This window comes from Diadema antillarum, unplaced genomic scaffold, assembly GCF_040938485.1.
Source record: "Diadema antillarum isolate AM-2024a unplaced genomic scaffold, OU_Dant_1.0 seq00000813_RagTag, whole genome shotgun sequence".
Taxonomy (NCBI): Eukaryota; Metazoa; Echinodermata; class Echinoidea; order Diadematoida; family Diadematidae; genus Diadema; species Diadema antillarum.
The window spans coordinates 4,367-148,545 of record NW_027271692.1 but is presented as its reverse complement, the minus strand read 5'-3'; the positions used below and the strand labels follow the sequence as shown (position 1 = coordinate 148,545).

The following is a 144,179-nucleotide window of genomic DNA, read 5'->3' as shown; positions in this document are numbered from 1 at the left end:
TGTAACGGTACCACCAATGCATTTTTTTTTTAAATTGATTTTCTGGGTCGGCCAGATTTGAAGGAAACTTAATCCTCGTTGGCTGCTTTCCTTCAGCTTTATGAATTCCAAAGTTATGTTTTTTTTTTTCTCTGTGTCTGTCATGATTGTTCATCAATGTCTTTCTCTGTTGTTTTTATGCTGAATAAATAAATTCAATTCAATTCAATTCAATTCAATTATAATTTGCTATGATCGATTAAGCCTGCAGCACAACTTAATAAAGATAAGATAAAAAGTGTTAGAATTGGGAGGTAGTAAAGATAGTGTTTATGATTTTTCTTTTGGACAAAAAGTGAGGGAGTTAAAGATTTTAGGGGTATATTTCACTTTGGATCCAGAGGTGAAAGAAAAATTGACTTATAAAGAAATACTTAATAAAATAAAGAAATTAATATAGTGGAAGCAACGAAATTTGACATTAGTTGGTAAATTCAGTTATACTAAATTGATATATGTGGGGTCTCCTACCCCTTTGCCAGAATGGGAATATAATGAATTGGAATCGATTGTTTGGGAATTTATTTGGCAAGGGAAACCAAAAATTGAAAGTAAACTGTGTATGTGTTGGTATTAGATCATGAACACGGGGGAGTAAAACTGATACATTTTCCATCATTGATAAACGCTCAGAGAGTAATGTGGGTTAACTATTTGATAGTAAATAAGAATTGAAATGGAAACAATATTTTCAGTTTGATACTAAACATATAAGAGGTAAATTTATATTTTGCTGTAACTATTTTATTTATCTTTTGAATTTGTCTGTACAGGAATCTGTTGAAAACATGGGTGAAAACAAGGGAATTTTAGGGTAATTGTAATCATATAAGGAAGGAAATATTCTTTTTAATAATAAAATGATTCGTATCGAAGGAAAATGCAGTTTTGATGAAAATTTGTTCTTGAAAAAAAAAGAGTTTTAGATTGGAACATATAATGGAGAGGAATGGAAAATTATTTTCTGTGGAATATTTTTATAATAAAGGATTGAATTATTCAAATATTTTGAGTATTCAGAAGATATATGACGCGCTTCCAATTAGTTGGAAAAGGAATGTAGAGAACACAGAGGTAGAGAAGGATATAAGTGTTGACGCAATGATATTTAAAAGAAATGGGAAGAAAATTCCTTTGGAAAAGATTACCTCCAAAGATATCTATGTTGAATTAGTGAAGAAAATAATCGACGATTCTTTGGTGATAGAAAAAAATGAGAAATTTATAATTATTTTTGCAGAGCTACCAAGTCCCACGCATTCTGCGTGGGACTCAAGCATTTAGGGGCCATCTCACGATCTCACGCATGGCATCCATTTTTCTCACGCATCGGGCCAAGTCTGCAACTTGGGCCTATAATAATGAGCATAGCTCAAAAGATAGAAGTAATAGTTGCAAATTGTCACGTGAGTGACTTTTTTTTTCTCTGCTACTCTGACACAAAAAGAATGGAAATTCAAACTATTTGTATACAGTTATGTTCGAGTTTAATCTTTCAAACCTTTGTAGCTTTCTCGTACATAACAATACATTGAGCATAAAAGATAGTATGAAACAAATTATAAATACATAACTTCGGTTATCTTGGATGGCCTGAACCGGTGATCTCCTCAGCTTGGCTCAGTCGTCATCGATGCCCGATACCCTCGTTGTCGACTTCGGTACAGTCGCTTGGCTTGTCTCTTGGAAGCACCCCTTGACTTGACCACTCAGCTAGACGCTACCCTATCGGCGGTCCTCTCAGCTCCTCGGCCTTCACTAGTCCCTGCAACCACGCAGACTCCTGCCTTGACCCGCGATGCCCGAGCTCAAGCGACGGCGAGCGGGCAAATGGAGATTGAGCTCCGTACCAAAGTTCGCATAGTAATTTTCAAAGTTCAGTTTATATCAGCAGCTGGAGCTCGCATCTCACCGACGTGGAAAACCCCCAGAAGAACGACTGCTGCCTAAAAGCGGAGATCTATGTTGGATGTCTGATTAAGGTGTTCCTCCCCGATCCCCTACATTCATCATTTTTTTTTTAGCTCCCCTAGCCATAGAGGTTAACACTAAAGTCCCTTACACTCCCATACACTTGCTTTTTCTTGCCTTTTCTACACTATAGAAATCATCCAATCAGCATGCTTAAATATAGCCCTATTGAAACTCTACACAATACGTCTAGCCATCGTCTAGACTGCTGTTACATAACATCTTTACTCATGAACTTGTGGACAATAAACTGCAACCAGCACCCTCGTGCCACTGACCTAGCTGAGTCTTGAATGAGTTAGATAGCATTCCTCACCACCACATGGATAGGAGCTATTAGATAACACGTCTATTCACTCAATTTCTATAGTCTGAGTTGATACACAATACTGCAAACCAGGCATGCTGTTGCCATGCTATTTCTTTTACTTTCTCTTTGTCTCATTTCATGCGAATGCCGTGTCTGAATTTAACTGATCTAGACATGCTGTTGCTATGCCAGTTTATTCTTTAACTTTCACTTTGTCTCATTTGTGACCGTGCACCTCAAACGAACATAAAGTCGCACACACTGATTTTGCGTGAGGACTGAAAATAAGTGAAATGGGTCAACCTAGCCGAACTTGACTTTTTCATATTTTCTGAAAGAGCGGGTCTTCTTTTACATTATCCTAAAATTTGGTATCATAAAACTGGCAGGAAAGTGTGTTTTTTTAGCAGTTTATCTCGAACATTTTTGGTAGAATAGTGTGATAAGGTGTGTCTTTAGAATCCCTTTTTCATTTCTGAAAAACCTTGTCCACACTCTTCACTTTCTACTCTCATAACTTTTGAAAGGATAGTGCTACTGCTTTGAAAGTTGGCATTAATTTTGGGCAGAATGTGTTAATAAGGTATATTTAATTTCAGTTTAATGTAATAATCCCTTCATTGTTGTTACTCTGGTGGTTTACTTCCTATTTTTTGTCCCATTCATCGCACAGCCAGCACGGTTTGGTAAAGATTAAGCGCTTGAATAGACACTGTACTTCAGAGCCTCTTTTCTCAGTTCACACTTTTCCTGAGTTTGCGCTTTCTTTCCAATATTTAGATAGGTAAGGAGAGTCCATTTGATTTGAGTTGTATATCATTTTAAAGCTTAAAGTCTGCTCTTTCCGAATATGGTCTTAACTGAAAATACATGTCTGGCGACTTTTTGTTTGTTTTGAGATGCTGGGTCTCATTTAATGTGAATTTCCAGACCGTCAGTTTCTTGCAGTTTGACCTAGCGGCTTTCTAGGACAGCTCTAAATCTTTACAAATTCAAACAAATTCGATTTTACTTCGCTGGCAAAATCAAAGATAAATATTGTTCTCTCCTGACACAAATGAATGTATACTTCCCTTTTGCCTTTCAAAATAAGTAAAAAATAGTCACTTAAATATGCACCTGATTCCACCATTAAAAGCTAAATATTGAAAAAGCTTCCTACCGTGGGAGGCCACAGGGGAAAAAAACCCTCTCACACCCTCGCTCACGTGCACATTCGCCTGCCGAGATGCCGAGTCATGAAAATATCACTCATAATTTTTTTTTTGAACTTGGCATCCTTGCTTTTGTGATTTTTCTAATAAAGATATAAAATGTATTTTTAGCAGGATAAGAAGTAGCACTTTGAGTTCTGTTTTGTGGAATTTCAATTTAGATTATTGCATGGAGTAGTGTACGCAAATCATCATTTATTTCAGTTTAAGTTCGTAAATGAAAATTTATGTTCCTTTTGTCATAAAGAGGAAGACACGTATAAACATATATCTTATACATGTGAATTTGCTAGGAATGTTTGGGGAAAATGTAGTCCTTTTTTATTATGTTGATTTGCGACAGTTGAGTTGGAAGAGATTTTTTTTCGGTATAGAGCTACCAGATAAAGGAAAAGCTCAGTTAGTTAACCATGTTATAATTTTGGTGTAGAAATTGCTTTTTTTAGGAAGGAAAAATAAGACACCCCAACGGAATATTTCATTAAAAGGTCTATAGAGCAGGGTAAGTTAGAAGAAGAAAAGTTAGCAGTTATACGTAATTCGTTGTCAATACATTTGCAAAAGTGGGAAAACTGGAAGAAGAATTGAGAATTTGTTTTGCTCTTATTTAATAGAGTAGGGTCTGCTGCACATCCACCAGGAAATGGCTTTCCACGCACTCGTATTGAAATATGAGTTATGATGTATGTCAGGACCCACAGGTTCCAGTTACCTTTGAGGTTTTTTTTGTGAGGGGGTTTTGGAAGGGGAATGGGGTAGGGTAGTAAGAGGGAGAATGGACAGGGGTATAGGGTGGTGTGTGTGTGTGTGTGTGTGTGTTTGTTTTTTTAACAATAAATTTCAATCAATGTATATTGATATAAAGTTGGATTGAATGAATGTTGAAAAGAAATTATTTTTGGGTTAATGATTGAGTTAGTGAAATTTGTAATGTAATGAAGTAATACAATTAAAAGGAGAATGATTGATTAGTAGTGTAAAAATAGAAAAGAAGAGATGTGTATATGGATTGTGTATATGGATTGTGAAAAAAAAAATGTATGAGAGTGTATCAAAATGTATTAAATTGATGTTACGTTTCGGTATAAATTTTGTATCCATTGATGAAAATGACTATGAAATTGGTCCAGAGAATTTTGTATAAATGTGTTTGTAGGCCTATATTATGTTTCCCATTGATGAAGAATAAAATATTCTTTAAAAAAGCATAGAAAGATGCGCACTATCGGAACGTTTGACAATCGTTTTAATGTGGTAGTGCATTATTACGGGTTTTAACATTTAATGTTGAACATGTGGTTACTTGTTTGTTGTGAACGAGTTTGGATTATTTTAATACCAACTCCGGTTTAATAGACCGATGATATAAGCCAATTTTAAGTAACCATGTACAAGTGATACTCCTAAAATGACAAATGTGTACGAATATTAGACACACTCAAACGCTGAATTGCATAAAAGATTAATACGGGGAAACTCTCCTCATCGCCCAGGGCCGTGCGGGATTGCTCTCTCTCTCTCCATCCTTCTCTAGGAGGGCAAGTAACTGTCCGCTATAGTGAGCAGCCTGAGCGTGACAAACTTCATATGTGTTGTTCATGTCTACTTCTATGTGCATTAAATTGTACATGTGTTTATGAACTAATGATCGCTCTGTTTCGTCTTGTGTGCCGTTGTAAACAACGGGTAGCAGAGTACAGTGGTGGCACATGTTCCCGAGGACCGTTCCTGAGAAGACAACTAGCAAGTCATTAGATTTCGGGAGAAGTTGGTAATGTGACTTGTCACATAGGCCCCGTGCCCAATCCAAGTTCAGGCCAGTCGTCACTGTTGGATTTCGGGAGAAGGTGGTAATTTGACTTGTCACATATGCCCTATGCCCCGTCCCTAATCCAATTTCAAGTCGTCACCGTTGGATTTCGGGAGGAGTGATAATGTGACTTGTCACATATGCCCCGTGCCCAATCCAAGTTCCAGTCGTCGCAAGAGGAGGTTGGTAACGGTGCGATCTAGCACTTCACCTCATGCCCACCAACGATAATTGTGCCACCACATGTTTGTGAAAGGTGTGCCACGTTAGCGTGACTGAGTTGGTAACAAAAGTTGGTAGCAAAAATTGGTAACAAAATTAGGTGTACCAATCTAACACCATCTACAAGTGACGCTTGGGAGAGACATTTAATCTAAGTCATGCTGAACTTGGTATGTGTGCAGCTTGTGTTGGTGAGGTGCATCTGATACAACATACACGTATTACATGGCAGCGCACACACTAGTAGTTTTAATAGTGAAAGGGATTGTTGTAAACTGCAACAAAACGAACCCCGCCTACTCGGCCATCCTGACAGGGCTCGCGGAGGCATTTGTACAGACAAGCAGCTCTCACAATCACGACACGGCGAGTTCGTCACACACAGTGTCAGGAGTGGGATCCCTATTTAGCGATTATTGTATAGATAATTGTAAGTAACTGTGCTATCACTATGGCACGCAAAACACCATTGTGGGAGTTGTTTCATGTCTATTTTGCTGGAGCAAGATAAGCGAAATCAACGATTTTATTGCTCAGATGTCCGAGTCGGTACGCAAACAAGCTGGAGTAGCACCAAATTCGATTTCTAGCTCATGCTGGACGGCAGTGGAAGCTCTTCAATATTTCACTGCCAGCTTGAAAAGAGCTGCTGTCAAAATACTCGCACAGCAGACGGGACGTCAGTTGATGTACCAAGAACTTGTGTATCGCCTAAAGTACCGCTTTAGACCTGTTTCGCATTCAGAAGTATTCCTGGCAGAACTGCGTACAAGGCGACGCAGGCCCAAGGGAAGTTTGCAGGAGCTTGGTCAGAGTATTCGTGAGCTTATATCCATGGCATATCCCGAATTCGAGGAAGCGGGCCAAGACAAATTGGCTCGTGGTAATTTTCTCGACGCAACAGTTGACCGGGATATTCGAATCAGCCTTTTCCGGGCTCAGCTTCGTACGCTCGACATAACAGCCTTCCTGAGGATGGAGAACGACCGTCGGCAGTATAACCTGGTCTTGTTGTCACAGGACGCACAACAAGACGCAGTGACTGTGAAGGACGAAGCCACTGCTGACACATCCATGGGAGCGCCTGAGGACAGCACCACTGTCATGATCGAAGCAGTGAGGAAGAGGAAGAGGGAGAAGGAGCAGCCAGCACCAGTGCCAAGAAACGACTTGACATTATTAAAAGACTGAGACACTCCCCCAAAATATGCAGGAGGACAGCCACCCTTCTGACAACAAGAATGACACATCGCCAAGGAGGATACGGATCCTCTAAACACCGGGTGCACACCAGCCAGAGAGGTACCCGAACCAGAGCCATCTCAACCGCCACTACCTAGGTCCGGAGTTTCACTTCTTTCGTCTGCTTTCCAGAAAGGACTGTACGTTAAGTTGAACGTGAATGGGCAGGAGGTGATGTTTCTGGTAGACAGTGGTGCATCGCAGTCATATGTCTCAGAAGGAATGTACTTCCAAACGAGACCCGAGAGAAAGCCACCACGTGAACCAGTGACAAACATCGTTCGTCAAGCAGACGGATTTCAGCTAAAGACCAAAGAACGTGCTACTATGTAACTTCAGCTTGGCTCTTACTTGTGCCATATTGACTTGGTAGTAGAGGTGACATAAAAGCAGATTTAATCCTTTGTCTCGATCTCTTGATTGATCTGCAAACTACGCTGGACTTCCAGAACATGCAGCTGCATACTCCATGGGTATCTCTCCCATGTATAAACAATGAGAGACGGAAATGTGCAGCAACGACAGCACCGACGTTGGTAAAAGAGACAGATGTTGTCAACCTCACCTGCACTGCTGAGGACAACATAGAGACCAGGCCTCTCTACGAAGGAATATCTCAGAATCGTGTGCCTTCACATCTGGAGGAGTTCTGTCAAGGCAGTCTGACAAAGATTTCTCAGGAAAATCGCTCATCGGCATGCAAGCTTCTGAGAGACTACGCAGAGGTGTTCTCTACAGGCACAGCAGATCTAGGGAGGAAAGCTACACTTCAAAAGCGTGTCAAAGTCAGCGCAGCAGCACCAGTGCGAGTGTGTGACGACTCTTCCTCCTCCACGCTATTCTCGGTCACCGTGAAGACCGCCTAATTATCTACCCTGGTCTCCTTTGAGGCACGTCCGTTCTCATCTTAGGATTCATTTTGGCACACCATGCAGCACTGACATGTGACATCCCTCGTGTCGACCTGTCTGCTGCAAGGGAGCAGCATGGGCAGGAAATTAAATGAATAGATTGTTGAAAAGATGTGCTTATATACGATGAATAAGTGGTCTATGGCTGCGTTTATCAACTTTCCCCTGTTTAAACGACTTTCGAAAGCCCTTTCGATAGCCCTTTCGATAGCCCTTTCCATAGCCCTTTCGAAAGCCCTGTCCACTCCCTGTACTATTAATTTGCCGCTTGTTTTCGTCGGCTGCGTTTATCAACTTTTCCCAATTTTAACGGCTTTCGATAGCCCTTTCAAGCCCTTCCCATAGCCCTTTCGAGAGCCCTTTCCAAAGCCCTGACTACCTATACTATTTATGTGCCGCTTGTTTTCTAAGAAGGGACAGCGAAAAGCAATTACCATCATATAGACATATCTTCCTTTGAGGGTGACGAGTCATGATACAATGCCACATGAATCAATTGTCTTCCTATCTGCGAGGCAGCTCCAGTTTAGCACATACTTCAAATATTTCTGAGTGGCGGCATGAGACATGGGATCAAAGGGGATGAGACTGTTGTTACTCTATTTCCCAAACATTGTTGGTGAGAGAAACACCTCATTGTTCCAAGCATATGCGTGCATTACACACAGCTGTATGTATACACGTACTCGTGTGCACTTTACGTGGGGCTGCGTTCACATAGAAGTATTCGCTATTCGCTATTCGCTATTCGGGCACCGAGTACACCATCACCCGCACCGTTAACTCACCATCCCATGCAATGAGGATTTCTTCCTCCTACATCCCAGCAAATCTTATTAACAATTTCTAAACTGCATCAGAATGTCAGTCTACATGCTTATTTTTGCTAAAGGACAAATCCAGACCAAAATTGTCATTATTTCGTAAACGAGAGACGGTATACGCTGTTAGAAAATCGAACAAGCTCGATTCCCACTTTGCTATACTATTCGCAGCTATTCGGTACTTTCGAATAGTGCCCTCTTATGTGAACCGGTGTGAGGAAATCCTATCGTTCGATTCAAGCTATTCGCGTGCCCTCGAAAACGAGCCCCGAATACCCGAATACTAGTAGTATACTTCTATGTGACGCAGCCTTACGCGCGTCTTTTCAGAAACCGGTTGGTTGCCGGTTGCGTAACCGCAGTAGGGCGACCTAAAGGGCTTTCAAAACAGCTTTGCGTTTATCAACTTCGAAAGGCTTTTACAAACAGGTTTCTGATAACCTGATTAGGAAACCTGTTTGGATCGTCACAAATTTGGGGCTTTCGAAAAGGCTTTCCTAAAGGGCTTTCAAAACAGTTTTGCGTTTATCAACTCGTAAAAATTCCTTGAAAGCTGTTTGGATAACCTGTTTCTGCCGAGAAAAGGAGTTGATAAACACAGCCTTAGACGGTTGGACATCTTCGAACTCAAGACTGTAGTTGTATCATGACGCTGTTACGGACTGTACTAGTTTTGTGACGAAACAAACGTACAATAATTTTCGTAGTAGTAAATTTTGTTGTCATTTTGTAACTTTCTTCATGTGTTCGGATCTAGGGATGAAGCCTGCGTGGGGAGGGTAGCCATGTATTAATAAATTCGGTGGAACCGATTCGGTTAACACTGTCGATTACAGTTTGTTATAATCGAGTGTGCCTGTAAGCATTCAAAGGGGCGCACTATCGCAACGTTGGACAAACGTTTTAATGTGGTAGTGCATTATTACGAGTTAAAACATTTAATATTAAATATGTGGTTACTTGTTTGTCGTGGTCAAGTTTTGATTATTTTAATACCAACTCTGGTTTAGACTAATGATACATGCCGATTTTTAGTAACCATGTACAAGTGATACTCCAAAAATGGCAAATGTTGTACAATATAAGTAACCACGCCAACATTGTAAATTATTTGAGAGATTGCATTGAGTGAAATGAAATGTGATATATAATATTATAAAATGGGTTCAAGAATGTAGCCAATTGGAAGCGCTGAAATGAGTCACGTGTGCGTGCATTAATTTTTACTATCATGCACGGCCTTGCAAAAAAGCGTAAAGTCACTGACGTCACAATGTTTACACTAGCAGTGCTCACTTAATCAGTTGTTACAAGTGCGTCGCGCGCTACCATACGCGCTGTCAATCCTGTAAACAACTTCTCGTTCGGGCTGCCAGCCGGCCTTTCTTGTGCACAACAATCATGTGGCGTACGTATACGCTTATACGTATACAGTACTTACATGTGCGGGATTTCCGAGTGCGACGTGCGTAAATGTTTGGGACGAGTCACATCCTCGGACGTCTTGACCCACAAAGGTACTTGAAAAACGCTGACAAATGCTGTTAGTTTTCGAATTTTCGACCCATTTTATAAAACAAATGATGCACAGGATTATTTCGTGGCGTTAGTGGAGGCGTAGCTCACTCTCGGGTATTTACAATGTAGTGCAACATGCACTCGGCTTCGCCTCGTGCATGTTTCACAATTGTAAATACCCTCGAGTGCACTATACGCCTACACTAACACACTCTATCCTGTGCATCATTTGTATACAAACAATCACATTGTTTGATTATTTCCAATCAAGGAATGGATGTCCCAGAATAGTCTGAACTGAATGACAGTAAATCAGAATTCATTCTTCTCGGTTCCAATTCTAACTTGAAGAAGGCGTCTCCTTTGCTTACCATCCGAATTGGAGACTTGGATATCCACCCTAACAAAAAATGCCGAAACCTGGGTGTTGTCATTGATTCAGATATGACTTTCAATGACCACATGTCCACTGTTTGCAGAGGAGTGAGATTTCAGTTGCGAAATTTATTGCACATTCGTAAGTATCTCTCTCCTAAGAAAACTGAATGCTTGATTCACTCTCTTATATCTTCTCGTCTTGACTTTGCCAATGGGATCATGATAAACCTACCAGATTACCAAATACATCGCCTTCAGCTGCTCCAGAACTCTGCTGCTAGACTGGTAACTCTAACGAGGAAAACTTCACACATCTCTCACGTCCTCCATAAATTACACTGGCTTCCGGTTGACAAGCGAATTGTCTACAAGATTTAGATCCTGGTTTTCCGTTCTTTACATGGCACAGCACCCAGTTACCTTCAGGAACTATTTCATAAGTACAAACCAACTAGATTTCTTCGTTCATCCAGTGCTCACACCCTTCGAGTTCCCCGTACTCATCACTCGTGGGGCAAAAGAACTTTCACCCACTCTGGCTCTTCTCTCTGGAACTCACTGCCTTTCAATTTCAATTCAATTTCATGCTTTATTTCATTTTTCGAAAAGAACATAAACATTTCACTTTCTTTGGTAACAGAGAATAAGGTTGCATAGTTAAGACAAAGTAAATTGAGAAAAATAAAATCGAGGAACCTTGGAATAAGAAATACGTTGTAATGAAACTTGACTGAAGTGATAAAGACGACATAATACGTAAGAAATCGAAAAATGGAGGGACCCACTAAAAAGACAATGCTTGTAGAATGTGGGCCCCTCAAGTACAGAATGTCAATAGAAATTGAACTGATGCAAAAAGGGGAAGAAAGACTGGGAATAAAGTAAAAAAGAAAAAAGTCTGGAAGCCCTCTAGGAAGATCTAGGAAGCCCTCTAGGAGTATCAAACAGACATACATACTCAGGCGAGTAAACAGAAAACGAAACTGGGACGGCGAAACTAATAAAGGGGGACTCATAGACAAGACAGAACGAGACAAGACAGAACGAGACAAGACTAATATAACAGGAAGACAATACAACGGACAAAAAGACAGAGCAGATCCAGTGATCCTCGACAGAATTCATTGAAAAAAATGATGGGATGCGTGAAAAGGATACCATTATATAGAAAAGTATAGAGAAATAGATGCAGAAATAATATAAATGAAATCAAACCTACTCTGTAGGTGTCTCAGGACAAGAGAGACGAGAAAATACGGTATATCACTTGTAAGCCAAGTTCTTCGAAAAGGAATTGAAATAAGCCAACAGGCTAATTCAATTCTGTGGGATCATAAGATTGCAATAAAGAAAACTTTAATCTTCTTTTAAATGAATATATAGAGGGGGAATCTTTTATATCATTATTCAGGGAATTCCAGTAAGTTGGGCCAGTGTAAATAAGTGTGTTCTTAGCAAACATCGTTCGTAAAAGAGGTAAATGAAATTCATTGGAGCGTCGAGTGGGATACTCATGGAATGATTGATTTCTTTGAAACATAGAAGCAAAAATGGACGGGAGTGAGTCGTTGCTGTACATGTACATAAATTGCCCCAAATTATATAAAAACAAATCTTTAATTTTTAATAGCTTATTGGAGGAAAATAACAAATTTGAGTGGGAGGGTATGGAAGGATAACAGATGATACGGAGAGCTTTCTTTTGTAGGAGGAACACTCTATCCAGTAGATTCTGATGAGTGTTACCCCATACTAAAACGCCATAATTAAGATAAGGCAATATCAATGAAGAATATAACATAAGTAATGATTTTTGTGGAATATACGAATTCATTCTATTTATAACGCCTATATTACGCGAGATTGTGTTGGATATATAATCAATATGTAACTTCCAGGAAAGTTTGTCGTCAACAATAATTCCAAGAAATTTAAGATGTGAAACTCTTTCTAACTGAATATCATTCAAAACTATAGCTGTACTCAGAGTATCAACAGTATTACTGAAAATCATGTATTTCGTTTTTTGGGCATTCAAGGATAATTTGTTGGCTCTTACCCAATTACTCACTTTTTGTAATTCAGAATTAACTTTTTGAACAAGAAAATTAGCATCATTGTGGGCAAAAAATACATTGGTATCGTCAGCAAAATGGATGAAAGAAAGTACTTCAGATGCCTGACAAAAATCATTAATATAAGCAATAAATAACAGTGGCCCTAATAAACTTCCCTGCGGAACACCACAATTTACTTCTCTTATCACTGAACAATTATCTTTGATTATAACAAACTGTCTTCTATTTTCCAAATAACTCTTGAACCACTCCAAGGCCTTCCCACGTATTCCGTAATGTGATAACTTGTGGAGTAGAATATCGTGATCAACAGTGTCGAAGGCCTTGGAGAAGTCCAAGAAAATACTAATTAAATGAGAATGATTATCAATTGCGTGAGCCACTTTATCAATAAAATATAAAAGAGCATGAGTTGTATTATGCTTCTCTCGAAAACCGAATTGCGAATTAGTAAAAATATTATGCAACTTCAAAAAACCAATAGTTCTCTTATAAATGAGTTTCTCTAAAACTTTGGACAACGATGATAATAATGAAATTGGACGATAATTACTGACATCGGATTTATCACCCTTCTTAAATAATGGAATTACTTTGGCCAGTTTCATCTTGTCAGGAAACACACCGTTAGAAATTGACAAATTGAATATATGAACAAGTGGATCAACAACTGAAGATATAACACCTTTAAGAATGAATTTATCTATATCATCATACCCAGAACTCCTCTTGTTCTTAAGAGAAGATACAATATCAATAATCTCATGTCTATTAGTTGGAGTAAAATAAACAGAATTGGAATTGCGCTGGCCTAAATATTCAGTAAAATGATGCTCTGACGCAGAAATATTTTGGGCGTAACTTTCACCTATCTTTGAAAAGTAAGAATTGAAAGCATTTGCAATGTGAACAGGGTCACTGATGATTTCATCATTCAACTTAATGTTGTCGAAACCAGATTTTTTACTCGAGACATTCATAGCTTGCTTTAACACATTCCAAGTATTTTTCATATCAAACTTGTATCTTTGCAATTGCTTAAAATAGTATCTTTTCTTTTCAGAACGTAAAATCATAGTTAGAGTATTTTTATATAAAGTGTATTTACGTTTTGATCGCTCATTTTTTTCCAATTTGTATCTATAATACAATCGATTTTTCCTGTTAATCGACCGAAGAATTGATTTTGAAATCCACGGCAACCTAGGTGTCTTTTTATAATCTGGTTTATTTTTTTGTTTCGGAATTACATTATCCAAATGATAATTAAATGTTTCCATGAAATAATCAAAAGACAAATTAATATCATCACTTTCAAAAACTCTTGACCAATCAACAGTTTCGAGAACCGCATCAAGACTAGCTAGCTTTTCAGACGAGACTCTACGACTCAATAAAGGAGATGAAAAAAATTTAACATTATTAACTGAGGTTTTAAGCGCAAAATGAGTCATAATTGGATAATGGTCTGTCATATCTGAAAGAATTATATAAGAATTAATAAGGGGTAGGGTATTACAAAACATATTGTCGATCAGAGTAGCAGAGTGATCAGTGACACGCGTAGGTTTCGAAATAAGCGGAAGAAAAGAAGAGGACAAAAATGTTTGAAGAAACTCGTGTGCGGCAGTATCATTTTCCAACTTGAGTAAGTCAATATTGAAGTCGCCGAGGAAGAAACAATCCTTATTTTTAAAAACTGGGGATTTTATCAAATCTGAAAGGTAAGTTAAAAAATCCTTGATATTGGAGTTTGGAGGTCTGTACATAATGCCGACCACAATATTCCTAATTCCTGGGATGTAAATTTCTAAAAATAATGATTCAACAATATTATCCATTCTGGAAATATCATCATGAATAATACATTCAAAAGCATTCGATATGTACAGTGCAACACCTCCACCACTCTTATCGGGCCTGTTATTAGCAAATATATTGTAGCCGTCAATGTTGAAAAAATTTTCAGTGTTGGAATTTAACCAGGTTTCACTTAAACCAATAACAGAAAATGCCTGATTTGCATCAGTCTCTAAAAATAATTTTAACTCATCAAAATGCTTATTCAAACTCCTGATATTTAAATGCAACAAAGAAAATGTATCTTCAGAAAAACTTTCGTAAATATCTTTACATTGATTCACAGTAATATATTTACACCACATATTTTCAGTTAACTCTCCACCAAAATCATAAGGCAATTCATTTACAGATGAATTTAAGTTTTCAGCGACAGCATTGTCATAAAAAATTGCTCGTGAATTAGAAACTCCACGAACCGGATCTGAATCTAACCTTATGTGCCTAAATAACTCAAAAAAGTCATTATTTGAAAGAGAACTAAACGGTGCATTCGGGAAATTAGCCATTATAAATGTGGAACATATCTATGAAAGTTTGTATTACCGATCGAGCCTCAATGACAGGAACGAGTGCATACTGCGAGAAAATAAGAAACCAACAGAGTGAGGAAGGACACTGGAGAAGCCGAAGAACATGGATTCTGTCAAAATCATAATGAGCAGAGGATCGCTGCGAAGAAGTCGAACAGGGAAGAAAAGAGAGCAGTACAAAGTAGACGAGAAAGTTCAGTAACAACGAAGAGAAACATGAAACACACATAACATGTAAAAGAGGACAAATTGGTTGTCTCCGAGGGCTTCCGAGACGATAACAATGGAATATATACAACACAGAAATCCGAGCGGACATTAGGAATGACATGCTAATAGTTTTTGACTGGCTCCCGCAGTGTAAAGCTGGTGCGCTTTGAGCGCTCGAAAAGGTCCAGTTGTGATGTAGTGGATGGATAAAAGAGAAAAAAGAATCACTATGCTGAAAATAATAACAGGATAGAAAAAATACAACCTGTTTGACAGACAGACTAACGAGTACAACATCCTGATATTACAAATAAAATCAGTGTGACACACGAAACGCTTATCAAACAAGGGCATTTGCCCATATACATTAGATGCATTTAAATATGACATTGCGGGGGCCCATGGAGTTCCTATAATAAACCAGATCACTAACATGAACAGTATCACAAACCAAGGCCGTGTAAAAATAACCACTAAACGCATATGGAAAGCTGTGAGTGGTGCGATGTTTTAGCCAATCGGGTTGCAGGGACTCTCATTATGCATAATCAGTATACAAGGAACACATATGGAAAGATTTATAAGCATTACAGGGGTCGGTGACTGAGTGAACCAATTTCAAGTCACTGATGTCTTTCAACGTGGGCTCACTAGAATAAATCAATAGGTGACCGGACAAAAGCCAAACAAACAAAACACAGGCGTGATCGAGAAGGCTAAAAGTAGGGTAAAGCACTTAAGGTATTCAATAGTTTGTCAGACTGAAGAAAACATGAGTGCGCATAGTGATAACACATAATCAACAACTGATGTGTAACAAGAATAATCAGCTGTGGTGCTAAGAACGTAATAAACTATGATAGATTATGCATGACTCAGAGGAGAAGGAATCTGATGGAGCAGGGTTCACGACCACAGAAGACTGTACACTATCAAGCAGACAAAGAGTAATTTGAAATCATTTAAAGGATCAAATTGCCAATTCTAAAGAATTTGGTGGACTAAAAGTAGGCAGGAGCACCTGAGATATCCAACAGTTTGTTTGACTGAAGAGAACATGAATGCTCATGGTGATGACACAAATTATCGGAAACTGATGAGAATAGTCAGCTCTGGGTGTTAAGTGCGTAAATTGACTATAATAGAGGTTATGCATAACCATAAGGAGACGGAATCTGGAACAGGGTTAACGACCACAACAACTTGTGTACAAGTTGAAACTGAGAATGGAGACCTCTTTCCCTCTGTTCAAGAGGGAACTCAAGACCTTTTCATTTCAGTAACTGTGCTTTCTTTCAATTGGGATCTCTTCCTGAAAGAAGCAATGTGGGAGGAGGTTTTACCTTTCTGCGCCAGGAGTGCCACTGTGTGACAGACATGGCGCATTACAAGACTCCGTTATCATTATTATTATCATTATTATTATTATTATTATTAAGGAAAATATGAAAAAGGAAATGTGAATCATATAATATATAATAAGATATGATACTTGTAAAGTACTAAAGCTAAGAAAACCTAAGCATGCTTTGAAGAATAAAAAAGAAATTGGTATAGAAAAGAAGTGGTCAACTTAAACTTGTAATACATAGATCACTCAAAACATGATAGATATGTATGCATTGTCGCTTTTCAAATTGTAATTATTTTGAAGTACATAAAATACATTTCAAACAAATGTTCGTGTTGCAAAAACTATTCGATGTGCCGTGTGCACCCAACAGAAGAATGGTGAAAAACCCATCAAAATAAAAAAGAGAAGAAAAGAAACTTTAAAAAGTATATACATACATACATGCGTGCGGATTGCCCGCACTCTTAAAAAACAGAAAAGAAAAGTGTTTTGGGTGTCTTCATTAGTGAGCGTGTATTTCACAGGCAGGAAACTACTAGCAGTATGCTCTGATGAGTTATACCAAGTGGGGACTATAAGGCGTTGTTGCTGACGTCATACCCATCACTCTAACTACTGATACATTGAAAGTAATTTAAAAAAAGCGAAACAGTCAGGTACTACATATCCATGAGGTATATGCACAAAGCATCCATAAAAGAGTTCGATGTGAGACGGTGGGTTGGAATCATGGATTTCGTTTTCAACGTTTTCTTTCCCTCATAAGTGATCATCAGCGTGCAGTGATAACTGCCTCATACAATTAGATTCTTCGGTATACATTTAGATGCCTCCCCAATTTGCTGGATATAAATGCGAAAAAAAAAATCATTAGATCAGCTACCCAATCTTTGTTCGATGCGAGACGGTGGGTTGGAATCATGGATTTCGTTTTCAACGTTTTCTTTCCCTCATAAGTGATCATCAGCGTGCAGTGATAACTGCCTCATACAATTAGATTCTTCGGTATACATTTAGATGCCTCCCCAATTTGCTGGATATAAATGCGAAAAAAATCATTAGATCAGCTACCCAATCTTTGTTCACCGTTTCCTGGCTATGTGCATTGAGTTTGCCGACATTTCCTTGGTCACATTCAGACCAAAGTACATGGTGTATCACAGTGACGCATAAGATTTGTACTCGTTCGTTGTGGAGCTGGACTACACCTTAAAGAATGAAGGGCGGAGTCTTCATAGTGCTCATGTTGTTTGATCTCACTGGTAAGTCAACCTGTTGTGCTCTTTCTGTGGTAGACATGGTAGACGCGTATACTCATAAAGACAATCTTGCAAAGCAACGAAATGCGAAAAAAAAAGAAAATAAATTTTGTCCACATTTAAATGTGATGTTTGCATCTCCAGAACATGATATTCACCTTTCTTTTTTTTTTCTTTTTTTTTTTTTGGTATGGGCTTATACTACACCTTGCTGGATATCCCATATGTAGAACGATAATAAAGAAAATATGAGGAAAATTCAACATATCTTGCGTTTTCTCGCATAATAAAAGAATCCTTAACTTGCCTCTTTCAGAAGGTATGGGGAATACCATTACCCTTAATACATTATGTGTCAGTGACAAGTCGTGGAAATGTGCACTATTTTCACAAAGTAAAATTTGTAAAATTCTATTTTTTATTTTCCCCAAACTTTTACGTATGTGTTCTACTAATATTACTGCATTCACTCAATCCACACGTACATGAAGGAAGACTTGTTCTTTAACGTATAGGGGAGATCCAGGAGAGTTGAGCCACTTTTTCTATAAATGTCTTTTTTTGAAAATATATTTCCTAATTAATCCTTGCTTATAACAGGTATCTATTGTACAACTAGTACAACTAGTACAACAAGTACAACTATTGAGCTATCATGCACCTATGAAAATTTATTCTAGACCATTGCCTAATTCAAAAATTTTCTCTTAAAAATGTTAGCCCAGCACTCCCTCAGAGGAGAGTTGAGCCATGTATATAGGGGATATACTGAGCTGCGAATGTCTGCGAGCGTAGAATTTCAGGGTCGGTATGCACACATATTTTTTTTTTTCTTGTGGGGGTTTTAGGAATATTTTATGGATATTTTTTTTTTTCTTCAGCCAAACATAAAGTGAGGGAAAACTTTCAATATGGAAAGAGATTCGGAATATACACGAACGTATGATTCGATTGTTTCTCAGAAATAAGTGTCATGTTTCCTTGCGAAAATAAGTAACCTTTCCTTCTCCTCTTTTCATTGGTTTCTATGGCACCACATATATTTTACGACATGATATCGTTCCTCCGCAGGAGCTGTAAAAAAATGCCTGTATCATACAGTGCTCTTACTACAGCGTGTCCCAGAAAAAAAAACACGAAACCGGGTTTAACATGCAACTTTTTATCATCGAAATCATACATTTTCTTTACGAGCTATACATCAATGGAAAGATAAATTTTTCTTCTTTCATTTCATGTACAATTTAATGTTCATTGTTCATGCATGACTGAGTTAGGACAATGAAAAGTGGTGCTACCAAATTTTCCTTTGCACGCGCAAATGGTGACTTTAAGTGAATTTTTCAGACTTTTATCGTTACGTTTTCGAAAAACAAAGTTCTTAACCCAAATATTCATATTTTCTTCTTTCATATGAGACCTTACGCGTCAAATATGAATAATGCATGCTTGAGAAAAATCTGTAGGAACGCATGCTTCATTTCTGCCAATTCTACGGATAGTCGAAGAAAACAAGCATTCAGCTCTCCCGACATAGCATTAGACAATGGGCTCATCTGCACCATTGAATTCGCACAAAACAACCGCAGTGCTACAGTAAGGTTGGGGGGGGGGGGACATATTTACAGAGGTTGCTGTATCAGAGACGGACAGCTCTTTGTTGTCATTTATTTAGAATAAGCTATGAGATATAACCGATAGTTGAAGACTAATATCGTGAGTATTCTTAACCTGCACGCAGTCCGATGGCTACGGGAAATCGTACAACAATCATACACATTTTGATGATTTTATACCTCAAACTTATTTCACTGTATTCATTCCTCTCTATATTTCCCTCACGCGTGGTTAGTCCTTCATAAGTGACAGGGTTTTGAAGTTTTTGAAGGGGGAGGGGAAGCAGAAAGAGAGGGTTCTTCACTTTATTTATCACTGAACTTGCGCTTCAAACATTCAGGTAATTAGTGCAGTGCAGAAAGTTTTTTCTGTTTTGTTCTGTTTTGTGTGTGTGCGTGTTGGGGGGGGGGGGCTCGGAAGGCTTTTTCAGTTCCTTTCCTCCCCCTTCACATTCCGCTGATGAACACCCTTGCTCTGTGGTTGGATCATGTGCTAATTTAAGACCCAATTCCGAACCGTCTGTAACATTCCTCTTTAATAGCCCCTCCCTTTGTGTAAATTCATTGAAGCATGAAGACCATTGTTATCTGCCAAGTCGGGCAGGCGTCAGGAAAGCTAGCTGACTCCTTGATTACTATCCATCTTTCTGAGTAAAATGGAAGCATATTTTCAAATCAAGTTTTCTCGAGCAGGCGTAATGTCTTACGCATGAGATGTCATTTGAAGGAAAAAATGGATGTTAAGGCCATGATTTCATTTTTTTTTTATACAAAGGATTGCCGATAAAGCCTAAAACACTCATCCAAAGTCGCCATTTGCTCGTGCAAATAAACATTTAGTAGCGTTACTTTCTATTGTTCTAACTCAGGCATGCATGAATTATGAACAATGAGTTGTGCATCAAATGAAAGAACAAAGTAAATCCTTCCATTGATGCATATCTCATAAAACAAATACATGATCATGATCGCCAAAAATTGCAATGAAACTCAGTTTCGTTTTTTCTGGGACACGCTGTATAGGAGAAATATCACAAGCGTTGAAAGCTTTCTATCGTTCTCATTTTTATGGAAAAGCACATGACCGAGTTTCAAGAGATGAGGCAATTTTGTTACGGTAAAGAACTTGGAGATGTCATGACAAAGGCACGAGTGTTGTGTCAAATTGACAATTAAATTCCTGCTGAAAAATTGCTATACTCACAAAATTCGCAGAGGAACCTTTTCAACAACATTGCAGTTGTCTTATAGAACGCTAATAACCTAAATAATCAGTGGCGGGTCCAGACGGTGGTGCACCCTCTTTACTTTTTGATAAAACAGAAGAAATAAAAAGGAAAAAGGGAGGGGGCGTGCGCCCCCCTTTAATTTTGTACAGGCGCCTCCTCTATACGGAATTCCTGGATCCGCCGCATATAATTTATTATTGTAGTGCCCCTGAACAACAATACTTTTTAATGTGGGTATGAGATCACTGGTGCATGAAGGATGAGCTTTAAAAAGAGAGAGGAAAAAAAGGAAAAATATGAAACAAAGAGAACACAAATCATTTTGCATTATCAATTTTGATTATTTTTAATGGTATATTACAAATGTTATTATTGCCAATATTTGTATACAAACCACATATCGGTTTCCAAGCATTCACTTCTTTAAGAGAAGAGATAACATATTTTAGAAAGGTTGAAGGGGATGGCTTGTACCTGATCAGTGGGAATGCTGGGGGATGATTGTTCCAATCCTTGTGGATTCATTTTAATAGTACATTATATTATCTATTATGGTGTGAAAATTATTTGGTTCAGAATGGTCTCATATTCAAGTAATGTGCAGTTCAGTGCTTCCAGGTTAGCTTGCCTGTACAGTGTCAGGGCGATCGTTAACGGGCTGTTAACGATTGTCCCGACATTGTACAAGCATGCAGGTGGTATAGTTTTTAGCTTTAATGGCCAAACGTCACTTCATTTATTGCATTGAAATGAAAGAAACTGACTCTTTGAATTCTATATTGGATAATGAACAGAATTAAGTTTTCAATGATTTACACTGGGCGATCCAAGGTCCATGTGAATTACATGGAATTCATTGACTCAGCGATTTTTTTTGTTGTTGTTCATTAGTCCTGCAAAATTTTCTTGTGTAAGCACTGAAAATTATTGCTTTCACCCACTCCTTGATAACAAAGGGTACAGCGCTCGTGAATTGATCAAGGAATTATTGAATAAAAATGCGTATCTCTTTTTGGTACCGCAGGATCCGCAAACCACAGTCAGAGGGGGGTAAAGATCACATCAGCTAATGTAGTGTGAAACGATCTTTGCTATCGATCTGTGGGTTTTCTATATAAAAAGGTATGCTAAAATTCCACGGTAATCCTCCTACATATTTGGTGTGCTTGACGTGCCGTCTGGCACTGAAAAAAAAAACCCCAACCAACAACAACAAAAACACCGTATAGCGTTGTATACGGGTGCACGTTACGAGACCACCGCTCACGAATCATACAGCCCGCGAGTCATACAGCTCGAGTTCAACACTAAGCAAACAAGGCCCACGATGCCGACACATTAAGCCCCGTGTTTTAATGTCGAACTCGTGGGCTGTTTTTACCTATAGCGTCGAACTCATGGGCTGTAATACTCGTGGGCTGCATTACTCGTGGGCTGTATGACTAGTGAACTTGTTTTTTTCTACGTCGAACTCGTGGGTATGCTTTATCATGGGATGACGCCTTGTCTTCCACTGTCCATGGCACAAGAAGGGTTAAAGAATTAGGATCCAGGGGTTTCGAGAAACGTCTTCCTTCAAATTGGTTTTCTCAGACGTGAGCTTTCTACAGAGGGAGAATTTCGTTTACCTTTTTAAAAATTTGTTCATTATTCATTTTTGTTAGAAGTATGCATATTCAGTGGGTTATGTGTCATTATGAATAATGTGGATGTGTTGACTTGCCAAGCCTTTTCTGTATCTTGATTTATTTTCATAATCATCATTCAATGAGTATAGTCTGAATATGAACAAGTTGTGCAGGTATCAAGCCAATAGTATTCAGGCGCAGTGATGTGCCAGAATAGAGATTAGCGGGATCTGATAATCTATATAGATTTAGATTTAGTTTCCATATATCTGTTCCAACAATCCATAGGGGTTTTTTTTTTTTTTCGTAAGACACTAGAAGGTAGGTCCTATTTGCCCTTTCTAATCTCTTCTCATATGACTTTCATCTTCATAAACGGATAAAGCCGCGCAGCAGTGCAAAGAGGTATTGACGATCTGCGGCAAAAGACAAATGGTAAATGGAAGCACGGTACAGCTTGTGGCGAAGAGCTCATCTTCAGAGCAAGCAGGGAAAACCTCCGCACTGTCATCGCCTATAAGGCAGTGGGTTCTCTGCGAGGAGAAAGGTATGTTGTGCGTGCAGGATTCTTTCTGATCATACCGCCATAATTATAATCAGCCCAAACAGAGCTTACTTGTAAGGAATGCACAAAGACTGCACAAACACGATCAGACTTTTTGATTACGATTAAAGAATACATGCCCCCATCCCTATTAAAGAAAAAAAAATTGGTGTGCGTGGTGAGACACGTGTTTTGTGTTTCTTCAGATGTGCCAAACCAAAAGCGCTTTCTCTGAGATGCTGTCGTATATTAATGCGTTTCGTTCCTAGTTATAATTTTTTCAACCGCTTTGATGCGGGAGATACGGAGATGATACAGCCGAATGGTAACTGACAGAAATAATTCAAGCCTCCCACTTCCATTTGGACATTCATGCGTGATGTTTGATTATCTATTAATCAAATTTTCACTGTTCGTGTGCTTTACAATTAAGCTATTTTTTCTCAGACTAACTTTGTAACTAATCCGGTATTCCTCTTTAAGTTGAATATCATTGCAAAAAAAGCCCCCCCCCCAAAAAAAAAAAAAAACAACAACAACAACAACAAACAAACAAACAAACAACAACAACAACAACAACAAAACATAAAACAAAACAAAAAACTAGAGATGAAATGACAAGATATACTTAATCAAAAAGAAATTAAATGAATTTGGATTGCTAAAAGAATGAATGGAAAAGACTCATTTTAAATAGCACTTGTATGTGTGTTTATAAAAATTCATACACTTAGTAGGTATGTATACTCCTATCACATGGGTGCCACTCTCATTCGTCAGAGCGCGAGCGAGTTATCCTCATGACAAAGTGAGTCCTGTATTTGATTGTTTTGCGAGGAAACCAAACTGCAGTTGCAGTCTGTAAATATTAATTTGCATTTTATATTTGATATTGCCACCATTACATTTTTCTTTCGGAATAATACTTTATTTTTTTTTCATTATTTTCTTTTTTACCTAAGACATATTAATTAGAAGGTTCCTATCGATATTCTTTATATCTCATAATTTCACTCTTATGTTTTGGGGGGACTTGTATCATATTTATAACACTGCAAAAAAAAAGAAAAAAAAGATCGGTGTTGGATTTAACACCACGGTTGTTAAATCTAGCACAAACCAGTGTCAATAGAGGACTATACTGCCAGGTGTAGGAAGCATTATATGATGGTGTTGAAAAATATTTACCTTGCATTTCGTGGTGTTAATCTGACACTATGCAGCTGGGGATAGTTTTGACACTGCGCTGGTGTTACTTCAACAACACCACATGGTGTTGATTTGATATCTTATGGTGTTAAGTTCGATGGTAAAACACCTGCCTAGTGTGAATGGGAGACTACACCAAGTGGCGTTACTGTGATGTAAATGTGTTTACATTTTTTTCTTTTTTTGTATTGGAAAGTTCTTGTTCGTCTTGTTAATCAACAAGAACAAGAACTAATCACTTATTTAAAAAACGAGAGAGTTTGTTTCAAAGAGTGGTTTTTTTTTTTTGAAGTGACATCCGGAAATGTTAATTTAACACCACAAATTAACATCAGAAATTTAACACTAGCTCAGTGTTGTATATTGCTGTTTTAACACCGGCTTTTTCCAATGTAGAACATTCAGTTGAATGGAACCTTCACCGTCTTTGTTGTCTTACATTTCGTGACGTGAAAATTATTTACTTGTCCTGTGGACGCATATAGGATGACATTGAAATAAGAATGAATTTCTCTCTGTCAGATTTGCCACTGGAGGAGCGCACCTTTGCAGTCATCACCAGAGCCAATTTCATTTCCGTAGCTGAAATGAAATTCGTTGAGATAATAAGATTTGGCCGTTTCAGTACACATAGATGGGAAGCGCCCTCACCGACACCTACTATCCTGTCATTTGATCCTGTTGAGACGGCTGTGTACTGGATTCACAACGAAACAAACTCGATCATCCGAACTTCTCTTCTAGACTCTGCAACTACCAGCATCACTGGAAGTAAGGAGAGAGTAAAAATTTGCACTGCAAAGCTTTCAATATTACATCAATGTTCATAAAATTCTATAGCGAGACATATTAATTTTCAGTTCCCCATCTCAGTTATTCGACAGGAAGAATAATTATGATGGACGTCATGCTAACATATTCTCCATGAAATTCTCAAATATTGATAGACTTTGTAAAGGTTACTCTTGATCTAGAAGACGATGGGTTAGATGAACGCTTACACAGTATTTCTGCTTTGTACTAAGTGTGATATTTGAAGCATGGACTATAGTCTAGTTTATGTATCAGCAGTCATAAATGTCGGAATGATGCAATTACTGAAATTACTTCAAGAATGTCGAGTTCAACACTACTTACGTAATTGCCCTTTGAAACGAAAATTACTCGTTCAAATCGATGAACAAAATGTTGTTACATAATAATGGCTATCACATGTGTTGTTATTGCAGCTTATATATTCACTTATCGTGGTGAATTGCACGTGGCATAGAGTTAACAGACGGGGGAGGACAGATTTCAAAGTTCCACAGGTGTTTCGACTAATCTTTTTCCTGGACAATCAGGGTTGATAAAGATGAAAATAATCATTTCAGCATCTAATTAATTCACCCGATTAGCCCGTTCGGAGTTAAAGCTCACGGCACATTGGTCCGAATGACCTTTCTTTTTCTCAGTCGGTTAGGGGCACTTCATTCAGAACGGCATTATCTCTGTAGTCCATTATTATATTAGTTTGTAAATTCAAGACCTTCCTGGAAGAGTGTCCCTGCCACTTGCATCAATTTCTATTTTTTCCCTTTTTTATGCCTCCGCCGGAGTGTCGCCAGAGGCAATATGTTTTCGGATTGTTCGTCCGTCCGTCCGTCCTTCCGTCCGTAATCAATTATGAGGACAGCGTAACAAAAATAACCAGTTCAGGTAGCCTGATGAAACTTGGTATGTGTAGATATCTTCCCCTGAGAAGATTGTGCCTGTTAAGACGCAACACAGTGGACAGGCTCGAGGTAGCCGCGGGGTAGCCTCGTGCGAAGTCTTAGAAAACGCAGGGTAGCCTCGGGGTAACCTCGGGTGAAGAATCTTTCCCAGTGTCTGTTAAGACGCAACACAGTGGATAGCCTAGGGGTAGCCTCGGGGTAGCCTTGGGCGAAACCTCATCCTTCGATCGACCAGGGTAGACGCTGGGTAGCCTCGAGCGAACCGCGGGTTAGAGCTACCCCGTGATAGTGTCTGTTAAGACGCTCGCGGGGTGAATCTTCCCCCGAGGCGTCACGTGACCAGCGCAAATCCACGAGCTCTCCCTATGTATTACTAGTAGCACGACCAGACGTATTGAGCTTATGTGGACTCACGTACTAGTATGTGTCAGGTTTGAGTTTCTTCAGTTTGTCTCCCTCTGCAAATGAAAATTTGTTAAGATCGCAACTGCTGATCTGTAAATTAACAAACATGTCGGAAAAAAAGGAATCAGTGGGACTCGAACCTGTCATCTACTGCTTTCCGGGCAGCGACACTACCACCAGGCTGTCCCTGGTTGCCGGCGGCAGTGACACGATGAACATGGAACAAAAACCCAAGCTCCAAAATTCCGACATTGTTATGTTAAGTAGTCCAAGGCGGACAAGGCATAGGATAAAATTTAAGAAAGATATTATTCAGAGGGGTGAAGTCTCAGGTTTGAGTTTCTTCAGTTTGTCTCCCTCTACAAATGAAAATTTGTTAAGATCGCAACTGCTGATCTGTAAATTAACAAACATGTCGGAAAAAAAGGAATCAGTGGGACTCGAACCTGTCATCTACTGCTTTCCGGGCAGCGACACTACCACCAGGCTGTCCCTGGTTGCCGGCGGCAGTGACACGATGAACATGGAACAAAAACCCAAGCTCCAAAATTCCGACATTGTTATGTTAAGTAGTCCAAGGCGGACAAGGCATAGGATAAAATTTAAGAAAGATATTATTCAGAGGGGTGAAGTCTCAGGTTTGAGTTTCTTCAGTTTGTCTCCCTCTACAAATGAAAATTTGTTAAGATCGCAACTGCTGATCTGTAAATTAACAAACATGTCGGAAAAAAAGGAATCAGTGGGACTCGAACCTGTCATCTACTGCTTTCCGGGCAGCGACACTACCACCAGGCTGTCCCTGGTTGCCGGCGGCAGTGACACGATGAACATGGAACAAAAACCCAAGCTCCAAAATTCCGACATTGTTATGTTAAGTAGTCCAAGGCGGACAAGGCATAGGATAAAATTTAAGAAAGATATTATTCAGAGGGGTGAAGTCTCAGGTTTGAGTTTCTTCAGTTTGTCTCCCTCTACAAATGAAAATTTGTTGAGATCGCAACTGCTGATCTGTAAATTAACAAACGTGTCAGAAAAAAGGAACCAGTGGGACTCGAACCTGTCGTCTACTGCTTTCCGGGCAGCGACACTACCACCAGGCTGTCCCTGGTTGCCGGCAGTGACAGGATGAACATCGGGAACAAATACCCAAGCTCCGAAATTCCGACATCAGACATTGTTATGTTAAGTAGTCCAAGACGGACAAGGCATAGGATAAATGAAAGAAAGATATTATTCATATACTTAATTAACAATGTCGGAATTTCGGAGCTTGGGTATTTCTTTTATGTTCATCGTGTCACTGGTGATAGTGTCGCTGCCCGGAAAGCAGTAGATGACAGGTTCGATCACACATTGTACTATCAACCTATCGGAGAACCATGCATTATGGCGGAGGCATACCAGTTGCCATAACGACACTTCTAGTTTCTCCCTATCTAAATCCCTCCCTGGTCTGCTCTGGTAATCTGTACAGTCTTCTTGTTTCTTGTATTAAAGTTTGCTTTTTCTCGTTTTCTAAAGGTTTTCCGGGTAAAGGGCTCTCCCTTTCCCTCGACCTCTCCGATCACAAAGTTTACATGCTGAACTACAACGAAATCGGAAATGACTTGACAGTTTTGCGCACAGGTATGAGCAGGGGTCCAATACGTGTCATTCTAAGGCTTCGCCAATACGCTGAAAATCCAAGAATGCATCTTGATATCAAAAGCAGGTAACTCACTAAGTGTATAGTTGGCAAATCTGAACTATACATTCAATCAGGTTTTGCTTACAATGTCGTTGGTACATATCATAACTGTTACTGTCACGATATACATTATTATTCCAGCTATCAAATTAGTATATTATGTCTATCAAATTTTGCTTAATTATAGGCTATTTGTATATTGTTTGTTTGTTGTTGTTTTCATGAGTAATCCACGTCGAACAAAGTCCGCTTTTTAGTAGGTCACTCTTTTCCATCGCTTTATACATTCTTCATTCCTTTGCAAAGTGTACATTGTTTTCTCGTTATTATCTCTTCTATAGTTTGCATACTTCATGACTTATACTTCTTTCAAATTTGTTCAACAATATGAATTGACCAAGTGTATTACTTTCTGTTTTGTTTGATGGACGTAGTATTTGGACCGTATAGCTCGTGAGGCTTGATCACGTGCTAATGATGATGATAAGGGCGATGAAAAAGATGGGGGGGGGGAACGAGTTTTTTGCAACCCCCGCTTCCCGTGTGCCATGTGTAACAAATAATTAATCGATTATATAAAGACCATAAATGAACAATAAAGGCACTTTCATGTCTAAAAGTTGTCAATTTCATATCTGAATGCGAGTTTTCCCCCTAACGGGGCGAAAATTATAGTACACTAATAACATACATTATACACTGATATTACGTATGAGTAAATTTAGATGATAGTCTCGCATCCTCCAGTGTGCCCCTGAAGCGTATCTTCAGTAAACCTTTCGTTTCTCCTTTTCTTCTCTGCTTTCTAGCAATATAAGAATAATGTTCTTTGCTCGAACAATGCGATCACGTTTAAGGTTTTAATGACTACATCTCTGACGAATGACAAAGTGAAAGTGGCTCGCTCGCTCTGCCGGTACTTATAGGCCCAATAGTAAGATTAATAGTTCTCATAGCATACGATCATAGTCCTTCGCAGTGATTTTTTTTTTTCAATTCCCTAGAAATTTGATTTAAATGCTCTATAAACGGGACTTTTATACTCTGTTTGTCACAAAAAAAAGTCCTTACCTTCCCCTCCCACACCCTCGCCGAGGATCTCACACCGTCATACTAATGTGCCCCCGTCGAGATTTGCCCCCCCCCCCCCAAAAAAAAAGAACAACAACAACAAACAAACAAACAACTAGATTCGAGAATTTGTCAAAACTGACAAATTAGGTGATCCAATATATTATAAATGATTTCTGACATTTCTGACATTCTCATCGAAGCAAAGGAAATCAAACCTGTCATGCTTTATACAGATTTAAAACGGAAAGAGCATATGTTTTGACTTTTGAACCCACTTTGTACATCCAAGATGGCATTTGAGCAAAAAGTTGTTATTTATGAAATGATTCATGCGACACGGTCTATATACGTGTGCAAAATATGGCAAAGATAGGACAAGTAGTTACCAAGATACAGGACGAAACATTTATCACCTTTGACCCTAATTTTTTTTTTCTTTTTCCGTCTTTATTTTGCTTCTTCACAGATTAACAGATACAGAATTTTGACATTGCTGCATATATAAGTACCGTATAATGTTTTCTTTTTTGCAATGGTAAAAAACAAATTGTAATACAATGCAAGGGGAGGCTAAAAAACTCCCTCATTTATACCAAAAACAAAGAACCGAGTCCACTCAGCTTGTTGGGCTCAGCCACAACCCCAACATATTCTCAGTCATGTTTCAGGGATGATTTAATCATCCCTGCAAAACTTTCCATCCCCACTTGTCTACAGGCCGAACAAGCCAGTCCAAACAGAGTCTATAATCATATTGATCATGACAAGTGCAGAGGTTTGAAAATCTGAGTTAAAAGTGTAATTGACTGTAATTAGAATTTAGGAATGTAACTGAGCCCAATTGCTTAGACTGCAAGTAACAAACACCATTTGGTTCTATGAAATGTTAATTTTCCTTTTCTATAAGCTATAGCTCTTTCAACCTTTTCTAGATAAATTATCTCATTCTTAAACTGATCAAAACTTAAGGTCTTGTCTTGACATTTGTTACGGAAAATAAAATGTTTTGCATATAAAATAATGGTGTTTACCAGAGTCTTCTGGGTGTCAATACCAAAACAGATATCAATACAGGTTAGAGGTGAAGAAAGTATTGCAGTTCTTTCTAGCCACTTCGTAACGTTTTGCCAAAAGGTTCGTACATAGTCACAGTAAAAAAACAGATGGAGCAATGTTTGCTCTTCAGTGTTGCATAAATTACAATTTGGGGATGATTTTATACCAATTTTAAATAAAAATTTGTTTGTTGCAATTATACGGTGCAAAAACTTAAATTGAAAGGTTCTAATTTTTGTATCTAATGTGGCAAAGAATGAAATATTGAAACGCTTTCTCCATATAATCAAACTCTCAAGAGGTTGTTGCAAATCTGTTTCCCATTTTAACAAAACACGGGAATACTCGGTTGGACAGATCTTTTTTAACAACTGTGAGTAACAAAATTTAACAGGTGATTTATGGCATACAAATGCTTCCAACCTGTCATCAAAAACTTCAGGCTGCTCATCAACATTTACATGTTCTTGTTTCAAAACTCTTTTCCACTCAGCAGGTATAGCTGATAAAATTGCAAAATAATCTAAATAGTTTGAAATAGGAAGATTAAATTCAGCCTGCAATTCTTCAAAAGACTTAAAAAAACCATTTTCTCGTATCAAATCTCTAACGTAAAATATACTTGCATTGGACCACCTTTTGTAAAATACAGTTTTGCCTGCTACCTTAATAAATGAGTTATTCCAAATCGATTGCCAAAGTATATCTTTATATCTAGCAGGGTTGTAGTATCTGTAATGGGCCCAAGCCTTTAATACATCAATCCAAAAGAGATTTACAGATAAGTGGTTACAATCGTGTGCACTAAAGTTTCCTCTGAAAACACTCTTTCCTCCACATTTCTCCAGAAAGAATTTAGAGAACAATTTCCATTTTTTGGTTCCTGTTTGAGTTTCTTCCTCGAGAAATCTCTTTACCCAAGATACTTTTAATGCCTGACAAAAACTTTCTGCATGTGGCATTTTCAAGCCTCCATTTTTGTAATCATCATACATAATAATACGTTTAATACGGTCAGTTTTTTGGTTCCAAACAAAGTTGAACAGGAGTCTCTGTAACTCATCAAAAAAACGTTTTGGAGGATCTTGTATGTTACTGAATAAATACACAAACTTAGGCATCACCAGTGACTTAATTATAGTAATTTTTCCTAACAGTGTCAAGTTACGGTGTCTCCAAATGTTCAGTGTGCTTTCCGTTTCTTTCAACTTTATTTGGAAATTCTGGTTAAAACAGTCTACACTTCCTCTTAAAGGTATATATATTCCCAAGTAAAATAAATACTCTGTTACCCAGTTCATCTGGATATCTGAACACAAAGTGCCACTCCACGGACCAAGACAAGCGATGTTGCTTTTTTCAATATTAACTTTCATCCCAGATATTTTTTGAAAAGCAGACAGTAATTGAAATGTGTTTCTTAAGTTCACTTCATTAGCAGATAAATATACAATCGTATCATCAGCGTATTGACTAACTCTGAGTTCGACTCCATCAATTTTAATGCCTGTAATGTTCTTACTTTGCCTTAACATGATACCTAGGATTTCAACTCCAACTAAAAACAAATAGGGTGATAAAGGGCAACCTTGTCTGACACCTTTTTGCAAATTAAAATTGCTTGAAGAATATCCATTGTTAATTACACAACTGGATATGTCCGAGTACATCACTCTAATCCATGTAATGAAGTCGTCTTTAAAACCAAAGGTTTTTAAGCAAGCTATTAAAAAATTCCACTCAATATTGTCAAATGCTTTTTCAAAGTCTATTGACACAGCTAAACCTTTGAATGGTTTCATTTGACAATACTGAATCACATCTTTCAATAGTCGAATATTTTCTCCAATATAACGATTTTTTAAAAAGCCTGTCTGATCAAAATCTATTAAAAAAGGCAGGACTTTCTTAAGTCTATTTGCAAGAACTTTTGCTAGAATTTTATAGTCATTGTTCAGAAGTGTGATAGGTCTCCAGTTTTTCAAATGGAGCTTTGACCCTAATTTACCTACAAAAGACGGTGTCTTATGAATTAATTGTTATCTTATGAAATGATGTCCGTGACATGGACCAAGCATGTGCAAAATGTGCTAGTGAAAGGGCGTGTTTTTCTTGAGCTATTGCAAGTCAGAAAGAAAGGCATATCTCACGACATTAAAGCTGAGCGTCAATTTCAACCAGGTTTTTTTGACGGAATCCCAAATGCCATTAAAAAAAGTGGGCACATGAACAATAGCCCTAAGTCTCAGCTACAACATATTAAAATCTGGGAGAAATTCACTGAAGGATAAATTAGCTAGTGCTCGATAAAGACAGTCATGTCATTTTTCATTTCCAGAAAACAAAATGTACTCCCATAGAGATAATACCTAATTTGCACAGCCAAAATGGCGTCCGACTAAAGCGTTATTATTTTACAAAATGATCCATCTATCGGGGTCCATGTGTGTGCAAAATATGACGGTGATACCATACACTACTGAGATTACAGAATGAAGATTATTTGACCTTTGATCCCACTTGACACAGCCACGATGGCATCTCATCAAAAAGTTGTTATTTTGTGAAATGATTCATGCTACATAGTCATTACGTATATATGCAAAATGTTGGAAAGGTTCTTATAGGACATGAATTTACCAAGATACAGGATTAAACACTTTTGACCTTTGACCCTAATTTACCTACCCAAGATGGTGTCGGAGGAAGTAGCGGTTATTTTATGAAATTATGTTCGTTACATGAACTAAACATGCGCAAAATATGGGGTTGATAGAACTTTATTTTTTATCTATAACACAGAAAGTGGAAAAATAAAGAAAAATAAAGAAAAAAGCTAAGGTATTGTCTGAATTTTCAAGCAGAGAAAAATGAAAGGATCAGAAAAATGATGAAGTAAGGAAGGGAGAATAAGACTTACTAAAGAAAAAGAAAAAATCTGATGGTTTAAAAAAAAGCAAATTATTGGCCGGGGTGAGCCTCAAACATAGGACCTTTAGTTTAAAAGTCCGATCCACTATCCACTGACCCATTTCATCCCCCATAGGCTCTGTGCATTAAGCAAAATAACGCTACATCGAAGCCAAGTGTCAATTTCTTCCAAGTTTTTCGACGTAATCCCGACGGCGTATGAAAAAGCGGAGGGCATACTTATGATAGCCCAAAGTCTTAGTACAACACATTAAAATTTGGGAGAAATTCACCTAAGAGTAAATGAGCTAGTGCTCAATAGAGACAGTCATGTCAATTTTCATTTCCAGAAAAACTGCATTCCCGTAGAGATAACACGTAAACTGGTCAAATTTGACAAGGTTACTTTCTATCCATTATGTGAGGTGATGATGTCATTCAACCAAAATTTTGATATGACGATTCTGAAAGAGCATTTAATTAGCTACAACATACTAAAATCTGGGTGAAAATTGGCCAAGGATAAATCAGTGAACTTGAAATTTGATGACGTCATTTTGAAAATTTACCTTTTTTTATTTCATTAAGGAATTTGAAACGTTTCAATCATTTTGTCAGCATCGGGCACCCATGAAATGAGATGTACAACTCACCAGCTTTCTGAATATGTAAAGAAAATGGGGGGGGGGGGGGGGGTCACCGTCCATCCTGACGAGTTAAATGGGATTTAAAATTAGCGGGGTTTTTTGTATATTGCATTATGCACTTTCTATCACCATTGACGCTCGTGCGGAATTTCAACTTTGATTGGCCCGTATGACGTCATATTGCGTCGAATTGGCTTGAAACTTGCTAGAATTATTCCATGACTTTCCAGGTAAAAAACGGGGATTTCTGTAGCATACGAGCTGCGTGTGCGTATTTGCACGCGCGCGTACGCGTCTGTAGATTTTTCATAAAATGCTCTAAATGACCTGAAACGTGTGCAGAACAATTTTGAGGAATGAATGAATCGATAGACCTTAACTTGAACTATATGAGACGTAAATTTCATTGAGAAATACCATTCCATTAATGAGATATGAATGTGAACGTGATTTCCTATAGTGACGTCATAATGACGTCATGGATGACAGATCACAATGATACATTAGATCTGTCATTCCTAGGACATGATACGTACATGGTATAAGTTTAAAAGTGAAAGGAGAAGGGCTTTTTGAGTTAATCTCTGCACAAGATTTGAGGAGAAAGAAATAAAGAAGATTTCAACAAACATGAAAGAATCAGTACAGATACAGAAGGTGATCCGAGCAGATATCCGGATCACCTAAAAACCAGGAGTGTTCTATACACTCCAAATCATCGTCCTGCATACTTCCTCACCCAAAACTCTACCACCATTTTTTTTGACACTCACGGCCACTGTATACGGGTCCATGCTATAGGCCATTAGCAAACTAAACGGATAGTGAAAATTTGCATAGCCTAAACTTTTCATATCCTTTACAAAAATGGGCAGTGCCCACCCATGCATTAGATATTTTTTCGGACTTTTTGGCATCATTATACATCTTCAGCTCACCATCTGCATAAAATCTGCATTTTTTTTTGTATATATACATACATGCACACACACACACACACACACACACACACTCTCTCTCTCTCTCTCTCTCTTTCGCATTGTGTATATTCATACATAATATATGTATATAATATGTGACCCTGCACCTCAAAAACAAACAAAAAGTCGCCAGACATGAATTTTTAGTTAAGATCATATTCTGAAAGAGCAGACTTTAAGCTTTAAAATGATGTATAACTCAAATCAAATGGACTCTCCTAACCTATCTAAGCATTGGAAAGAAAGCACAAACTCAGGAAAAGTGTGAACTGAGAAAAGAGGCTCTGAAGTACAATGTCTATTCAAGCGCTTAATCTTTACCAAACCGTGCTGGCTGTGCGATGAATGGGACAAAAAACAGTAAGTAAACCACCAGAGTAACAACAATGAAGGGATTATCAGATTAAACTGAAATTAAACATGCCTCATTACACATTCTGTCCATAATTAATGCCAACTTTCAAAGCCGTAGCACTATCCTTTCAAAAGTTATTAGAGTTGAAAGTGAAGAGTGTGGACAAGGTTTTTCAGAAATGAAAAAGGGATTCTAAAGACACACCTAATCACACTATTCTACCAAAAATGTTCGAGATAAACTGCTAAAAAAACACACTTTCCTGCCCGTTTTATGATACCAAATTTTAAGATAATGTAAAAGAAGACCCGCTCTTTCAGAAAATATGAGAAAGTCAAGTTCGGCTAGGTTGACCCATTTCACTTATTTTCAGTCCTCACGCAAAATCAGTGTGTGCGACTTTATGTTCGTTTTGAGGTGCACGGTCACATATTATAATATATACCGATTTTATCATGATTATTACTTAAAAACATTGCACAATCAATGTGTATTTCTACGTCAGTGAAAGGCAAGTATTCGTCAGTCAGATGCAATACTATTAGTCCAAGAGCATTAGGTCAAAAAAGGGTTAAACCTGGTAACAAGCTGATTTTTTCAGGATAGGTCCAGAAAAATGTCTGGAATAACATACTAAAAGTCCTCATAAATCCTCTGTGAGCGTTGTCCGCAATCCAAGATGGCGTCCAAAATGTCCAGAAATCACTCAAGAAGTAAAAACAATTCTTGCTTATGTCTGTCCTACATAAATGTTGAAGATTAGTGTCTCCATGTGCGACAAAATAATGTGTAATTCATCACATGACAGTGAATTTCTTTGCTGCAGTATATTGCTCCACCTTAAAACAAAGTGTCTAAATTGTCTTATTCATTTCGTGTAGATTAGGTAAAATTATATCATAGATAGAAATCAAATTGTCTTATTCATTTCGTGTAGATTAGGTAAAATTATATCATAGATAGAAATTGGTATATGGAGGAGGAATACTCCTCTCCCACACGAGGGATCTTCTTTTTTTCACTCAGAAGTGAAACATATAGCGCGAACGTTTGGTAAGATACTGAATTGTTTCCATCAAAGAGTAGGAAATATTATATAAAGTAGTATTCAGGGAAATGGGCAATATATGGGAGGGTGTGAAAGAGGGATTCCCTACCCCTCCCCCCAACATGAGGGAGATTTTGCATTTTCAGACTTGATATTCAGACATCTGATGCACCCTATATATTGGTGAAAAATTAAATGTTTGTTTCCATAAAAAAGGAGCAAAAATTATGTAATCATGGAAGTGAGCGGTCATAGGGTTGCCCGCTCCCGTACGAGAGCAAAATTTCGTATTTTCAGACTTCAAATTTAGGGATCTGTTGCACCTATTTGGTGAAATATCCGATATTTGTTTTCTATTTAACGCTGGAAGAAATAATATACATTAAGGAAAGTGTCGGGGAGGGGGAAGTGTGTGGGCAGAATATTCCATCCCATACGATGGAGATTTTGGCATTTTCCAATTTGAAATTCAGAGATTTAGCGCACTCTTTTGGTGAAATATCTGAGATTTTTTTTTGTCCTAAAAGTAAGAAAATATATATTAATGGAAATATGTAGGGGAGGTGTATGGGGTGATGCACCCTCCCACAAAATGGATTTTTTTTCAGGTTACGGGTTTTATGGTGCACACTGTTAATGACATACTAGATTTTTGTTTCTATTAAAAAGTGTAAATAGAATAAAGAATAAAGACTAGTATTTCCAACGCAATGAGCTAGCAGAGGATGTGGGGGGGGGGGTCCCTTTCGACTGGAGGGAGTTTTGCTTTTCTTTACTGGCCTAGTGCACCATTGGTGTTATATTGATTGCCCATCCTAAAAGAGTAGATAATTCATAATCTCAGTATCCCCATCCCCTCCAACTTCATGGAACTTTTACACTTGAATTGAAATGAAAATAATTATATCATTTACACACGCCTGATGGAATATTTGGGAATTGTTAATCAAATGGGTATCTAATTTATATTGGGGAAGCGAGCTGTGGAAGGGCTTTGTAGGAAGGACAGGTTACCCTTACTTTTGCCTTTTGTAAGTGAAAGATCTAGTGCACACTTTTTGATGACATAATAACTCGGAAATTTGTTAATCTCAAAAGTGTACAAAGTCTATGGAAAGGGGCCGAGCGAGGGACGTTTTGCATTTTTATGATCGCAATTCAATGACAAAGTGCATATACATTGTACTTCAGGATGAATATTTGAAAAATAATGATTGTACAGGCCCCCCTTTCCAAAGGGGGGGGGGGGGGATCCAAGCGAACCAATACCAGTGTTGTGCACATTTAAGGGAAAGATTCCAGTGGACCTTCCGAGTTGTTGAATCTCGAACATTATGTTGAATATCTTCGTCTCTTGATTAACAAACGGCGGCCATTTTGGGCAACATTTGGTTTTCGCGAAGAACTCACGTGTTTTTATTTGTACTTACGTGCTTCATGATCACTGAATATTAAAGTATTTTGTTGGGTTCCTTACGTCTCAAAATATATATTTATACATTTAAGTGCTCGTCGTGGTTACCTAGTTGCAGGCTTATGAGAAAAACAGGAAATGGCAGCCATTTTGGACACCATTTCGGATTTCTGAAAGTGCTTAAAGTGCTTTATTTGTGTTTTAAAATCTCCGAATAAGTATTATATTTGGTTCCCTGTGACCCAAAACGTATATTTCGACGTTCCAAGTGTGTACAGTTGAAATCTACTTGCAAAATTATGATTTAAAAGAATCAGGAAATGGCAGCCATTTTGGACGCCATCTTGGATTCCGGTACTAGCGTGCTTCAACAACTCTTGATATGTATTTTATTGAGTTCTTCATCCTTCAAAACATATATCTAGACATTTAAATTTTGTATTTGGGTTACCTGGCTGAAAAGTTATAAGAATTTCAGAAAATGACGGCCATTTTGGACGCCATCTTGGATTACGGAACTTACGTGCATCAACATATCTTAATATGTATTTTATTGAGTTCTTCATGCTTAAAAACACATATTTAGACATTTAAATTTTGTATTTTGGTTCTCTGGCTGAAAAGTTATAAGAATTTCTGGATATGGCGGCCATTTTGGACGCCATCTTGGATTGCGGAAAACGCTCAAAGAGGATTTATGAGGACTTTTAGTATGTTATTCTAGACATTTTTCTGGACCTATCCTGAAAAAATCAGCTTGTTGCCAAAAATGTCCAGGTTAAAACTAATGCTCTTGGACTATATGTGTTTGGTTCAGTTCAGTTCGATTTCATTTCTGCATTTCTTCAAGGAAATTATATATGAATATAATGTGTATGTATTGTATGTTTTTGTTTGTTCCCTATTTCTCCCTATTTCTTCCTAACATACTTTTTTCTTCTTTCATGTACAGAATGATTTATGTGATCCTTAATAGGTTAGAGGTCATTAAAATGACATTTGACGGTCGCGCCAAGAATGTGATCACCTCAAAAATTCCCATACCGTCTGACGCACACATTCAGTTCAAACGTAAGGAGCTGTTCGACATTCGCGAGCTTTAGATTTTCGCGACGCGGACGTCGAGGGAAAAAATACTGTCCTGTGCATGCGCAAAATCGCTTATCAAAATCGATCTTGCATTGTCTGAGTTTGCGCCGTCGGTTCTGGGCCATTTTCCGTCCTTTAAAGCAGACCTCCGGATGATTTTCAGATTTTTAAACATTTGAACAACTATAAATCAGTTATGCTGAGGACAGAGTTTCAGAATTTGTGACAATTGGGATGAAGAATAAGAATGTTTTCAACATTTAGAACATATTGCAATGAACAAGGAAGATAACATAGCAGAGTCACCATAAGAATGCATGAGTTGGGGCTCAAGAAAGTAGAACAACAGAAGAAGGCATGCCTGCATTCTACACAACTTGTTGAGCAAGCGGTATTGTAATGGAATTACATTGTTACATTTCTGAAATATGTGAGCCTCCTATGTCATCATCCTTGTTCAATGTAATTTGTTTAAGGTTTTTCAAAGTATTGTTTTTCTGCTCAAGAACAACAACAAATTCCACAAATCTGTACATGGAGTTGTTGATTTATGTAGTACATGATGTGAAATTATGAAGGTCGTCTGGAATGTCTCTTTAAACTCACACCCCTGAGGGGGCTACTTGCAATGATCTTATGGTGGCGCCATTTCACTGTGTATAGGCTTAGTCCTCGAGAAATACTAGTAACTGCTTGCAACGTGACGCAGGGAGAGAGAACGGCCAGGAACGCAGCCGTCGCCTTTAACGTCCGCGTCGCAAATCTAAAGTTCTCTGTTGTAATCAGTGCAGCTATTTATGTGCATAGTTTTCTGTTCAAATATGCCCTAGAGAGAGAGAGAGAGAGAGAGAGAGAGAAAGAGAAAGGGAAAAAAATCAACAAACTTGCCGACACTTTGTTTATAGCAAAGGTAAATTAGTTTTACGCATGAACGAATATTGGTGTTCATTTAAACTTTGCATTCTACTTCAAAACGGAGACATTTGCATTTAATGTGACAGTCTACTGCGAACCTTAACCTCGCAGGCAACTACTCTGTATCACAACGGGGAAAATAAATCTGATTAGAATATTTAACGATCCTTTATTCCGTCAACCAAAACGGATGAAGCTCGTTATTCCGAAGGATTGTTTATCTTAAAATGAAATGAAATTCCTTATTCCCAAGGTTCGCTTATACGAAAATAATTTTTGAAAAAAGTTTGTATATTAAAATTCCTAAGGTTCCTAAATCCGAAAATGGAGGAATGTTCGTTTTTCCAAAGGTTTGTTTATCGGAAAATGGAATGAGGTTCGTTTTCCGGAAAGCTCTTGATCTAGACGAAGAACAAGAAATATGAGATACGCTATTTCGAAGGATCGCTTGTCCGAATACAAAAAAGAAAAAGGAATCTTATATCATATCGGATTAACAAATCTCCGGGAAAACGTTTTGGAATCCGATTTTGGATCAATAAACCCTGGGAATAACGAACCTATAAATCATTTTTGGATGAACGAACCCTTGGAATAACGAACTCCTACAAGTGTTAAATTTAGTTAAAATCATTTCATTCATTGTCATTCTCATTTTTCATCCAACAAAACGTAAAAAGAATAAATCAGGAATTATATATCACAAGCATCACATTGGAATGTGCGAAACGAAAATTTAGAAATAGAGATATACGTACATATCGTCAAATTTAATTACTAAGTGTGTTGTTTTTTTTTGTTGGGGGGGGGGGGGGGGAGAGAGAACTATCCAGAGGTCACCAAAAATCATTGCTTGTATATTGTGAACCACAATTTAAAAGTCACTATATGCACCCACTCAATACTGTTAGAACAAACTGTCGGAGCAGAGTGGCTAGACGAACGCGCGGCGCGGACCACTTACGTTACTGTACGTGCACCATTTTGAAATCAGTACAGTGTACAACATTTTGCTTTGATCTCCTGTAGATACGGACAGGGGTGTAGGTTTCTACCAGTGCTACGTTCAGGTGGATATCACGAAGATTCGTACTTTTCGTACCACCGGAAACTCTAAGAGATTTCGGGTGACTTCTTTACCAGGGCCGCGATGTGTCATTCGCAACATTGATGGGCCCTGGTTCTTCATGGTTACCAGGAGTATGGCTTTTCAGGTAAAACTAACTCTATATGCTCTAAGACCAGCCACCATATTGGTAGTTCCTCTGTTCGAAATTGACAACAAAAAACGCAAGGTCATACTTGATGGAATGGAGCAGTTTGATATTATGAATGCGTTTACGTATTGATCATTTACATGGAAATGTTAGAAGCATAACATAGCTATAAATTCAGTCATCGTAGTCGTTTATCTATCCATTTAAGATTTGTTGATGGACTTCGAAGTCCACCTGTGAATAAGGAATGAAGTATGAAGACACCCATCACATGTATTGTACATAATTGGAATTTTTCTGAAGGTTTCATCTGTATAAGCAGATACACATTACTTTTTCAAGACAAAACGTAGTTCGCAATACTTACCATCTCGGTAAAATTGTCTCAAAGCAATACATTGATTTATAAGCGTATCGATAACATCCCATTGTGTATTTAAGAAGTACACGTGGACAAATGCTTTGATAGTTGTACTTCGAGTAGTAACTGGAAAATATGTTAACCTAAGTTCTGAAAATGATGCATTTATTACAGCTCAAATGGCATTCTTGTTTCCTTTGCATACAACACGCACGCGTCAATTTGTTATTTTGGTTTCTTATATCATCCTAGTCCATCCGCTCCTCAGAAAACACTGATGGCGCAGAAAAAGTGTTTTGTGGTTTGTATAGTGGTATATGCTGCTAGCTATTTCATTGATAAACAATACTGAAAGCTACGCAAAAACGAATTATGATTCCTTTTTGCATCACCATGGATACCCATCGCTTTTTCATGTCTGTCAGCTTACATCACATTTAATGCTTTCATTACATTAGTGTAATTATATCTGGTGCACGGCACGAGCACGTCCGCCAGTCATCCATCCCTCGAGTCATACAGCACACGAGTCATACAGCCCACGAGTCATACAGCCCACGAGTCATACAGCCCACGAGTCATGCAGCCCACGAGTCGTACAGCCCGGCGAGCTAGACACTATTACTGTAAAGTGAACAAGGCCCGTGAGCTCGACATATTATTAAAGTGGGCCCACAAGCTATAAGTATGGTCCACCACCTCGGCCCTATGGCCAACAGGACAGACATTAGGTAAAGAAAAGAAGAAGAAGAAGAAGGAGGAGGAGGAGGAGGAGGAGGAGAAGGAGAAGGAGAGCCCACTTTATTATGTCAGGTGCTTAATGTACTCAGTATCGAGCTGATGGGCCGTTTTCGCCTTTTGACGAGCTGATGGGCTGTATGACTGGTGGGTGTCGAGTCCGTGGGGTGACTCTATCATATCGATGACTATTTTATTTGATTTCTTTATGCGTGCAAAATTGGCTATAAAGGACAGGATTTTTTATGTTGTCTGTGTGCGTGTGCGTTTTGAGTGTGGTATTGCACTCTAATGGTGTAAAATTTACGTATTCTAAAGAAAATAATAAGTGTACTTATACAAATGTGACGATTCACATCTATTGTATGAAAATTTAATGAGATGCCACACGAAACAGACGACGGTCGTTTATTATATGCAGATAATATCCTCATTAATGCAATACGGTAGCTTTCTTCATAGACTTCAGCTCAGATTACGATTTTTATCCATTCATCTTTTTTATACGATAAATTCTCAACTTAACTCTAACCGCAGTAAGCGGTCATGTATAATTTCTATATACACATGTACACTGCCTTACATGATATGTTTTCAGTATGAAAAGTCCTTGTGTAATCTTACATCATCTGCCATTCTTTAACATGTGAGAAATAAAGCGAAAATATTGTCTCTTCATGAGACCTTAATCAAGCATTCTTGGCAGAAATCCATGTGTTATCCAAGTTGTCTGTTTTGACAAGGCGAAAAAGGCCCATCAGCTAAAACAAAACAAAAACAAAATATATGCTTTTCAGCAATATTGATGATTCTCTGAATTCAGAAATAGTTCTGGATGATTGTAATTTAGAAAGTGTGTCATATTTTAAATTTCTTGGTATTTTTGTAGATAATAGACCTTCTTGGAAAATACATATTGATCATGCAAAATTAGTTGGAATATAGGTGTTATGAACAGACTGAAATTGTATATTCCTGAATAGACATTACTTGGGTTATACTCCTCTCTGATACTCCCTTACCTTAATTATGGAACTTTAGCCTGGGGCAATACTCATCAGACGCTGCTGAATAGAGTGTTAATACTGCGAAAGAAAGCCCTCCGTATCATTTCCAGTTCTCCCACACGTTCACATACAAATACATTGTTTCTCTGTAATAAGCTATTAAAAATCAACGAATTATTTTTATATAACTTAGGCCAATTGATGTATATGTATGATAACAGTTTATTCCCATTTATCTTTGGTTCTATGTTTAAAAAAGAAAATCAATCATTCAGGGGCGTCACCAGCTTTTTTTCAAGGGGGTTGCGTTTTGACACTAAATGTTTAAGAGATTTTTTGGACAGACATTTGGAATATAGGAAGCTCTCAATCCCTAGACTTTTACTTTTTTTTTGAGGGAAACCAAGCGGGGAAGGGGCACCGGCGTAACTAGGATTTCATCTTGGGGGGGGGGGGGGGGAGGAGGGTTAGTATGCGAGGGAGCGAGCAAGGGTGGGGGAGGGTTTGGAAGTGCCGGAGGGGGTTGTACCCCCTATAAATGGATTATGGAATGACGGTGTGAAACGACAAATTACTGGCAGCGATATCAGGAGAATAGCATAACGACTACATGCGAGCGAGGGGAGCGAGCGAGCTTGAATATTTTGACATTTTGCAGTCCAAAAACTGTCGTTTTATAGCCATATTTTATTGCTTTGTAAATTAAGGGGGGGGGCGCACCGGGCGCAACTGCTGGCAATTACTGGCAGCAACATCAGGTGAATGGCATAATAATTAAATGCGAGCGAGCGAAGAGAGCGAGCTTGAAAAAATTGACATTTTACAGTCCCAAAACTGCCATTTGGAGCCATACTTTTTCGCTTTGGAAATAAAGGACGGGTGGGGGCGCAACGGGCGCAACTGCCGGTAATTACTGGTAGTAACATCAGGAGAATTGCATAGCAATTAAATGTGAGCGAGCGAAGAGAGCGAGCTTGAAAATTTTGACATTTTACAGTCCAAAAACTGCCATTTGTAGCCATATTTATTTGCTTTGGAAATTAAGGGGAGCACACCGGGCGCAACTGCTGGCAATTACTGGCAGCAACATCAGGTGAATGGCATAGCAATTAAATGTAAGCGAGCGAAGAGAGCGAGCTTGAAAATTTTGACATTTTACAGTCTAAAAACTGCCATTTGGAGCCATATTTTTTCGCTTTGGAAATAAAGGAGGGGTGGGGGCGCAACGGGCGCAACTGCCGGTAATTACTAGCAGAAACATCAGGAGAATTGCATAACAATTAAATGCGAGCGAACGAGCGAGCGAGCTTGAAAATTTTGACATTTTACAGTCCCAAAACTGCCATTTGTAGCCATATCTTTTTGCTTTGGAAATTAAGGGGGGCACACCGGGCGCAACTGCTGGCAATTACTGGCAGCAACATCACGTGAATGGCATAACAATTAAATGCGAGCGAGCGAAGAGAGCGAGCTTGAAAATTGTGACATTTTACAGTCCCAAAACTGCCATTTGGAGCCATATTTTTCGCTTTGGAAATAAAGGAGGGGGGGGGGGGGCGCACCGGGCGCAACTGCCGGCAATTACTGGCAGCAACATCAGGAGAATTGCGTAACAATTAAATGCGATAGAGCGAGCGAGCGAGCTTGAAAATTTTGACATTTTACAGTAATAAACAAACAAACTGCCGTTTGTATAGCTATATTTCTACGCTTTAGAATCTAAGGAGGCGCAAATACTGGCAGCAATATCAGGAGAGCATAATGATTACATTCGAGCGAGCGGAACGAGCGAGCTTGAAAATTTTACATTTTACAGTCCAAAAACTGCCGTTCTTAGCCATATTTTTTCGCTTTGGAAATTAAGGGGGAGGGGCACCGGGCGGAACTCCTGGCAATTACTGGCAGCAACATCAGGTGTATTGCATAACAACTAATGCGAGCGAGCGAAGAGAGCGAGCTTGAAAATTTTATATTTTACAGTCCAAAAACTGCCGTTCTTAACCATATTTTTTCGCTTTGGAAATTAAGGGGGGCGCACCGGGCGCAACTGCAGGCAATTGCTGGCAGCAACATCAGAAGAATGGCATAAAGATAAAATGCGAGCGAACGGAGCGAGCGAGCTTGAAAATTTTGACATAATCTTTTACAGTCCCCAAACTGCCGTTTGTATAGCTATATTTTTTCGCTTTGGAAATGAAGGGGGGGGGGGCGCACCAGGCGCAACTGCAGGCAATTACTGGCAGCAACTTCGGAGAATGGCATTACGACTAAATGCGAGCGAGAGGAGCGAGCGAGCTTGAAAATTTTGACATTTTACTGTCCAAAAACTGCCGTTTGCAGCTATTTTATTATTTTTTTCGCTTTGGAAATTAAAGGGGGGTGGGACGCCCGGTGCGCCCCTCTCCCTGGATCCGCCACTGGTAGTCCAGGGTGTGGGTTTATGTTCATGACTGGGGGAGGTATGACCAGCGAGGTGGCGTCGAAGTGATCAAGCGGGGAAAGGATGTCCAAAATCTGCACTTTAGAGCATCCTCTAAACTAATTGTGCGTGTTTGTTTGTGGTGTGTGTGTTATATACATGGAAAAGTCAGGAATTAGCCCAGGTCAAGTCTTTTTATTGGCAATGCAAGACATTTTTATATAGACTAGTATGTAAAGCAACACTGCAAAATGCAATGATCTAGCTTTGATAAAACGAAGCGTAAGGTACAAAGGTGTACATTCTACATCACATTGCGCAACATTGTAGCGACTCTTCGTTCGGATGTACTGAGTACACTGCGCACATCCTGCTTATATGCAGAATGCCAACCAGGAATCACAATCTTTTGTCGGGTCCGGGCTTTTTGAACAATGTTTCACACTATATACCTATTTAATTATGGTTAAAAGAAATCATAGAAAAATATCTTATTTCTGGATCACCCTTTCATTCAAAAGCAGTTTACTAACACTTGAACTACTATTTCGGTAAATCTTTTTTTTTTTTTTTTTACCAGCGGATTGGGAGCGGGGCGTACCCCCCCCCCCCCCCCCCCTCCGTAGTTATGCTTTTGGGTGAAATAATTGGACAGATTTCTTGATTCTAACAAAAAAGCAAGAAAATCTTTTCATCGCGGGAATTATGATTATGTGGGGTGGGGCAAATGGTGCGCTTGCCTTCCAATATTTTTATGGGGGCAACATTTTTGTTTTCTTTCAAAAGCAAGAAAATCTTCTCATTTCGGGAATTATTAATTATGGGGGGGCAAAACTAAAATATGCTTGCCCCTCCATTTGTTTTTCTTTTTTTTAATGAGGCTAAGGCTCGCTCTTGGGCTGGCAATATGGATTGGTCAGAAGTAACGTACATAGACCCTACATACTTGTAAGTAGCACACGTACATGCAAACGTGTATAAGTGGTCCGTATCGTACGGATGTACAGTACATCGATAAATAGTAAACACTGTAGAATACTAATAGATATGTATAAAATCAGTGCTGCCAGAACCAGGGGTGCGAATTGTTTTTGCCGACGATTTTCTTTTGTGTGTGTGTGTGTGTGTGTGTGTGTGTGTATGAAAAAAAGATAGAAAAGAATAATTATTTAGCGTCCGGCGTTGAGGTCGCTCGCAGACTGTTTTTGTTTTTGTTTTTTTGTTTTTTTAGGATCTGAAGGGGGGTGCGTTCGCACCCAACGCACCCCCCCTGGTGACGCCCATGATCATTCCATAATTACCCCACCCGACGCTCTAACAAGTTTCACTTACCACTTCTTCGAACGATTCTAGCAATAAAGAATACACTTATTTACACTGGACCAAATTATAGGAATTCCCTGAATCACGATATAAAATCTGCACCTTCTATATAATCATTTAAGTGGAGATTGAAGTTTTTTTTTTCTTTTACAATCCTATAATGACGACCCCAGAATCAGATTAGTTAATAGGCTTATTTTGTTACCCGTCCGCAAAATCTGCATTGCCGTTCTTTTTATTATTGTTACTATTGCCTAAGCTATGGCTATGATTAAATTTTCTTTCACCTATACTTCGCAGTTGAAGGGTTTGTTGTATATTCTTTTTTCTTCTCCTTTTTCTTCTTCTCTTTCTTCCTCAAACCTCCGAGGATCGTTGTCTCTGTTGCATATTCCTGTCTATTTTGTTACCTCTTTGTCACGCTATAGTCTTGTTTCCTCTCGTGTCGTCAAGTCAGATTTTTTCCCTACACGTAGTCTTGTTGCTGTCCCAGTCTTGTTTCAAGCTCATTATTTTGTTTGTTGTTGTTTTGTGTGTAACTCTTTGTCCGTCTGTCTCTTAGTGGGCTGCTAAACTTTTTGTGCCAAACTTTTTGTGCTGCTTTGTTGCTGTATTCAATTAATTTTTGCATCGAGCTTTTAATATAAGAGGGGCCCACACTCTACAAACATTGTCTTTTCAGTGGGTTCCTCCTTTTTTTCACACTGTGCATATTGACAATAATTATTTCACTTTCGTTACCTCAGGAACTATTGAAATGTGTCGCTACTGTTAGTTTTTCCTATTATTGTTGTTTCTCTGTCCAAATTTACATGCATTGTTTCTGTCACTCAAGAAAGTGAGATTTATCTTTACCGTGGAAAAACGAATAAAAAATTTGAACTTCAACTTGAACTTGAACTTAATATGAATTTATGTGCGTATGTTTTCATGCATCTTTGTACTCATGAGAAAGGCGAGCTATTTGAAAGGATATGATTAGAGTGTATTACACAATACTTTGCAATTGTAAAGGCTTAAGTTGCGAAGAGTTAGGTACAAACAAAATACTCGTAATTTTCTGTATCTATGTATTACATATTCACATACATATATACTCCTATAGATATATAAATATGAATATAAATATATATATATAAATATAAATATATATAAATAATATATATATATATATATATATATATATCACGACTAAAAGTACTTATATAAAAACATGAGTCCATTCTTTGACTCCTGTGGTGTTTTCAATAATGACTGTTTTTACTCTTGATATCTATCTATTACACACCGACGCAGAACTTACATATATATATATATATATATATATATATACTCTGTGTGTGTGTGTGTGTGTGTGTGTATGTGTGTGTGTGAACACAACATATATTACCGTCGCCATGAAAAGTGAAAATGTGAGTAAAAGTATCTAACATTATTTTTTTTTTCAATCCCAAATCTATTTTTTTTTTCAACTGACATGAAACATTAGTTACCTCAACAACAGTAATGAAATCCCTCTTATCTGGCTTGGTCTTCTATACCTAAGTTCCGGATACAATCAATAAAGAAGGCCTGCGTCATACTCAAATTTGGAATGAAAATGATATGTGCATGGGGAAACCTCCAGGAAAGTTAATACAGGTGGGGTACGGTCCCCAGAAAAGAAGTCATATCAGACATACACAACGCGCACACACACACACACACACACACACACACACATGTAAATGCACACACGCTCCATACAAGCAAGTTAGGCCTACACTCAAGGGGGGACATTTCATAAAGTATTTTGGTAGGGTAGGTTTTTTTTCTGACAAATTTGCTCTCGGCCAATCAGATGCAAGGATTGCTGTAGCTGCTTATAACAGTTTGTCAGGAAAAAAAAAAGAAACATAAGTATCTGACAAAACACTTGATGAAATGCCTCTCTGGACAAGCGTGCGTGCACACACCAAGACATAACACAGAAAAATAACAGAAAAGGAATGAAGAGCACAGGCAAGGCAGTCAAAAAGATGACATTCAGTGGAAAATACATGTAGTGAGTAAACCTACTTGGACCGAGATGCAAAGGAAAAGTGAACACTAAAAGGGAAAAGAGAGACCTAATGGGCATGTTTAACATCCGTAGCGAACAATATAGATCGATGTTACAACAGTTGAATAATTTATAAATCTAAATACATGTATAGCTCGTGTTCTAGCTTATACGTTTAAAAGTATAAAATCCGAGAGATTGTTGTAAAACAGTACGTAAAGAAATCGAGAAATTTGGGTCTTTATCAGTATCATGTGCTTTTTTCGTTTCGTCTAGGTTTTGGTGTATGATACTGTCACTCTGCGTAGTCTGTTATATAATTGAATATTCATGTATTTCTCCCAAACCCTGTTAAATATAAAGCTATCAAAAGTGTTACTGAATAACAGATAATGCGTGTTGTATGCATATGTGTGTGTGTGTGTGTGTGTGCATTACGTGTGCGTGTGCGTGTTTTGAGAATATAAACATGTGATTATTCTGTTTTGTATAACAAAATCAGATATGGAGGTAGGGTGATAGGTTAAAACACGATGATTAATTCCATTTGATTGATTTGATAGTAAAAAAAAAAAATCAGCGAAATGCTGTATTCTCAAGCGAGCGGTGTGTGTGGTGAAACAGATATTGATTAATTTGATCAGGTCGATCAATGTAGCTTTTTTTCAAGATTTATGCAGAACTTTATATCACTTTTGTATACTGTATACATGGTATGATTATTGGGGAAAAGTTGTATTATATGTACAAAAAAAAAAAAAAAAATACGACTCACCAGCACGAGTTTTAGTGTGAAGAATACATTGATAAGTTTGATCGGGTTTATCAAGATAGATTTTTTACAAGATTTATACAGAGTTTTTATATTGATTTGCAAAAAAAAAGGATATGTATATATAAAAAGAAAAGAATATGATTCAGTAGCACAAAGGAGAAGAACAGATTTTTTTTTTCAAACTAATTTCATTGTGAAACTGAGCCTGATCTTGAATGAAATTCAAATCAAGAGTATCATAAAAAAATAAAGGTGTGTTTTGTGCTAGGAGGGTTCAAGTATAGTTTGTTAGCTTGAATCTAGTCCTTTGGGATCTTTGTGAAAGACAAGCAGTTGTTGGTGGGATATATATATATATATATATATATATATATATGAGTATATGAATATAAGAACGACCCAAGTCCAATTTTTGGAAAAATTCAGTTTGACTTGAAAAATTGTAGCTTATGCATGGACTCATCTTGTGTATAAATGATAAATCCTAATTACCCCTGGAAGTGCCTGAAATAAATGAGTTAAAGGTGCATGGTCCCCGTGTTTTAGTCAAATGCGTACGCGGGCGCACGGCGCAAGTCTCCTATAGAGACCTACGCTATCGACTTCTTTTGGCGCTTACGCTTTGGCCCACTTTCCCGAGTCCGAAGAAGTCCGATTCACTGTAGTCAGTGGTCCGATCACAGTTCGGCTCATGATTCGGCTGAGGGGGATGACAGCTTTAGCAAACTTCTTTTGTGATGTCATAATAACAAGCACATATGCACGCACCCTGGCATTACTACAGACTGCGCGATGCGCAGAGAAGACAACAAAGGCAACGTTACTTAGCAACACGTACGCACTTTACTCTTGATGACAGCTCTACTTCGGTAATCTTCGGCAGTATCATCAACAGCGCCATCTACACTACCGGGACTATGCCCCTTTAAATCTTATATGAATGTAAGAATGAAGGACTTGGGTCATTCTTACATTCATATTATAGCGCCCTCTCTCGTCCTTCTCTCATCTCTATAGCAGAATATCATGTATATGAATCAAAGAACGACCCAAGTCCATCACACAAAATGGCCTCTCCACAATTAATGTTAATGTTAATTGTCATAATAATATATGTTCTAATTTGTATATACAATGTTGCCTTCCCATCACAGTTAAATAGAATATTATTGGACAAACAAAAAAGATATGAAGTTTTTTTTTAATTTACTCGAAATGGTCTTCCATGGACTTGGGTCGTTCTTATATTCATATACTCATATATATATATATATATATATAAATAACAGCAAATAATAGTTTCTGCTCGGAGTCATAAGAAAGTATAGATTCACAACAGTAGGTCAATATAAACTCCGTTGAAGACGTAAATTTGACGAATTTTCGCCCATAGGGCTTTGTCAAGTCAATACATTTGACACTTTATTTTGAAGCAGATCAAAATAAAAGATGCGTCGTCACTGTGATGGTAGCGCGTCCATAACAAGATGCGCACAAACACAAAAAGCGCACAAGGGCGCACATAGACAAATAGCGCACAAGGTAGGACGTGTCAAATGTATTGACTTGACAAAGCCCTATGGGCGAAAATTCGTCAAATTTACGTCTTCAACGGAGTTTATATTGACCTACTGTTGTGAATATATATATATATATATATATATATTATATATATATATATATATATATATATATACATTATATATATATATATATATATATATATATATATATATATTATTTGATTGCAGGGGGAGGGAAGAATTATAATATATGTTTGATACTGGGAGAAAGAAGAGGGACATGAATATCATAAGCGAGGGTACAAGAGAAAGAGCTGTTACATCTTAAAATTGAATTCAATGACTTTTTGCATATTTTCTGTGGAACATTTGGACTTGGTGCACACTTTTTTAAAGCTTTTGGAAAATATTTAATAATAAAGATAAGAAAAATGAGAACCCAGGATTAATGTAATTCGTTAAGGGGAACCAATACTTTCAGATAGATATTTCTCTTATTGAAATGCTTGCCATGTTTGATTTACTCATTGCAAATTTGAGCTTAATCGGACAAGGAACAAGGAAGCTTCAGATCTTTGAATACTAGTATGTGTATGAACCGTATATATAAAGTGCGACAAATTAATCAATTAATTTATCTATTCAAGATTTCATGCGTGTTCACAAAATAGGAATGCATACAAATGTATGCAAGTACATCTCATACAGCCAAGACAGAATATATACAATAAGTATACATTGATATGAAGCAGTTACAGGATAGTATACAACTCAACTAAGAGAGCTACATTATTCAAGGTAACGAACACGCAAAGGAATTGCAACATATAAGCTTAAAGCTTGAAAATCGTTGCAACCCCCGTGCACACAATCTATATGCTTGCAAATAGTTTAAATGATACTTGATAGGAGTTGGGGGGGGGGGTATTGACAAAGAGAGCATGGGAATATGAGGGGGAAAGAAGAAATGCATGTGTGGTGCCCATTTGTCCTGTCGGACATTGACAAGAGAGAGAACAAGAAAATGTTTAAAGTGTCAAGTCATTATAAGCAAATTATGCTGATTAAATTGATTAAATTTCTCATAAATCCCATTCAAATGTCGATTTCAGGGGAAATATATGATCACAGCAAGTTTAATAGTTAATAGTATCCAGGAGTTCAGCGTGAAGCTGATAATAGAATATTATGTTTGATCGACCTTTTGAAAGTATTTATTTTTTTTTTGTAAATTACGAACATGCTGAGGTAGCGCATTCCAGACATCAGGACCGTTATGTCTGACAGATTTATAGGCTAGTGCAGTACCAGGGTTCACTAAATGTATATCTGATGCTTGTCTCGTGGGATACGAGTGAACTGCACTGTTAAGTTGAAACATTGTCGAAAAAGAGACAGGTAATAGGTATTGCTTAGAACGAAACATGAAGAGGGCAGTCTGTAGGTGGAACTTGTGGACAACACTCTTCATTAATTTTCTACACAATATTTCAGTATCTTACAATTTCCCCTCAATTCACATGTTACATAAACATGGTTCGACTTATGCACTTGCAAAATACGTTCCTTCATGCCATATTTGGATTTCAGAGAAAGGGTTAGACTCATTGTTGAGAAAAGTTTAAATGTCACAAACTGTCTGCTGCCCTCTACTGACTGTTGAATTTTGCAAAGCTGGCGTGATTTCCTTATTCCTTGCCCGGGTTGGCTCAAATTTGCAGTGACTGATTCGAATAAATTTGAATAAGAATAACTACACATGAAAGTATTGGTTCAATTTAAATCGTAGAATTGGCCACCTCTTGTTCCGTATGTGTGTCTTCACTGTGTGTACAGTTGACGGAAGTGAACCGAGCTGGGGATAGGGGGTACTTTTGAATCTTTAGAATTGTTTGTGTTTTCTTTGTTTTGGTGTACAACATTTCAAAAACTTCCCATTAAAAAAAAAAAAAATATTCAGCTACATTCTAAGTGGCTACGTGGTGGTATGTGCTACTGAGTGATGGGGGGGGGAGGGGAGATGTGCCCCGCTCACACCAGAAAACTTCTACTTTTTGATGTCATCTGAGCAAAAAGGTCATTCCGAAGGCACAAAAAATGTTCCCAAATTAATTTAAGAAATCTTTACAAATATCATTTTCTTTAAGAACCGTATCATTCATAAGTGATTAGCTAAATTCGCTCGACGAATAGGTTTAGATTGGTAACTGTCCTTTCAGGTTTGTTCATAGCAGATCCAGGGGTGGGTTCGGTTCGGTGTAAAAATGGCATTTTTACCTCTGCCATTTTTACCTCTGCCATTTTTACCTGGCACCGTGGGGTTCAAGGGGGGGGGGACCAATTGTGGATTCAATGTTTGCTTTTACAATATAATCATCTTCTTGAAAATGCGTGGATAAATTTCCATCAAACTTAGCAGGTATAATCTCAAGTGTGATTTATGGAATATAATAATGGACGCCATACCTGTCTTGGATGCCATCAAAGTCTTCCCACCCCCATCCCGCCCAGTTGGCCTGCTCGACGTGTATAACTTCGGAATCGATGTCGATGTAATTAGCTGTGCTTGCGTGAATTATATTTTCAAATATTATGGAAAATGGTTATAATAATACAGGCATATGAATTTGAATATGTTAAAGGGATTCTATTAAAAAAAAGACATTGATATTATGTTATATTCTTTTATTTCTGATTTTAATAGTTGCTCAGGTCAAGTATTTCCGACGAACTTTAAAACCATTTTTGATGAGTTCAATCACCTTTCAATAAACAATTACTAGATTTTATATTCTCCACATAACCCCCCCCCCCAAGAAAAAAATGTCTTTGTGTTGTTTCATCATGCTTAATATTTTGTGTTCATCCGTGGTGGTAATAATTCATGAATGTCAGGAATTAAGGACATATGGAAAGATTTCTTAGGGGGCGCCCTTACTGTGGCCAAATGAAGTTTTCTGCTTCACTGCCAAAAAAAAAAAAGAGTAACAAACTGACTTTTCTTTATATTTTCTTATTTCATTTTCTTATTTCTGTCATTCTTTGTTTGTTTCTCTTCCCCCTCTTGACATTGATTTTCTCTTTACAAGGTTTGTTTGTTTATCATCTCATGTTCACCGTGCTGAACGATAGAACGGGCTATATATTCCCTAAGGGCTGTCAAATAGACAATTAGACGATTTCTTTTTTCATTTTCGAAATACACTTTTTTAAGAATAGAAACGGCTCCGTTCAGACAAAGGTGACAAAAGGTCCGCAAGTCCGAATAAAATCCATTGCCTTGCTGTGAATACAAGTTAAAAACATTGTTGAAATTGGGAATTATTTTTTTTTCTTCCCAAACTAATCGACTTACAAAATCAAACAAGCATTTCATCATAGAATAAGAAAGTTATGTAAGGTTAAAGGTCTAAAATGTTACCAACGAACAAAGTAATTTCTTCCCTTAACAGTAACTTTCAATTAAAGAAAAAGGTGAGTCATATCAAATCATATCAACGTATAGCACAGCTACTGTAAATAAGATCGGAAAGAAAACTTTGAATAAAAGTAACTTGGAATTTCGACCAGGAATATGTTATCTACGATTTTCACAGGAATGAGCAAATACCGAAGAACAAAAATATAATTGATCAAGAATCAGCCTTATCGCAAGACACCTACCACACTTACAAGTACCCAGAAGAAGAAGAAGAAGAAGAAAGAGAAGGAGAAGAAGAAGAAGAAGAAGAAGAAGAAGAAGATTAAAAGGAAAGGTGATCATTTCTCATTGCTTATCGAATGAGTGGGAAGAGGAAATTACTCTTGCCTATAGGATATCTAGCCTCATATAAGGCCTCAAACCAAAGTTACGTATATAGGATTGATGGTACATTAGAATATAGAAATCGTTTGGGTATTCAAAAGGAGATTAATCAACAGAAAAAAAAATCTCACACAATGCGTGAGATAATGATCTAATCTTATAACTGTTGTCTGCTAGTCTGGGGCACAACAATACCCGAATCAGTCGACGTAGAAAATCCCTTCTCGGAAATCGAATCTCAAAGCAGACAAATGCTATTGTTGCGATAGATAATTATCCACAGGAAGTAAAGGGGAATCATCCATCCGTGACCATGGAAAGACGGCGTTTTCGAAGCAGCATACTACCAGATATTTACACAGCAATCCATTCAATTATTTTGGAAAGTATACGGTGTAGTAGATCTAAATGCGTGAAACGTATTGTACTAGTAATGAAGTGTTACGATTATTGTAGTTTTGCTCGCTTTACTTCACACATGGTGTAATATGATAAATCTATTTTCACAAGCAACTGCTTTATTCAACAACGATTTGGAATTGCAGCTGCCTGCGTCTAAATATCTTTGTTTTCAGGGTTTTTTAAAGTACTATTATTCAAGGGGCGTTGAAAGGGGGATATTCAAAAACGTTTAGAAATTTGTCATGTTCCTTATAGTTAGCAGCGCTTTTATAACCAGCTTCGCTTCTCAGTGAATCAACCCTTTCCATTGCTTTATCTATTCTTTGCTTTTAATCAAAGTGTGCATTGCTTTACCCGTTACATAATAATTGTCCGTACATAATTTATATTTTGTATTACATACATTTCATGACTTGTATCTTTTTTTTTCAAATTGCTCAACAAAATGAGTTGACAAATGTTATACTTTGTATTATGTATTACCTTTTGTTTGATGGAAATAAATTGAATTGAATAAAAAAAAAATGAATTTCAATTGCAACCGAAGTATAAAGGCGATGCATTTTAATGCTTGTATATACATAAATAGTAATAATACATACAATTTCTATAGCGCCATTCTCCACTCTGATTAAATGCTCAAGGCGCTTTACATCAAAGCAAAAAGACTGAAAATACAAGTACATACGCCGTAATAATTACTGGTGTCGATTGTAACAAATACAACAACAGCATCATAGTAACTCACGCATGCTCTTAATCCTGCTCGCACACCCCCCCCCCCCCCCCCCGTTTCGCCTAACAAGCATGGCGCTGCACACGCGATGTGAATTTGCTTTCGCTTATCATCGGTGATATTTGCCTTTCATCCATAGCTGTGGTACCAGTTTGTCTATCTTCGCGATATGATATCAACGCTCGTGTTTGCACAGCGCCGAGTGCTCAAACGGACGTTGACCGCGGCGCCTGCGAGTGCGTGTGTATGTTCACGTCGGCACACTCAACTTCAAAGCTCTGTATAGTATATAGTAGATGAATTGGTTGAAACAGTCTGAAGGTACCGTAAAACCTCTCCAGTCTCACGATCAACCCCCAAACAAAGTAACGACGACCACGATTAAGATTATGCCTGTGACTATGACGGTGACAGTGATAAATAACAATGACATTGACAATGCCAGTCCATTTTGTGATACCGTTGGGAGTATATTGTATACAATGACTTGATGTAATCTACAATAATGATAAAAATATTGTTTGATGCTATGTTTAGCACGAGCATGCAGTAGAAGTAGTAATAACAGCAATAGTGATAATGTTACCGCGTATCATTATCACTATTGTCGTTGTTGTTCTAATTATCTTTATTTTGATGTTTAATTATTACTCTTAAGATGATATTGATAACTCTCAACATTTTAATCTATTTTCATCATTTCAAATTCATATTTTATTGTCATTGTTATCATAATCGTCATAATGATAATAATAATAATAACCAATATTTATATAGCGCTTTTTCTAAACAGACACAAAGCGCTTCAACAATTGTAACAAAATACAAAGAAAAAAAATCAACAGTATTTACAAAACAAAACATAATCATCATCATCATCATCATCACCGTCGTCGTTGTTGTTATTATTGTTGTCATCGTCATTATCATCTCATGCTTACTCTATAATATGGTTTAATCAGTTGCCCCTAAAAGATTTGGGTAGGATAGATCGAACATTCTACATCCCGTGATCAATGTAATCATTCGAAGGAACAACAATATACCAATAACATATATTTTATCTAAAGTTAATCTAAATATGTGCTAAAACACTTGAAATTGATTTATAATATATTTGGTACTAACAATGGCAAAGTATTTCGTAGACAATACTTTTTTAAAAGGACAAAAAAAAAACACCAACCAACAAAACAACCAAGACTTTGTTTAGTGTGTGACAACACACAAACTTAGAATAACATAACGAGATGCGGACCACTGTTCATTAGGCCCGTCGGAGAATAAACAGACACGTATACACGCACAATGATTTTACACAACAAAGCATTTGTCATCATATGCATGGTGTAAAGATGTGTAAAGATGTGTAATGTGTCATTTTTAATTCTATTGAATTGCTAATCATTACGACCGCTGCATGTCTGTTCTGCTGCCGCTATACTATACTTCGACTTCTATACAACTGCTGCTACGATACTATACGACTATTTCTACGATTACAACTACAATCCGTACTACCAATTTTAACAACATAATCATAATCATGCTGCGTGCCAAGCACATATGATGGCAACTGAATCAAAAGTCTAAAGCACATATATATTTTTTTTCTATAAAGATTTATTATTCTTTTGGTGGAAAAAACGCGAGTTTTAAGGAATCTATAAAGATATAGTCACGAGGTATGCTGTCTTGGAAAATATTCCTTCTTTCCAAACTGCAACAAGAAAAATAGATCATAAAAATACATCGCAATTTGATGGAAAGAAAAACAAAAACAAACAAACACACAAACAAACAAACAAACAAAGGAACAAGCAAACAAACAAAGCTTAAAAGCCTACTGTGGTTCGTTGATGTTCTTCAGCTGGAACAGCGAAAGTTAAAAGACATATTAATGTTGGCCATAAAAGTTTAGGAAACTCTGTTATCATCATTAGTATATGTTCCACCTCTTTAATTGTACTTTTCGGTGCGTGCAATTGCGACTGTATTCCATGCCAATCTTTATCTTCTGAGTGCGTGTACAGAATTGTGGTAATATCAACTAAGCAGAAGATTTTTTTACTACTTCTTCAGAGTGGTAAATCAGGTCATGAAGAATAAACCAAGACACTCTTTACTCTCTCTCTCACACATACATACACAACGTCAAGTCTCAAGCAGGTTCTATATGTTGTCTCTATGTACAGTGATAATAATAATAATAAGGATAATAATAATAATAATAGTAAAAATGATAGTAATGATAATGATAATGATGTACATGATAATAATGAAAAAATAGTAGTAGTAGTGGTGGTAGTAGTAGCAGTATTTAGTAGTAGTATCAGTAGCAGAATGTTGAATATCTATTACTTTGCTTAGTGGTATTGTTAATTATTATTATTATTGTCATTATCATTATCATTAGTAGTAGTGGTAGTAGTAGTAGTAGTATGTAGTAGTAGTATTTAGTAGTAGTATCGTAGTAGCAGAATGTTGAATATTTATTACTTTGTTTACTTGTATTGCTAATTATTATCATTATTATCATTATTATCATTATTATTATTATTATTATTATTATCATTATCATCATTATCATTATTATCTTCATGAATATCATTATCAATATCGGCAGCATCATCATCACCATTGTTCATATAGCCAATAAAAAACTGTGTCAAATCTAGAGAAGCGATGACAAAAGCCTGAAGCAGAACTGCACGAATGTGATGTGAAGCTGATGAGCGAATGAAGGGTTATATTACCTCAGGAATTGGTGAAGAATATCAAAATTCTAATGTAAAAATTACCACACCTCATCCGATGTAGATACGCCGATACATGTGGATAGCCGACACCGTCTTTTCGTGATGAAAATAATGCTGCACCGCTCAAATTCCACAAGTGCAACTGCTCTGCTTGTGTTATTTTTTTTTGTTTGATTAAAGGGACGGTATAATATTGGCCGAGGTAAGGATTCAGCTTTTAACTTTTTGCGAGATACTTGGAAACAATTTTATGAAATGTTAAAGAGCATACAATTCTAAGAGGAATTCAAAGTTTATTTGACGAAAATGTTTTTGAACTGGCTGAGATATTAAAAAACAAAGTAAATCAAATCAATCCTGATAAAAGGTGGGTTCCACCTTTGTTTAAGATTGTGGGTGTTTTTTTTTTTGGATATCTTTGTCATTTCAAACCAATTTTCATCTGATAAACTTTGAATTCCTCTCATTAAGTTGTTCGCTCTTTCATTCATATAAGAGGTTTCTCTTTATCTTAAAAAATATCATTAAAAAAAGTTGAAAGCCTGAAGCCCCATCTCAACCGAAAGTGTATCATCCCTTTAAATCAATTTGAAAATCGAGTGAGATTTCTATTTATTCAGTGAGGAAAACAAGCCATAATTTCATTCCGTCGAATATATGTGGATGAACCTTAAAATGGCCGAATGAAGAAATTATCAACGTGTCTACGAATTCATCCACATCATTACAATTCGTGCAACAGTATACGAGGATCAACGCAAGTCAATTCCTATAAAAGGTGAAATTGACCATATCCATCCACGTAAGCGTCTGCAGATTGATTTTACTTCTTTTTTGTATTTCTAATTGTAACTCTTTTTCAATTTAAAGCTGGACTGGCTAAACATGCTTATCTAAGGGAAATCGTTGACAATCGCGGAAGTAAACAGAGTATATATTTAATTTCACCCTTCTGTAAAAACACTTTATTTCTCTACTGTTTGATGGTTACACCGCAAGATGTTTAATTCGAGTTTATTAAAGAAACAGCGGATTCGATATGGCTTCTGGTCACTTGAAATCAACCGTGCACAATAAGGCAACAGGGAAAAAGCAACAGACAGAGAGACAGACAGACAGACAAACAAACAAACAAACAAACAAAACTTTCTTCAAGGAGAATTGATTCAGCAGCTCGTGATTCAAGGCAGCTTCCACAATTCACTGACGAGGAGTAAGGAACATGGTTCAATAGTTGCCCCTTTCCTGAACCCGATTTCGGGGACCGTTTCCTTATAACTGTGATAGGGTTGGTCGGCACTGCCCTCCATTTATTACCCATCCCATTCAGCTATTGACTTATAGATTTACCCACCATTTTGGAATCGAACATAGAGAGCCACGAACATTGACTAGTGAACGGGTCAACGCCCGCAGTCTGTAAAACCAGAGCAATAGGTTTGACTCAAGTCATCTGAAAATGAAAATCATAAATCAAGCAATGATTCAGAGAAGGACAGGAGGTCCTGATAACATTTAAACGGGGTTGGTTCGTTTTGTAACGCGTGGTACCGATTCGGAGAAAAAACGCGTTCAAGGTTTCCACTATTACTATAGCTCTTTATACCAGACAATTATCTTCCGGCGTAGGCCACACCCTACTCCAGTGACGTAAACAATAATAACACACAAACTCGGCCTTTGACCAAAACGAAAGCTTGCTGAGAGGGGCCGAACTATACCCCCTGGTAGAGGACCGACAACATACGCGGATAAATCTACATCGGAGAAAGACATAATCCACCAATAATTGCGCTACCAAATGATATTCTTTTAGAGCAAAAAGTTAAGGAAACAATTCATTTATGCTTGCAGTAATCAGTGTAAGAAGAATTTGGGCGGATATTTTACGCCAAGGAAGAAATATAGAGGTGTTATCTTTTCACCTATAGTTTGAGGTTTGGTAGTGATGCGGTTCTAATAGAGGCCAGTAATTTGCATGCGAGGTCGTGGCGTAGAAGTGAGTGTGTGTATGTGTTACCCATACACTGTGGGGTCCGTATGTATACACAACTACACATCGAGCGATCGTAAAAAAAAAATCGTACTGCGAAATGCACGGTGAGATGTGAGAGCGTGTCGTGCAGTGGATGAGCGGCGCAACAACTGGAGGAAAACTGTATTGAGGACCGTATCGGATTGACTGGAACTGGTATCATGTCAAAACTGCGGTGGAGAAACTTTGCTGGTAGAACGTAGTTTTCTCCTCTTTGCTGAACTGTCACTGCGCCGAAATCACATCTATCAGATCGTTTAGGGATACCTGACGCAGGAATACGCTACGTTTTAATACATTTTGCGTGAAAAATGGAGAAAATGGATTCTACTGGAGGCGGTAGGCCGGGTGCTGTGGTGCATGTACGGGGTGACTCTGGTGCGGAGCTGGACGATTTGTTTCGCAATGTTTTGATGAATTTGAACACGAATGAAGGGGCCGATAAAGTTCCGCAGCAAGTTCCGTGGCGCAAGAGGAATATGCCTGCCTCTTTCTTCCAAGAACCAAGAATAAGCCACTCGCGGGAATCGAGCGCGGACTCGACAAATTACAATTCTGGAAATGTCTCGAACACTAGCAATGAGATTGTCAGCCGAAATGTGGGCCCTCCGCCCCCGGCGCTCCCCATCATACACCCGAGGGCCCATTCGTCGCCAGCATCCTTACAGGAGATGAGGAGTATTAACCCCCAGGATGTGATCCGGAACCAGCACCTGAGGCAACAGAGCTACGACATCTCAGATGAAACGCCTCTTCCACCGGGATGGGAAATGGCTATGACACCGTCTGGTCAGAGATACTTTCTGGAGTAAGTTGATCCCCCAGCGTGTGGGGGAAGCGAGGTTTGGCATCACGGTGGGGGGAGAGAGGAAAGGGAGACGAGTGTGGAAAGACAAATGGAAGGGATAGATAGATGGATGAGTGGGTGGAGGGATGAGTAAGGAGATGGAGAGATGGATTGATGGATGGGACACACAGACAGAATAAAAAAGCGATATAGTGGGAGAACTCTGAAAATGCAGGAAAGGGACTGCCTCGATATCAAAATATGTAATGAGTGAAACAGTATGGCAGAAGAAAGCCATTTGGTCGGCTGAAAAACGTACCCGACAAGCTCCGTATAGATATCATAAAGTGCGTCTTCTTTAATTTCATTTCTGGATCAGATGAAATGACGGTTATGTTCTGTGGTATACAATCTAAATCTAAATAACGTGGAAGATTGCCCATTCAGCTGCTCTTACAATTTTCTGTTCTTCCTTGGGATCCTTCATTTACCTTTACTAGAAAACAATGTTAGAACTTCACACAACAACAACAACAAAATGTAATGAAAGGGCATATTATTATGGAAAATGAGCAGACAAACCTCCCATGAATACTGCATTTGGAATAGGCACATCACTGTGTAGGCCTACATGTACAATGTAGGACCTCCTATCTATCCAGTTTGAATGTGTCTCCTGAACTACTATTTTTGTTGTTCTTAAACTGTCAAGCCTGATTTCGTGACACAATAGGAGTTTCATTTTTCTTTTTCACCCTAAACTGAAAATTTGAATGTAATACAGTGAGAGAGATAGAGAGAATAGTGAGATTAAAAGAAAAAGAAATTCTACAATAGGATCATACCAGTTTAGAGTAGAGAGCAAAGAAACATGGGAAAATAAAGGAAGATTATGGAAATGTGTAAAAAATTTGGACATCTTGTCATTGACTTAAGTAAACAGAGAAATCATAGAGTGAGCTGTAGTATATATTATTAATGAATTTAATCAGCCTCAGGCTACAGTGATGGGTGCTTACCTTTCTGATCATTATACTGTTTATTTGTATTAATTTCCGTATTCAGATAAAGTATAATGGTAAGGAAAATACATGACGTGTACTGTGAAGAAATGGATGATCACCCATTCAGCCACATGTTTACAAAATGCAACTGTTTTCCCCTGGGGTCCCATATGCCATTTTAAGTAATATAGACAACGTGAAAACTTACAGTGAAAGCAGTGAGATATATTTTAACATGTTTTACAATGATTAAAGAAAAAGAAAACAAGATAAATACAGAAAAAGTAGAAGCAAGAAAAAAAAGAGATTCTAACATTTGGTACATCATTGTGTTAAAAAGCAGAGAAATAAGAGTTACATGTAACTTCACCCAAAAAGTTACAGGTCCTAGACCACTGCATGCAGTGATCCCAAAATCAGATCACTTTAATACAAGTATGGTCATCACATAGTGAATACCTTCTTTATTTTAAATACAGAATTCAGTGATTTCCGTTTGTAGATCGTGAAACAAAAACCCAGTTTTAGCACTTCAGAATAGTTCTAAAATATCAGAATAGTTCTAAGATATGAATTAGAGATCTACATAGAAACAACCAGGGTAAAAAAGTTAATCAGTATAATTAATGTATACAAAATGTGAACAATTTAGTAATGATAAAATTGTTTCCAGACTAAACTGTCTACAGTGATATCTCCTTATATTCTGGGCTTTATTGCAAAAATTTTTATAGGATAGGATGTTTTGTGTACTGACCCACACATTATGCATCAAATATGATAACTTGACCATTTTTAAATCACTTCCCCCAATAGTAAACAGGATGTTTTAGATCTCTTTGCTTATGTGTGTCATACAGTACTAGTCTTGATTCCATAGTTTGGCACAAATAGCAGAGATTACTCGGTAATTGAACAAAATTTGATTATATCATGGATTTTGCAAAACCCAGGGGAAATGTAATGGTCTTGCAGAATTTAAATGATAAATTCCATTAGAAAACACTGAAGCATGAAAAGTGTGGAGAAATGTATATCAGTTGATATACTTTAATAGGACATTCTTGAGTTATGAATATGGACCTGAAGTTGTGATAACTGAAAGTATGAAAATAGGAATAACAATTAGTACAACCCCCACCCCCTCCCCCCTCCAATATTCTGTGTCTGGGTGGTGTTGTGGCCATTGAAGACAAGTTTATAGACAAACCAGTTTGACTCAAATTTTCTAACCCTGTGCAGTTGTAAACTGTTAGCCGCAGGTTTATCCACAACCCATGTTTACTCAGCACCAGCGCACTGATAGTTCTGTTGTTTTACAATCCCATCATGGCTTCCAATTTGCAACCAGGACAGGCCAATCTGATCTAAATATAACGCTGAATCTGCTGCCTCTCTGTTTCCCCTTTAATTACTCTAGCACATCTCTCAATGAGTGCCATAAAGTCTGATTGTATCACAAGACACAAATGATCCCTCTGGTCATCTGGTCACCTTTAAAGAGCTTAATTGGGGACAACAAAGGGGTGTTAATGCAGTTACTGGGGGGGGGGGGGCTTAAATGGGATTAGGGTTTATCATTGTGGTAGGAAAGGCTAGAGGACTTTGGGGTTAACTGGAGTCTGGGGTCAGAGAAGGAGGAAGTGCAGTGCTTGTCTTTGAGTTTGATTCCTTGATAAAAAGATCAGCAAGATGGTGATTATGACTTTTATTTATTTTTTGTAAAATGCCACCATACAAAGTTTTGTGAGAATGCGTTCCTCTTGATACTATGAACCACAAATTGTATACTTGATGGCTGCCTTTAAAGGGGATGGCTAGTAACTGATCAGTGGGAATGCTGAGGGATGATTGTTCCAATCCTTGTGGGATTCATATAAGAGTACATTATATAGGCCTATCTACTGTTGTGTGAAAATTATTTGCTTCAGAACAGTCTCATTTCAAGTAATGTGCGGTTTAATGTTTCGAGGTTAGCGTGCCTGGTCAATGATGGGGCATTAATCTGCACATTACTTGAATATAAGACCGTTCTGAAGCAAATAATTTTCACACAACAGTATGTACTCTTAAATGAATCCCACAAGGATTGGAACAATCATCCCTCAGTATTCCCACTGATCAGTTACTAGCCATCCCCTTTAATTCAGCTACCAGTGTAATATTTTTTGTTTTGTTTTGAACATGAAAAAGGAATATGTGATCAATTATTGCCCATGAGTGTAATGATTTGGTGTCTGATGTGACAAATGTATTACAAACTAGTAGGCTGGGTTCAGTGAGATAGTTATATGCATAATGAATATAATGCAAATTGTAATTACATAAAAAAGTTAATTAATGCGTCACGTACATCAACAGACATCCATGCAATGCTTACTTTGAATAAATTATGCAGTTCCCACTGGTATATTAGTGATCAGAATCATCTCTGGTGGAAGCTTGGTAGTCAAGTGCATGTGCCTGTCGAGCAATGTAATGAATGCCCACTTTTTTATCATCATATTGATTTTAGGTATTATTATCAGTACTCAAGCACTGAATAATCAGTGTTTAATTTATGGCAATGAAGTGAGATTTGTCAATCAGTTGCAATAAAAACTTGAAGCAAGGATCTCTTCTAGCTTCTTTATCAGGACAATCTAATCTATATAGAACTGGAATCTTTACCTATAGATAGAAGTCCTGCTTTCTGGATGATGAAACTTGGCCATTATATTGTCATTTTGGATGAATGTTTAATGTTTACAAGAACTTTGCAATATCAAGAAAAAAGGGTGGCAGTGTCATTTTGCCAAGGGTAGATGTTGTGATGCAGCCAAATTCTCAGACCTCATTTTACCAAAATAAGAAATGCAGCAAATGGGGTCGACAAACTTTCTACATTATAGAAAAGGACTGCAACACAGTAATACCACATAGGGTGACTATTTTATAGTCCTCTTCACTTTGATTTTTTTTTCTGTGAATGTCTATTGAACAATTGGGGGCTTCAGGTATATTCCTATCAAAAGTTGATTTATACACTGAAATAGCAATGCACCTGACTCATTGCATTTGACCCGTTGAATTATCTAATTATCTTATGGCTGATATAAGTGACAGTGTTTTTACTTATGAAGAAATTTCAGTGATGCAACGTGAGGTGTCTTGCAGAAACTCACAAAAGTCTGCCTGAACTCTGGAACTAACCTCTCCAGCTCTTGAGCCGATGTTCAACTAAAAACAAATGCTGCTCCCCTCTGTGTGACCTGACCTGACCTTGTTCCCCAAAGCCAAATCTCTCTTTCTTCTCCTCCTTCTCCTCCTCCTCCTCCTCCTCCTCCTCCTTCATTCCTCGTCCATTTTTCAGTCTTCTGTCTCTTTTTCACTGTCTATCTCTCTTTGTCAACATATCCACTCAGTAAAACTCTTGGAATGAAAGTCTTATTATATTTCAGACCATACTCCTGTCACATCGCTGTTTTTTCAAACACAAAGCTTTTTTAGCTGTCAAAGAAATTATGAGCTGTGTAGTTGTCACCCATATGCTCACTGCAGTGAAAGTGTTGTACCTGCCTCCTACATCGTACAACTTATATCCATCATGTACATGTAGGCCTACAGTGTACCCTTCAAAGGGGTAGGTTGGGTTGGGGTAGGAGTATTTTGTATTTATGTCTCTTTATTTCTCTCTGTTTGGGCGCAGTTTAGTTTGGTATCAAGGCTGTGTTGAGGTTCGCTGATCTGAGGTCAGGTATATCACGAAGCTCAAACCTTGTCCCAGCGGAATGGAACATCACAGGGGGACAGCCATTGATCCCACCTCACAGGGCGCTTTATTTCTTTGCCTCTTCCCCTTCGTTTGTGCTCCGATGTCCCCGCCTAGCATTTGCCTGTAGGCTGGTTCCTAACACGCAAACAGAGTGCCCCGAAAAGTATCCGTGACCCAGGCATGAAATTGCTCCGTTTACAGAGTCAGTTGACCTGCTGAAGTTATGAAACTGTGATATTATTGCTGGAGGTTCACTTTTTTTTTCCACCATAATTGATGCCAGACAACAAACATCTCTTTTGACCCGAGTCAGCTAGAGAAAAGAGATCTGACTCTTGGATCTGTGACTCTGAAGTCAGTTTTGGATGTCAGTACTTAATCCATGTGACCCCAAGCCATTTGATATAACCCTGACTAGATTTATCAGTAGATCTACAGTCAGTTTGTTCTATGGTTGAAGGGGGAAAAAAATCATCTCAGATTACATTTTATTTTGGAGGCCTATCTACAGTAGTAAACATGAAAAGTATTACATTGTAATTCTGCTGACTTTGCTAAAACTTATGCTATTTTATCAAAATTTAGTGAATGATCTGCTCACTATGCTACCCCCTTTGGCAAATTGGCAATACGATCGCAAAACTTTGCCCACAGCTCCAGTTAGCTGCACACTATGGACATGTATGTGTGTGACCATGTTGCAGATGTTACAGAGCTCCATTGGCAAATGTGTGGTCTGACTGGATCTCAGAATGTGACTGCCCCATAAAGAGCCACAGCTGTTTCTTGCAAGGGCAGACGTGTACTGAGCTGGCCTCAAAATTTACATTGTAGTAAAAAAAAGTGTGGTTTTCTCACTTTGTGTCATTTAGGTCAATACTTCTGTTGAACTGGTTTAAAGGGGAAGGCTAGTAACTGATCAGTGGGAATCAGTGGAAATGCTGGGAGATGATTGTTCCAATCCTTATGGGATTCATTCAAGAGTTCATTGTATATCTATTGTTGTGTGAAAATGATTTGCTTCAGAATGGTCTCATATTCAAGTAATGTGCAGTTTAATGCTTCCAGGTTAGCGTCCCTGGTCAGTGACGGAGCATTAATCTGCACATTACTTGAATATGAGACCGTTCTGAAGCAAATCATTTTCACACAACAATAGATATACAATGAACTCTTGAATGAATCCCATAAGGATTGGAACAATCATCTCCCAGCATTTCCACTGATTCCCACTAATCAGTTACTAGCCTTCCCCTTTAATGGAAATTGAATGATTTATCAACTTTTATATTGACAAGATACAGTGTATAATTGTATTCTTTTTCCTGTTTGACTGGGGAGCCCTGCATTTGAGTTCAAATGATTTTGTCCTTGGTCTTAGGAAGATGCTGTTTCAGGATCATCCACAAAAAAACTACAAGTATAACAAGTATATACAAGTTTAGCTCACTTCTATTTAAAAAGCCATCACATAATTTTTCACGCACCTTGCATTTTATTTTACACTTTGCACATTCATTAAAAAGAAGACACATTTTGTTTGAATTGTTTGACAAAGTACTTGTCAGTGAAACTACAAGTTCTTCAAAACTTTTAGAATTAGGCAACTTACACATGAAATGCATCTATGTGGAAAAAATCATGACAAGCTCAATTATTTCTACTCCTTTGCTGCAGTGAATCTTGAAATTGACTGAAAACGAGCATCTTGGCGAACTCTTTTTTGTTTTTTTCCTGGGGGGGGGGGCACAAAGTTTTGAGTGGAAGTAATCCATTTTAGGTAGATCAGCCCAATTAGCATCGGTCTACTCAAGGTCTACTCAATGCCTCTACTTGTCAAAAGTTGGCTTGTTTGCAGAAGGAAAAATCATTAATTTTGGTGTTTTTTCCAGGCGTGGTGAGGGGCGCAGTGCAGACAGAACGCCTCTGAACTGGGTTGCACTCCGTGTGACCCCTGTCCCCTGCACAGCGGCAGTGCTCTCCACCAAAACAGATCCTTTGATTCCAATCCAGGGTGTTTAAAGGCCTAATGTTGCATGGCGAACTTGTGCACAGCTAGCGTGATACGATTATGACTTGTTTTGATCCTAGACTCTATTGTCGCCCGTCATTTTGCCCGTTGTCGTTGCAAACTGTTAAGGTGTAAGCAAGTCAGCAATGAAAGACCTACTAGTCGTTTATGAATCTGTTTACCACTGCATGTATTCTCTTTTTATGAATCAAATTACATGCTTTTGATAAGGTGATAAGGAGCTCAAACTGCAAAATAACTAATTGATATGCTCATTAGAGACCACAACAACTATTGATAATATTTCTTGTGTTATCCTGATATAAGGCTCCATTGGGTTGGGTTGGACTGCTTTCAGTGCCTTTATTATAGGCCCTATCCCATAGACTTGACACTGAGCAGAAAAACACTTTAGAATATATATATATATATATATAAAAATCATCGTTTAAGTAATATGCTGAAGTAGGCCCTACTCTTTATTCACCTGCATGGTTGCCCAAGACAACTAAGCCTTTACCTTGAGGAAAATAGAATTTGCTTATAGTTGATACCCTGCATTGTATTATCATTGTGAAATGTTATTTATGTAGGGCCTGCTATTACTTTTATTTCTTTATTTGTTTTGTGTGCTACTAACTGGTACCTTGACCCAGAAAGGTTGATAGAGATTTTTTATCTATTAAGACAGAACAAGGAAAACTGATAACTGGTATAAAGAAAAATGCCCCCCCCCCCCCCTAAAAAAGATAATGGCATCGAAAACTTGAAAAAAGTTTAACCAGTTCCAGTTGTGGTGAATCTGTATTTCAAATGGTCAGATATTGTACATATCAATGGGATATTGTAGATTTGTGGCAAAAAGTGATTAACCTGCATTCAGGTATTCTTTTACTTTCATACAATCAGGCTCTTAAGTTAGTGGAATATGATTTGATTCAACCTATGACTTATTAATTATTTTACATGAAATTATTGATGCACCTGCAGCATGATGAGCAGTAGGCCCTATATGATTAATTTATTGGATATTTGAAATGCAGAAATAAAGAAGGTACAGTACAATATAGTACACACATCTGATCTATGTATGTTGATGTTGATGTTGGCTGAAAAGCAGAACATGCTCCAAGTGTTGTTGGGGGCATGTGTATACACATATGTTTTATGGGCAGCATCTGCTTCATGGACCAAAGGTTTTGTTATAAAACAATAAACAATCACTTTAAACATATGTTCATGTGTGTGTGTGTGTGGGGGGGGGGGGAGGTGAGGGGTAAGGAAATGGTAGAGTCTATTGGAAGTTGATTTTTCCTTCTTTTTTTTTTTGCTTGCAAGTGCTCTCACCTTACCAGAAGGCAGTCAATACTATGATTGCCAGATGGCTTTCATAAATCAAACTAATCCTACATGAGAATACAAATCGCATGCATAATATTTTTTTTTTTTTTTTGGGGGGGGGGGGGGGGTCAGCATGACTTTAAAACAGAGCTACCAAGTCTCACGCATTCTGCGTGAGACTCAAGCATGTAGGGGCCATCACACGATCTCACGCATGACACCCATTTTTCTCACGCATCGGGCGAAGTCTGCAACTTGGGCCTATAATAATGAGCATAGCTCAAAAGATTAAAGTAATAGTTGCAATTGAAGGTATATTTCCCTTTTGTCTTTCAAAATAAGTAAAAAATAGTCACATAAGTATGCATCTGATCGCACCATTAAGAGCTAAAAATTGAAAAAGCCCCCTACCGTGGGAGGCCACAGGGGGGAAAAACCCCTCCCACACTGTCGCTCGCGTGCACATTCGCATGCCGAGATGCCGAGTCATGAAAATCTCACTCATGAAATTTTTTTGAACTTGGCATCCCTGTTAAAAGGAATAGCAGTGCTAAGTCTGAAAGTAGCTGCATTCATGCACACCCAAAATTGATGGTTTGTGAAATTCATTTTTGCAATGTGATAAAATGCAAAAACGGTTAATTCATGCGGATCAAGGCACAAAAATGTTGCAGAAAAATGTGAAAAGGAGAATTCTTTGTAAAAAGCAAGTAATGATTACGACAAGATGGCGAGGTGGCCATTTGTCATCAAGATCATGTTACTGAAGTAACTCTTTGAAATGATTCTCAGAAGTTTCAATTGTTGAAAGTTGTGCAACATTCATATCGTGTTGCACAAGTTATTACTCATCTTATTCTTGGGTTCATTGTTTCTGTGAAAATAACATTAAAGAAACACATGATTTCTTGAATGTGAAAAGAAGCGGAAAGATTTGTTTTTTGCAGTTATATGAAAAAAAAAATCCTGATGGTGTAATACATGCACTGCAAAAATTCAACCCACAGTGTTATTTCTATGTGAAATTATGTTTGATGGTCACAGTTTGGTAGGCCTACTCGTTTTCATGAAGGTTTAATGTTCAATTGGTCTTCTGAAATTGTTCAGTTTTTTGAAACAGTGACTGAACATGAAGTCTTTGAACTCTTCTTATTTCCTTACTGATAACTGTATACTGTGTACAGTTCTTGAGCTATCACAGGTAAATGTTACTATTAAATAAACCCTCGTGTAATGTTTGAGAATTTCGTATGGATCCATCCTTTAAATTCTTCCTCTGGTGTACGGGGTTCGACTGCAGTGGAAGCCTACAGCGTTCCCTACACCAGCCGTGTTACCAGCGACACCCTCCTCGCAGGGAATGAGTGTTCATGATCATACCATATGCCCTTCTCGCTCTCTTTGCAGCACTCTTTCATACCAGTCTAACATGTCCTACTTACGAAGTAACAGAGCTCTGCAGTCTGTACCAAGAAACCTCCGGAAATTCTCCACATGTTCAGATAACTTGACTGTTGTGGTTATTATTCTAAAACAAAGAGAAACACCAAAATTGAGTGCATTAATGCCAATTGCAGTCATGAAGAAATATTTATAATTGTTGATACATACACAATGTAGTTTGTGCTATGATTGACACAGGGTGCTTAGAATGCGTTTTCAATATAAATGGACTGAAAGTATCAGTCATGTAATTTAAAAGTGGCATGTGTGAGATAACAACAGTCTGCCCTCTCTTGTGTTTTGAGCATGTACAATTGTGTTTTATCACGATTCTAAAGTAGTGAGCCAGTTTGTATGTCTAGAATGGGAAAAATAGTTCTGGAAAATGGTAAGCCTGATTATTGAAAGACACACACAGAGTCATTTGATTAACCTTTAGACTGTTTGACTGTATAATGATGTTGGCATTAATTACTCTTTATAAATAGTGAGAGCAGGAAAAAATATCTAGTGAACTCTTACTTAAAATAAGGACTATTTTTGTGTGGGTGTCTTTGTGAAGATCGATGAAGTGATCAAATAGATCGTGTGAATGTGTATTTGAAGATGTCAAGGTTGAGTAAGTATTTGAGAGCAAAGAAGCTTAGTTGTGGGTTTGGGGAGATTTGCATGCGGACAATTTGGCCACTGGGTTGTATTATCAAGCATTGTACACCAGGATTCAATGTCTGTTTGTGGAATCAACATATAACTTCCTGTCATACACTGATATTCATTTGACTTGTCTTGTTCAGTGCATGTGGAGTGGATAGCAGAAGAGAATAGAAACATACAATGCACTATGACCTCCAGCCGCATACTCTGCATTCCTCGCCATTGAAATCATTGAATACAACTTTCGGAAATCTGCCATTCATGTGGCACTTGGGGGGCGTGGTTTAGCCTGAGCCCGGCAAAAAGAAACAAAAGAAGGGGAAAAAAATATATGAGTGTCTGGAGTTAAATGTACCACTACAATGATGTTCACAATAGACCAGGCATATACCTGGTGTATCTATTACTGGTAAGACATTGCAAGGTGAAGTACTGTAGGTGGGGGGTGAGAGAGAACCAAAAATTTCCCGTTCTTGTTTCATGGCATGTCAAAATCAATATTTTGCACTGATCACTATTGACTTGTTTCAAGCTCATGTGGTGCTAATGTGGGGATATATCTTCAGCGAGAGCTGAAATCAACTAGGCGATCTATTCATCATCTGACGGTTATAGTTTATATTTAGATCTGTATTCATATATTGAAAAGAAACACAACTTGGAACATTTTTATCGCAGCACATGTACACCACAGCCTTGGCATGGACTATCAAAGTAACATGGACTTTGTATGGCATTTCGTTATAACAGTGAAAGCAGGGGGAATGAACATGTACGAACATGCATCCAACCACGCTTTCACACTCGAGTCTTCTTATCAGTGGATGTTTACTTTCATCTTTCATTTATTTTATGATTCCATGTGTATCTCCTATCAATAAAAGGGACCAATAATTGTCTTAGTAAACCTACAGTTGTATGTTTGCTTTGTTATAGATCATAGGCACACTGCCTAGATATATAATACAGTTTTAATAGCGATACATATGACTTGGGTTAAAATTCTGTCGCGGCGTACGTGTATGATTAAACAAAACTTGATTGATCGGTACATATTTGCCCACGATACATAAAGTACTTTGCATTTCATGATATAATATGCTGCACATGTATAACATGCCATTTATAACTTATGACAGCCCAGTGATAATATCCATAGTTTATGATTTATTTTTTTCATTTAATTTCAGCATCAATTCTTAACATGAAGTAAAACGACTGAACAAAGTGTCTGTTTGTAGCACGGGATGTGATATCATAGACAAAGATATGGCCTTTGTGCATTTAAGCAATTTAATTAAGGCTATTATGCAAGTGATCCATTTGTTCATGAGTGCTGGCCAATGCAAATGTTGCAACATCCAAACTGACAGTTGTGCAATCCAGTTTCACATTGAAAGAAAATAATGATTCCCCCCCCCCTTATAGTTAAAATAATGACCTTGACAATTCAGTTTCTGCATTATGAAAGGAGATTTGATAAAGCAACTACTATTTATTAATTTTGCCAATTCATGTTTGATTTTGTCACCCATTGATCGACCAAGGGTTGATTTGGCCTGTCCACAGTCATATGTTGGTAAGGCCGATTAACGGCAGTGGGTGTTCCCCCCTCTTGCGATGAGTCATTTAAGTATGAGATTGTGTTTGAATGTGTATTCATTAATTAGCACGTGTGTGACATGCCCCTAACCCCACCCCAATCCATTTATCCAAATGGCAGGTGCAGTAGTAGAATGCAAAGTGTCTGTGTGTATGTATGTATGTGTGTGTGTGTGTTTATTTGTGTATCATAAATGTGGATGTGAGGGGGGATAAACGAGGATGCTTTGTGAATGCGTGACACGCAGTGTATACGATGACTCAGACTTTACTGCAGTGACGAACTGTTGCAGCTGGTCATTTCATTTTATAGTTTTTATTCATGTCAAAATTGTTATTGATCTTCTTGTTCATTTCACTTACTGGCATTGTCTCGATGGCTTTTGTCAAGTTACACTTTGAAAGTCTGCAACCCCCCCCCCCAAAAAAAAAAAAAAAATCAACAGAAAGGAGTTACAAAGGAATTATTGGTTAGTTAGTGTGGTTCATTGCGACATTCTCATAAATCGTATGTGATTAAAGAGTGATAATGACAAAAGAGTTTACCGCTAATACATTTTACAGTCGGTTGCACATTCATTATTGCTAGACAGAGGAATGACATCACCCTCTTGTGAAGAAAAATCGCGGAAAAACGAAATTCATGTATTTCAAAAGCTGTGTGGCAGCTGTATCAAATAAATGAAATAAGTTTGTATTTTCGGAGTTTTACTTTTGGGGATGTATAGCCCTCCCATGGAGATCATTTTTTTTTTTAGCAATGGGAGAATGCTCTCGTGCCTAAGGGAACAAAATCCATCTATGCAGGTTTTCTTTCGTTTTCATTTTTGAGCCATGGTTTAATTTCCATTGATGGAGTGTGATATGAATGTATGCTACGGGTACTTTTCATACAGGACTAACCATTTAGGGGTTTATTTTTGTGTTTAATTAAGCTGTCATCTTAGAGATAGTATCATTCTTTCTCTTCCAAATCTGTATTGAATATTAGAGAGTTGAATTATTCAACTGCATAGGGATCTATGACAGAAGCAGACGACTTTATAAAAATATATACTTGATCAGATCCTCGGATAGTTGAAGAGTGAACTGAAGCACCCAGGATTCTACATGTTGTAAGATGAATAATACTACTCTTTGTCTGTTGTTATAGATTTGTGACCACCATAGGGTTATTTTATTGGTGTGAAGGGGTCTCAGGTAGCAAATCATACATAGGAAGTGTTCCAGGCATCCAGGAAGTACTTGGTGCTTCATTGGAGTGAATTACTTCCTGATTGATGTCTAAAGTACTTTCAAGTATTTTTTTTTTCTGTTTAAAGCTCTCTCATACTCTCATGTCTTTTTTCTGTTTTGTTTTATTTCTTTTTAACTTCTGCTGTTCTCAAGTGCCAATTTGACTTCTGTAGGGTTATTCTTCTTGAGATTGCTTCCTTATTCCATAAATACATGTAGATCTCCTTCCTTGGAGTATGTGTGTATAGTCACCTTGCCTAAAGTTAAATACAATACAACACAATGTAGCACATTTTCCATATACTGTACATACATTGTACTCTTCTTCATCTTCTTCCTCTTGTCTTCTGTTTCCTCCTCCCCTCCTCCTCATCGTCTTCCTTCTCCCCTTCCCCATCTCCTCTTCTTTCTCTTCCCCCCCCCCTCCTCCTCCTCCTCCTCCTCCTGCTGTTCCCCATCCCCAGCCCATTCATCTCATCTACACTCCCTCCCCCTTTTTCATCACACCCCTACCTCTGCCCCACATCCACACATGGAGCCTGCCAAACTTATACCCATTTGTAATTGGAGCACGCTGGCCTGTTTGATGCCTAGACTTGTATTTTTGTGGCAGGGTCGTGTTGTGATTAGGTTCCAGTTTCACTTTTCCCTGCTGCTCTATTAAAGACTTGGCCTTCATTGAACTCCCTGCCAGTGACTCAGGGGTCTATAATCAGGCCCTCAAATTGCTTTGTTGTTACCCCAAGCTTGGTGTGTGTTAACCTAGCTCTTCTTCTGTACACCATCCCCCTACCCCAACTCCCCATCTACACTTGCACTCTGTTCAACATAATGAACCAGTTGACATTGACTTTGTTGTAAAAAAGTCACTTTCATTTTCAAGCATCTCTTGCTTTGGTTATCGCCCATTGTTAAAACAGATAGGCCTATGGGCCTATTCCGATTGACTTACATCATTGTATCCTCACTTGTACATGTATGCTGTGATAAAAGGAGTTGACTCTACTGACTTCACATCTAACAAAGAAATTGTCATATTGTAGGCCTAGATCTCTATCACAGGCTATTGAACATACTGATTGACATTGACACTGCAACTCTGCTTGTATACTACAACAGTACTTCATGTCACATATTTTGTGAATTTGGACTTGTAAATCAATTTCATGAGTGATTAAATTCACATGCAAAAATGTCAGTGATGGAAAGAGAACTCCTATGTGTTATTCCCTTGTGAGAAAAAAAAACCCTGTGATTTCTACAATTGAAGATGATAATCATTTGTGTTAGGGAGGCACTATTTTTAAGAGTTGTACATTTTTAAAATGATGGTTGACTCACGAGATTTGCGAAATATACCTTGTATACAATAATCATGTATTCCCACCAAATTCTGGGTATGAAACTTAGTAAGCTTTGTTTGTTTCTGTTTGTTACAATCTTTCTCTCTTTAGATTTAATAGTCCCACTCAAGGCGTATTAGGACACATATATATGGACAAGGTTCTGACAAAACTTTTGAAAAACATGCTTATTGCATTAGATTGTGTAGCTGAACGAAATATCATAGAAGTGATATGTATAAAGAAAGTGTAGAGCACTATGCATGGGATATTTTAATTTTTCATTTTTGGAAACAGTTTCCTTATTATAGGACAATCAATTTTTGTGGTCAATTACTTTTTTTTTGGGGGGGGGGGGTAGCAAACAACAATTCCTCATCATTTTTCATGACACCAAAACTGTACCAGGTCCACGACCAGGTCTGCACATGAAAGTACAAAAAGCTGGTGCTGTTATAAACCTGTGTACGATATGGACAATCTTTTCTAATTTGTATATTGCATGGACCTAAATGTTTATGAATGTGGATCTGCATACAAAATGTACACATAGCACACAAACCTGAATGCTTGTATTATGCAGATCCATATATATATGCAACTGTGGGGAACAAACTTCAACTGGAGATAAAATTTGTAAGCCTACACGTAAATATAGCCAATCTCAACATGGGATGTTTGTAAATTGTCTCGTTAAAAAAGTCTCCCAAAGTACATTGTAAATCCAGCCTATTTCACAGAGTGGTCAATGTGCATATTTGCTCAGATAATATTAAGGTGCGGAAACACAGAACAGTGTCTCCAGAGTCAGGGTCGCCCTGTGATAACCTTGCTTCAACTACTTCCGTTCCTTGCGTTGTGCAAGCGATTTCTTCCGAAGAGTCAATATTTGGCAGCGGAAGAGTGTCATTGCGTAAATCGCCAAGCATGCGATATGTATTTCGGATTTCCATGAAACAGCTACAGATTAAAAAGGAAAAAAAAAAGGGTTTGAGATAAGATTGTGAATCGCAGCGTGGAGATACTGTACATGGGCAATTCCGCGGTTAGTAACGTTACATTTGAACAAATTTAGATATTTGTTTTTACTACTAAATTACCATTTATTCATTTCAAGCCAAAATTATGTCAAAAACATGTTCATCATTCCCAGGTTTATGATACAGAAAAGAATGAATACAATCCAAGAATATTAGAATTTCTATGGCAACTTAAAGGGCTGGTTAGTAACGTTACGAAAAAAGGACATGACAAAAAAATCAATGTCTTGTAACAAAAAGTGTGCAAAAATTCAAATTACTTCAAACAAAGTGTTGCATTAATTTCAATTATTGCATCATGACAAATGTTCACACAATGTTTTTTAGCAGTTCGACCAATAATTTCTTAGCTAGACCCCCAAAAGCATGGTTAGTAACGTTACGGTTAGTAACGTTACATTTGTCCGGAGTAATTCCGCAGGTCATTTCACCCTTTTGTAATTGATAAAATGTCACATGACTTCTGGAGTATTTAAATGTATTTATCTTTTACCCTTTAGCAAAACTTTGAGGAAAAAATTTCAAAGGAACCCACTGTAATTTGCATTTAAGTGAATTTCAGCATCCCCAGTCCCACATGTACATTTTAAATGATGGTTTTAGATCTCGCGAAATCAATCAATACGAAAGATAAAATCTACTGAATTTGAAAGACCTTAATGATTGGTGAACATCCATGGCATTAGTTGATACCTAGATTAAAGAGTAAGATAAAGAGGCACATTTCTTTTATCCATGTCATGTCCACCTAACTGCGGAATTGCCCACATGCACCCTATAATACTCTTGTGTGGGAATAGTCCTTACATCTCTTCCCAGTTTAATGATGATAATAATAATAATAATAATAATAATAATAATGATGATGATGATGATGATGATGATGATAAATATGATAATAATAATGATAATAATAATAATGATAATAATAGTAATTTAATAATAATGATAATAATAATAATAATAATAATAATAATAATAATAATAATAATAATAATAATAATGATTATGATAATGATAATGATAATGGTTATGATAATAATAACAACAACAACAATAACAGTAATAATGATAATAACTCCTGTCTTCTCTCACTCTTGTCACCACATACTGCATACAAATTTTCTTTTTCTTAATGGGGAATAAGCCAGCCGTACCATGTGTATCAAACACATTGTAATGTTTTACTGTTAGTTGACACACTCTGATGCCTACATGTAATGTTGTCACAGCTTTTGCTCTACCATCTGGTTGCTACTCAAATTGTGTTTCTGGTTTAAATATATGGAGTACGATCTGTTTGTGTGTATACAGCATATTGCCCCGTTAGGTATACTGGTGGAGGTACAAGATGTGTATTGGCCTTTCTATCTATATGCCAACGTGTACAGATTTTAACCTTTTGGTAAAGACGTTGAAGCCAAAGTATACTGATTATAACACATCAGTATAGGCCCCTGTGCCCTAATACGTGGATGGATTCTCAGTACTTGCTGAATCTGATGAACTTTCGGTCTGGTGGTAGAAGATACCAGCACACCGGTCTTTTCAGTGGCTGGTTCTGTTATCCATGACGCTCGCGAGCTCTACCGTGGTGCCATGGTTAACTCGTTCACCGTTTAATTTGAGGGTTCTGGTTTGGTGATTGAGGCTTGACTTTGAAAAGTGATGGAAGGGGTGGGGGGGGGGGTGCTAAAGAAAAGGGGGAGGGGCTACAAAAGGGGGAGGGGCAGGGGAGTAGATAGATTGAGGGAGAAGCCCTTTTGGGTTAGGTGAAAAGAACATATTGCCCAGACATGTTATACCAATTATATAAGGGGTATGTAGATATGAACAAAGTTCATCATGGTCTGATGGATGTGTGAGGAAGTTGGTAGATAGTGAGTGATATGGATGAAAGATGCATTTTATGATAAATTTGCATATTTTAGGTTTGGTTTGTTTTTCCCCAGGTGTCCACCATCAGAATCTATGATTCATGATAAATTATGATGTTTAGTAAGTTGTACAAGAAAAACGCCCATATTTCATCAGCATGTTTTGTTTTAAAGTATGTAAATGCAGTCACCAGAAACTGGTATTTGACACTGGGACCTCATAGTACACCCACTGCATATTAGTAACAGGGAGAACATGGTATCACTATCAGTCAGTTATTTTTTATGCTAAATGCCACAAGAAACAAGTTCCTTTACTTGTTGACTCCTGGAAGAGAATAGTATTATATGTTGCCGTGGTGGTTGAAAATATGTCAGCATTTATTCATCAGTAAAGAAAAGAGGAAAATAGAGACATGCTGATGGTTTGCCTTCAGGAGTCAGTTACATCATAAAATATCCAGAAGTTTGAAGAGGTGTGGAGGCGTGAGAGGAAACAAAGACAATAGTCATATTTGTGAGGATGCACATATTCATGCAGTGTGTGGCGATATGTATAGTTCACATTCATCTCTTTCTCGTGCTAAATATAAAGGGGTGCCAAGTGTGGTTGCTGCCGACCCGAAAATAGTGTGTTGTAGTGCTCCACACATACACAAACACTGAAGAGAGAATAGAAACCTGACAGAAACTGGCTCGCAAGTTCACAGAGAGGGTCACACAACAAGATATGTTTTTTTCCTCCACCAGATGAAGTGCGGTGCACTTTGTAGGCACTTTTACGCTTGTGAGAACGTGAATGCGGTAGGCTGTACTGTGGGCAAGTACTACACAGCCCTGTTTCCGTTCAGCACACAAAAACAGTTTTTGCTAGACTGATTACCATTCAAATCCAAGGAGTTGTTTGCGTTTTCATAAAAAAAAGAGCATACAAAAATCACTGCAGAAAAACACAGCATTGGCAAACTTGGGAGAATAATCTAATATTTGCCCGAGTTTACCCTGAGGGGAATACCGACTTCCCCACCCTCACAAGATCACTCTGATCTTTTTCTGGCTGTTTTTTGTTTTATGTTTGTATTTTGTTATGTTGTCGGAAAATCCCTTGTCCCCTTTTTTTGCCCTGTGTTATTGGATGTTCGTACCTATTTGTGCCCTCTCCATGAATAGATCCTGGGGACTCAAGGGATAAGAGTATTGAGCCACTTCTTTCTGAAGTACATGGAAGGAGTAGGGTTGGCACGCAATATGTATAACATTTTCCATGCAATTTGTTCCATGGAAAACATGTTTTTCCCTTTTTTTTTTCTTTTATAACATGCTAATATGAATTTTAAAGCATGAACTGCCATTCATTTTGTGTGTTTTGTCAGTTAAATTGTACCTGTGACATGGTCCTATCCCACTTCTAGCAAGTCAAAGCCGGTTCAACATTAATAATCTTTAAACATGACCTCTGATGGCACCTAGGGCTTAAAAATAGCCATCAATTTCTTGAATAAAGAAAAATCCATTGAGTCATCCATATATGAAATCGCAAATATCCATTTGGCATTTCACCCTAAAACCTCTTGCCTTTGATCTCAACTATGGGTGTTTAGAATTTTATTAACTGACAAGTGATAAATGATAAATACACCTCAATACCATGTCTCGTGTTGACAGACTAAGAATAAAAAATAAATTTCAGCTTCTCAGCCAATGAGGGACTGGCTCTCTACTTGTGATAGATGATGAATAAATACATCAAAGTTTCTGTGTTTGCTGTAAGGGAGAGGCTTTATAGCAGAAAAAAATTGATGATGGAGGGTAAAAGATCAAACTTCTCAAAATCACAGTTTATTCAGGTGGAATATGGATTATTTTTTTTTGTGCGTGCCGCTATTAATAAAAAGCTGTTCTCCTGGTGAACTTCTGCGTCCCATTTATGAGGCCTGAAGTGTGCTTGTGGAGCAGCGCTGGTCCTTTACAAAAAAAGTGTAGAGTATTTGTTTGCCATGAGTAGGGTTTGAATGAGGATGAAGAAAAAAATATTTTGCTTTGATCAAATTTGATATTTTCATACACTCTAAAGTGTGTTAACTTATTGATGCGGAGTTGGTATCGAGCGTATTTTATATCTGTGTGTAGTAGATCCTGTATACATGTTTGCTGTATGCGCTCATTGGAGTGTTACCAAATGCAGGATGTTACTGTGCAAGATGAGTTCTTCACCTTAATTTAGATAATTGTAGTGCATGTGTGTGTGTGTATGTGTGTGTTTGTGTGTTTGTATGTATATTTGTCTAGGGAATGACTTCAGTACTGATATTACTACATTTCGAATTGTTCTTTCTAGAAGATGGACAGATAACAAGCTTCAAAGACCCATCTTATGCCTGTGAGTTAGTGCACATTCAATTGCTTTTGCATGGTAATAAATAATAGATTGAGACATTGAAAAATCTGATTCAAACGCATATTTGTACTCTACATATTATGTACACTAAGAGAGTTTTCGGATTGATGTGTCATAATGGGGGAGCATCTTCATATTGGTGATGCTACACATGAACATTGCATTTATGGTCTGTTGAAATTATCAGTCTGTTCCAGCATTAGGTGTAATTATGTAGGGTGCATTTATTTTAAAGGTTCCCTGAGGTATAATTACCATTCCAAATGTGATGGAGGCAATTTTTCAGCAATAGATTGTTCTGTGTTTTCATTTGTGGTTAAAAAATGCTGATTTGAAAGCCGTTTGAGCCACAAACGCCTTTTCTGTGATGTAGATAAATGCAAAGCCATCGTGAAACATGTTTATATGGGGTGCCTTAGTTTGACCTGTATACTTCCCATGTCAAACGGCGCAAAGCAGCCGTGCAGTGACAACTCGCAAATCATGATTTTATAGATATATATATTTTTTTCTGATAAATGCAACATCCAGAGAAATAGCCTCAAACCACTTTCATATAAATGCACTTTGAAACAAGGTTCTATCTCTTAAGTTGGATAAACACAGCCTTATAGCGTCTCAAACAAACTGGATTCAATGTATGTTGCGTGTACGTGAACAGATGCAAGGAGGTAGCAGTGACCTTGTTTTTACAGAACATTATTTTGTACTTTTCGACTTGTTTCACTGGCAACACAGTAAGTGCTTGTTGACATTTGTCCCTTTAACCCTTGAGTATGGGGCAAGTTTAGGTCACCTTCTCTTCAAATATTGTGAAGGGGAATCTTGAATGCCTGCAGTTTCTTTTATTGAGTCATTGGTATAATGAGCTGTGATTCTCATGATGTCAGTGGTCATGGGTGAGTGAGCATGAACGACGTAGCGATTACAAAACTCATACAACTTCTGGCCTGAGATAAAAAAAAAGAAAGATTACTTTTAAGTCTACACTGTGAATTAGAATTGTTATGGGGGAAAGAAAAATTAATTCATAAGCATTGCAATGAACTAGTCATTGGTGCTGTTCAAGTTCCCATGTATGAGTGAGAGAGGTGAATTCATGGACGTGGTCAATTTGAAGATGGAATTAGGCCATGAAATTGAGGACTCGTTTTCCTGAAGATATACCTATACAATGTAATGTTCTGTGCGGGGGTATAATGCAAGATTTCAAATTGCCCTATCGGCACCTCTTTTGTTGCTCCTGAATGGTTAGAGAAACCTTAAAAGTGCAAAAAAAAAGGGGGTGGGGGGGGGGGGTGGGGGAGGTCTCTTTGCGGTAGCATTTGTCATGGCCCTATAGTGTCTACCTCATTGTAACCTGGTCGAGGGACTGTCTATCATGATGGGTGACTGTAGTTTGCACGTTATGTTGAAGGACTTTGCATCACAGAGGACAAGGGTGGGGAAGATGGGGGGGGGGGGGGGAGGGGAAGAAAACTGTGGTGAAAAAGAGTAGAGCTCATTATGTGAAAATTGTAACAGCTTGACCGATTAAATCATCTTTTTTCTTATCACGTCATGTAATGTTCTCAAACTCCTTTGATCTGATATGGGTTTTCAAAAATGACATAATTGTAATTACTATACTAAGCTATTGATTGACACCAGATGCTCAATCTCTTCCTGTCTTAATTCATTTTTGAATAAGAATATCCAACTAACTAAATTAAAAAAAAATGTGTGCAAGTCCAATGCAAGAATCTTTCAGCAGGGGCCTCATCTGCATATTTAATATGCAGATCTGCAGTTGTGACTGATATTAGTATTGAAGAAAAATTCAGATTTTTAAAACCATGTACGAAATTTCTTCCTTTTACATACTTTCATAAATCTTATACTTTCCTGTTTGTCTGGAATTACTTCATTCCTCAATATCCACTTGGATATGGAACATATGGACAAACACTCTGACAATATTTGACAATTTACACGATCATTAAGCCTCTTCACCTTAGCCAAAAACTACTATACTGCTTGGCATAAGGGTTGGTTATATGGTAGCAACTGGCTTCATTTTCATCCGGTAACAGCCTATTCATGTCAGATATAAACAGAACTCTGAAAAGGTACCTTTCCCAATGGAACCTCTCCCCTTCTCCTCTGTCATGTAGTCTGCTGCACGCCAGACCTTAATTTACTTCAGGCTTGTCACGACATACTGTACAGTGGGCTGATGTTGATACACAGATGAATGAAAGAGTAGACCAATCAGTCATAACCTTTTAATGGATATTACATAGTGTATATGTGGAAGGGATGCTATTTTCTTTCAATGCTGCCATATATCTATTTATTTTTCTGTTTATTTATTTATTTATTTTTTAGTGTCAGTAGTGTTAGTGTATAGTGTTTAAATATATTTCTTATATCAAATCAATCAGCTTGATTGAGTGATAATGATACTACTCCATTAAATGTTTCCATACAGAGTCCATGTGGGCAGTGAATTATAATCAGTTGTTATATAATGCATTTACGTGAAATTGTTGATTCTATGTTGATGCATGTGGTACATTCAATCAATACATCTTACATGAAGTCACCATCCTGCCGTCTCTTGCCTTACAATAACAATGCAAACGATGAGCTAAAAGCACAATGTAGTCATTGCTAAAAGGCTGGCTTGGTGGATTTAACTTCTCATGCCATTCATTGTACAGAGTGATGTAGCATTCACTGTGACAAATGTCAATGTATTGATCATGCACGCACTACTGTCTTGTGCAAACAAAACAAGCCATGGTATGCCAACATTGTGTTGTGCTACATGCTCAAATTGTATCATAATATCTCTCCCCCCCTCCCACACACATAACTCTTCCACATCAAAACAAGCTGACTATGCATTTGGATATTTTGGGCCTGTATGTTTCATGCATTTATGAAATGTAACAATGTTTACAGAGGGCACCAGAGGGAGATTTGGACTTCAAGCAAATTTGGCTCAAACGAGAGTCCTCATTACCCTATGACTGCTCCCCCCCCCCCCCCCAAATCTCCTGATTATCTGTGCCTTAACCACAGGGGCCCATTCCTCCACTGTGTTGCCTTATAAGGACACGCCCATTATGACGATCCCGTTGTTGGTAGTAGTGAGAGCCAGCTGTAAATCTGTGGATGCGGTCCCTGTCTCCATGGCATCCAGCCTGTGCAGGCAGCATCATGTATGTCCACCCACGAGTAATGCCCTGAAATCGGAACGGAACTAGTCTATTGTATGTTAATGAAGCCACACAATTATGAGAACGGAAAGATTGAAGATGGAAAATCTCACTCATGTTTGCTGACAGAGTAATTAGGTTTATATCTATAAATTAGACACATTTTTATTTTCTTACAGCTGAATGTACATTCTGTACTCTATGTCTTAGGAGCAACCAGATACATAAAAGACGCTTGGTATATGAATTGATATCTCTTGTGATATACAATGTATCAGGCCTCGAATTACCCGGGAGGCAAAAGGCAATTTGCCGCAATGCCCCATCTACTTGCCGCAATGCCTCTCTCAAAGAATTACCATGCTTACTGCAACTTTTCCTTGCTGCCCTTAAAAAATTTTGAGAGAGAGTGCCCCTGAAACCAAAAATTGCCTGTCCCTAAAACTGGCAAAATTCGAGGCCTGATGTATGATTCTTTTGTTTGCTTGTTTTTTTTTAAATACATTCTTATCAATAGAGGCGCAGTGGTGGCACAAAGATATCTTTATTTTCTCTTTGTACTTGTACTTTTTGTGACTGTTATTCTAGGGGCAAACACTATTTCTTTCTTTATCATAATTCTGATTGGTTTTCAATTGAAGTAAGTTAGATTTGTTACATTTGGTGGGATCATCAGGATTGACTGCCTGATGAGTATGGGAAAAGTTAGACCTAATTGTGGGAGCCTACAACTATATCTCATAGAACTATTCATCTTGACTTCTTGATGTATGATACTGATACAGATCTCTCTCTTGTGTATCCCATAGTTCATTTAAACAGTCCATTCAACTGTCACTTGCATTTAGATTTATGTATGAGAAAGAATATTTCAGAATGACAAGTTTTCTTGTGATCACACAGGGAAGAGCTATTCTGCGACACTAGGCCGAAAGAGAGGCCCTGTACTGTGTTCAGTGCGTGCTTCATTTACCATTCGATTAGTTGCGTTCGCATTTGATAGAAAGAATCAAGTGTGTCGTATTATTGTGCACTTTTGCATTGATTCATTGAACATGAAAGGACCTGCATAGCAAATATGGAATAAGCTTGCTTGTAGAAGGAAATAAAAGATTCAGGGGGAAAAAAGACTTAGGATGCACTATTCTAGTGCTCCTTACAGTGCTTCGTGTGATCGTGTATGCTTTGTAAATTGTCAAGAAGGTTCTTCTGACCTTGTTGCGAGAGACTGTCGGCATTATTGATCTGTGAAGTGAACCAAATGACTTGGCTTGTTGTTCTTGGAAGTGCGTGACTAGCGAGCTTGCGAAATGTGACGATCGTGAAAAATAGAAGCTTCTGGAGTTACCTGTTTGCGTTCTCGATGGCATGGTCCCATTTTAGAATACTCCCGTACATGTACAAATGCAATTCATGGTACAATCGTGAGAGTAGACTTGTGAAACGATATGTTTGCCAGCGTCATGTATTGTAAAACATATTTTGACTCTGCTGATGTAAGCCACAAATATGTCAAGTGTTGTAGGTCTCAGCTGATGCGTGTCTTTCTTTGCAGGGATAGCGTGATTGGTGGCTTACCAACAGAATATTTCTATCCCTACTACATTCTTCATTAGAGAATGACATATCTTTCTTTCAAGTGTATTTGTGTGTTTGATATTGTCTTGAAATTGTCAACATAAAAAATATGTGCCATTTATCTTCTTTTAAATAGTGATATTAATATTATCTTGGCAAAACATTTCACGTGACAAACATGTATGCAGTCATGCCATTCTAGTCAAGCAGAAATAGAAAATAACAACATTACTCATCTAACCTGGTCAGAGTTTGTCAGGGACATCAAAATAATGAAAATGAACAATCAATCATGATGCCATGTTCACATGTATTGTATTGACGATGCTTGATGATGAGACCAGTATATGATCACAATCAATTTGAATACATGGGACTGTGTGAATTGTCATCACATTCATTATGTAGGCTTTAATCTGGGTATTTACTTGTGTTTGTGTTTGCTTGCTCTATCCAACAGCCACAACAGACAACAGACGACCTGGGAAGATCCAAGGAAAACCCCGCTCCTGGCTAACAACCAGCTCAACAAAGTCAACACCAATTCAAATAACAACCAGGTGAGGATGAGGGGCCATTTCTACAGATTTTAAGATTGGTCTGTGGCTGGCAAGAGTGGGCAGCCATGTTTTCCTTTGAAGACTGGCTAAGCCCAAAGTTCCCCTCCCCCCCCCCCCCCCAGTATCTTTGAACATGTACTGAAGAAATTATCAAAATTGTGCACAGCTGTGGAAGGAATTGAGTGTGAAATAATCACCAGAGGTACATTGTAGATGTGAAAGCATCATGCATTAATTTGAAACGTAGTGTATCCAAGCATGAAACCATGCATATATTTTTCCCCCTAACAAAAAGTAACATACTAAATTATAAGTGTTTGTCAGAGTTCACACAAATTATATTGACAAATAACATTTTTCTTGAAACTGACCAACAGAGTGTTATATAATGCAGTAAGAGAAGTATAAACCCCAGTGATTACTACATGAAAGGGAAAGGGGGGGGGGAGGGGGTGTGCAAACTTTGTCAGTATGCTTGAAAATGACATCACTGTGTCAAATTTATAACTCGCGAAGTGAGTGGATGTTGTTTGTCTTTGCTAAAGTGCGAGAGGTTTTTCCCCCCTGCTATAACAGCTGGATGTCCATAGTGTGCTGTCATTGATTGATGCAGAGACAAGAGCAGCGTGGCAGTGTTTTTCTTTTCTTTTTTTGTATTCAAAGCTACAGTAGCATTATATTTAGTGAAGTGAATCATGGGGAGGGTATGTGGAACATGAACGGCTTTTTATGTATCTCCACATCGCCACTCTCTTTTGCATGTAACTTGTATATTTCTCTACAGCTCGGGGAAGTCATGTTGATCACTAGTCATTGTTCTTGATACCTGCACCATGACAATCACGTTTCACGGCCAGGAGAGTGAAAACAAATGGGATCTCAGAATTTTAGGGCTATCAGAAGGGACAGTCATGGCAATAGAGATAGTGGATTCCTATCACCATGTGCAATCTTTTTTCTTTTTCTTTTAATCTTGCTTTCTTCTGACAAGCATGATTTCAATGTATTATGTGCAGGTGAAAATAGTGATAGACTGAGCATTGTTTTTTGTTCAAATCTAGATTTTTATTTTCCAAACTTTTGTACCACTTTGTAATGTTCAAATGAGGGTGCAAAAAAACAACAACATTTCAAAACTCTATCACTCTGTCGTACTCTCACGTCATATTTGTTTTGGTTTTATTCTTTCCATTGTTTGCCTGTAAATTCAATCCCTAGTCATCAATAATACTGTTCATTCATGTTCAGAGAAATTTATATGATGTATCACACTGAAATATGCCTGGCAAACATGTTTTTGGATCCCTTCTGGGGTAAAAACGAATGAAAGGTGTCTTTCTACATTGAAATAATTTTGTTCTCTTTATTATGTGCTTGATTTCTGTGCTTCTTAGCATTCTAAAAGCAATCTGTCTGACCTGTAGTTGTATTTTTCTTATTCGTTGTGCGACATCAAGATATTTCATGAGGCTGGAAGGACATGAAGTTGTACAATTGTAGAAAAAAAAAGAGTCAATTTCTGTATCATAGTAACATGAACACTCTGTATGATGCTAAGTGCAGGTTTTGTGAGATAGTGCATTTGAGTACTGCATGTTTGTGTATTAAGGAGCACTGGCTCAAGATTGTTAATTCTATGATGAGAGCCGTAAACAGGTTTGTCCCGATGTAGATTTGTATGTCATTGTAGCACATTTTACAATGCTCTTTTGTGGAAGTCAGTGCGTGGTATTATGTCTTCGGGTTCTTGGATGCCTTTTCAAGCATGACCCTAGAACACCACCAAACAATACCAAAAAACAGAAAATAAAGAAGGCAAGAATAGAAGATATAGAGGCTCTTGTGCGCAGTCGTGCATTTTTCGGCAGAGGAACACTTCTAAGAACGTTTTGCTTCTCCAAATCCAGTCCTGACAATAAGCCCCAAAAAGCACTGTAGCGGTATTGCCTGAATGATATTGATTTGCCTATTGAATTGTGACCCATTGGGATAATGCTTGTTTTCGTTTCGGGACTCTCTGCCCCTTTATGCAGTCAAAGAGCTCTTGTATGAGATGTTGTGAAGAGGCAAAAGTACTTTTACTCTTATAGCATGGAGCCTGATAACAAAATTTTCTAAACAGCTTTCACTGCAGTTCGTTTGCCTTCAAATGGGAAATGTGATATTTTCATACAGCCCACTTCTGCCTCATCCAGAGCATGGGTGACGATTTTCTACTTTTTTTTTAATAATCATTATTTTAATTGGCATTTCAGACTGCATTTCTTCCTGTTGTCTAACTTTGTTTCACTACTAAATTGCCCACATTGGCCATATCTTCTCTTAGAGCTTTATCCAATAAATTCAACTCCTCCACGTTGGTTCGATAAAACACACCACATTTACATACATATTTGACAAAATGAAATGTTCTGGAACATACGCTATGTGACAATTATCTATACATTTTTGAATTTTCACCATTAATTGAGTGATTGTTATGTTTTATTCTTATTTGAATGTAGTTACAATAGTTTCTATTTTTAGCCTTATCATTGATGTTCTTATCATCATCATCATCATCATCATCATCATCATCATCATCATCATTGTTACGTAACAGGTGCAGCAGATCATTATGCAAGGCAACGGGCAGCCCCTCCCATCCATGCAGGACCTGGGGCCGCTGCCCATAAACTGGGAGCAGGCGGCCACGTCTGAGGGGGAGGTCTACTTCATCAATCACCTCGACAGATCGACCACGTGGCTGGACCCCAGGATCGGTGAGGGCAATATTGATTAGTACAGCTGTGGCTTCCATGTTGATTCTATTCTATACTTATTTGTTGTTTGTTTTTTGTTTTGTTTTCCTCTGGTGGTTGGTTGGAAACAGATGAGTAGATTGATTGTCTGAGAGATGTTACAATTTTTCCTTTTTCGTTATGGTTTCGAGCAGGAGGTTGACCTTAGCATGACTGTGTTTCGTTGTGACACCTATTGCTGCCAAGTTCTCTATCACACTTTATTTTCTCCTCTGCATTGGAAACTTAAAATCTTGATAACAAATCTGTTATGTGAGAAGCATTCAGGATTTTTTCACTGAAAGAAATAAACACAAATTGGAATAAGTTTGATTATACAGTAGTTGTGCGTGACTTCCTGAATGTCTTTCACAAATTGGTGTGTATCATTTCAACACTGCAAGGTCATAAGTAGTGTTTATTTGCGTATCATTACTAGCAAGATGCTGAAAGTTGATCAAACTGCTAGAAATAGATGATGCAGTTTACCATTCACTTCCATGAAGCGGGAAGATAGACATATATACTCACAAGTGTATGTACACATATTGGTGGCCTCTTTCTTTAAGTCAAACAGTGCAACCTTGTACATTCTTTGCCAACCTACCATCTTGATATCTGATTGTTGCATTCTCATGAATGTGGAGATTATATCCACAGCGTGTATGAGCCTCTTGCCTGTGTATATTTAAAGGGATGGTATAGTATTGGTTGAGGTGAGGATTCAGCTTTTAATGTTTTGCGAGATATTCAGAAACCACTGTATGAAATGTTAAAGAGCATATAACATTCTAAGGGAAATTGGAAGTTTATTTGATGAAAATCAGTTTTGAAATGACTGAGATATCCAAAAACAAGGTAAAACAAAGAGTTCCTAATAAAAGTCTTGGCCTGTCATTTTATAAGGATTGCTTTTTTGGATATCTAGGCCATTTCAAGACCAATTTTCATAAAATAAAACTGTGAATTCCTCTAAGAATTACATGTTCTGTGATACTTCATAGGAGGGTCCATAAGAGGTTATTATCTCTCAAACAGACACACACAAACAAAGTTAGAAACCTGCAGCCCCATCTATACCAAAAACTCTATCATCCCTTTAAGCACACAGTCTCTCTGTCAAGGCTTGTGTGTATAGTAGTGGTGTACACGTGTGATGACGGGTCATGATGGAGTTGATGTGGCGACCCAGATCTCTTGGGAGAAAGCTCGGCCATTTAGAGATAGGAGCTTGTCCATCTAGGGTGATGATTGATAAGCGCTGTCCCCGGAAAAGCATCTTGTTTCCAACCAGCAGCGATCATTCCCCTCTTCATCCATTCTCCCGTTGCAGGAAAAGGAAGAGCAAGCTCTCCCCAACCCCCCACCCCACTCCCCATCCCCACCCCATTCCCCATCCCCACCCCATTCCCCATCCCCAAGGGAGCAAGATAGATTTAGAGTGATTTAAGAGATGGTTACATCTTCAAAATGGAGCATAATCTCAATTACATACACACATACTCCTGACATTATTCTGTTTGACACATGTGCGTCATTTTATTTGTAATGAAATATTGATGGGGGTAGGATTTCCTGGTAATGTACACTCAAGTCATGTTCAAGAATGCATGATGTCTTGAACAATGGAACTGGGTCAAAGGACACCTATTATCACATACATTAAGTCTAACATATGATTACATACCATTATGTTTATTTTCCTCTCAGCAATAGTATGTTCCTGAAAAAGACTACAAATCCTAAAGATGACGAAGATATCCTAAGGTGCAGGCATGATGTAATGTAATGTCATGATCTCTGTTATATACCAGAAGATGATAATGCAATACAAATTAATTAGATTTGATTGGATATGATTACTATCTGTGACTGACTTCTTGCTGTGAATGTATGACCATATCAAAACCTGAAAAATGGTGGACTTTTATCCGTGTTTCACTGCCAGTGCGTACTAAAGCTGTTATTTTTTTGTGGACTAAAATCAAAGTTTTGCTTTTACCAATCTGTAGCATTTTGTCTTGATGAAAAACTGGTTTGCTTTATTTTTTTTCTCTTTCTCCTTTACAAATGTCTTTTATCTCCCAATTGTCTTTGGTAGCCATGAGAGCCCCAGGTACGGTCCAAGCCGCGGCGGCAGCCCTCTCACAGTCGCAGACCAACTCTAGCCCACCGGCGCATCCGGCCGCCCAGACCTCCACCTCAGGCCAGCCCAGCTCACAACCCCAGTCGCAAGCACCCCTCAGCCCACCCCAAGGGGTAAGGAGTTGCCCCCCCCTTCCTCTATTAGACAACCCATGCTCCTCTGTGTATTTGGCAATATGTTGATCATTTTCTATTTGTTTATTTATTTATTTAGTAACATTTTTTACCCCTGCAGTTCCATACCTAGCAGTTCAATTTGTCATTATGATACACTTCATTTGCAGTTTGTAGGATTCATGACGAATTTTTGTTTCTTTAACCCGTTGAGGACGGTTTGATTTTGCTACAACACGTATTTCCCATAGACGCTTGCCCGAGTATACTCGGGACTCGTCCTCAATGGGTTAAACTGGTGTTGCTGACATACTAGTCTTACAAAGTGACAGCTAATTTGGCAATATGCCTTTTTCGGGATGATTAACTCGAAAACAGAATTAAACAAAAAACAGAAACGTGATATCCTGTCCCCCTAAATATTGCGATGTTTGTTAAGATTATTATCCTAAAACTGTTGATTCCAAGAGAATAGACAGAAATCAAGTAGTTGTGTGACACCACAATGAATTGTAAAATTTCAAGTCCTATGGTAGCTTACAAGGCTCGCACAAGTGAGAGAAAGAGAAGAACAGATGAAGAAAGAAAAAAAAGACAAATAAGAAAACAAAATCTTTTTTTTTTTTTGGTGGGGGGGATGAGGTAATTGGCTAAATGCTCACAGGAGTAACAGATATCTTGTGTTCATCTGATTTGCATATCTAATTTGCATATATCTAATTTACATAAACTTGCTTGACAGCCTCCGCCCGCCATGTCCGGTGGACCAATGACGCAGCAGCAGCAGCTGCAACAGAAGCTCCGCCTTCAGAGGGTGCTAATGGAGAGAGACTGCCTCCAGAGACAGCACATGAAGATCCTTCAGCAGGTGAGATGGAGCCAGTGATTAACCCATTGATGGCCATCGCTCAAGAGATATATCATCAATCGCTTTATACGTAGAGTAGACACGGGAGTCGGTGTCTTAGCTGGCCTGGATGAGGTGCTGCTGTTCAGGATGTGTGTGTGTGTATGTGAAACGATGAACAAAGAATCATAGATGTGAGAATGTTGTGGTGAGAGACAAAGATTTGTGATTTGCATTTTTTGTGTGATAGAGTAAACTTTACTGACATTTGCTGACAAACACATCATCATCACTGCAGTATTACTCACCGGATTTCATTTGCATTTTCATCCTGAAGCAATTGCACTCGATTAAATGCTCTCCTTCAAAGTAATACCAGTGCTCTCCTGGTGCTAACTAGTTTTACGCTTCCACAGAATTGTGGAAAACAGGAGCATTAGCCCACAAATCTTTTTCTCATTAGCTATCAATAAGATCCTTAGCTGTGACACATGGTGGTGTAATCACAATGCTTATTGGCTAATGGCTTAACACCGTGTGAATTCTACCAATAGAAAACACTCCTGCTGTACTCTTTTTTTTTCAAGATCGCAAACTCTGATTCCAGTAGCTGTGGACCAGTCCTGAATCAATTTGCGAAACTTGTTTGGCAGTAAATTGCAGCGCTAGCCATAGAAACGAAGAGCTTCTTTTAAAAGTTCGTTTTGGGTTCGTTAAGGCTCCCAGCAGTGCCTTGTCGTAGGTCTCTGATTGGATTAAGGCAACTGCATGAAACGAGGGTCAAGTTTGGGGTTTTCTTTTTTTAAAGCTCACGTGGACCAGCACATGGCGTAGTTGTTTTTTCTCCCAAAGGTCAGCAACAGACTAGGCCATATACCACCCGTCCCCCCCCCCCCCCCCCACCCCTTTGGTAATTTTTATATGCACCCTGTGGCCCATCTGAGTATTATTTTGCAATTTGGGTACCTTCCAAGCACAAACCTCATTCCTTTACATTTTTTTTTTGGCTTTCCAAGAAAAGGGAATTACACAAATTGAGAAGTAATTAGAAACAGAGAAAAACTATAAAACCTTTCACCTTGTATTAATCCTCCTTAGATGTCTTACATGCACTTTTTCTCATTTTCCTAGGTCCCAATGTCAGTGATGTTTAAATCAATATTTTTCAATGAAAGCATTGTGAATTTCAGAATTTCAAAGTCTAGTGTTTTTGAAACTTTTTGTAATACTCTCTCTGATTTCGCTTTATGAAAGTTTACCTGAACATAGTGTAGAATTTTACCATGAGTTTAATATAGGATGGTAAAGGAGGGAGAAATAGAGTGAGTGAGAGAATGAGCGTGAGGGCATTGCACTCTCTTGATCGCATTGCTCTTTGGAAGAGAGAATGGAGGAGGGGGTGGGGGGGGGGTAGATGGGGCATAGTAATCCTTTTTACTGGTGGTACAAGTAAGCTCAGCGGGCAACCAGGCAAAACATTGTGGAGAACAATGGCGATCTGCTAAAAAAGCAATTTGCACAGAGAGACTGGAAAAAAGAAAAGAAACCCATGGATGGCCGCTTTCCAAGCTAAGAAGGAAGGGAACCAATTTCACTCAGACCAGGCCCCTGCAGTTCACTCTCCGAGCTCCAGCTAAGATACTAGTCTTGCATATTCAGACTCGAGACAAATGATGCACCGAACCTGCTGCAGATTTTGAATTGCTAACTACTGCAATTTTACCAAATTCAAGCAAATTTTAGTCCACTGCTCTGAAGATTGATTCCCATCACTTAAAATTGGATTTGGGTTTGGAAAGTAGCCTCGGTATTTTGCTACCCCATAATCTGCCCGGGTTACAGTGTAATCCACCAAAAAGGGTATTGGAATGAAGCGATGTTTATAGAGTCTGTAACTATAGACTAATTGAGACCTTTCTTCCCTCTCTCTCTCCTAGCAAACTCCCCCCCCATATTTTTCCTATATATTCTATTTTCTCCGATTGTACAATGTGTAAATGCTTGTAATGACTCCCCACCTTCCTTGACTGTGCAGAACAAAAGCCCAGTTCTGGTGACTCTTTTTAACAACGGGGGATTAGAAACCCCCCTTCCCCCTAAAATCAATCCCTCGCTTCTTTGGAAATCACTGGGGCCAAACCTCTGTAGTGTCCCCAAGAAGAGGAACAGTAATGAGGAGGAGTTCAAGTATTTCTGGCCACAGAATAGAAGGGATGGTGTTCTGTTTCTATGTGGGGGACTAGTCTTTTGTAGCAGACTCTGTCTTAATATAATCTTGTGAGCAAACCCACCCCCTACCCACCATATTCAAAGAAAGTGATTCTGCTAGAAAACTAGTAGCATCAAAATCTAATTCCTGTTTATGGGTGTCCATTCATTTGCTTTGTCTTTGTTCAGATTTTGATTATCAAAGATTCTTACCATCAGCATCATCTTATAATCATTATCATGATTATTATAATTATTATATTTATCATTATCATTATCATCATCATTATTGCGGTTTTCAAAATTTGATCACTTACTACTGCTACAACTACTATCAACAAGAGATATAATTGTTGTATTATTACCATATAACCTGCTAATATCACTCTTACTATTCCTAATCCCCCTTTGTTAATCCCCTTCCTTTTCTTTGATTACTCTTTCAATTGCCTGTGAGTCAAAAAACAAAGAAGCTGATAATGGTAGTGACCACAGCAAAATCTGTATTCATTGATTCCAATTTAGTTTGCGTTCAAATCTGGCCAGTTGTGATAGAAATTAAGTGTCTATCCCTGGTGTTGTGGCTTCCAGTGATATGAAGTATTCTTGGCGACCGTTTTGATCACTCCCTCAGTAACCATCCATACTACTTTGCCAGACAGTAGATAAAGCAAAGAACATGTTAAAGGGGTGAACGTGTTCAGGTCAGAGACTGCTGTAGTTCTTGTTTTTTCACTTAAAGTTTTTCAGTATCGATATCTAGGTCTTTTAGAATATGTAAAGATTGTAAAGCTTGTAGGAAATTTTATAATGCTGTATTTGTTGGCCTAAACCTGTCTGCAAACCCAGACTAGCATTGTTAGGGAGGGACCCCAGTTCATCCTGTGAAAATTCCCCCAGTGTGGGAAAATATGGGGGATTTTATTGATTATTGTGTGAAAACAGGTGTAGTATTGGTACAGACTTCATTTTCTGAAAGGTCTTTTTCACACCCAGGCAAAGAGGGGAATGGGAATATATGACCGCAAATATATCTTGGCTGCCATTTTGGGGTGGAAGGTTAATTGATCTTCTATAGGGCAATTCCAAGGGTTCAGAGGGTTTCTGTGGTGGCCAGTGCTTGCAGGCTTTCCATAGTAAACTGTCGTTAACCCCTTTAAGACTGCAGTGTCTGAGCATTGTGAACATTTGACTTGGATTGTCAGCTACTGGTAATGACAGGCTTACTGTAGTAGAGTGTCTGTTGATGGATTTGCTCAGTAATACAAAGCACCCATTATGTACGCTTGTCAGCTGTTTAGAAGCGAAAGCTGATTTTATATGAAACATCATCATAGGCTTTTAACAGAACTGTACTCTCACAAAAGAAGTACCCAATAATCATGATAGTGACAGGAGTTGTGGGCTTGATGATTAGCCTCACCAAATTATATTGTGAATTACCTAAGGTAAAAAGACCAGGACAACATTTTAACTTTGATGGATCATGTAAATATGTACACATTAAAAGTCTGTGTCAGTGCATGATTAGATTGGTGCAAGTAAGGGATGCGTCCTTGCGATACATTGTGTTATGAAAAAAAATGTGTGACACAAATCGCTAACTCAGCACACAAACTTGTGTTAGTCTTCATAATAGTTCTTTATGTGTGATAATAGTAAATGAAGCTTTCATGTGAAAAAAGAAATAATAAAACATCATCATGGCACTATAGAATCTTATATGTTCTCCATCAAGTATATGGCCCAACATTACCACATCAATTTTATGATTTTTGTAAAGACCTAGTTTCTTTGTGGTGCAGATCGATCCAGATAATTTTCCTCATACACTGCAATGTCTCCTATGTCATTAAGTTACAATGTAGTTCTGCTGTGCTGGTGGTCTTATCCATGCTTTGTATCAGTGCTATAATTCCAAGCTCTAACTTTTCTGTTTCTCTCGCTCTTTCATTTGTCATGATAAGTACTATTTCTGTCTTTTGTTTGCTATTTACATGCATTTGTATTTTTCCTTTAAAGATGTGCTGAAATCAACTTCTGTCATTTGTGTGTGTTCGATAACCTTTTCCCTTTCTATTTTTGTTTGTTGGTTTCTTATTTGAAGTGTGCAATCATTTTCATAATCGTAACATCTGTGCAGATGTTTAATGTGTTAGCAGCGCTTGTGCAATGTTACATTTTGTTTTCCAAAAGGTTCTACACTGCTTGCGTTGTATTTAGATATTATAAATCATGACAAGTTCCAAGCATTTGCTTGGAAACCTGTGCAGACCCATAATAAAACAAAACAAAACAAAAAAGCAGGTCGACTGGGGAAGTTGAAAGGTTTATTCAGCTCTGACATAAACAAGAGTGACTGCGACAACAAACCAAGTTTCTATAAATGGCTCAAAATCCAGGAATGTCTTGTCTTCAATTTGAATGATTATTCCTGCAGATATATGCATTGGAAGAATAAAAGTAGACACACCAGTTTTCAAAAAACTTGTGAATTTCTAAAAATTTGATCCTGATAAATCAATATTGACTAGCTGTGGCTCCTCCCCCATTTTTTTTTTCCTTGCAAAACTTAAAAACAGGCTATTTCTGAACAGATTGAGCATGGTATATTTGAGTTCTTTGGTATGAAAACACCTGAACCTGTTATCCCAGGATGCATGTCAAGGGGTCAAACAACAGTGTGTGTTGTTGTTGTTGTTTTTTTTCCAAGAGAAAAGAGCTTGCAGTGTAGAACCTTTCTGCCATGTTCTTCTCTTTTTTTCTTTGTTGTATTTTTTTCTTGTGTTACTTGGTCTAGTTTTCTAGCTGTGTGTGTGTTCTCTCTCTCGTTTGTCAACAGGCACAACAGAATCCAAAAAACTTGTCCTCCTGCCCAAACCTTTTGCCACGGAGTGATCGATGGAGAGAAGTAAGTTGTGTAAATCCTCAAAGAAAAACAAAATAGTCAAAAAAGAAGAAGAAGAAAAAAAAAGTGAAATACAGAACAAGTGCAAGACTATACAATTCTGAATTCATGTTCCACTTGCCACAGATGAAGTCATCAAACGATATATACCTGACCTGTCGTAAATTCAAAGAGGATGGCGTATTGCATTCGTCCCGCCTTTAGCAACGAGAATATTTGCTTTGCTATTGGAAGCTGTTGCCCAAGTTTCTTTTTTTCCAGCAGTGAAACCTGATCTTTCGCAAATTTTCGCAATGCATTTTAATAGTGCATAGGGCAAAAGCAACTTTCTTTTGGTATGGGACTTGCCTTTTGTTCTTCTTTTCTGGAACAGTACGTCTAGAATGGCCGTTCGTTGGTGATGACTATGAAAAAAAAGCTTTACTTGTTTGTTTTCTTGCTGTTGAAATGATTTTATATGTTGGCGTGCTTTCTCAGAATTCTCTGTGTTGTGCATGTTGTAGAATGTCGAATGTGCTTCTGTACAATCCACCGTCATTTCAACAAGACAATTCGTTTCTTTATGCAGCCGGATCACAGCATGGACTTGCCTGTGTAGCATGTTAGTTGAATGTTGTACACACTCTGATCTGACATCTTCACTACTTATTCCCTTTAGTTTAACCACACTCTGTCGTTTAGTTCTTCTTGCAATTAGGTACTTCTGACTTGATTTGCCCTTTAGTACACAGTATATAATTTGCCATATCATTCGAGCAAAGAAACATATCAAGTATATTACACATTTATGAGTGCTTGCATTTTTTTTATAGTTGAACTTGTGCCAAAGTTGTAATTTCTGGCGTGAACTTCACAATCTTCATGCTAGAATTGTGTGAATCACAATCTTCATGCTAGAATTGTGTGAATCACAATTCTTTGATATCATATAGGCCTACCTGCCATAATTTCATGGCAAACAGACAAGTGAGCCTGTTTTACTGGCAACAGGTTGGTAATTATATCAGTTGAAATGAAAGCAAACATTTGATGTTAAATTTCAATATGGCATTACAAAGACAAACACACACATGAACATCCGTTTTTTTTCTGCCATTTATCGCAACCTGTAAATTGTCGAAGGAAGCGTAGAAGTTGTGTGCTGGCAATGTGCACTGCACATGCTGCACATATGGCATGTGACAACCAGCACAGAGAGCGTATGCACACGCACACACACTCGCACAATGTTAGTAAAGTCCACAATCTTAGCTCTGAATGATTAATCGGTAGTAATGCCTGGGGCCAAGGCTAGAAACTAGCTGGAAGAAGCAGCAGTTCTGCCCAGTTTCCAATGAACCGCTAGGACAGCTCCACTGTGTTGCCCATCAGTTGTGTGATGCCGATACCAGAGTAGAGATATTCCACCTCTGATGGAAATGGATGATGGATGGACTTGTACTTGTCCAGGCAAACTAGGTCAACTCTTGTGTGTGTATTTGAGAAAAAGTAAGTAAGTGAGTATGTGTTTGGGTGTATATGTGGGCAGCGCAGCGTCTTCTATTGAGCAGTGACCTCATTTTGACCTTTTGAAGGCTTCTTAGCAAGTTTGTTCCAGGAAAGAGGAGAGCAGACCAATTACAAGGCTCCCCAGTATTGTGATTAGATGGTATCAAACCAGTAGCCCTGGGACCCCTCCACCCCCTTTTTTTTTGGGGGGGGGGGGGGATGGAGGGGTCCCTTCAGTGCCATTCTCACTGATACAAATTAGCTGGATTCAAACCTTTAGATTTGCATTGCCACCCAGATTTTTGCCATTGTGGCAAACATAAAGATCTCATGAAACTTTTATCCATTCCCCTTCCCCTCCCCCCACCCCCTTCCGAATTGATGGAAAAATTAATCTGTTTAGGTCCACTTTGTGCAAGGCCCCAGTCTTTGTGGTTAAAATTGTCATCCTACCCTTTGCAGTGGATTTGAGAGAAGACCAGTAGCACATGCACTATAGTTAGGATCTGAATGCTGATAGCAATTGAGTGAGGTCCCTCCCCCCCCCCCCCCCACCCCATTGTGATGATTGGGCAAAATCATTATAAAAGTCAATGAGCCAAGCATTCAATCCAATATTCCCATCACAGAAAAAAAAAAGAAAAATATATACCATGAATTGAGAGCAAGGGCATTCTTCTTTTTCAATCAATCAGAAAAAGAAAAAAAAGGAAAAAGAAATGCACTTTTGAAAACAAATACAAAATTTCCATCTCATTTCCTCCCCGCCCTATCTTTGTATTGTGTCTGTACTTTTCACCAAAAAAAAAAAGTTTGGAGAAGTCAAAGAGTATTGTGCCATGGAGATGATTCAGCAATGCAAAGAGGATATTTGTCAGTTTGGTTGGTCCTGATAGTATTACCTATGTGGCTGTGAAAATGTGAGCTATCGTCACTACTATAGCATCTGATTGCCAGGAATAAAGTTGTCCCGCGAGCAATAAATCGGGGAAAAATCGAACTCCTCCCCCATGGTGATTGATGGACTCTGCCAATGTTTAAACTGTATGATGATTGGGTTAGGAAAGATGTTCGCATGGATAACGAATTATCCATCTTTTCAATGATCAGTAGCCCTGATCATTTTTTAGCTTTAGTGTATACCAGATATACATGAATATATTCACAGTATAGTAGCCTATATGTATGCAAAGTGTTACCTCCGACCACAATAAGTCACTAGTAAGAGAAGTATTTAACAATTCTGCTGTATTTTCTGCTGTATTTTCTGCTGGATGTTTGTGGTGGTTTTTGAGTCTTTTCATACATGGTTATGTCCATATGGTTTGCTGTAGTCAATTTTGGCAATGAATGGACCACTTTGGTATGTTTCCCTCACTTGCTGTTACTTTAATATCTGCAGTCAGCTTATATCCACTCATAGACGTCGCGTGATGTTTGCTAGTGAAACCTACATCTTGTGGGGACATCTCGATAGAATTATTTGCACATTAAACCATGACTTCTGACAGAGTGCTTAAAAATATCCTTTGTGTGTGTGTGTGTGTGTGTGTGTGTGTGTGTGTGTGTGTGTGTGTGTTTTATTTTATATAAAAACCTGTCTTTTCCAGTCCCATGAACTGTAAATTCTTTGTGGTTTAGTTTTCATTTTGTTTGCAAAGTGAGCTATGTTGGAAGGCTTTGTTGGAATACCAGTGAAGCATGAGGTACTGTATATGTTTGTAAAATATGTTACATCCTGTGCCATATATGCCTGGGGAAGCATTTGATGCACCGCTGCACTTCGTAAAAACATGGCCAGACGAGATTAATGTGCAATGCTACTTTACGAGGAGGCTGCTGACTTTACTGGATAAGAGGACGAGGGTGGGGAGTTGAAATCCGGTGTTCATTTTGCATCTCCCAGGGTCTATGGTGCGTTGCTTGTAAAGACGTGACAATTGCAGATGCTGATCTAGGCTTGTGTGTAGGTTATGACATGGATGTGTCTTTACGGCTGGTTCCGATCGAGCGTGTGCATCTCACGTCGCAGACGTCCAAGGAGTAAATTGAATATCTGTTGGTGGCGAGACTCGATTACACCAGAAGACGGAGTGGTAAAAATAAAAGAAGACTTTGAGGAACAGAGATGGGAGGGAGAAGTGTTCGGAGGCGTTGAGCGGATAGATTGAGGGGAGACATTCTAGAAGGTGAAAGCCGGGTATTAGATTGAGACGGGCTAGTGGGGGCATGGTTTTTGCATACCCTGGTAATATACCAGGGATGCGGTATCTATGACGACTATACCAGGGAGGATGCAGGACAGAAACACTGCTTGGTTGCAGTTGGGAGTCAGAGCATGGGATGCTCTCTCCTTCTCTGCGAGACACTGTCTCAAATATATTTCAGTATCAAAGGTAGCAGTCATCTTTCTTATACCTCAGAAGACATCTCACATCTGGGTTTTTGTTTTTGATTTTCTTTTGATAAATAGCAGTTTGCATTGACACATAGAGGTTGAGGATATGAGCAGATACATTATAATGGCAATGTTCAATCCATAGGTTGCGACTGTGATGTTTTTGTGCATAAAAGAGTCCCAAAAGCCCAGTTCAGGGACACTGATTTGGTTGATAATTTAGCATCTACGATGTGAAAAGTTATTGCTGCTAGGTTATAAAAAGGACCACAGTAATTTGATGTGAAGGATGCAACTTATATCTGATTATGTCATGTCAAGAAAAGAAATTAACTTTACATGTTTATGCAAGTTAATGGGGGCATTTGTGAGGTTATGACACTGCTCTATCTAATTTGCATATGTTATTGTTGCTAGTTATAGCACTGTAGCTAACCCTAGCTTTCCAGTTCTAAGTTGCAAGAAGGATAGGCACTTATACCAAAGATGATGTGATGGATGCGAGAGCCAGGTTGGAGGCTTTTTTAAGATGGTGAGGCTGTAACCAGCCACCCATCTCTTGGCGGCCATCATCAGCCCCCTCCCCCGTATAAGATGACATACTTCTTGAGTGATGTGTGGATATATACTTACTTACTACAATTCGTTGTGCGTGCGGAGCTGTCTGACTGATTGATAAACCTGGCATTGACTCAGGATGTGGCGTATATCATCATCTGGGTTCTTTAGCGCCAGAAGGGCATCTATCCCCCCAGACCTACGACAGCATCGAAAGTCCTTCTGGCAGTAGACAAACTGTTATGATGATGTTGTCTGTCCCTGTTTGTTTTTTTTTCTTTTTCTGTCTTCAGTTTGTTCCAAGATTTTATAAATTTATGACGGGAGGGATGAGGTTATGGAGTGGGATGAGGGCATGGGGGTGGGATGAGGCGATGGGGATTGGGATAGGGATAGGGATAGGAGAAAAGAAGTTGATGAGGGTGAGGATATATATTACCAAGAAGTCATAAAGGGAGATTATGGGGAAATCACACAACCTCATTAAGAGCTATCTTTCTCTCGCTCGCTCTCTGCTCCCTCACATGGCTAAGTAATAACATTTTGACGTGTGGTTGGCACCATGGCTGATGTAGTGTGAAAGGCAACAAGGGTAGCATTTCTCTGTGTGAAGATGATCTGAATTCGACACTTGGGGCAATTACCACAAGAGTACATGACATACATCTGTTTAAACTAGTAACGAGGGGAGCATGTAGAAATGAAAGTACCGGTAATCCGTAAATTACTGTTTATCTTTATTCCATTTCAAGGCTGATTACACCATCCATTAAAGCTACGTAAACATCATCTGAAGGACAATTTGCCAAGAGGTGTAGTACAGGGAAACTCTGAGCATCTCGTACCATTAGTGCTAAAAGTTCTAATGGATTGACAATCTTTTCTAATGCTTTGCCACAAAATGCATACCACACCACCATGCATGAAGAGATTTCATGAATTGTTTGACAACATGAATGATTATATCAAATTTGAAACGACACAGTAAAAATCAATAGATTTTCTGGTCAATAATTCTGTTGTTTATTTGAACTTTTTTTTCATATTAATACAATTTAAGCCCAAAGAGATTAGCCAGGATAACAAACAAATATGAATTTCCATAATTGTGTGTACCCTAGCTATTATGATAGCATAGGCCCTACATGTATAGCACTCAATGCTCACTATTAATGGGACAGTAAATGAATGTATAGGTGTGCAAATTATGTCCATTTGCTGTGTATTGAATGACTTGCTTGCAAAATAGGCATATTATTCAAAAAAATAAGTTCTGAGAGATCTTGAATTGAATCCCTGTGACAGTAAACCCAGTTCTCATACATCCTTGTTACTCCCCCACTGGGGATAGCCAGTCAAAGCCAATGAACTTTCACACTTTTCAGTTTATTATGTGTTGGAGGGGGGGGGGGGGGGGCAGAGAGAAAACAACCCTAAACCAAATATAAAGTAAATACTGTTGGAGAAGTGGTAGAGATATAAAATTGGGGGTCCCATGATAGCAAACTGGTAGCAATAGTCCTATTACAATTGATTCCACCTGCCCTGTTTTGGGCCCCTCTGAGTTTGGCTCATGGCCAAGTACACCAAACTCGGTTCAAGTCCAGCCTTTCATTTCAGACTCAATGAAGTAATATTTCATCTTTATATCCAATAAAAACACATACATACATAAATACATAAGCTTATTACATGGACAGATGGGTATAATCACATATGCATAATGTATTTATAGATAGTTAGATAGATATGTACAATTCATGATACTGGTGTATTTCATCAGGGATGGGGGACAAAACACACCTCTGGGGTTTCATTGACTCTCAATTTCCAATGATGCCATCCTTCCTTGGTAGCTTGGGAAATAGTAAATGTTGTGACTGGCACATGGTGCATTTTGATTCTAATGGGTCAGCAGGTTAACCTGGAATTGGGTGCATTGGTCTAATGTTTTAGTTTAGGGGGAATCCCAGAATTATTTATTGTCATATAATGTTACAATTTCATATATATCTACATATACAGGTGTTTTCTGAACCTGATCTAAAGAAGGGCAGGATTTGTGAATCTTAGGAGTAAGGTAACTCTCAAGAGAGGTAGATTGTTTGAAAAGATTATTACCCGTTTACATCTGAAGGTCCAATTTTCAAGTCAGTTATCTTGGGATGAAGTGAAATTCTTAGCTGTGAATTAGTCTTTTTGTTGTACTGTAGCAGTGCCGAGTAATGTAAAACCAGAAACTTTGGCAAACTTTGCGAGGAGCCAAGTGGGGGGAGTGCAACAAGCTTTCATAGTACGTCTAGGTAACTTGTAGCACAATCGACATCATGCAAACATGTGTGCAGGCAAGCAGTAGAGCTTTCTTCCACCTCCCTGGTAGAACCAATGCTTGCCTCTTTCTTCCCCTACCAGTTTTTATGACTCAAAATTTCAGCCAAAGTTTCATGATTTGTGTGTGGTTGTGTGGTTGTTTACAAAGTTTCTTTCAGGAAAATTTTCATGCCAATATATTATGTGAAATTGTTTGCTTTTATCCCCTTTAGTATTGATACGGTTGATGAAATTATCATGAAAATTTTTGCCAAAATGGAGATTCATTGAAAGCTTAAGCATTTTGAGCATTTTTGGGTAGTTGACGCTTATTCCTAAGATTCAAAGTAAGTTTTTTAATTCAAACTGTTCACCTTGATCTGGTCTGGCTGACGCAGACTATCGTTTATAGCCGCTGCAGCCTCCATCCCTGTCGCCACGGTAACGACAGAGACGGGGAGACGGAGATGAGTGCTGGGCTATATTGAGAAAGAGAGAGAGGGGTAGAGAGAGGGAGAAAGAGGGAGAGGGAAAGAGAATGATTGGAAGAAAGAAGGGGAATACCAGAAGGATGAGGAGTGAGATGGAGAGGGGGGAGGGGGAGGGGGGAAGAAAGAGTGACTGCAGTGGAGGAAGGATGTTGACCAGTTGATTAGCCCTACTATTTTTGCGCATGTATTGCACCACTAGACCTGGGCCGAAGGGGCGAAGGGGCGACGTACGTAGCAGCACACACGGCTCTGACATTTAGACCGATGGTTTACACAGCGTGGCTGGATATAGGACGGGGCAAATTCAGTGTTGGATGCATCGCGTAATGAAAGATGATGGATGGAGCTATTGAGCCCCCCTCGGAGGAGCCTAGACTCGCTCTCACACAGCCAACTTTAGAAACAGCTGTAGTGCCTTTAAAAAAAGAAAAGTGAGTGAACTCCTAGGAGGGTGTAGCGTCCTTTTTCTTGGGTGAACTTGAGAACCTGATGTACTCTTTCAGTCTCTCCAATCCTTCTGTGTATGTGGAGAGTTAGAAGCGAGATATAACACAACAAAACATAACAGTAGTATCTATATGGTGCTCTTTTTATTGTTTTTATTTTAGATAATCTTGTAACCATGTGATTCAGGAGCTTGCCCCCCCCCCCCCCCCCCCCCCCCCCCCCGTGGATTTTGTGCGTGCACGAATATTATTAGTAGGACACATCAATTGAATTTGATGAAAATTGAATGACCCATTCAAAAGATTAGGCCAACATAATTGTCAGGTGAGAATCATCGATAAGCTTGTTAAGTTGCCTTGAACACTGGTTTTTGTGGCAACTTGATGCCCTTATCATTCTCAGCCTACCAATTTGTAACTGTTGTAAATTTCTAAGTGTTGTAATCACTAGATAGAAGGCTGCCACAGTTATGTGATGTCACAATAATGGAATAATATACAGCAAAAATAGTGAAAATTCCACAAATTTTCACTCAGTATTAAAAGTCCAGTTTCCCTTGACTTGTTGCTAACATAATATGTAGGCTTATTAGTTAGTATCCTCTCTTTATTCTGAAGAAGGTACATGTAATCTTTCATCTAAAAAGAAGTGAATCAAGAAATGGACTTGTGGTTAATTCTCCTTCAGCTACAGTCACCACGTACAACGTATTGCACAAGGGTCATTTCCAAAGAAATTGTACTTTTTGCGAATTTTCATCCAACACAGCAGAACACTCAATCTTTGTGGTGTGCAAATTTGCACCCTAAAGTCATTCAGCATCATTCATCCTTCATTCTTGAAAGTATATCATAAGGCAAGAAGGGAGGGTCTCTACTTTGCTTTCCCCATGTCTCCTACATGCTCCACTTCTTGAAAACCTCAGTGTTGATAAATCTGTCACTCCTCTTTCAGACGAGGGCCAAATGTACTTGACCGCTCGCTTGACATCCCACATGCTCCGCCCCGCCTTGCCGCCCCGTTTCCACCCCCAACTCCATCCCTATCCCCCTCCCTCCCTCCCCAGCGACTTCTCAATTTCTGTCAGCGTATATAAGATGTTTTCTCTGCCCTCTGTGGAGTCCAAGTCCAAATCCGAGCCCCGGTCTCCATTCCTACGTCCTGAATCAAAAAGATAATTTCCCTGCAAGTCCCAGCGGGAATAGTGCTTTACTTCGTAACGTAACAAATACCATTAGTATGTTTATGCAGATTTATGTATTCTACTTCACGGGCTGGGTGTGGGGATCATTGTTATATACGATGGAAGATAATATACATATTCAATTATTTTCTAGGATGTGAGTGTATCATGATATCATATGCTGCAAATACTGGAAAACCAGAAATTTTTGCATGCATGAAACTTTCACAAATTTTACAAGGAGCCAAGATTCATGAGAATAAAATGCACAAGAAAAGTTTTGTCTACACAATGCATTGAATGCAATGTAAGATAGTGAGGAGCTGATATTCATGGAACTCTATGGCCAAAAGATACTGTAAAACAAGGAATGTATGTTTGGCCAAAAGATACTGTAAAACAAGGAATGTATGTTCACATGCATTTTAATTTTGCGAATTTCTCGAGAGCCAAAATTCACAAAATTAAAAGTTCTAGTCTATACTATGCATATGATTCCAGTGACATTTTGTAAAAATTCTATCCTGGTGTAAAAGGCCATCGGCATCAATTTGCAAAAATGTCATGCTGCAAAAATATCTTGCTTGATAATATTCCAAAGTAAAGGGTAAATGTGTGTGTAGAGGGCTCTGCTAATCTCTTGAAAAAATAATAAACCCCTTTATGTTCAGGCAAGAGACTATGACACTGCCTCTCCTGTTAGAGACTTCTTTTCTCCCACTGAGATGCATGTAATATCTCCATGATAGTCCTCTGGAGCTCCCTTAGGCCCCCCCCCCCCCCAAAAAAAAAAGAAGAAGTTGTATTGGCGTAACATGAGATTTTCAAATAGGGTCGGGCGGGCGGATTTTTTTTTGTTTTTTTTTTGCTACCTGTGTTTTACGTGTAAAACTCATATTTAACAAAACCCCATTCGATAGAGAGGGTCTGTTGCATCCAAAGTTTGTTATATCACCGGTTTAAAAGCCGTCACGACATACCGGTCAGAATACGAACGAACAAATTCCTGGGCTAAATCACCCAGCGCCACAGACAAATTGATTCTCCGAATAATATCAAATAAAATCTTCGAACCGGACTTGCCGGTCGCCGACACGCTGTACTGCGCGGCCATTTTCCGACACCAGCTGTTGTTGTTGTTTTTGATAATTCGCAAACCCGTATCGCGCCCTCTCTCGGTAAAAACGATGTATTTTCTTCTTTTTTTTTTTAAAGTTCAGGGTCGGGCGGGTTACGCCAATACAACAATTTTTTTTTTTGTTGCCTTATTTTGATGTGTGCTTGTTGTCAGCCTTAGAGTGGCGTTTGAAGGAAGTATCGTATTCACTAGAATACTCCTTTACAAGACAGTCTATACGGACCATTTGTTGATAATTATTGTTATTTGTGTGTGTGTGTGTGTGTGTGTGTGTGATATTGAATGACGCCATAGACCGTCTGGTAGAATAATTCGGTTCATGGATTTATGTGATTGCTCGTTATTTTCCTTTGATATGCAGATAATTGACAGGCAGTAGAGGTTTGTTTTATTGATTGCATGAGGGAAACCAAGGTGGATGGTTGTTTATCAGGACTCTGTGGTACAAATCCCTCAAACTCTGAAACTTCCCAGTTGGCAGCGTGTAATGACTCAAATCATCTGGCTGTGGTAGCACGAAATCGCACACATCTGAAGAATATGAAAAATTCCCACCAAAACCCCCACAAAATCTGTTTAGATACGTAGGTACTTCACTCTGTCTTCTCCTCCCATGAGCCTAATCTCTTGTCTTCTGGGATGGCTGTATCCATGGAAACGGGATGCCATCTGATAGCTTGTGGTGTGCCCTTTGTCTCTGGTATCAGGGGGAGGACATTGCCCTCTGGGTCAATTCTTCAGCTGTGCTACAGTGTTTTAACTCATCAAGTCTCACTAAATTTGCTGCAGACATTATCATTTTGTCTGCCTTTTACATTGGCGCCAATGAATTTTCATCACTGAGAGATTTGACAGAATTGGTATCATTAAATGTGCACAAAGTTGACAGGAAACTTACCTAGATAAAAGTTTGTCAACTTGAGAGAAGAAACAGGAGCTTTGATCCTCTAAAATGAGTTGCTAATGAAAGAATCAGTTACAAAAGAAGGAATTGGAGGCTTTCGAAAATTCTACAGGTTAAGCAATGATATTTGAACAACAAAGGACTCAAATTGCAAGAGCTTTTGTTTGTTTGTTGTTGGTTTTTGTGCTGTTCTTGTTGAAGCACCAAAATTGACTCATAAAATTGAAAATTATAATGAGAAGACGCATCTCCAAACCACATAATGTTGTTTAGGAGACTTGGTGGGTTCAAAGATATCCTCTTATCCCAATTTTATCGTCTGGCAGAAATATACTTGCCAGTTATTAACTGTCAGTGGGTTGAACGATGACATCTGATTGTGACAATCTTTTGTGAGAAAAAAAGGAACAAACAAAGCAAGATTATTCTTCAAAACTGGCCATGTACTCTTAGCTTCTTTAATTTTTTTTTTCAATTGATCAGATTCCCAAGTTTCTGAGATTGCCATAGCTAAGATAATTTCCATTAAAGTTTGTTGTCTCAATGTAGTTATATGACTGGAATAAAAAGGATCTGTTTTATGTTCTTATGGAATGAAAATGGTGTCCTATAGATCAAATACTTTTTGAAGAAAGAGAGTGCATGCTTCAAAGCTAGCCATATGCTTTCGATCATGTCACTCTCCTTCATAAACGTATCAATTCAGATTAAGAAGAGGAAAGATCAAACCTTGTGGTTTTGAAGATGAATATATTTGACATAAACTTGAAGCTTACCCCACAGAGATATTTTTTCCCCTTGTCATAATTGTCTGGCATTGAGAAGTTAACCACACATTTAAAGGAGGTTAGCGAGAAAATCTGAGGCCGTGTGGAATAATTTTCAATGCAGGGAGACATGTCAATCTTTTTCCAAAGTGGTAAAGTCCCCTTCTACTCCCCACCCCCACCCCCCCCCCCCCCCTCCCAATTCGGCATATGGACCCATTATCAGAGCTGAAGCAAACTTGACATATCAGGCAGGAAATAATTGTGTATGTATAAATGGGATGGGATGGAAAAGTGGGAAAAGAAGGGGAGGGGTTAGAGTGACAGAGACTCCAACCCTAAGCACCTTCTGATCGGGAGATTCTCCCGCCCGAAACCCCTAGTAAACGGGAGACTCCAAGTTGATGTGTGCGAAGCGCGAAGTTCCTAGGGTTCTAGATGTTCTCTGGTGCTATCTAAGGCTTATTTTTTCAACATACGATAGCAAAAAGTAAGAAATCCTTTCCACCGGGAGACACAGAGCCAGGGCGGGAGAAATCAAATCTCAAACGGGAGAATGGGAGATTTTGCCAAAAATGGGCTTTCGGCGGGAGATCTCCCGTCGAAAACGGGAGAGTTGGAGTCTCTGGAGTGATGCTAATCTTTCTCTGAAGTGGTGATTTCTCCTCCTACCCCATCTCTGGATCTGACATATGGAACCATTTATATAGTTGAAGCAAACTCAAGTTACTGTATCAGTAGGGATGCACATTGTGTATGTGTAAATGGGATGGGGGTGGAGGAGTGGGAGTAGAGGGGCAGGGGATTACATTAAATGTGTGGTTGTGAGTTTTGAAATGTGAGCAAAATATTACATCTGAGGTAGTGGTCTTGTCGGGTTGTTTCAGTCAAAGTGTTTATAGTACACCTGTACCATCCGGAGCTGGGAAATGGAGGGATTTGTAATTGTGAATGTGTGATTCCTGCTTATTGTAGTCGGAGCATGATTTGTGTTCACAAAGTTCTACGGAACTAGCCTAGAGATCTTCACGACGTGCTGAGAGAAATGACGCACGCCTCCCCCTCCCTCTTCCCTGATCCGTTTGTGTCCCCCAAAGTCTAGACGTGGAAGAGTTCATTCTCTTCCTGTCAGTCTGCTGTAGATCAGGGTATCCAACATGGCAGCTTCAGCGGAGCGATTCAAACACGATGTGTAAATTTAGACTATACGAACTACACATGGCATCACTCCACAACTTGCAACAAGCAACGTAGTGCGCAGTTTGTCAACGAACCATTACAGAAGGCTGCCCTCAGTCCAAGGGGGAGTTGGGGGGGGGGGGGGGATGGGGATGGGGCGGGGTGGGGACAGGAGAGGGTTGTGGGGATGCATCCAGATTGAGGGCGCACAGTATCAAAATGGATAAAAAGAAGAATGGCAGGAAGCCCAAAAATAACAACTAATGCTACAAGAGCAAGAAGCAATAGTCATAGTAAGTTGAACCTTCCCAGTGTAGCAGGCATTCCCCTTGTTTTCTTCACTTGCGCTGCAGCTGTTGGTTCGTGTTCGCTGCTGCTGTTGTCAGGGCAAGGGCTGGCTACCAAACACCCTAGTGCCCTGTAATTGGAGATGGATTGAAGCTGCTGAATGAGATGGAACTGTCATCTCTTCATCATATATTGTAGAACCATTTTGTGCTGAATGTGTACAAGAAAACATGGAGAATATGATTGATAGAGGGGGTGAGGGGATATGTTCGAAATGAAATGTTTTTATGGTTTGAAAAAGCCTGTAGCATAGATATTTTTTTTTCCCCAAATAGAGTGGGCACAAACTTTTGACTTTACAATAAGCTCATGTTTCAGACTAGTGCCTCCGGACAATAATACTGTTCATGATGTTATTTAGAGTGTCGCTGTAGTTGATTCTGTTTGTGCCACGCAATAGAGCAGAGAAAAGGATCATCTGACATACAAAACTGAAGAAGAATAATCTGATTTTTTTTTTTTTTTTTTTGGTGGAGTACAAGGAAATGCTTATCGTCCTTCACCTCACACTGAGAAGTGCAATTGCTCCTTGTATGACCCAAGCTTGTAGCCATAAATCTGTCGATAGAAGTGAATTTGTCCAGATGATGAGCATAATTCAACTGCTACTATATTATGCATCTGTACAAACTTCTGTCATGTTCGGATGGCTAGGATACAGTTCATTCATTGGATGTGGTTGGAAGATGTACAATATGGAATCGAGTTGACCAAGTAGATTGCATGTTGAAATTTTGACATGCTTGAAACTTAAGCGAATTTTGGAAGCAGCCAAGACTCGCAAAAGTCAAATGCACAAGAAAGTTTTTGTCTACACAAAGGCATTGAATGCCAGTGACAATTCATGATTAAGTTTCATGCAGCAAAAAAGGTCGTCAGTGTGAGTTAACAAAAGTTTAAAGGCATTGTTTGCCATTTGCAGATGAAACAAAAACCAAACTTAAGTGCTTCAAAATGTGAGTTAGGGATAGAAACAACCAATGTAAACATTTTAATCAGTATAATTTATACTATAATCAATATCAAGTATTGTTAAATACACAAAATGTGAACACTTATGATAGAATTGTTTCAAGACTAAACCGTCTACAATTATGGTTTATTGAGAAAAATTGTGATTTCTCCTTAATTTCTGTATGGTAAGATGTTTTGTGATACAACTGCCCTACACATACGCATCAAATGTGATAACTGGAAATTTTTTTAAATCGCTGAGCACTCCCGATGGTAAACAATACCTTTAATGCTGCAAATGCTTCTGGCTGTATAGTAGTGTGCATGGTTCCTGTTACATAGATTTTTCTGTGGGACAGGGAAAGATGCATTTATAGTTTATGGCCAGAGTGGTACAGTGAATGAAGGAGGAACTGGTAAACATGGCAAAGCTAAGTTTAAACTTAAAGATGTGGTTAAAATGTGAGGAAGATAGGAAGTGATACATGTGGCAAATGTGGGGGAAACCCACCAGTCACTGTGAAGTCTCTCTTCATGCATCAGACTTGCCTCAGTGCTCAACGAGATGGAGGCGCTTCCTTTCCCCCCTGCCAGAGATGCTGATTGTGGTTGCTAGGGCCATGACCTCTTCCAGTGAGTGGGCGGGGCCACTGGAGATGTTTTCACTCAAGCTCTCTGTCATCCTTTGTTAGTCTGCAAGCTCAGACCATAGGGTAAAGGTGTTCCAATCATCGACACTGGACCAACTGATTATATACCATCAAACCCACAGGGTCTGGGCTCTGTGTGTTGTCCTCTGTAGAGAAAAGTGACCTCTGTTAGTCTAGCTCCAAGGTTGAGCATGATTTTTTTTTTCTTGTGGTAGTGGTGGTGGTCTAGGAACAGGGAGCTAGCCAATTCTTTAACCCATTAGTAACTGAACTGTCTGAAACTGCTTGACTTGTTTCTCCCTCGATGGCCCGAAATCACCCATCTGTTTTTTCTTTTGAATAGTTTTTGCATTTATATGTCTTGTTTTCATATAGAATATATACCCTAATTATCTAATTTGAAAGAGGTCAAAGGTCAACAAAAGTGTGTCAAAATTATTTCTATGACACACTATTCTCTTGGAAAAGTCTTAATAGGCTTTCAAGTTAACATAAGTTATAATAGACAAAAATAAACATGCGGTGAGCCATTTTACATCATTTAGAACTCATCGAAATGAGAGCAATATTGCTGTTTCTTCCATAGACCAGTATGTACAGAATCTTCAGTTGCTAAAGGGTTAAGTACTCTCAATCTCTTTCTCATGGTGTCATCAAGGATTCAAATGTGTTCCCGACCTCCTGTCCGACTCGTCCAATGACTGGCGTTATAAATCGGTGTTTATGATCGTGATTCAATTTCTGTCGCTGCACTGCCATTCTGTTTGTCGTTCCTTTGCCCAGCAATAAAGCATGCCCACATCGTTGTAAGCTGTGGCAAGGCCAATCAAATAAGGGAGATGCTTTCAGCTGTGGAATCATAATATGCATGTGTGTGTGGGTGTGTGTGTATGTCTGTGTCTGTATCTGTGTCTATGTGTGTTTATATTAACTCTTTACAGACCTTTATGGTGTATAGAACATGTAGGCCTATAGAACGTTTTGCCTCCTCGAAGGGGATTAAACAAGATTTCAAATGAGGGATTTTTGTGTGCAGAATTGGCTAATGGACCTAGAGTTGATTGTGCCAATTTTGCTTAAGGCTGAGACTAGCCTATTTATTGGTTTTTTTTTTTTCTTTAAAAAAAGAGATGATGCCACAGACAGGTTTTTTTTTTTTATCGGAATTAGAAATGGTATTAGGAGAGTAATTGGAGCCTCATTTTCCCCTCTGTCTCATTTCAAATAATGTTAAGTCTTGCAAGCAATCCTAGTATTCATGTGTACCTTTGATTGATTATATGGTTGCTACATTGCAAGAGGGCAAAATAAGAGAACAAGTCCTATGTGAAAACAGACTGGCTTCACAACCTTTTAGTAAACCTTTTTTTTTAACCTCTCAAATTCTGTTAAGCTGATTTTTATTTCCTCCTGCAAAACAGCAACAATAACAACAACAACAACAGCAACAACAACAACAATAATAACAACAACAACATCAACAACAACAACAACAACCAAAGAAGCAAGAATAGGTGAACAGAATCTGGATGCTGCTCGGAGCATAACACACTCATATTAGTTTTCGCAAAGAACAATAATTGGGAAATTTCTTCAAATGTATGCCAGGTTGAAGAGAATTCACAAAAAAGTGTCATATCTGTGATTGATGATAACAATATAAAAATTACTAGTTATGGTTGTTACGGCATCTGTATTGTTACTGACAGTGACATGATAAGATAAGTGTAAAAGGAGATTTCATTAGAATGATGCTCAGAAAGGACAGATGCCTGAGCACAAATCATTGTTCGTAATCATCACATTAGGTGAAGAAAGTTCATTTGTATTTCAACAGTGAGGTCTGTGCAGAGAGACTAAGGGCAGAGTCAAAGGTCAAGATATTGTGTTATCCTGAATCTGGCAGAGTCCCTGCAGGTTCCATTTCTCCTTATCTCTTAGGCTTATCCCCAGCCTGTTTCTGTTTACACCAGATCAGTCATTCCTGTTTTCATTTGAGGGCGATTACCAACTGTTTTCCCCCGATTGATACTCTGGATCCCATGCTCCTCTTGTGGTGTATGGAATTCTGCCCTGAACTTGAGTGGAAGATATCCTATCACTAAGTTATCCCTTAGCTGAAATGATTAAGAGTCATCAGTCTTAAAGTGTATCTTGCCAGTTAAATCTTCTTAAGCATCCAGGAGTGAGAGTTATTGTGAATAAAAGCATTGAAATTAAAGGACAAGTTCACCTTTATATACATGTGGATTGAGATACTGTAAAAGTGGATATTTTTGCGTGACTAATTTTTCGCGCTTGGCCGGGTCGGAAGAGTTTCGCGTGTTTTTAATTCCGCGGAATCAAGACATCACGCTCAGGCACATATGGCAAGCAAAAATATTCGCGTGCTTTTATTTTCGCGCTAGTTTCTGGTTGCGCGAAATGCGCGAAAATTTGAACACCGCGAAAATTTCCACTTTTACAGTAATGCAGTAATATAAGTGGAACACATCAGTGAAAATTGAGGGAAAATTGGACAATCTATTCAAAAGTTATGAATTTTTAAAGTATATGCACAGTCACTGCTGGATGAGAAGACCACTACAGTGTATGACGTCATGTATGCGTAGAACGATATAGGGAAAATATGAAGAGAATTTCACAAAACTGTATTTTTTTTTTTTAAGTAAACATTTCCTAGACTTGTCCCTGATGTATGTTAAGGGCAGCATTATTCCCCCTGCCTTCTGAAAGATGCAAATCAAGCGTTGTTCTATTATGTGAAAAAGTGAAAATATGTTGAATTTTCTTTCTGTTTTCTTTATATCGTTGTACACTTATGTGACATCACTAGCTGTAGTAGTCTTCTCATCCAGCAGTGACTGAGCAGTAAACTTCATAAATTCATAACTTTTTAACCAACTGCCCGATTTTCCTCAAACTCTCACGGATGTCTTCTACTAATATTGCTGCATTCACTCAATCCTCATGTTTATGAAGGTGGACTTGCCTTTTAAATCTTTTTTTGCATCCAGGAATGAGAGTTGTTGTGAATGAAAGCATTGAAATTAAAGGGGAAAAAAAGAACAGTCGGAAGTCAAGGTGATGACTTAATATCAGAAGCTCCTAAAATGAAACATCTTATCTTATTCCAACATGCAGGATACATCTTGCTTTGTAAAACTGCTTGAACTTGACTCGGAAGATTTTGTGTGCTTTTTGACCGACACTCGCCTGGCTGCAGTTGACCCCGATTTTTCGCCTTTTAGTTGAATAGTGGTCATGCGGTGTGCGCAACTTAGCCAGCAAATCGTGGCATGGAAGTATAGTACCAGAAGAAGGGCATGTTATAGCCTAATAAGTGTTAAAGATACAATCTCACAGTTTTGGTTGCTAGCTTATTGTGCTGGCTTTTGCAGGCGCGTTACGGTGTATGAAGCTAGTGTGATCAATTTGTGTGGGTGGTGCCACAATGGAATCACACTTCCGTGGCAGTTTTTAGGAAGATTGATCCGGATAAGTTCTTTTTTTTTCTTTTTCTTTTCATTGTGTCTTCCATGTATTACACATGTTTTAAATAAATGCCAGTATTTGCTTTAGATTTGTTGATTCATTGTGCAATGCATAAGCAAACATTTGTAGTATGTATTACTCTTTGGTTAGGCCCTACTGTCTTTTTGCCAAAATTTGATTGCAAGTGATTACATTGTAGGAGATTGTAATATTCAGATGCCCACTAGATAGCCTGATAAGACAGTAAAGTGAGGTTCCGATATTTACAGAACCCCTTTCTGATATTGTTTCGGCTTACTTATTTTATGTACTGCTTTGTTGTGCAGGTTTTTACTGAAAGTGAATAACGCCAGTGCCTCATTTAGGTAAAAATTCAGCTAACATCTTTGTCGTTTCTCTCATATCTTCGTCTGTGCAGGAACTGGCGTTGCGCCGCGAGCTGCGCGAAACGGCCCCCAACAACAACAACAACGACTCCATCACGGGCGGGACAGACCCCTTCCTCAACAGCGGCACCTCCTCCAACTTCCACCGACGGGAGGAGAGCGGGGACAGCGGATGTGGTCTGAGCAACGTGAGCCACCCCAGGACTCCTGAGGACCTCCTCAACACGTTGGAAGACATGGACTCCTCTGATGGTAAGTGGAAGGCGTGAGTCGTGGCGATGAGGCAGAAACACCGACTGTCTTCATAATGTCAAGATATCTAGATTGTAGAGTTGACTTCCACTGAGATATAAAGTTTAGGTAACTTCATTTGAGAAACTTCCCCCACATACTTTTTCTTTCCTCCGGACAAAAGTAGGTATCAGAAAATTTGATAATGACAAGCGGTTGATGGGGCAAGAGACCACCCTGTGGCAGTTAGGTCCAGAGCATAGTCACATTTGCATGAAAGTCCCTTATTCATGTAATAAATCAGTGAACACTGTATCTTTTTAAACTGTTCAAATTCCATATCAGGATCAATGGAATGTTTTTTTAATGTGCTGAGGGGGTGGGCATTGACTGGCTGGAAGGAAAGATCAGTCTTACTGCTGCTGGCCGGAGGCAGTTTGGCCAGAGGTGGTCAAGGGGTGGAATCTAGAAGAATGCTCTTGGTGTTCGTAATTTTTCCATTTTTTTCCTCCATCATAAGCCCAATTGTGAGGGACTGAAGCTATCCCCAACCCAAGCATATAGACACATGTTGCGGATATTCCTTTGTGAAATATATGTCATGCCAGTATTCCTTATGGAGGGAATAATGTTCCCTTTCCATTCAAGAAAATTGTTGTTGGGGAAGGGGAACTGTTAGAATGTAGTCAACTGAAGTAATAATTGATGTACTCGTCCTCTTGCTCCTACCAGCTAACTCTGCAGCAGAGCGCAAGCCAGTTGAGAAGGCCACCGTGGCCCCGCCCCCACCACTGGCCAGCATGGGTGACTTCCTGGAGTCCCTGCCCAGCACCAACGTCGACATGGCCACCATGGACCCCTCCGAGAGTGGCACCAACGTCACCTCCATGGACAGCGACGATCTCGTGCCCTCCCTCCCCGAGGGACTGGGGCCTGACATCCTGAGTGACGTCGCCGACGTCGGCGATGTCAACAACTTCCTGACGTGGTTATAGGTGCACTGACAGACCAAAACCAGGGACCTTTGAATCGGGAATTGGGCTGGGAAGAGAGGTGGCTCTCCCTCCCCCCACCCCACCCCTGCCAAATCAAGTATTAGACTCTTTGTTGATCTTGACAAGTGCTATGTAAGCTTTAGGCTGGAGGACACGACCATGTGTAATACGAGAAAAGATGTCATGCCGGCTTTGAGTGGTTTTAATCGTCAAATTTCAAAGAGGGCATCGTCGGGATGAGAAGGTGGGGTGTGGTAGCATTGCATTGTACAGAGGCACTTGTACAAGGTTCAGTTACTCTGCATCTCGGCCAAACAGTATGTCACAGACAGCAGAGGGTCACCACTGTACGCGACAAAAAATGCCTGTAAGTGTACCGACGCAAGTTTCAAACTCGGAGCGACCTCCCCACGAACCTCGGAATGATGGCAGACATCATAATGGAGCAAGCCGCTAAACTTGCCCATCGATATTTAGCCATGGAGGGTGCTTCGAAAAAAACAAAAAACAGAAAAAGAGAACCTGTCCAAGATGAAGCCTAACACTATGCAGGGGCGAGTAGTAATGGAATCAGGAGTACTAGGTGTAACGGCACGTCCCTTGCAGTTGTTTGTTTCTGAAAAAAAAAGAGAAATCAAATGAAGTGAACCAAAGTGCCTTCTGGAAACTTTTTTTTAAAACCAATTTGCTGAAATCCATGTCAGTTTGAAATTGTTGTCTGTTTGAAATTCTTGTCAGTACCTCACAAACCAAAGACCTGAGTATTCAGCCCCTCTAAATAGTACTGTGGATCAGACACTTGTTTGTAAATTGTGTTTACTTCAAGGAGCATTTCTTGTTTGTTTGTTTTTTGTTTTTGTATCGCTGCCGATAATGGGAAAAAAAATATTTTGTGTATTCGTACTCCTGTCTATTGTGAATTCAAGAACCGATATTTTGTAGGTGGTGTACTTCTTTCATTCGTTCATTCAAATGATGGCTTGTAACAAGGTGTGAATGTGAGTTATTGTTAGATATTCATGTACTGTGTATTATTTTGTCTGTAGAGAGATAATAGAGATGTACTAATTTTTGTCATATGTACAATTTCGACAGGAGTGTGAGTACTCTTAGACTTTCAGAGCGTAGTGAAGATAACCTCAAAGTACTTGATGCATACTAATTTTGACCCATGGGCTTCCATGACACAGCAAAAGATGAGGAAAATACATGAAATACAGATATGATATATTCATTGAGTGTGAAAGACATGATCCATTCAGAAGTGTGTTTCGATACTTGCAGGATTATATTTGTCCCAGCGAATTATTTTTGTTTTGTTTTGACCAAGCTCACACAAAGCTTCTTCTTTGTTCTGAAATGTTTGTTTCAGCTTGCCGTACTCTGATAATTGAAACATGCAGGATTTAACAATATCATATCCCTCCTTATTGTGAATAAAGATGTCTAAAGATCTAAAAGAATATGATTTTTTCTGGTATATAACGAGCATATTTAGTTTATCTTGGCTTTCTGCATCTTATGGTTTTAGAATGTGATGTCAACAGCAGTACTTACTTGATCAAGCCTGATGATCATTAACTCTTATAAGGGGTTGGAATCATGTTCGTTTTTGGTATACAATGTAAAATGATAATTTCAGCATACTTAAAAAAAAAAAAGAATCAATTATCCATACCACAAGAGAATAATTCATTTAGTTTATTTTTTCAGGACTGGCTCTCCAAATTGTCCTGTTTTTATCAGCAAGGCCATTTCTTGAATTGTCTTGAAAACATGGTGATTGCAGCTCTCCAAATAAAAGCTAATGTAGGTTTGTCATCCTTTGCATTTCAAAGATATCCAATAAGTAATCAGCCCTCACTTTTAGAACAATTTTCCCCCTTGCATCTTGCATGAAATTCTGTTATTAAAGACATTTAAATGTAACCAAGAGACAGTCTTAGTAGAAGAGTGAGAGAATTACACAAACTGTGACTTACAACCCTGTGACTTACAACCTTCTGCTATGTTCTGGCATATGACTGGCTAGGAAATTAATCTCGGTATTTGAGTTTATTTTTGTTCTTCCATTCTGGATCATATTTTTTTGCAGGCACTTCATTGATGAAATTCACCAGTGCTTAGCATACTGGGTCAATGAGTGTGACAAGATTGGCAAGTCTGATGAAGAGTATTAGTAAGTTATTGATAGATGTCTATAAAAAGATTAAAAATTCAGGTGAATTTGCCTTGGCGTAATTATTTAGACATTGGTCAAAATGGTGTAACTGGAAAGTTTGAAAGTGTATTAAACTCGAGTCGAGGAACAGTACTATCTGCAGAAGAGGATCCGACTATCTCCGGCTTGGACTGGGAGTCCGATTCGTCTTTGCATAAAGACCAGCATAATGTATTCAAACATTTAGTAGATATAGATATTTTTTCTTCCTCCTGTTGTTGTTTTTTTTCCTTTGAGATTTCATCTATTGATAGTGATTTGATATAATTTCTGTGATTCCATTGAAGGTCACCATGATTAGGTAACTTGGGGTTTCTTTCACCTACTGTACATAATGTTCTTCTCTTCCTAATGGTATGAAAGTACTTAAAGATTTTAAAGTTGATTTTCATATTGACTATGTGACAAGTTTGCAGGGAGAAGAAGTGCTCAGTGAAATTTGAAAATAACCATTTGTGTCTTTTGCATGGCAGGCATTTGTACTATTCTCATGGTTTTCACTTGCGTCTGTCAAGTCCACCAGCTCGACACTGGCATACAATACAATCCGTTCAGTTTTTATACACAGTTAGTATTCATAGTCATGTCTGTTTGTATTCAAATGAAGTGGTCGCAAAAATCATGCGGTGTTCTGGCCGATACTCCTGCCCAGACCTTATTGTATTCGGGAAGTCTTCCATGTATTACAATCTTTGAATGTTACAGAGGCATTTTTTGCAGACGATAAGTTGAACAGATATGTCTGCATGGGTTTTTTTTTCTCTCTCTAATTCAGCCTTTAAAATGACTATGCATAAGAGTATTCAAGTTTCATTGATGAAGATGTGAAATTTTTTTTTTTTTTCATTCAACAATATATTTCATGTGATTTCCATATGTTGAAATGTTCCATGTCTTGTGCTCATATCTGTCATTAAAAAGAAAGAATGTACATAGTAATCAGCTCAAAACGCACTCGGTATAAAGGCATTGGATTTGTGGGGACCATCCACAAATTTCTCCGACAGTAATTCATGGGTCACTCCTTATGATGTGACTGATAAAGATTGGTCAAAAGCGGTTCTCTGTGCACAATGTGAACGGAAATGGCTATACGCACTTTCTTAAGCTGTGAAAATCTCCACATCGAAAGTACATGCCTGATGCATGTGATCAAACGCCGAGGTCACAATGTTTAACGCACCATCCAAATATGCATGATGCAAGACAGTGTCCATACATGCCCACAGAAAGTTTTATTCTACGGAGAGGTGAGGCTGTTCGAGATCATAAGACATGTTGAGAGCGATGCAGCCGAACGGAGAGCACTAACTCCCTCCTCAATTTGAATGCCAGCAGTTTGACTACCGGCATTCGTATACTGCCACTAGTGCTTGAATCCTGGACACATCAATGAAGGAAAAACAGGACAAGAAATGTCTACTACAGCTAACTGCTAAAAACCATTTTCTCAGCAGACAAGGCTGATAAGGATGTCATCATAGGATGGCAATCCTCGTGTGCTATTGTTGTTGTGGCATCATTTGTGTTTCTATGGCAACCAACAGCCCATCATGCTGTTTCTCCATTTTGAAATAAAAGTCCCATCACATCACAGATCTCCTCTCTTACTCGACCCATGGAAAACTCATGGCAGCATAGGAGGAACTTCACTTTGCAAAAATTATCGGCAAAGTCTGAAGCTATTCACTGCTGTACATCCGTTTCTCTGCTGTCTTTGTGTTCTGATTTGTTATTAATGTGTGATGATTTGAACAGTATTTATTGGGGTTGAAAAAAAGAAAATCTATTGACGATGTACATACTCTTCGATATCAGGAGTGATGTGGCCGGGATGCGGTTTGCCGTGTCCGAAACAAAATCGGAAGAGAAAAAAAAAGTGAAGCAAACAAAACACGGAGAGAAGACCCCAGCTGCTGTCCTGCTTCCCAATACACCTTTGGAGAGAAGAGACAGATTCCTGTTTTTGGTGCAAAGTTTTGATTGATTTATGCTGACTTGTTAAGCAGGCAGTTCAGTGAATAATCTGTCTGTTCTAGAAACCATTTGACCACATGCTTGACCGATGCTGAAAGTGTCAAATCAGAATCATGGCAATTCAGAATGATACAAGACATTGATCGGGCAGTTTGCACTTTCTGACTTTGTGGCATATTCTTCTAAGTGACAGCTTGGAAAGATATTTTTAAAAAAGCAAACGGTAACGGCTCTGTTCACAACACCAACTGCTTTATCTCTATGCTGAAATGGTGTTATGGAATGGGTAAAGGTGTTACCTCACATGACATCCACATTTGCAGTGATTCGTCCAGCTCAGAGCAACCATAGCTGTCCGCTGTGGCCGAAGTGAAATCAAATGGCCGTGTAGACTACTTTTCCAAGATTCGATGGGCTTAATTGAGTGACAGGAGTTTCTTTCTCGGCCATTTCGGTTTCGGGGTGTCTGATTTTCAGAGTGAACTTGGAGTGAGTGATTAAAACATGTGCCGTGTGCCTCGCTTGTTTATTTGCCGTCCCAATCTCGTTGAGGGCTCACTGTACAGTATATCATAAATGAGGTGTAATTATTTCTGTCTTTTTTTTGTTACAAATATTCATTAATCATAATTGTGAAAAAAAGGAGAAAAGTTGGTGGAGCATAACTGCAAAATGACCAATGTATTTTTGTATGAAGACAGGAGAATTTACTATGTTCCTTTCTTTGACGTGACACCATTTATTATTCTGTGATTAAGCAGGTTTTTTTGAACACTGGAAAGTTTAGATAGTAATATTTGAATGCAATATGCTTTTAAACTGTGTTTGTTGGCACAAAAATATATATTTTTTTTGTATGTGCGTGACAATTTTCTTCCTTCTTTGCATGGAGTGATTTGGGCATGAACTGTGCGGCTTTGGAGTCTATAGAGCTGATTGTGATTTCCGTGTGACAGCAAGATATGCTTGAGCGAGTTTCATGGTTCGATGACTGCTGCTATCGGAGTCATGAATCGGTGACGCAAATGTGTATTCACGTAAAACAAAATAACCGCTTAGCAGTAACGGCAAACCTTGTGTTGTGTTCATTTGAGCGCGGGAGGACAGTAAAAAAAAAAAAAGTCAACATCCGTTTGGGCTTCATGTTGCGTGACTTCTTGTAGCTGGCAATCAATTGAGACATGCAGAAGGGCAATGTTGCCTGAAGAATGAAAGAAAGAAGAAGAATACATACAGGCATGCATGCTCACTCACAGGTGAGCACAGAACAAGGCTTGGCCGTGCCATGTGCCAGATATTTGTCATAGTTACAGCCATTGGAGGTGGAGGAGTTGGTATCTTTTTTTTTGTTCTTTAATTGATTTTATTACATGCATTTTGCCATTGAATAGTCATTGGACTGCAGAGCGTGCCACTTCTTCGAAAAACCCATGTATATACCACCGCCTTATCGAGCATGCCCAGATGGTCCAGATGAAGAAATTGCATTTTGAAGTGCCTTTGTCCTGTGAAAGTCTTCTGCCCTCCTTGTATCATCTGTGAGCCAAAGGGGCCACTATTTTGACGAGCCGAATCTTGGAAGAATTTTTTGTGTGATTCGCTTGATGAGCTCTTGGTTTACTGTGTCGAAAGCATTCTTCCATATGAAGAATCATTGATTTTATTTTATTTTTTGTCAGATTATTTATTTCCAAATCCAGAGACCCAACGTGTGATTGTGTGTTCTTTTTGGACAAACTTTTTTAGTTTCAAACGGAGCCGGTTTGACAACACTACGTCCATTGCACGTCGGCGTAGTTGGCGCTGTGATTTATTTGGCAAAACGAAATGAAATCTCCAGTGTGGCACTTGTCAAAATGCATGTAGTTTAAAGGCAACAATGGGACTGTTGTATGTAGCTGCTTTCATATCACCAAACAGTTGCCACAAGCGGTTATCCATCACTATCACTATGCCAACCAGCTAATGGAATGAGACGAGTATTTGAAGTAACTTTTAAGTAAAGCAGATTTTAGCGCTTTAGGCTCATGCCAATTGAAATTTATTTAATATTCCGTTATGTAAATAAATTGAAATTTTGAAATTTGTTGGTATAGTAAGTAGCTATAGTTATTCTTTTCTTTGTCTTTTTTAATTTTCCTTTGTACAGAGGGTAAATACTTAAGTCAAAAACTGTGTTGGTAATTGTATCCAGATTGATTATCAATATAGACACTCTGTTATGTCTGATGAAGTTTTATGTATTTAACCCACCATTGTATAGATGTCCAAAAATTGAATGTATTTATTTTGTCACCATATATATTACTTCATAGTAATTAACCAAACTGTGTTTTGTGTTGTGAAACTTCATATTATACATACATACATACAGTACATGTAGTCTTTTCAGTACAGAGCTATGCAAAGTTTCAAACGGCATTGGTCGGTTGGAATCTGTTGTGCCTTAGTGTTTTATTGTTATGTATGTTGTGGAGTCTAGAAAAAGCAATATATTGTAGTGCACATATATATTTACGTTTGAAGGGATAAAGAAAATGGGAAATACACAAGAATGTTATATATTGTGGCAAAATCAGGAGGAAAAAAAGAAAACAAATGAGAATGTGATATTTCATTTTTGTATTTTAAGAAAAAATGAAAGGTAAAATGTAAAAATTTTCTCCAGTGGTGATTTGCATTATGTATTCTATTCAGTGCCTTTTTTTGAGAACAGCTATAAAAAAAGCATCCTTACTTGAAATTCAACGAGTTGAAGGATTGGAGGTATTCTATTCTTGTATATTTTCTTTTCCTTTCTTTTTTGTATTGCATCAAGTTAACCTTGAAAGGCAATCTTTAAAAAAAAAGAATACAGTTGGTGAGAGCAGTAGAATGAAAAGATTGTGAAAATAAAGGTCATCTTAGCTTTTCATGAATAGTTCTGATGTCTTCAATCCAGTTTATTGACTCATTTTCTGTCTGCAAAGTGAGGAAGTGAAATAAAGGTGTGAATGAGATAAAGTAATCTTATATATATATATATGTATATATATATATATATATAATGTATATGTATAATATATGTTATATATATGTATGCGTATATATATTATAGAAATATTTAATATATATACATATAAATGGAAACAGAAAAAATGAATATAATCTATTAGCGGAAAAATGAGCAAAGAAAATGGGATTCCACTGGGATTCGAACCCAAGACCTCCGGATTGCTAGCCCGGTGCTCTACCGACTGAGCTATCGGAAGCCCTTGTTCAGTGTTTGTCCCAGAAACCCTAAATTCTCAATGCTCGGATCTTTTAGTCAAAAGCTATAGCAGTGTGTTTGTGTGTGACACACGCATACACTTAAACCTGGCATAAACCCGAAGGATAATTCAACTTTGGGAAAAGTTGCAATCTGTTTGCGTTTGTTACATACTCAAAAAGCTGAATCAATTCGGTGATCCCTCGCATTGTCCCCAAGTTGAATTATCCTTCGGGTTTATGCCAGGTTTAAGTATGTGCGTGTGTGTCACACACAAACACACTGCTATAGCTTCAGATCATCCGAGCATTGAGAATTTAGGGTTTCTGGGGCAAGCACTGAAAAAGGGCTTTCTATAGCTCAGTCAATCCAGAGGTCTTGGGTTGGAATCCTGATGGAATCCCATTTTCTTTGCTCATATTGCACTAATAAATATATATACGTTATACATATGAATACAATACACATATATATATATATATATATATTTATATATATATATACATACATATACATATATATATATATATATATATATATATATATATATATATATATATATGTATTATATGTTTAGCCACATTTCTCTATGAACATAATATACATGTATTCATGCTTGATGGAGAGGGAGAGAGAGAGATGGGGGAGGGAGAGGGAGAGAGAAACCATCAGCTGGAGAGAAAAGGAGAATCAATAAAAATGGTTTTGTGCTCAATAAAGACACTACCAAAACTTTTTGTGATTCTGTGGCAGTTGTTGAACACAGAACCCAACTAAGACTGTGGATAAAGATATATCTGACATCTGGTGTCGTGCACGTTTGGATAGGAATTCTGTTTTTTTTTAATGAAAAAAGTGACAATGCGTTGATTATTTCTTTCATTTCTAACCAAAAAAAAAAATTGAAATAAGACATTTAAATAAACATAATTGCACAAAATCAATTACATTGCAGAAGAGAAAATGCAATGGACTGAAGAGCGATGAATGTAACTTACATATGACATTGTAAAATCAAATTTGTCAGAAATGGAGGAAGCTGCTCAAAAGAAGAGGGCTTGTATTTTGTTATACCCCCACCCCCAAAGAAACACAAAAGCTCAACGGTCCTGTGCACAGTTTTGGTGGAATATTTGGAAAATTTTCAAGAAACAAATAAAACAATATGTTGCTTATCTATTTGAATCAAATAATTAAAAAAAACTTTTTTTAAAAAATTTCTGTATGATTTTATTGTCTTTATTGGAACAAATTATTTGAAAATCTAACACCCGATCCTCAAACAACAAGGGGGGGGGGGGGGTGATAAAAAGGTGAATGATACATATTCTCTGACGATCATACATCATTTTTTTTCCACTTTTTTACAAAATCCACTATGGAGTGGTAAGCCTACCAATGCCCTCAGCAGTTACCCCTGCAACCTACCATGCAAGGAACGATCACGACCTCAAGTTCAACATTCCCAAGACATCTATTGATGCATTCAAGTACTCATTCTTTCCAAGGACAATTTGGATCTAGAACCGCCTACCTATATAGTCAAGTTGCGCATGCCACCACCCTGACAACATTCAGAGAAGCTGCTCTCCCCTGTATTACAACCTTACAGCCTTCTTCTGGATCACTCATCCTTTAAAGGAGGATGCATTCAGATTTTACTCGCACAGTGCACACTTTTATTGTAAATAGAGATCATCACCATGGCACCTCCCAATGGCACACATGTGTAGTTTCATCCCAGTATAGCTTCTTGGAGCTGCGAGAGGGATTACAGTATCAAGTATCAAGTACAACATCGGGGAAGAAAGCCAGCAATATTACTAGTTATCAAGTTGTGATGGATTAAAAGAGAGAGAGAGATTTTTTTTTTTAATTGAAGCAGCAATCATCAAGATACAAACTATAGAAAAGCACTCTGAGAGCGCAGACCTCCGCCAAGCAGCTACTTTCCACCGAGGAGATTTTTCTCCTCTCCACCCCTGGGGAAAAGCTCTTTGGGCCTTTCCATAGAGATCAGCGATTTCCACCCATAGGTATACATGCTGAAAAATCGCCCGATTTCCCAATGTGTAGAAGCCTTTGTTACGTCATAAGCGATCAGCTGCGCGGCGCGCCTCGCCCTAGCAGAAAGTGGAGCACGCACTTTAATGTGCGTTTGAAAACCTCAAAAATGCGCAGCTTGAACTCCCAAGTTCATTGACCTTACCTGTCAAAATATCAAAAATCCTCCATAAATTCCCACAAAATTCTCGGATCACTACCAAAATTTAATAATTTGTTACTTGTGTCATTCTCAACCTTTGCTGTAAGTTTCATCCAAATCCGTTTACTACTTTTGAGTTATTTTGCACAGGGACAAACAAACTAACTAACTAACTAGAGAAGCACTCTGAGAGCGCAGACCTCCGCCAAGTATGCAGCTCATTTCCACCGTCCCACTGATCTTGTTATGTTCTTCCTTAGAGATAAGTGATTTCCACCCATACGTACTAGTGTGCTGAGAGTCGCCCGATTTCCCAATATACAGTAGAAGCCTTTGTTACGTCATAAACCCTCAGCTGCGCGGCGCGCCTCGCCCTAGCAGAAACTAGAGTACGCACTTTGGTGCGTGCATGCAAACCTCAAGTACGCGCAGCCTGAACTCCCATAAGTTCATTGACCCTACCTGCCAAAATATCAAAATCCTTCATAAATTCCCCCAAAATTCTCGGATCACTACCAAAAGTTAATCGTTTGTTACTCGTGTCATTCTCAACCTTTCCTGCAAGTTTCATCCCAATCCGTTAACTACTTTTTGAGTTATTTTGCACACGGACAAACTATAAACGAACGAACGAACTAACAAACAAACCAACGGTAACGAAAACATAACCTTCCCCCTTGGCGGAGGTAACAAACAAACGAACAAAACGGTAACGAAAACATAACCTCCCCCCTTGGCGGAGGTGTGAAGTAGCACTTGCTGGACACAAGGTATGTAGGGGGGGGGGGGCGGGGTGGGAGAGTGCAGAAACAAGCAGCAATGTGTGGGGGGTGGACCACAGAAGTTCTGTGGGGTGGACATGGTGCACGGCTGGGTGCACGGTGAGAAGCACCCACGTGTGCACGCAAGCTCTCTATGGATTGTGCAATGATTTTGTGCACTACACAAATATGCACAACAATGGTACATGCGCGGCATGGCATGCATGCGTTGTGTGGTGATCTCACGCTAGCGCTGTCGGATCGAACAGTCGGAGCTCGCGGCCGGAGGCGCAGCCACAACGCGAACGTTTATCAAACGAAGTGCCTGAACATTCGGATTCTCGACTAACGTTCCACACAGAAGAGTGAGTCTATATTTAAGTAGAGAGGTTCGCAACTGTGCTATTAATCACGTTATTCCATTTCCGACTAAATCTTTACTGTTTGCAATTAATTGCAATCGCTTTAGCTTTCAGAATCAGTTGGTTGAGAAAAACCCACTTTCCAAAAGCGTACACGGAAAGGGTTTCCGTAGATATGTTATGAGAACGTGTGTGCGACTTTGTAAGCTGTCGCAGGCAGCAGGCGGTACGGTAGGTCGTCCTACGATTCAAGTAGATTTACAGCAGCTAGCAGGGCTCACATTTTACCGAAAAATCAGTCTATATGTAGTTAGGGATATGTTCCACGGAGACTATGTGTGGCTTCACTGAATCTCTCTCCGGAGGAGAACTATCCCAAAGAGGTTCAAGTCCAATCAAGAGATGGAGCTCCCACTGGCACTGGCTAGAAACAGCTGTTAGTGTCAGCTTTCAATGGATTTACAAACAAAAGAATCCCATACTCAGAACCTAGAACATGGCTAGATGCATTTGTGCCTTTTAAATGTTTGGGGACCAGTGCCACCATTTTTTCATCTGACAATTTATTTTGGACCGCCAAACATAATAAAGGGTATGTTTTGCTTGTTTTGATGAAAGGAAACTTTACTTGCCGGTACATGATGTAAATTTAATAATCATGAAGCATATCTAAAACCAAAGTCAATACCATCCAAGAATATATTGAAAAGTGTACAATAAATCTTAGTTTTTGTGTTGTGAAAGTGTGTGAAATTGTAGGGCCTACCCTTCATTGAAAGCCAATTTTATAACTTTTCTGATTATATCCCACAAATTAAAGTGATGTGGTGTAAATACTGTAATCTTCAATTATAAGCCTACTTCTTCATAAATTAATGTGTAAGATTAGTGTGCGGCTATGACACAGGAAGGTAGTTTGATTTTTATTTCAGCAATATTTGTGCAATTTAATTCTCTTTGCACATCCCTGTGCACTTCTAATAATGTCATTATCTCCCGCATTCATAGATGAAGCCGACACTGTAACTTTTTATATGGCAGACATAACTGGGGGGGCTTCCAAAGAAGAACAAAAACACTTTCAATGGGTTATGCAATGAGTCAGGTGCATTGCTATGTCAGTGCATAAATTATCTTTTGTTGGGCATACTTGAAGCCCCCCCCAGTTAGAAATTACCATAAAAAACAGTACCCAAACCAAATTGGTCTATAGGTAGGAATGGTGAAAAGTAATTACCATCATAGAGACAAAGACATATCTTTTTTAAAAGAGTAGCTGGTCATTTTGCAATAAGGCACGAGTTCATTTGTCTTCCTATCTGTGGGGCAGATCTAGTTTGGCCCACACTTCAAATATTTTTGAGTGGAGGCATCAAGCATGGGATCAAAGGGAATAAAACTGTTGTGACTCCATCAAGATGATCTTTTGAACGTTCTTGCAGAAACTAAGATGAGTGATGGTGAGGGTGAACGGGAAGGGAGCCACACCCCAAAGAAGCAGAAGACATCACATGGCCACACCCAGGGTCAGAGCCAGAGAGGCAATCTCTACCAGCAGCGATGCAGCCTCCCCATCTACCCGGCAAGGGGGAAACTCATCACGGAGATCCGAAAGGCGTCGAGTGTTGTCGTCCTTGGGGAGACGGGAAGCGGGAAGACGACGCAGATTCCTCAGGTACGATGCGACTCTAATCATATATTCGTGAATGTATATGATTAGATATGCTTTCTAAATTATCGTAAGTATTGCTGATAGTATGCTTGTACTATCACCATCATATATCAATGATTAAATGTACAATGGTGTATAGATGAATTTAATATAGATATATTTTATTGGTATATTGGTGTTGCTGCTGTTTTCATTCAAGTGTTCCATATCCTACAAGCTTGTTTTTTTTAGTGGAACACTCCTTTCCATTGTTATGATTAATTCTTCTTTTTTTGTTACCATGACAAAGTGTGCATTGTTTCTTTTTATACCTCCACCCAAAGGGTGCCAGAGGCATTATTTTTGTTATACCTTCATTTGTACATATATCCTATATTGTGTTCAATGAACTGTCATTATCAGTTGAATGAAAGTCAAATTGACACATGTACTGCTTTGAATCATGTTTTATTTATATTTTTTTAAACGGAAATAAATAAACTATTGAATTAAAAAAAAAAAAATCATGCAATTACAAGAGACTACTAGACATGAAATATGTCATATTTTCATTTTCTCTGCAAATTACTTAACATTGAATTCTTTATTACATTCATTATACTGATTTTCATTTAAAATTCCACTTAAAATAGACCCCTATATTCAAGATGATGTCTTTTGTTGCGACAAATATACTTTCGTTTTGTGTGTATTTTGGTGTTGAAATTTAAATGAAAATGATTGAATTAATCTAGTGAAAGTGGAAGGTTTTACTTTATTATGATTCTTTGCGTGATCAAGTAACATGATCATGGTTACCTTTATTCTTATTTTGCTCACTAACATCCAGTTACCAGTTAAATAATAAACTCACAGATTTAAAATCTAGTAGAGAAAACATTTGCATATATGTACTGATTTTAAATCTTTTTTAGACAATAGCACATCATGCAAAATGCTATTATCCACACCACAAACAATTCCATGTTTACAATAAGTAGTGATATCGTTCTGAATTATTCTACTGTGTTTATGTTTGTATGCATACCATGGAAGTACTTATTTTTATAAAATGTGAATTGTCATTGCTTCTGTGAGCAATACCGACTTGGAAATTTTGGATGGTGAGCGTGGAGTCTTGAGCCATTTTATTTTTTTTCTTCTCATCAATTGATTTTCTTGCAGTATCTCTCGGAAGCTGGGATGACAAAGTCTGGCATGATCGCAGTAACACAGGTAGATACTTCCAGAGTTTTTCTTTTAGGATGAAGTGACAAAAGAAATGTGTCAGTGTTGATAAACCCGAATCAGAAGAGTGTATGAAGATAAAACTCAGGAGTTTGTCCACCAAAGCAAAGGAAGAAGAATTTTTCCTCGGTTGATAGAAGCTTGAGTGGACAAATTGTATGGAAGCAATCACAGTGATTAAGTTTGATGATGAATGGTTTGTGATTTTATTTCATGCAGTTTAATATACAAGACACAAAGTCTCAACCTCAGCCCTTATGTATGGACGACAGCACTGGCAGACGATATTTCCATCATTGCTTCTTATGGAGAGAAGAAACTTCCTTGTTTTTTTCACATAAAGATATTAAAAGGAAAACTTATTAAAAAGGGTGCATACACTGTATTGTTCACACAAGGGCACTTCCCACCTTTCATCCATCTGCAGCCTCGTCGTGTAGCAGCTATTTCGATCTCTTCTCGGGTTGCTGAGGAGATGGGATGTGAGCTTGGAAAACAGGTGAGAAATGCAATGATAATTCCCTTTCTTTCAAAGATGGCGTTTGGTACCACTATGGCTTGTGCTGAATTTCTGCCAACACAAACTTTGGCCTTTGCATTGAGGAATTAATGATCTAATTGAATTTCTTGTATCCTTTTTTTTTTTTTCATTTAACATGCTTAAGGTATCTTTTGGTTGCCTTTCAGGAGGAGGTTGTAGTAATGTGTTTATAGTAAATTTCCACAATGTGAATATAAGTTTAGTGTCGTGTTTTCCCAACTTGATTTAAACAGCTTGTGTGACCCATTTGGCTTGGAAGCTGTACATGATTATTCTGATGTGATTGCTTGGCATTTGAAGAAGAGGTTACTTAATATTTTCTTTGTGAAACCAATTCTTCTTTTGAGAAAAGTCTTTTATGAGAACACAGAGGTATGCTGATAGCATAAGATTGATATTTTCTTACATGTTTCATCAGTGATCAATCTAAGGCACATCATTGTTCTTTCGGAATGTGAATGCTGGTTTTTTTTTTTGATGCCTGTATTTCATTGCAGACATTGCTCTGATCAAAATTATACTTCACCCGTTTCTCACAGGTCGGATACTGTGTCCGTTTTGATGATACCACTTCGCCGCAGACAAACATCAAGGTACAGTTCCACATATAACTGATTTAAGAGATTTATTCAGAAACATTTTGCATGAAAAATGTGCAATATCTGTCTTACATTCGTCTTTATAAAGCAGATGCCATAAATCTCCTTCGTAATTGTTTTGTTTTGTTTTTTCTTTGGCATACTGCTGTAATATTAGGCAAAACAGAAGCGCGCATCTTGATTCGATGATCAGAAGTTTTGCAAGAGCTTTTAATCTTACTCTGTACATTCTTATGTTGCGTGTGGAACAGTAAATGGTTACCATGACCTTCTTGAAAATGATATTCAGCTGAGTTTCCAATTTCAGTGGCCAAGATCTTGATGACTGCAAAATCTTGTGTCCTGTGTACATTCATCCTGAATGCGTATTACTTCAAATAATTTGCATCATTTAAGAAATTCATCAACTGAGATCAAGTCATGAAGTGTGGTTTGTCAAACAAAATGATTTTAAAAAAATCCTAAATGTCATCTTTCTGTCTTTATTATGTGAAGCAAAATTTCGGTAAAATGTCCCACGAAGATCTCTGTTGTCTTCGGTCGTCGAATAATGATATACAGTCTGTATACTATAGATGTAAAAGTATGGATATTAATGATAGCATTTTACTCTTTGGTTCACAGTACATGACTGATGGTATGCTCCTGAGAGAAGCCATTCTGGATCCAAAACTTTTCAGGTAATACTTTTCTCATTAAAACCTATTGGAATATATGCTTGGTACACAAAAACTCACAAAGGGATTCACAACAGCTTGGATGTGACCTTAGGCTTACAGTGGACACATGGACTTCGATGCTTTTTGCACGAATTTGCGCTCAATTGTGTCACATTTGGCAATGTTTTGTGTTGTCTTTGCATCTGGACCCTTTTGTTTAAAAAGATGAAATCGAACATAAGTCAGACATTAGCCAATCACAATTGAGTATTCAGAGACTTATGTTTGATTTTCTGACTGACGTTTGATATCAACATTTATACAAAAGTGCCCTGGTGAGAGAGAACCCAGCCTGCTGAAAGGACTATTTGCAATGATGTTGCTCTGTGATGTTTTGCACTTTTGCTGTCATCACATGTCCTTGTAAAGAGCAATCCAGAAAAGTGCATATCCGTGTTCTCACAGTGTGTTACTCAGTAGGTGTGTAATTCACTTTAATTCTTGCTATGCAAACGTGACACATAGAATACAGTTGAACCTCTCGTATCCGGACAAGTCGGGACCGGGGCTCGTCCGGATAAGGGATTTGGCCGGATACGGGAGACTCAGTGCTTTATACATGTACATATACATACACATGTACTGATGTAGCCCATTGTAGTACCACATGTAGTAATGTGTATACTGCAACCTTTTCATTGTTACACTTAGTAACAGACCCCAAAATAAAGGTTCGTGTTTGCAAGAATGAAATCATTTTCTTTTATAAATTCTTGGGATGATTTACCTAAATAATTATTAAGAAATGTATCAAGTATATGTAATTCATGTGTGTTTGTGTAGGAGTTCTCAAGGAGTTGGGAATCCCCCTTTCCTCCCGTAATTATTAAAAAAGATTAAAAAAATCACGGCGAGATTGCGTCCGGATAATAGAGTGATCCGGATAAAGGGAGGCCGGATAATAGAGTTTCAACTGTATGTCTAAAATTGATGCGATGAGACCGAGGCCTACTAAACATGTTTTTAGAATGTGGAATGGCTTGTTGCTATTCATCTGAATACAGGTATAGCATCATAGTCTTAGATGAAGCCCATGAGAGGACTGTTCACACCGATGTTCTCTTTGGCATAGTCAAGGCAGCCCAGCAGCAGAGAGCACGTGGGAACAGAGCCCTGAAGGTAAGATTGTCGTCAAAAAGTTCAAAGAATTCAGAACACAGCAGCTAGATTGATAGAGGGTGCATGCTTTAGGGGGGACTCTATTACACCAATCCTGCATAAACTTCATTGGTTATCAGTTGAAAACGCATGTTGTATTTAAGATTTTAACTGAGTTCGATAAAAATTCCTCAAGCTCTTCATGCATTGCAAGCCAAATCCGAAAAAGAATATGTAAGATCATAGGGTACTCTAATGAGGAAACAATGGAAAATACGACAGTAAATTAAAATTGATTCAAGTTGTGTATAGTGAACCTCAAGAGTAATTTTGCCAATTCATTATGAATTCATGAATGAATGACTAACTGAATGAATGAACAAATTAATAATTGCATGAATTGCCCATACTGAAGTGCCAGTAAAACTATCCTTCCCATTTTAGATTGTGGTGATGTCAGCTACCATGGATGTGGACCATTTCTCCCAGTATTTCAACGGTGCCCCCGTGCTGTACCTTCAGGGTAGGCAACATCCCATAGAGGTATGTTGTTGGTCTAGAGTCAGTACCACCCTGTTTGTGAGTTAGTCTATCCATATGATTAGTATTGCAGTGCAAGGAAGAGTGTGTTCTGTAAACCAAATAAAGCTGTCACACCATTTTTTTTTTTGGAGGTCAAAGGTGAGATAGGTATCCAAAATTTCTTGTCTGAAAATTTGCATGTTAGTTATTGTAAAAAAAGACAATGTTTCATTGTTTTGTGTTATGTTTCTAACATCATGGGAAACATCCCTTGTTGCATACCTCCAGGTAGGCTTTTACTGATAACAAAAACTGCTATATTCGTAGTTAACACTGTCTTATATTCATGTTGAGTGTATGTGACCCTGCATCACAAAAACCAACAAAAAATCGCCAGACATGAATTTTTAGTTAAGGGCACTTTCTGAATGACCAGACTCTAAGCTTTAAAATGATGCATAACTCCTTTCAAATGGACTCTCCTAACCTATCTAAAGATTGGAAAGAAAGCACACAGTCTGGAAAAGTGTGAACTGAGAAAAGAGGCTCTGAAGTACAGGGTCTATTCAAGCGCTTAATCTTTACTAAACCGTGCTAGGTGCGCGATGAATGGGACAAAAAACATGATGTAAACCACCAGAGCAACAGCAGTGAAGGGGTTATCAGATTAAACTAAAATTAAGCATGCCTTATTAACACATTCTATTAATAATTAATGCCAACTTTCAAAGCAGTAGCACTATCCTTTCGAAAGTTATTAGAGTTGAAAGTGAAGAGTGTGCAAAGGATTTTCAAGAAATGAAAAGAGGCACCTAAGACATACCTGATCGTACTACTTTACCCAAAAAAGGGTCTAAGAAAAACTGTTGAAAATACACTTTCCCCATTCATTTTATGATCCCAAACTTAGGCATAATATAGATAAAGAATAGTTCTTTTAGAAAATACAAAAAACTTATGATTGACTTGGTTGACCCATTTCACCTTTTTTGAGCCCTCACATAAATTCAAGGGGTGCGACTTTTTGTTGGTTTTGTAATGCATGGTCACGTATATGTGTACTGTGGGAATGAGGAGAAGTTGATGATGGTAAACGGTTTCTATATGATGTTCTCAATTAAGACAGACTTTTCGGGGCGGGGGGGGGGGGGGGGGGCTGGGTATTGGTTCAGTCTAGTTAAAGGCACACAATCGTGGCGAGTGGTTTGTGCGGCACGGAGACGAACGCAACACGCTGCCTCCCCCATTCTGTATCAAATGTGGAGACACCGAATGAGAATAGGGCTGGCTCAATGGGTCAGCGAACAACACTCTAGACTACAAGAGTTCTGTGCTACAAATCTCCTGACCCACAATGGCTGTCCGAGCGAGCCACGAGAGCTTCCGAATGGACGCACACTCTCAGTGTGCATGGGCATGAAGAGAGGCCAAAAGAGCCATGCGTCTTCTGGCCTCTCTCCTCCAATCACCGCAGCTCGCAGTCACAATGTTTGTGTATGATGCGTACACACACAGGCACACACACACGTGTCTCAGTGGCAGCATTGTCCCACACGTTCATGGATATAGCACCGAGTCTGGCATTGCGCAATTGCATGCACAAACTTTGGTCGTTACGGAGTTTACGTACCATGAGGGATGACGATCGTCTGACTTTAAATTCATGCAACCTTTAACACGATGAATTCTTATGACGAGGACACAAGGCATACAGCACCAGACATTTAAAAGATGACTTTGCCATTTTGACTGTGGACATCCATGTCCTGATAGTTCTTGAGGGATACTAGACAGCTGTATACTCATTTGATAAGGAGAGATTTGCATAGATGTGGATGGATTTGAACAGATTCATCCCCCTCCCCCAAGATAAAAATGATAAAGTTGGCCGAGAGCGGCTAACGCCTGTACCCTCCAGTAAGGCTTGTTCTTTGTTTGGTCTTCCTTCCACAGTTGATGTATGCCAGCCAGCCCCAGCCTGATTATCTCTTCTCGACTCTTGTCACCCTCTTCCAGTTGCATCAAGAACATCTAGTCAAGTGAGATACACATTCTAGTGCTCCGAGGGGAATCTAATTTGCATACCATATAAGCTGTTATTTCCGCGAGGGTTTAATTCTCGTGAATTTCGCAAATCACATTTGGACCGCAAATTTAACAACATGCAAAAATATCACCATGCGCTAAGGTAATAGTGCCTTTAGAAGGCCTCTGTGTCAATTCGCGAAAATAACATCTCGTGAAAATGTGTGACCTCCTCATTTGCAAAAATATCTGTACGTGAAAATGACAGTGTATACAGTATTTGATTGCGACCAGTATTACTACTTACCCAACCCCCCCCCCAAAAAAAAATAATAGTGAAATGTATTAATGAAACTTACAATATCTTTCTAAATCATTTTATCCACTATGAATAAAATTCTTCCTGCTTTGTTAGATAAATATTACTTTATAAAAGTAAAAATTCAATCTATTGCTATAAAGGAATTTACCTTACAAGGAAAACCTTAATGGGTTAGTAGCCCCCCCCCCCCCTTTTTTTGAAGCCCTCCCAATCATCCATATTGTGGGAATGTGTCCACACCCTGTAAATAGGATCCGAATTACTCAAATTGACAAATTCTTATGCAGAGGTGTTTTTTATTGTAACTGATTGACAATTTGGCTGGTTCGAATCCAACCTGAGTATGTGTGCCCCTTGAAAATTTTTGTCATTGCTCCTACTAAAACAGTGAATGATCATGCCAATGAAGGGTGATTTGTCAATCATGATCTGAATTATTCTCTCTTTCTGTCTGCAGTGAAGACATACTGGTGTTTCTTACTGGTCAGGATGAGATAGAGAGCGTGGCAAGGTCTGTCAGAGAAGTGGCCCTGGACTTACCTCAAGGTGAGACTCGACAGTGTATGTACTGTATGTATATGTTTTCCGTTCATGTGTTTGTGTGTTTATCGCTTGCTTAGTGGTTGGGTGGCTGGTATTGGTTGGTTGAGTGATTGGTTGGTTGGTTGTTCGGTTGGTCGGTTGGTCAGTCGGTCGGTCGGTTGGATGGTTGCATCTGTCAAGATATCTATGTAGTTATTGTCCCCGCCGAACGAGTTCGAGCAGGGGACTATGAAACGGGCTCCGTACGTGTGTGTGTCTGTGTGTCTGTCTGTCTGTCTGTGCGTCTGTCTGTGCGTCTGTGTGTGATCAAAATCTTTAATTTGCTACTTCTGTGTCATTTATGAGCACATTTTGATTCTGTTTGCTTTATATGATAGCACTACATGGGAGCTTTTAAACTTCTACACAGAATTTCAGTTGTGACCTTTGACCTTGACCTTTGACCTATATTGTACATTTTGCTACAAAATGCTACTCCTTCGCCATTTCTAACCCGATTTCGATTCCGTTTGCTTTATGTGATAGCACTAGGTGAGGGCTTCAAAACTTCTACACAGAATTTTGACCTATGACTTCTTTGAACTTTGACCTTGATTTTTGACCCATATTGTACATTTTGCTACAAAATGCTTCTCCTTCGCCATTTCTAACCCGATTTAGATTCTGTTTGCTTTGTGTGATGGCACTGGGTGAGGGCTTCAAAACTTCTACACAGAATTTTGACCTTTGACTTCTTTGACCTTTGATTTTGACCTATATTGTACATTGACTACAAAATGCTACTCCTTCGCCATTTCTAACCCGATTTCGATTCCGTTTGCTTTATGTGATGGCTCTAGGTGAGGGCTTCAAAACTTCTACACAGAATTGTGACCTTTGACTTCTTTGACCTTTGACCTTGATTTTTGACTTGTATTGTACATTTTGCTACAAAATGCTACTCCTTCACCATTTCTAACCCGATTTCGATTCCATTTGCTTTATGTGATGGCACTAGGTGAGGGCTTCAAAACTTTTACACAGAATTTTGACCTTTGGCTTCTTTGACCTTTGACCTTGATTTTTGACCTATATTGTACATTTTGCTACAAAATGCTACTTCCGGCGGGGATATATATGGGTCAATCCATGTCAAATCATCCAGTGCTTGTCACCCGACCCCCTCCGATTTTCTTTAAAATCGCACCAAATGTTCCCCAAAGTGTCTGACGGAAAATCCCAAAATATTTTGCCCCAAGGTCAATTGGTTGCTAAGATACAGCCTCACATAGCAACCGGTGCGCATTCAGAAAAATTAGTTAAAAGAAAATTAGGCATTTTTGATTGATTGTGGTGGCATGGGTATTTATGCAAAAGCGTTCATTTTATGGAAATTGAGAGAACTTTATAGTCTTTGCAAGAAAAACTGACTGTGACGCGATATTGACTTTTCGTTAACGTGCACGAGGTCACCGAAAATGGTGTTAAATGTTAATTTCCAAAATTTTGATGCCAATTTAGAGGCTAATATCTTCCACATTTCATCACCTTAGGTTCTAAAATATTATGCTGTTGAAGGCTTTGACTTGCTCAGTAATTTTGAAAAAAATCGGCGCATTCATGCCCACCGTTTTTACGGAGAGCGCCCTCAAAGTTGACAAAAATGAAAAATGTGCCAAATTCAAGGTCATGGATCACCCTTCGTCCCACCTAGGAATGGCACCAATTTTTGTGTATTGATAGACATTTACCTATATTATCTTGGGTTACCAAAGAAATTTTGCTCCCGAAATGTTCAATGGCAAATTTACCCTACCAAAAATGGTCGTAAATGGCCAAATTCCCATGTAATATCACATATTGGGTTTAGAGGACATTTCAAATGTCCAGGCTTTCAAGATAAAAAGGCCTAGCCCTGTGATATTTGCAGTAGGGATAGTCTGTTATACATATTTTAGTAATATATACCATAAAACACTTTCATTTCATGATAATGACCTTGAAATTTAATCCAAATTTTGATAAAAACAATAAATTGCTCCATTTTCCTCATTGCACTGCATACAATATTATGTAATACTTGTTTTGTAACACTTTTCACAGAGCAATATTTCAAGAATTATGAAAGCTGACAGCCTACCACATTAAGGTTCTAAAGTATTTGTGCTCTTCTTTCAGATTTTGTGTCAATTTGATCATGAATGTTATACCCTTGACCTTGAAGTGCTTCTAAAAATAGCTGTAAATTTGTTAACTACAAACCTACACACATGACAGGTGTATTATGGCATGCTATACTTGTGATTCTTTCACAAACACAAAAGCTTTTTATGGTGTAAATGTATATACTGGAATTAATCTATACATGCTTGCAAGATATGTTACAATTAATTACTTTGTTCCGACAATGACCCTCAATTTCAATAAAAAAAGGGGACAGTAATATCTTGTGATTTTGTGTGCATTTCCTATGGAAAACAGTGCTTTGTGGTGAAACTCATAAAAACTTGACCATTTTTACTATCTATCACTTTGATTGATTAATTCTATTGTAGTTATGTTAGAGAAGTGGGCTGTGACAATTTCCAATAAAAAAAGCATGGTTATGATGTAGAAAATAGAAAAACAAAGAAATACATAAGAAATTCCAAAAACAAGAAAATACATAAGAATTGAAATGATTTTGGAAGTTTTCATAAGGTACAGAACAAATCCCCCAAAAAGAAGACTCTCAGTCCTTTTAATGTGCGTTTCACAGGCTAGAATAAGAGTCTTATTATGTTGGGCGCAATGTCCATAATTATCAACTATTATTAGGTACTTAAATACAGGTCTTTATGGAGAGGAATAGGCATTTCTCATGATTTTGAAGGTCATAAATCAAGGGTCATTATCAGAACAAAGTAATTGATTGTAACATATCTTGCAAGCATGTATAGATTAATTCCAGTATATACATTTACACCATAAAAAGCTTTTGTGTTTGTGAAAGAATCACAAGTATATACAAGTATAACATGCCATAATACACCTGTCACATGTGTAGGTTTCACAAACAAATTTACAGCTATTTTTAGAAGCACTTCAAGGTCAAGGGTATAACATTCATGATCAAATTGACACAAAATCTTAAAGAAGAGCACAAATACTTTAGAACCTTAATGTGGTAGGCTGTCAGCTTTCATAATTCTTGAAATATTGCTCTGTGAAAAGTGTTACAAAACACGTATTACATAATATTGTATGCAGTGCAATGAGGAAAATGGAGCAATTTATTGTTTTTATCAAAATTTGGATTAAATTTCAAGGTCATTATCATGTAATGAAAGTGTTTTGTGGTATATATTACTAAAATATGTATACCAGACTATCCCTACTGCAAATATCACAGGGCTAGGCCTTTTTATCTTGAAAGCCTGGACATTTGAAATGTCCTCTAAACCCAATATGTGATATTACATGGGAATTTGGCCATTTACGACCATTTTTGTTAGGGTAAATTTGCCATTGAACATTTCGGGAGCAAAATTTCTTTGGTAACCCAAGATAATATAGGCAAATGTCTATCAATACACAAAAATTGGTGCCATTCCTAGGTGGGACGAAGGGTGATCCGTGACCTTGAATTTGGCACATTTTTCATTTTTGTCAACTTTGAGGGCGCTCTCCGTAAAAACGGTGGGCATGAATGCGCCAATTTTTTTCAAAATTACTGAGCAAGTCAAAGCCTTCAACAGCAAAATATTTTAGAACCTAAGGTGATGAAATGTGGAAGATGTTAACCTCTAAATTGGCATCAAAATTTTGGAAATTAACATTTAACACCATTTTCAGTGACCTCGTGCACGTTAACGAAAAGTCAATTTCGCGTCACAGTCAGTTTTTCTTGCAAAGACTATAAATTTCTCTCAATTTCATGAAAATAAACACTTTTGCATAAATATCCATGCCACCACAATCAATCAAAAATGCCTAAATTTCTTTTAACTGATTTTTCTGAATGCGCACCAGTTGCTATGTGAGGCTGTATCTTAGCAACCACTTGACCTTGGGGCAAAATATTTTGGGATTTTCCGTCAGACACTTTGGGGAACATTTGGTGTGATTTTAAAGAAAATCGGAGGGGGTCGGGTGACAACTTTTCTGAAAATTGGATGATTTGACGTGGATTGACCCATATTACGCACCGCGTAATTTCTACTTTTCCTTGTTTGTCTATTCTATCTTCAACCTGATTTAATTCCTATTCGATATTCATTTGCTTATCATCCATGTATGTGTTTGTGTAATGAATACAAGCCTTTTTGTTCGTCATATGCATTCCCTTTCTTTCTTTCTTTTTTTTTTTTGATATGAGAGAGATGTGCTGTATCATTGCATTCAAGGTCTTATTTGATAACCAAGATATTTGGTAATATAGTTATTGATTCAAAAGCTGTAGTGTGTGTTACCGGTATTTAATTTTATACTCGGATTTATTATATACAGTCAACAATCCTACAAAAGTCATGCTTTAGTTTTTCACAATTGTGGTTGATTTCTTTTTTTCCTTTGAAATGTCATATTTTGCTTTTATTCCTTCCTCTGTATTTGCTTCTTTCTTCCAGAGCTTGTTAATCTGTTCTTGATTAAAAGTGTGCTGTGAATGAGTGAATGAAGCAAAGTTATTAAATCTTATTGGTCTATGGATTGTTTACATATCTTTGTGTATTTTGGGGGTTTGTTTTAATAGATGCTCCAGGCATTGTGCCTATACCAATGTATGCGGCTCTCCCACCTGGACAGCAGCTTAGGGTCTTCCAGCCGGTTCCTTCGGTGAGTTTATGCCTTCCATTGAAACATTATCTGCTGTAAACACAATATTTGCGGTACATTGATTTGCACAAATTTTGCCACTATCTTCGGTTAGCACGAATCCTTAAACCTGCCAAAATATCCTGCCGAGATATCTATTGTAAACACAGTAATATTTGAAGTACATTAATTTTCTTTGATTTTGCCACTACCTTTGGCTGGCGCGAATGCCAAAACCTGCCAAAATATCTTCACAATTTTCTCTGCACATTCTAAACAGGTTGAATGGTGTGCTTCGTCAGCTGATAAATACTTCTACATAGTAGTATGTTTGTGTGTATGAGTAAGTTTGTGTGTATGTGTCATGGTATTCATTTGTGTGTGTGTGTGTGTGTGTGTGTCTGTATGTTGGTAGCTTTCTACGTGTTTGAGTGAATTTGCGCAACTCCTCATAGACCCTGGCTTGCAAGATGTCTTCTCATCATGAAATTATTGAGTTTCTGTCACCCTTTATTCTAACTTACAATTTGTACAAGCAAATTGAGGACTGCAGCCTATATATCTTAAAAATTGTATAACAAACTCTGATTATCTAATTTGACAAACAAATGGATTTTGCTGCCGGTATTTCAGAGCCAGATTTAGTTGTATTTAAAAAAAAAAAATGTTTTCGGCTGTGTCTTTGTCATGATGCAGGGGAAACGGAAAGTCATTCTCGCCACTAACATTGCCGAGACCTCGGTTACGATTCCAGGCATCAAGCACGTCATCGACACGGGACGAGTGAAAGCCAAGTAAGATGATGAAGACATGATCGTTTGGCCTTGACTACAGCAAGTGCAGAGCTGACAAATTTCCCTGAAAAGTTACCTCTTCATGTCCAGCAGAGAAAATCATATGAAAACCTCCATTCATCTTCACAAATTACATTTGTGACATACGTCTGCGGATCAAACAATAGTAACAATAGTAATGAAAATCCTGTGAATCCGGAATGAACTGTAAATAACACGTAAAGGGCCAGGATACATTTAAATCAATCTATACAGTATGCTGTGTTCATGTTTGGAATTACAAAAATGTGTAATTTGTGTGGTTCCCATGATTTGGAAAAATGCGCACATTGCATATGTGAATATTGCGGATTTGATACATAGATATCTGTTTGATCACTCTTTGGAACCTCACAAATAATGATGCATAAATGTTGGCAGCACAGCAAGAATGTCGTCATGTTATTATTTTTTTTTTTTGAAGAGTTAGTGAAATATTGAAATATTTGGTAAAATGCTAATAGCTGGCCGCCTATCACCAATGTTGCCGCGTAGGTCTAAAAGTTGCCGTCATTTCCTATTGATTTTAATCTGATTTGGTCTTGGTCCACTTTGGTCCCACTCACCAGGAGCTACCAGCCCGGTAGTGGTCTGGACCTGCTGAAGGTGCAGTGGGTCTCACGGGCTCAGGCCTGGCAGAGAACTGGACGAGCCGGGAGGGAGGACAGGTAACAATCCTAGCAGACTACCTGTATACCTGTGGAACCCTGTATAATAGACAGTGATTCCCAGAGTCTCTTTTTGAAACCTTTATCAATGTGTGACCCGCTACAACAAAAGGATCTGAAAGTCGGGGGAGGTCAATTTTCTGAAAATGACATAACTTTATTCCCTTACTTTTCCACTTTCCTTTCATATACAACACGACTCATAAAAGTACTCGATTTTGGAGATATTGATGATTTTATTAGAGCATGTCGAGTGGTTTGGTAAATCAGCGTTTTGAGAAAACCGTCTTCGAAGTTTTCCTTCCAACGCAATCGTGATCAAGGGGAGGCAAGACAGTTGCCACCTCATGACAATAGAAGGTATGCTCCTAGCAACCTCTGCAATGTTTATTCAAGCTTAGCGCCAGCGGTCTACGCACGACCAATCAGTACAAACCAGGTGTCACACTCTCACCCATAAGATCACTCCCTTGTTTGCTAAGGGTGGAGTCTATCTGCAGCACTACTAAATCCAAATCTTCGGACATATTTCTGTTCCGTTGAAAGTCGGAAAATCATGGCCCAGAAAAAGGCTGATTTCTTGCCTTGCCTTTGATCATTTAGCTTCGAAATTTTGGCAGATGATAGACGATACATTACACTACAAAATTACGCCAAAAATAGAAATCCTATTTTGATGATCTGATTTCAAACTTGGTTTTCTCAGCTCA

General features: G+C 38.4%; 2 protein-coding genes across 2 annotated transcripts in view; both read left to right on the top strand.

Annotated features, from left to right (window-relative positions):
• The first annotated feature begins 60,380 nt into the window (after positions 1–60,380).
• LOC139739731 (transcriptional coactivator YAP1-A-like) lies at positions 60,381–117,526 on the top strand. The gene is made up of 8 exons (XM_071650334.1): positions 60,381–61,203; positions 86,127–86,226; positions 88,829–88,988; positions 91,108–91,265; positions 92,008–92,133; positions 97,163–97,231; positions 115,957–116,176; positions 116,888–117,526. Exons 1-8 carry the CDS (start codon positions 60,707–60,709, stop codon positions 117,148–117,150), a joined length of 1,593 nt encoding a protein of 530 aa, XP_071506435.1. The 5' UTR covers positions 60,381–60,706; the 3' UTR covers positions 117,151–117,526.
• A 10,137-nt stretch (positions 117,527–127,663) lies between these two features.
• LOC139739733 (ATP-dependent RNA helicase DHX33-like) overlaps positions 127,664–144,179 on the top strand; it is a gene marked incomplete at its 3' end in the record, with an annotated part of 20,003 nt that continues 3,487 nt past the window's right edge. The window contains exons 1-13 of the mRNA XM_071650336.1: positions 127,664–127,685; positions 129,370–129,602; positions 130,764–130,814; positions 131,254–131,325; positions 131,907–131,960; positions 132,591–132,646; positions 133,690–133,804; positions 134,228–134,326; positions 136,259–136,344; positions 137,110–137,198; positions 141,907–141,989; positions 142,665–142,762; positions 143,371–143,469. Coding sequence (XP_071506437.1) covers positions 127,664–127,685; positions 129,370–129,602; positions 130,764–130,814; positions 131,254–131,325; positions 131,907–131,960; positions 132,591–132,646; positions 133,690–133,804; positions 134,228–134,326; positions 136,259–136,344; positions 137,110–137,198; positions 141,907–141,989; positions 142,665–142,762; positions 143,371–143,469 — 1,157 coding nt within the window. The remainder of the gene's footprint in view (positions 127,686–129,369; positions 129,603–130,763; positions 130,815–131,253; positions 131,326–131,906; positions 131,961–132,590; positions 132,647–133,689; positions 133,805–134,227; positions 134,327–136,258; positions 136,345–137,109; positions 137,199–141,906; positions 141,990–142,664; positions 142,763–143,370; positions 143,470–144,179) is intronic.

Bases quoted from the DNA above. Each gene is read 5' to 3' on its own strand.
- LOC139739731 (XM_071650334.1), top strand. From the start codon at position 60,707: ATGGAGAAAATGGATTCTACTGGAGGCGGTAGGCCGGGTGCTGTGGTG. The intron at 86,227-88,828 runs GTGAGGATGAGG...GTTACGTAACAG, and splicing joins CCAATTCAAATAACAACCAG to GTGCAGCAGATCATTATGCA. The intron at 88,989-91,107 runs GTGAGGGCAATA...TGTCTTTGGTAG, and splicing joins GTGGCTGGACCCCAGGATCG to CCATGAGAGCCCCAGGTACG.